Source organism: Rattus norvegicus, chromosome 1 (assembly GCF_036323735.1).
Source record: "Rattus norvegicus strain BN/NHsdMcwi chromosome 1, GRCr8, whole genome shotgun sequence".
Taxonomy (NCBI): domain Eukaryota; kingdom Metazoa; phylum Chordata; class Mammalia; order Rodentia; family Muridae; genus Rattus; species Rattus norvegicus.
The window spans coordinates 211,427,182-211,567,797 of record NC_086019.1 but is presented as its reverse complement, the minus strand read 5'-3'; the positions used below and the strand labels follow the sequence as shown (position 1 = coordinate 211,567,797).

Below are 140,616 nucleotides of genomic sequence, written 5' to 3'. Positions count from 1 at the left end.
ATTGTTTTGTAAGGAAGGAAACTGACAGTTGAAGGTAGGAAGGAAACTTACTTTTTATCATTTGCTTATTTTAAATTGTGCATTGTGTGCTATGTGCAGGTGCCCACAGAGGCTAGGGGTGTCAGGTGCTGGAGTTACAGGTGGTTGCTGGGAATCCAACTCCAGTTCTCTGCAAGAGCAGTTGTCTTCTTAACCACTAGGCTGTATCTCTGACCCCGGAAACATACTCTTCAGTATACACCTTGATATACCAAGTGATTTTATTAACAGGTAAAAATCTAATAAAGAACGCTTCAGCCCTGCCAACAATGTGCAAGCACCAGAAGTGACAACATGGACCCAGCTCCTCACAGAGAAGTTAGGTGACTTACCCTAAGTCATACAGGCAGGGTTTACATACATCTGTTAATTCCAGAGCCCTAGCAATTAAATGTTATGCTATTGCTAAACACTTAATTGTTATGCTAAACAAGAGTGATCTGGAGCTCTAATCAGCCAAGTCAATGTTGTGGGAGAGTCACGGACTTATTTTAATGATCATGCTTGCTCTGTCTGACGTCTATTATAATGAACTCCATCTGATATGGGATTTTGGTTGTATTGTGCAGGACGGTTGACATGTATGGGGATACCAACTTGGGGGATCCTTTTATTTAGATTATCAAGAAAAAGAAGCTCAATCTCTTTTGAAGATAATCTATATTTCTCCCAAAGGCATTGTGAGATCTATGTGGGGGTGAGGAAGGGTTTGAGGTCACTTGGCTCCCTTAATGAGTAATGGGAGTGTTCTCAGGGGCCATCAAAGCCTGGCTGTTGTTCCTTGTGGACATGGATGATTGGCGGATGGTTTTCTGGGTCCGGATCAGATTGCGAATCCGCCGCTGCTGCTGGAGCCAGTAGAGCATCTCCACTTTGTCCTGCTTCATCTTCTCCAGATAGCTCCGTCCCTTGAAGGTCACTGGCTCACCAAAGACTGACTCTATCTTTTCCAGCAAGGGAATCAAACAAGATTCCACTTGACTGAGCTTCTTTTGGATATAGCTACGGAACCGATTCTCCTCCAGGAATCGATTCAGCAACAAATCGGGCTTTTGGTAGAAGCGATTGGGGTCGGAGGCTTGTCGCTCAAACCACTCCAGTCTCCCTAGCAACAACTCCCGCTTCTGAATGGGCTTCAGGACCCGCTCCCAAGCCCTGATCAATGCTGGTAGTTGCTGCAGGCGTGCATTAGAGCTGTACTTGATGACCATGTCTAACCGACTCTGTTCAGGCACTTCCAGCATGACCCACAGTTGTTCTAGACGCTGCTGCAAGCTTAGGAAGTGGGCTTTCCCAAGTCTTGAGCTGTCCTCTATCACTGAGTTCCAGTCCCACATTCCTGGCACAAACTCTAGGTCTTCTTCATATTGTATCAGGGGAGGGGGTTGCTGAATATCTAGGGACTCTTTGACGGGGGTTGGTATCTCCACAGGAGCCTCCTCTTCATACATTTGGAAGATGACATGGAGGAAATCTGACTCCTGACTGGCGAGGTACTTGAAGTAGTCATCTGCAGACACAGAGGGTTTCATCCAGTTTATCCATGCACCCTTGTTCAGTCGCTTGTCCCAGCTTTTGTGCCTTTGGAGTAGTGTGAGAGAAGGCGTCTTTTCAGAGAACAGCTGCTGAGCGCTTGCTCTTCTGGAGTAAAACCCAACCAGATTTTGGTTGATGAATGACATATGTTTATCTTGGTGTAGAAGAGATGAGGCCAAGTAGGAGGACCAATCTTTATCTGCTGATGGCTCAATTTGGGATGCGTCTTCAAAAGAGAAGTGACCAGTAGAGACTCGGCTTATCAATTCCTTGTATATCTCTTTGGTGGTGTTCCCAATAAGACGATCAGCGTCCATTTCTTTGATGGCCTTACCATCCAGTTCCCCAGTCAGATGGTTGTAGAGGAGTCCGGCCCCCTCGAGGTGGAAAGAGTCAGAAAAGTATCTTTCAGAGAGTTGCACAGTAGCTACCTGGACTACGACTTGATCCTGTACCTTCAAAGTAACAGTGACTGGCTGTGGCTGGAGTGGAGTGACTCTTGGGGGTAGGAGATCCCACTTTCCAGAGGCTTCTTCCTCCTGCAGGTTCTTCAGCATTTGCTGCAGTTCCTCTATGTGCTGCTGGGCAGATAGGCGCCGGGTGAGGACCCTGACCAGAGGGGGCAGGCCGGAGTCCAGCAGTGAGTATCGACTCCACTCCATTGTCATGATCTTCATCTTTTGCTTCAGATCCTCAGCCACTATGTCCCGGAATGGCAGTGGTTTACTCTCTGAAGCCAAGATCAGTGGGGTGAGGGGATGAGGGGAGAGAGGAAGAAGGCCCAACTCATCTGCCAGACTCCACCCCTCACAAAGACAGGGCATGGACTGGCCCCTTTGGAGCCAGGGCTGGACTGGTGAGGTGGGGAAGGGGGGAATCTCACTGCTGGGAGGAGAATGGCTAGGCAGTGGTACCATCTGTGAGGATCTCCCTTCAATTTCTTTTTCTTTTATCATGAAGGGCACCCAGAGGAGCTGCTGTCTACTCTTCAGCTGGGGGATGGATCTCAACTCTTGCATTGGATCAGGTTCGGGCTCACTGGGGAAATCATATGGGCGGCTGAGTTGAACAAGGTAGTTCAGGTTGAGGCTAGTGCATGGCACTTGGTCTAAGCCAGTGCTGTGAGGCCAAGGGATTGGACAGAGCTTGAAAGTTCCAGGGGGACTGGCAGGGGGACGCAACTTGAATATGTCTCCCTGGGTGCGCTTTAAATTCAGCAGGGTCTGAAAATCAGCCAGCAGGCAGCGATAGACATCGGGACTGGTGAGGAAGATTGTGCAATCCCTGGCAAGGTTGACCGCCAACCGGCTGAGGGTGGCTGACTCAGTGAAGACCCTTCTAGAGGTCGGCAGAGTCACCAGCAGGTGCAGGTAGCGTATGAAGAGCTGCTCACTGCAGATCAGCACATAGGACTCCAGCCGCTTCCGCAGCTTCTGGTTGTTTTCATAGTTCAGAATGGGTTCTATTGGAGGTTCCCGCCAGTTGCACTTCAGCTCCTCTAGGATAACCTCGGTGAGACAAAGTCGGTCCTCGGTAGTTACCCGCGCCGCCCTCCCGCTGTTTGCTAGCCGCTTGGACACCTGGCGGCACAGCGGCCCCACTTTCAGCTTTGCAAGCGGGATGGATTGCAAAGCCGAGACATCTGGAGAGCTGCGTTTCGGAGGCTCGGGAGGCGTCGCCTTCCTGGGGAAGATCGACAGCGGACTCAGCAACTGGTGGTAAATCGGCTTGAGGTCAGGTTCCTGATTCTGTGGTTCCATCTTTACTAGGTAGTTCCCACTGAGCTGGTAGAGGACGCCAAATGGTTACTAAGGGAACTAGAGCGACGGCATCAATGCGCCTGCGCGGTCGGTAGCCGCTACCGGACGGCTTAGATCTGGGCCCCAGCGAGCGCACGCGCCAAGGAGGTGGAGCAAAGGCGGCCCCCGAGGCTCCGCCCATCCCACAAAGCTGAGTTGCGTTGGTCTCTGGACCCTACCGGTTGTGTGGCCCAAGCGGGTGACTGCAGCCAGGATGGCTTCGAAGTCGGGGGACGGTGGAACTATGTGTGCGGTGAGTGAAAGCTTCATGTGGAGCCTCGCGTAACTTAACCCTTGGGGTGATCGTTATCTTGGGAAGCCAGGAAAGAGCAGGCTTCTGGGGAGGTGAAATTCCGGGGTTAGGGTAGCGATGCCCCTCATAATGGGAGTGTGGGAGGGTGAGACCACTATCCTGGAATGCTCATGAGATAGTTAAGAAGGAATTTGAAGAGAAATCATATGCAATGTGTGCTTCGAGACATAGGGGAGGTGGAGAATTGGGATCATGCCTGACATGTTCTTCGGCCTTGCTTCTCTCACAGTTGGAGTTTACAGTACAGATGAGTTGTCAGAGCTGCGTGGACGCTGTGCACAAGACCCTGAAAGGGGCGGCGGGTAAGAGCAGAATAAATCTTTCTGGGATCAGCCCAGGGGTTTGTGTTTAGCAGTCTTCCCGTTGCACAGATGCATAAAGAATGAAAGGAAGTTTCTCAAAGTCCCAGGGATGTGGGGGCAGAGCCTAGAGTGCAGGCTTCAAGCTTCTGTGGACAGAGCTGTCTTCAGACACAGCCTGTCCAGCCGCTGAGCATCATGGAACTAGCCAGAGTATATAAAGCACCTCCTACGAAGGGCGTTCTTGGGGGGGACACTTGAGTTCTTGCTTGGGAAACAGCACAGTTCTGAGAAAGCAAACAGCATCCCTGGCCCAGTTCAGTGAGCTTAAGCCAGGGGGGTCTGCAGGAGACCTATCAAAAGAGGAAAGATATGAAAAGCAGAGTCATTTCCCTGACACTGGAAACTGGCTTTTTTTGTTTCTGCTGAATGTTAATTCAACTTTTCAGCCTGTATAGATTAGACACTGGGGGCTTCTGAGGAAAAATATTTACCCCTGTGCTTAGGTAAAGATCACAGAAGCTTTACCAAAGGGGCATTCATAGAACACGTCCCTGGGATGCCATCGTGGCAATGGGAAGGAAGGAGGTAAGAGTCTGAAGCCAGGACACTGGTCGGAGGAGGATCAGGTGTGTAACTGTGAGACAGGTGCACTTTGGAGTTCGATCTGTTTACAGTCAGATGCCCTCTTTGCCACACACTTGGACAATGACTTCATGTTTATTTTCTTTTCTTTTTTCTTTTTTTTTCGGAGCTGGGGACTGAACCCAGGGCCTTGCACTTGCTAGGCAAGCGCTCTACCACTGAGCTAAATCCCCAACCCTATGTTTATTTTCTATGCTTCTGTTTCTGCAGTGTTTGAACAGTGTTCATAACCCAGTTGTTGTCACCAGGGGTGAATTAGTTGATACAAGTTTTGGGCCTGTGGTGAAAGCCCACTCCATTTCAGAGGAAAGGGGAGAAAAGCTACAGGCAAAGGTGTGTTGTAGGAAGGAGATTGGGGAAACTGATTGTTTTGTTTTGTTTTATTTTGAGATAAACTTTCTCTACATAGCCCTGGCTTTCCTGGAACTAATGTGTAGACCAGGCTGGCCTCCAGTTCACAGACACCTGCTTACTTTTACGCCCGAGTGCTGAGATGAAAGGTGTGTGCCACTATACCCAACCTGGATTTATTATTAGAGAGTGTGTTTATGATATGCTTTGGGGAGGGGGTTGTGCAGGTGGAGGTCAAGAACAACTTCAGAGTTGGATCTCTGCTTCCAGTTGTCAGTTGTGTAGCGAGAATAGTTCACCCAGGGCTGGAGAGATGACTCAGTGGTTAAGAGCACTGGCTGCTCTTCCAGAGGTCCTGAGTTCAATTCCCAGCAACCACATGGTGGCTCACAACCATCTGTAATGGGATCTGATGCCCTCTTCTGGTGTGTATGTACTCACATACATTGAACAAACAAACAAATCTTTTAAAAAAAATAGCGTGCGCGCACGCGCACACACACACACACACACACACACACACAAACAAAACCTGAGCAGTTCACCTGCCTGACTTGGGATGATTTTTTTTTTTTTTTGGTTCTTTTTTTCGGAGCTGGGGACCGAACTCAGGGCCTTGCGCTTCCTAGGCAAGCGCTCTACCACTGAGCTAAATCCCCAACTCCGGGATGAATTTTTTTTTAAGGTTTATTTTTAAAATCTTTTTTTTGTATGTACGGGTGTTTGCTTGCATGTGTACCATGTGTGTGCCTGGGGCCAGGAAGATGGCTGAGTCAGTAAAAGTGATAGCTGCATCAGTGTGAGAATCGAGGTCAGATTCCCAGCACCTGCGTCAATGCCACACTGGTGTGGTAGTCCACCTATGGTCCCAGGCTTCAGCAGATAGACAGGGATCCCAGGGCAAGCTGGCTAGCTCGACAAGCCAAATCAGTGAACTCTGGGTGCAAGTGACAGAACTTGTCTCCACATAAAAGGTAGAGAGCAATTAAGGAAGACAGATGGCCACCACATGCACCTGCACAAGTATGTGCCCTCACACTCAGGTACATGCATGCATACACGCATGCATACTACACACATTTATACACCGGGGGGGGGGCACCTTGGCTTCTATGTGGAAAGCTACTAAAACAGTGGTTCTCAACCTACATCGGTCAAAGACCATTGTAAAACACAGATTCATATGATTCATTATGGTAACAATTGCAGTTAGGAAGTGGCAACCAAAAATAATTTTTTGGTTGGGGAATCACCACAACATGGGGGCACTGTATTAAAGGATCACAGCATTAGGAAGAGTCAAAAATAGGAAATCCATAGATAGGGTTCATGAGCAGGCTAAGGAGATGTGAGGTGTCTAAGAGAAGTGCTGAGGCCTGAATGTGTTTTGCACACACAGCAGATAAGGTTTACTGATGGTCTGGCCTGGGCATAGCATGGATTCCTAGACCCAAGATCTCCCAGGAGGAGCTGATTCTGTGCTCTGGATGTGGAAGGGCCAGAGCAGAATGTTTCTTGTGACTATCCCCTTTAGAATTGACTCAGTTGGTTAAGAGCACTGATTGTTCTTCCAGAGGTCCTGAGTTCAAGTCCCAGCACCCACATGGTGGCTTACAACCCTCTGTAATGAGATCTGATGCCCTCTTCTGGTGTGTCTGAAGACAACTACAGTGTACTTATATATAAGAAATAAATCTTAAAAAAAAAAAAAAAAAGGATTCCCGACCTCACTCTGAAACAGAAGGAGGTGGGGCTTCCAGTGGTGTGGTAGGTCTGTTTGGCAGGTGGATCTTGGAGTATAGCCAATCCAGCCTTTAGTGAGGGCTCAGTGGAGAGGAAACAGAAGGGCAGTTACTGTAGGGCACATGTGAAGGGCTTCAGGGATGATCACCTCCCATGACTTTTAGGAAGAGAGTAAAGCTCTCTTTCCCAAGGTCTTGGGCAACGTTCTCCCTCAGTGTATTCTGTAAACTGAAACTCTCCTGCTCAGCTAGGAGAAAGCCAAGCAGATTTCACTTACTGAGGCCAGAAAACATGGTTATATGCAGTCTCTTTTTGGTGAATAAAAAGCCCACAGATGCCTTGAAATTGCTCTGTGTCCAACCAAAGTCCCACCTGTCTGTCTTCCCCAGCAAGAATGCTTCTTGGAAAAACATTGGAATATGTTACTTTTCAGTGGAATGGCTCCAACTCCATTAGCTCTTCACTTACCTTTCCAAAACACAGTTTAAGCAAACCTGGCTTCAGCACTACGTCCCTTCAGTGTCATGGGCTTATAGTCCTAGCACTGTAGAGGCTGAGATTGAAAGAGTGTGAATTCAAGGCCAACTCGAATTGCAAATTGAGACCATGTTTCATGAAAGGGTGTGTGTGGCTCCTCAGCTACAGCCCGATGGTTCAGTGGTTCAGATGCTACGCCTCTTGCGGAGAGCCTGTGTGGTCTCCAGATCCATGTCAGGTGGCTCTCAGTTACTTGTCACTTTACTTTCAGGGGATTCGAGGCCCTCTTATGGACTCTACAGGCACCTGCACTTGCACACCCCACCCCCAACATAGACATAAAAACATAATTAAAACTAAAATAAGCCAAAGTGCTAGAGAGATGGCTCAAGAGTTATGAGCACTGGCTGCTCTTCCAAAGGACTCAGGTTCTATTTCTAGCATTCTGGCTCTCAACTGACTGTAACTCCAGTTCTAAGGGATGTCCTGCTTTCTTCTAGTCTCCACAGGCACTAGGCATATGTGGTGCACAGACATATGTGCAGGCAAAACGCTCACATTCATAAAATTAAAAAGATTAAAAAGATTTATTAAAAGTCATAATTCAGAATAATATGGCATTAGTTATGCAAAAACTTCTCCATAAGAATGCAAGAATTATCTCGTAGGATTACATACCCTGAGGTGACTTCAGGGATTTCAAGGGTAATAGGACCCTATTGGCACTTTTTTTTTTTCTTTTTTTTTCGGAGCTGGGGACCGAACCCAGGGCCTTGCGCTTGCTAGGTAAGCGCTCTACCGCTGAGCTAAATCCCCAGCCCCCCTATTGGCACTTTTAGCTGATACACTGTGATGGTTTGTATATGCTTGGCCCAGCCCCATTTGGAGGTGTGGCCTTGTTGGAGCAGGTGTGTCACTGTGGGTGTGGGCTTTAAGACCCTCACCCTAGCTGCCTGGAAGCCAGGATTCTGTTAGCAGCCTTCAGATGAAGGTGTAGAACTCCCAGCTCCTCCTGCACCGTGCCTGCCTGGAGGCTGCCACGCTCCCGCCTTGATGACAATGGACTGAACCTCTGAACCTGTAAGCCAGCCCCAATTCAATGTTGCCCTTAGAAGACTTGCCTTGGTCGTGGTGTCTGTGCACAGCAGTAACAGGGTTCTAGGAGTTCTAAGATACACACTTACTTTAAATTTGATCTCTGTGGACCACATATCGTTCCAGTCTTCACTGAGTTGACAGCCTAGTGAGGGAAGTAACGGAGTGTAATCAGAACAGAGCGAGTGCTCAGCTCTAGTGCGAGCGCAGTAGATGTGTGTGTGTGTGTGTGTGTGTGTGTGTGTGTGTGTGTGTGTGGTGTTGGGGAGCCCCAGGAAGCATGGGCTAGGTCTTCATACCATGAGTAAAAAGCTTGGGGTAATTGTTTTTGCGCTGTAACTAGGGGTGCCTGAATTTCAGTTCTGCAATCTATATACTTTCAATACATTGCTTCATTGCTCTGCACTTTGATGTCCTTATCTGTAAAAGAGATAAATTCTCGGGTTATCCTGAACATGAAATGGAACAATCCAGATAAAGCACACCAAAGAGGACTCAATGGGCTGTGAGATGGCTCATCGATAAAGAACACTGGCTGCTCTTGCAGAAGACCTGGCTTCAGTTTCTAGCACCCACCACATGGCAACTCACAGTGGTCCAGGGGAACCCTAACTAAGACAGGATGGACCATCCTGTTAGGGCCACTGCAGCCACTGCATGGAATGCATACACATAAGTAGTCAAAGCACGCATCCACATAATCAATAAATCTTAAAGAAAAAAAGAGAGCTTAGTCTATGGTGCATGCTCAGTGTCAGCTCTTAGGATGGGAGCCATGGTCCTCCTCAATGTGAGTAATAGCTTTATTGTGCCAAAGCTCATATGCTATAAAAGTCACCAATCTGAAGTGTATGGTTCACTTAATTCATTCCCTGGGCTGCCCAGCCATCTCCTCTATTATATATTCATTACCTTATAAAGAAATCCCCTATCATCTATCACTTTCCTGTTCCTCCACTCTACCCTCTATTCCACTTCCTGTCTACACATTGGCCTGTCTTGGACATTGCATACAAGTGATATTATATGATCTATGCAGCCATTTCTGCTGCTGTCACGTAGCAGAATGGTTCCCTCATTGGGGCCACAGTATGTGTTTGTGCTTCACATCTTGTCATGCAGTGATGGACACCTGGTTAGTGTCCACCCGTTGGCTGTCTTGGATAATGCTAATATAGCCAGCCCACTCTTAAAATTTCTTTACTTGGGTTGGGGATTTAGCTCAGTGGTAGAGCGCTTGCCTAGCAACCGCAAGGCCCTGGGTTCGGTCCCCAGCTCCGAAAAAAAAAAAAGAAAAAAAAAAAGGTTCAAAATTTCTTTACTTACTAACTGCGTTGGGGACACACATGCCACAGCATGTATGTGGAGGGCAGAGGACAACTTTGTGGAGTCTGTTCTCTTCTTCCACCTTTAGGTAGGTTCCAGGTTAGCCCACTTTTATAAAAAAAATTTTTTTTAAAGACGAGTATTCCATGTTCCAAAAGTCTGGGGTGCTAGTACATACCTGTAATCCTAGAATTTAGAAACTGAAGCAGAAGAATTCGCCTCAAGTTTCAAAGCTGACCTGGGATAAATATTGAATTTCAGACCAGCTTGGACTACAGAGTGATACCCTGTCTCAATAAACCAAAAAGTAAGATAGCATCTGACCTGTAATAAGAACTCAAAAAAAAAAAAAAAAAAAGGAGTGGGAGTGCAGCTCAGTGATATCAGTGATAGAGCACTTGCCTAGTACGTGAGAGGCTTTGAGTTCCATCCCCCACCCCCCACGACTCACAAAAATACCACACCCAAGTTCTTAATACTAGAAGGACGCTTCCAGGTTTATCTCTGGTCATATGAAGCTTTGTAGCATTGGGGCTAGGAAAGCCCTGTGCTACCAACATGTGGTGCTGGCCCTCTACTGACCGCTCCCCCTCTCTCTGCCAGGTGTCCAGAATGTGGAAGTTCAGTTGGAGAACCAGATGGTGTTGGTGCAGACCACTTTGCCCAGCCAGGAGGTGCAAGCGCTCCTGGAAAGCACAGGGAGGCAGGCTGTACTCAAGGGCATGGGCAGCAGCCAACTAAGTGAGTGATTGCTCATAGTCTTGCTTTTGGCCTTTGGGACCGGAGGTGTGGAGCAAGAACTGGGATTAATCTAACCATGAGTCTTGGGACTGGGCTGGATTGGCTTTGGGGAATTATGATAGTGACGTGAGATTCCTTCCCTGCTCTTCCTGAGCCACTGAAAGGAATGGATGTTGATCTGTCTGAACAAGAGTTAAGGCTACTACCCAAATTCTTTTAGTCAAACTAAACAAGCTCACACACACCATACCATGCATCCCCCCCTCCCCGCCCCCGTTAGACAGGGCTATCTCCCTTAAAGCAGGGTTTAAGAAAATATCATTGGGGGTTGGGGATTTAGCTCAGCGGTAGAGCGCTTGCCTAGTGAGCGCAAGGCCCTGGGTTCGGTCCCCAGCTCCGGAAAAAAAGAAAAGAAAATATCATTGAACATAGGAAAAAGTGGGGCTTATATAGCCAAACAAAACAAAACAAACAAACAAACAAACAACAAAAACAACCCTATAAGGCTAGGGGGGTTCCAAGAGGTTTGGTAACTTGGCAGAACATCTCAAAATTACTTGGCAGAGCATTCTATCTTATCAGGGAGGAGGTTAGGGTAGAGGGTTTGGGAACAAGTTAAATTCCAGGAAATAGGGGTTGGGGATTTAGCTCAGCAGTAGAGCGCTTGCCTAGGAAGCGCAAGGCCCTGGGTTCGATCCCCAGCTCCAAAAAAAAGAACCAAAAAAAAAAAAAATTCCAGGAAATATGTCAAGACATGGTTAAACCCAAGTTTTACAGAAAACAGGAATGAACTTATTCTGACCTTGTAACCAGATGGCTTTAATTGGACAGGCTGGTCCATTGGGGTGGGGTGGCATGGAAAGACAGTGAGCATTTCCTGCCTTGCAGAGAATCTGGGAGCAGCAGTGGCCATTATGGAGGGCAGTGGCACCATACAGGGGGTGGTCCGCTTCCTACAGCTGTCCTCTGAGCTCTGCCTGATTGAGGGAACCATCGACGGCCTGGAGCCTGGGCTGCATGGGCTTCATGTCCATCAGTATGGGGACCTTACGAAGGACTGCAGCAGGTAAGTCATCCTTAATATCCCGGTAGTGTCTTCAGCTACACACTTTCACATTCTGTTGTCTTCACGAGTATTCTCGTGGGGGCGCAAATACACAGACCTCGTGCAGAGATCAGGAAACTGAGGCTTATAGACGTTAAGTGGCATATGAAAGGCTTAGAGGATGTAAAATCAACATCTGAGATACAGGGAAGGAAGGGGCCCTGTGTCTAGTGGTGTCTTCTATAATATGATTGGTTGTTTACTCCTCTGCATCTCCTGAAGCAGAAATTCACAGAAGACACAATCCATGTGCTTAGTTTCTATGTTTTTTGCCCTTATTCTGGCACAGAATAGGTCTGTTTGTTGAATAAATGAATGAGTGAATGGATGAATGAAGAACAGAGGTATACTGTCAGAGAAGAGGGTCTAGACACAATTATTTGGATACCTATCTGCTACTTTTCATCCTTAGCTGTGGGGACCATTTTAACCCTGATGGAGCATCTCATGGGGGTCCTCAGGACACTGATCGGGTAAGTGTAGGTTTGGGCTGGGTTTGGGCATAGAGAGAATCCAGGGACTCAGAGGCAGGCAGGCAGTTCTTGGGCCTTGCTCTGTGATTGCTCTGTATGTGGGTCTTTCCTTGTATCTGTTGTTGATTAGCTTACCAATTTTACCTGGTAAGTCTTGTGAGCAGGGCCCTAGGGATACAATGGTGTACACCCCAGTGCCTGCCCCAAGGAAGCTCAGTTTAGCAGGGGAAATTCCATGTACAAAGATACTCTTGGTAGGGACCCTTGGAGCTCCATTCTTTTCTGTCTTTTATTCTTTGTCCCCTCTGTCTCTTCTTCCCTCAGTCTTTTTCTTTCTTGTGCTAAGCACGGAGTCTAAGGTTGCACACATGCTAGGCAAGTCCTCTGCCACTGTGCTGCGTTTCCAGCAATACTGAGGTTTCGTTTTTCCACCGTAGAATTCCTTTCCTGTCTTCAGGGAGTTTCTGCCACATTAGTGATCTCTGTCTTACATTACTAGTACATCTGTACTAGTAATTATTCAATTACTTGATTGAGTAGGAAGGTCAAAGAGGAGCACAGAGGTCGTGGTAGAGGACAGTTCACATCATGGTAGCCAGAAAACAGAGAGAAAGGTCACAGGAAGAGGACAGACAAAATGCAGCCCTAAAAGACATTTCCCTATGGATCTATTTCCTCCAACAAAACTCCCACCTCTTACCCTCCACCATCTCCCAGTAATGCCAACATACCATAAATCTATCAAGGGGTGAATCCATTGATTATGTCAAAGCCCTCATGGTTTACACATCCATAAGTGTGCTTTACAAATACCCTAGGTGTTTGTCAGTTCAATCAAATTGATAACTAAAATTAGCCATCACAAGATCATTGCTTTCTTGCTCAGAGATTTTGTGTTCCTTAGTGTTCTTTTAAGATCCCTCACAGGGGGGGTTGGGGATTTAGCTCAGTGGTAGAGCGCTTGCCTAGCAAGCGCAAGGCCCTGGGTTTGGTCCCCAGCTCCGAAAAAAAGAAAAAGGAAAAAAAAAAAAAAGATCCCTCACAGGGGAGTGCATCCCCTCCCTGTACTTGGAGTAAAGCCCTAAGGCGAGTTCTGGTTCTGAAACCTAGAGAAAAGACAACTCCTTCTTCGATCCTCTCAGGACTCCAGAGTTTGTCTTAATTTTCTATCATTTTTTTGTTTATTTGAGATAGTATCTCAAGTAGCTCAGGCTGACCTCAAAATGGTTAGGTAACCAAGGATGGCCTTGAAGTTATGGTTTTCCTTCCTCTACCTTGCCAATGTGACAAGCATGAGTCACTGTGTCTTGCTGTCTATCTTGATGTCAGTCCACAACTTCCTGGCACAAAATCAGTGGAACCATGGTACAAGCTCGACCGTCCCAATCTAGTAGAGCCGTGGTACAGTGTGAGCATTCCTATCTGCCGGCCCAGATCATGCGTTCCAAACTCGGAGACTCTATTAAGCGCTTATTTTTACTTAGGAGTGCTCAACCAGTAAAGTGTATGAAAATGTTCTAGAATTGTGGGGCTAGACAGATGGCTTGGTGGTTAAGGGTGCTTGCTGGTCTTTCTGAGATGAATTCAGTTCCCAGCAGCCATGTTGGGTGTTTCACATTGCCTGTAGTTCCAGATCCAGGGGATCCAACACCATCTTCTGGTTTCTACAGGCACCTATACACACTGGGGTACACACGCATATCTAGAGATACAGACATGTGAAGAAGATAAGGATAAATCTGTAGAGCTGAGCATCATGGTGCACCTTCAGTCCTAGCATTTGGGAGGCAAAGGAAAGCAGAGCACTGTGAGTTTGAATGGTCTGCACAGTGAGCTCCAGGCCAACCGAGATATATAGTGTAAACTTGTCCCAAAATTATTTTTAAAAGAAAATATTCTAAAATAGAACAGAGCACCACCACCAACAAAGTACACAGAAATAAGACATGCTGGTGTTGAATATTTCATTACCTGTGTGTGTGTGTCTGTCTTTCCTTTATGGTTTTTCCAGACAGAGTTTTTCTGTGTATTCCTGGCTATCCTGGAACTTGCTCTGTAGACCAGACTGGCCTCAAATTCAGAGACCTACTTGCCTCTTGCCTACTTAGTGCTGGGATTAAAGGTGTGCTCCACCACTGCCCAATGCTTAGTGTTTCTTTTTTTTTTTTAATCTAAGTTTGTTTGTTTGCTTATTTATTTATATATTTATTTATTTATATCCCAAACACTTTCCCCCTCCTAGTGCTTCCCTCACAGAGTCCCTTCCCCTCCTCCCTTCCCTTCTCTGAGAGTGTGCTGCCTCTCCCTGAATCCTCCTCCCATGGTACATCAAGTTTCTGCCAGATTAGGCACACCCTCTCCTATTGAGACCAGACAAGGCATCTCTGTTGGGGAGTGGATACCACGGTCAGGCTACAGCTTTTGGGAGAGTCTCTGCTCCAGTTGTTGGGGGACCCTCATGGAGGCTGGGCTGCATATCTGCTACATATGTGCTAGGGGCCTTGTTCCAGCCTGTGTATGCTCTTTGGTTGGTAGCTCAGTCTCTGTGAATTCCCAAGAGTCCAGGTCAGTTGACTCTGTTGGCCTTCCTGTGGGGTTCCTATCCCCTGCCTATGTTTCTCAATGCATTTAACTAATCTTTTAGGCCTTTAACAGCTCTGTCTTTTTTAAATGGTCATAGTACCCCCTCTCTGCTCTGAGGTGAGATAGACATGTTCTTTTTGAATGGTCCATTGCACAATGCCATGCTTGTAAGTGATGTTGCTTTGAATTTAATGCCACTAATATTGGGGCATAAAATGACAACTTTTTATTATTGTTGGGTTCTGGGAATTGCCACTCAAACCATCAGTCTTAGTTAAGCAAAAAAAGTTTATTGAACACAATGGATGTCCAGGTCCACAAAAAGGAAAAACCTAATTGTGGCACTTGTCTGTGCTTAGGGCAAGTATTTTATATGAAAAACCAGGTTCAAAAGTTAAAACACGGGGTTGGGGATTTAGCTCAGTGGTAGAGCACTTGCCTAGCAAGTGCAAGGCCCTGGGTTCGGTTCCCAGCTCTGAAAAAAAGAAAAGAAAAAAAAAAAGTTAAAACACAAGCAGTGGGGTTGGGGATTTAGCTCAGTGGTAGAGCGCTTGCTAGGCTTTCTGCCTCCTTGGGTTTTGAAGGGTGATGGTGAGATCTGCATATGGATGAGGCTGAGGTAGGTTGGTTGCTTTGGCAGAGGAAACCATCTAGGTCACAACAGAGCAGAGATGTTCCTGAAAGGCAAAAGACTGCCTTGGGACTTGTGTCCTCACCCACAGACCCTACTTGGGACAGGGGATCAGAAGGAAACAAAACCAAAGAGGACTGTCCTAGTTATAGCAACACGTGCCTGAAGTCATAGCATTTGGGAGGTTGAGACAGGAAGATTAGTTTAAGGCCAGCCTTGGCTACATAGCAAATTCAAGGCTGCCTAAGGTCATATGTGATCTTGTCTCTAAAAGAAAAAAACAAAAACAAAAACAAAACCCTCCCCGCCCCCAAAAGCAAAACAGGGGGGTAAAGGTATTTATTGCCAGGTCTGACAACCTGACTTTGACCCCAGCAACCTACATATTAGAGAGAACTGTCTCCTGTAAACTGTTGTCTGATTTCTATGTGCTCATGTCTGTGTGTACATGAACATCACACACACACACACACACACACACACACACTAAAAATGTAAATAAACCAAAAAGTAGTCTATTTATAGAGCATATACTTAGCATGTATAAGACTCTAGAATTATTTGATTTTTTTCCAAAGATGAAATAAGGAATGAACAAGAATGTAGGAAGGATGGCACAGGGTTAGCAAGTTGGTTCTTCATCCAGGTGGAACTGGAGTCGCATGGGAAACGACATCCAAGCCAGGCTGTCTCTTGCATTTCCACTAATAGTCCCATCCCATCCCATCTCACCTCCTTTAGCCCTCTGAAGTATAAAGGAGACTTGCCATGTGTCTTAGTCAGGGTTCTCAGAGTCACAGAACTGATGGGCAGTCTCTATATGGTAAGGGAATTTGTTATGAAGACTTCCAGTCTATAGCCCAACTCCCCAACAATGGTCAGGTGTGAAGGGAAGCCCAAGATTCTAGTAGTTGCTCAGTCCCACAAAGCAAGCAGTTGAAGAGCAAAACTTCCTTCTTCCAATGTTCTTACATAGGTCTCAGGTGGGTACCACCATGCCTGGACCTGGGACTTGCTTTGTCCCAGGTGACCTTGAACTCAAGAGATCTCCTTGCCTTAAGCTCCTGGGATTCATAACCACTTTGCCTCAAGATCTTCATACCAAGATTTAGGTCAAAACCTTGTATCTCCCAGCCTCAAGATCATCACAGGTGAGCCTTCCAATACTAGATTGTAGTTCATTCCAGACATAGTCAAGTGACAACCAGGAATAGCCACTACAATCCACCCCTTGTCAACTTGACACAAATAATATCTCACATCCATATGAAACAATAACAAGGTCAGGAATATGCCTAACATGATATAACTATTCTTTGTACAATCGCAAACGCATTTGTAATCTACAATGGTGCAATGTCCCTTGGGAACATTCTTTTAGTATCAAAACTTAAACACCAATTGATGTTAAAGAAATTGGAAGAAAGCATAAATAGCTATACAAATGTGTTCTTAGCAAAATAAAGCAGAAGAAGCATTCGAATTACTTTGTAATTCTCGTCTTTGGTTATGTGGCCTCAGCTGGTATTTATAACTACTTTCCTCCACTACCCACTCTGTATTTCCTCCACCCTCTGCAAGCCCTCAGCAGGTCTTGGCTCTTTTCCTGGAGGAGTGGCCCATACCTTCATTCCTGATGTGTCTCTCTCCTTTGTCATCCTGCTTGGAGCAGGCTGTTGTAGTTTCCCATTGACTTTAATCACAGGACATGGTGGTACTAAGAGACGCCCTAAGGGATCTTCTTCACTCCAGATATAATCCTTCTTACCTCTATTGTGTAGAGGCAATCCAATTTCCCCATGGTAATCTGGATCTATCACTCCTCCTAATACTGCTATTCCTTTCTTAGCCTGTTAGTTTAAGGGCATTAGAAGCCCAAAATGACCAGGGGGAAGTCTGAACTTCCAGTTCAATGGAATGATTGTTTTGGCTCCTGGTAGGAGCACTTCCCCCTCTAGAACCAAAATAGATAGGCCAGTGGAACCTAGAGTTGTGGGAACAGGAAGCAAAAAATTTTCCTAGAGGGTAACAAGGAGTGACAGTGAGTGGAATTATTCCCTTTTCCACACCTTGATTCCTGGCTATGGGAGAAACTGTACCATATATCAGAGCTGATTCAAAGCATATACCGCCTTCTGAAGGACTCTGTCCCAGCCATCCATGTGCTGCCACCTAATTGGTGCTGTAACTGCGTCTTCAAAAGGCCATTCCATCTTTCTATCAGACCAGTTCAGGGTGATGGGAAACATGGTAAGACCAGTGGATTCCATGATCGTGGGCCCACTGTTGTACTTCTCTGGCTGTGAAATGAATTCCTTGGTCAGATGCATTACTGTGTGGGATAACATGACAATGGATGAGGCATTCTATAAGTCCATGGATAGTGGTTCTGGCAGAAGCATTATGTGCTGGAAAGGCAAATGTATAACCAGAATAAGTATCTACTCCAGTAAGAACAAAACATTGTCCTTTCCATGGAGGAAGTGGTTCAAGGTAGTCAACCTGCCACCAGGTTGCTGGCTGGTGCCCTCGAGGAATGGTGACGCATCTGGGGCTCAGTGTTGGTCTCTGCTGTTGTCAGATCGCCATTCAGCAGCAGCTGTAGCCAGGTCAGCCTTGGTGAGTGGAAGTCCCTGTTGTTGACCCCAACCATAACCTCCATCTCGGCCACCATGGCTACTTTGTTCATGTGCCCATTGAGCAATGACAGGGATGGCTGGGGGAAGAGGCTGACTGTCCACAGAACGGGTCATCTTATCTACTTGATTATTGAACTCCTCCTCAGCTGAAGTCACCTTTGCTGAGCATTTACATGGACACAAATATCTTCACATGCTTTGCCCGTTTGGAGAGATCTATCCACACACTTCTTCCCCAGAAGCCTTTCTCACCAATTGTCCAGTCATGATCTTTCCAGGTCCCTGACCATCCAGCCAATCCATTGGCTACAACCCATGAGTCAGCGAACATTACATCACAGTGAATTGTACACGTGGCCATTTCTTCTTCCAAACAAACTGCAATGCCATGTGTACTGCCTGAAGTTGTTCCCACTGTGAAGATTTCCCTTCACCTGTATCTCTCAGGGCTGTCCTGGAAAGGGGTTGTAAGACTGCAGCTGTCCACGTCTGGGTGGTGCCGGCATAACGTGCAGAGCCATCAGTAAACCAGGTCCTACTCTTCTTCAGTCAGCTGATCACAGGAAACACCCCATGAGGCTATAGGCACATGCTTGGCAGCAGTTGGCTTTGGCAGTAGAGACCATAGGCATTAGAGCAACTTCTTCATGTAACTTGCATGTGCCTTCAGGACCTGCCCAGGCCTGATCACGTATAAACCACTAACACTGATAATAGACTGCTGCTGTGCACGTCTTACTTTATGACTTGGCGGGTCTGATAACACCCAGCTCATGATGGGCAGTTCATGTCGCATGGTAACTTGGTGTCCTATTGTCAAATGTTCAGTTTCCACTAAGGCCCAATAGCAGGCCAAGAGCTGTTTTTCAAAGGGAGAATAGTTGTCTGCAGAAGATGGTAGAGCTTTGCTCCAAAAATCCCAAAGGTCTCTTCTGTGAGCCACCTACAGGGGCCTCCAGAGGCTCCTAACAGCATCTCTGTCTGCCACCGACACCTGAAGTACCATGGGGTCAGCTGGATCATGTGGTCCAGTGGTAGAGCAGCCTGGACCTGATGAAGAGCTTTCTCCTGTTCCAGGCCCCACACAAAGCTAGCAGCTTTCTGAGTCACTTGGTAAATGGGCCCGAGTAACACACCCAAGTGAGGACTGTGCTGTCTCCAGAATCCAAATAGACCCACTAGACGCTACGCTTCTTTCTTGGTGGTGGGAGGGGCCAGGTGCAATAACTTATCTTTCACCTTAGAATATCTCTGCATGCCCCACACCACTGCACTCCTAAGAATTTCACTGATGGACATGGACCTTGAATTTTGGTCAGATTTATTTTCCATCCTCTGATATGCATATGTGTTACCAATGAGCTCAAAGTGTTTGCTACGTCCTGCTCACTTGGTCCAAGCATCATAATGTCATCAATATAGTGCACCAATGTGATATTTTGTGGGAGAGACAGATGATCAAGATCCCTTCTAACTAAGTCATGACACAGGGCAGGAGAGTTAATATATCCTTGAGGCAAAACTGTAAAGGTATACTGCTGGCCTTGCCAACTGAAAGCAAGTGCTTCTGGTGTCCTTATGGACAGGTACTGAGAAGAAGGCATTTGCTGGATCAATAGCTTCATACCAGGTACCAGGAGATGTGTTAATTTGCTCAAGTAATGAAGCTACATCTGGAACAGCAGCTGCAATGGGAGTTACTACCTGATTTAGTTTCGGATAGTCAACTGTCATTCTCCATGATCCATCTGTCTTCTGCACTGGCCAGCTAGAGTTAAAGGGAGATGTGGTGGGAACCACCACCCCTGCATCTTTCAAGTCCTTGATGGTGGCAGTAATTACTGTATACGATACTGGTTTTGATTCACTATTTTCTTTGGCAAAGGCAACTCTAAGGCTTCCATTTAGCCTTTCCAACCATAATAGCCCTCACTCCACAGGTCAGGGAACCAATGTGAGAATTCTGCCAGTTTCTAAGTATATCTATCCCAATTATATATTCTGGAACTGGGGAAATGACCACAGGGTGTGTTCGGGGACCTACTGGTCCTACTGTGAGTCGGACATGAGCCAAAACTCCATTATCACCTGTCCTCCATAAGCCCCTACTTTACCTGGAGGACCACGATGTTTCTTGGGGTCTCTTGGGATCTGTCAGTTCAGAACCCGTATCTAATAGACCTGGAAAGTCTGATTATTTCCTTTCCCCCAGTGTAGAGTTACCCTTGTAAAAGCCTGTAGGTTCTTCTAGGGAAGAACTGGAGAAATGCTAATAGCAAAACTTTTAGGTGTCTTATCAAGATTCTTCCTCAGGGGAACCTGGCCACCCCTTTTTGCAAGGGGTTCTTGGTCTGCAAACTGACTCATGTCTGGAAACTGATTCACTGGCTGTGATTGCCTTTTGCCACGATCCAATGTAGCCTTTCATTTGTTTGAGAATTTTTCTGCTTATACAGATCATACAGATAAGCAGTAGGCTTCCTATGTATTTCATGCCTGGAAACATCATGACTGATTAGCCAGTACCAAAGGTCCAAAGGAGTCATGCCATTGTAAATTTCACCTCTCCTGTGCTGGCCATTATGGGCTATGTCATTATAAGTGTTGTTTTGCCTGCACTGTCCATTATAATAACTACGATCACCTTGTCTCTGGCGATTCAGTGCTGTCACCTGGCCCTTGTTACTTCAGGGCCCAATTGAACCCATTGCATTTAATCCATCCAATTGAGCAGCAGCATCTCCAACCCTAAGGTCTGGTACAAGGAAAAGGGCAAGAACAGAACCCTTCAAGTGTGCTAGTGCCCCTCTCACCAGTTTTTGTCTTATAGGATCTGTGAAGGGCATAGCTTCTGGGCCTTCCCATTGTGGAGGATTAGGTTTTATACAAGGTAACCACTCTAGCTTTGCAGTTTCCCTGAGCCTTAAAATCCCTTAGTCAACACTAAGACAAGGGATATCCAACTCCTTTTCAGTAGGCCATCTTTTGATAAATGCTTCAGCCAACCATTCAAACAAACTTCTGACACTTTCACTGTGCAAGCTTTCATATTAAACCTAGACTCTCCACTCAGAGAGCCCCTATCAATGAAGTCAACCTGATCTAGTTCTATGTCCCTTCCACCATTATCCCACACAGTTAAAATCCATTCCCACACATATTCCTCAGACTTCTGCTTGAATGAATTAGCAAATTCATTAAGCTCCTTAGTAGTGTAACACATTTCCTCATGGACTACACTGTCTACCTCCCCTCTAGGGGCCTGCTTTGCCGTGAGTCTGGTTATAGGTCTAGAAGAAACTATTGGTGGGCCTTGAGGAACATCAGTATTGTCTTGTCTGGCATTTTCTTCAGAGAAAGTCACTACTGGTTTATCAAACACTGAGGGATTGATTTCCTTGTGTGAAAAAGGCATTTCAGGGTTGGAGCTGAGGGTACTTCTTCCTCAGGTGGGTTAAACCCTTGAGAATCTGAAGATTCAAACTTCTCTGCTTCAACAGGGTCCTCCCATACATCCCCATCCCAAGTTGTAGGATCCCATTCTTTGCCAATTAATGCCCTTACTTCAACTGCTGACACCCTCTGAGGCTAATTCTTCAAGAAAGAACTTTCATTGTAATCCAGCCAACCTTATAAGAGGGCTTCAGTTTGATTTTCTGCAACTCGAGCTCTGTGGCTGCTGGAGAGAAGATTCTCTGCAAGGACACACTTAGGAATCTTTAGATTGTTTACTTGCATCTGGAGCTGTTCGATTTTATCATACAGCTCATTCTTTTCCTTCATCAATTTTTCCAGACATACGAAGAGCAACAAGCCAGCACAATCATTTTTCTGATTTCCCCCCCAAATTTGTAGAAAATTTTGTACACCAGGTCACCTAATTCATCACCAGTTAAAGTTGATGGGTCAAGATAATCAAAGGCAGTAGCCTCTAAGTTTGAAATATAGTTTCCACCACAGGCCTTCAATATTCTATGAGCTCTCAGGAGAGAATATCTGGAGCGGTTTCAGTAGTTGAAGGTGCTGATGAATTATTTTTTTTCTTTTTCTTCTTCTTTTTTTTTTTTTTTTTTTTTTTGGAGCTGGGGACCGAACCCAGGGCCTTGTGCTTGCTAGGCAAGCGCTCTACCACTGAGCTGAATCCCTAACCCCTACTTATGAATTATTAGACCAACTCCAGATTCTTAAAAGATTCATCCTTATACTTCTGCTCCTCTAGAACAACTCCTGGTACCAACTTATGTATTAGTCAGGGTTCTCTAGAGTCATAGAACTGATGGGCAGTCTCTATATGGTAAGGGAATTTGTTATGATGACTCCCAGTCTATAGCCCAACTCCCCAACAATGATCGGCTGTTAATGGAAGTCCAAGGATCTAGTAGTTGCTCAGTTCCACAAGGCAAGCAGGTGAAGAAGAGTGAATCTTCCTTCTTCAATGTCCTTGTGTGGGTCTCCAGCAGAAGGTATGGCTCAGATTAAAGATGGTAACCTTGAACTCTGAGATCTCCTTGCCTTAGTCTCCTGGGATTCATAGCCACTATGCCTCAAGATCTCCATGCCAAGATCCAGGTCAGAAACTTGTATCTCCCAGTCTCAAGATCTGGTTCACAGGTGAGCCATCCAATTCTGGATTGTAGTTCATTCCAAATATGGTCACTTTGACAACCAGGAGTAGCCATTATACCATGCTCTATTTGAAACTCCTCTTGGTTCCCCAGGTCCCAAGCGTGTAGGCTGGGCTCAGCATCCTGCAGACATGAAGGCCTCTCCAGGTCTACCTGCTGTGTATTTAAGGGAGGGATTGAAAAGGCTGCCTTTCCTTAATTCCCTTTCAAGATCATGCCTTCAGTTACTCTGCTGCCTTCTTCAACCCCAGAAACAGTTGGCAAGGTCCCCGTCATCTCCACCTTGGCTCTCCACCATTAAAGTCTTTAGCATAGGGAATTGTGACAAAAAACAAAACAAAACAAATCATCATCATCAACAACAACAAAAAAACAGGTGCCAGCTATGTCAGCTGTGCCTACAGACAAGATACAAAATAAAGTTGAAGCCAAATTTGTTTGTTTTGTTTTGTTTGTTGTTTCTTGAGACAGGGTTTCTCTGTGTAACCTTGGCTGTTCTGGAAGTCACTCTCTAGACGAGGCTGGCCTCAAATTCATAGAGATCTGTGTGCCTCTCAGGGCTGGGACTAAAGGCATGAGCTACTATGACTGTAGAAGCCATTGTCATTCTTCACTGTGCAGCAGTGATACAGCTCAGCCTAGCCCAGGCATTTGTGTCTGCCCGTGAATCATGTTGGGAATGTTTGATCTGTACAGATGTAGGTTTCTGAGGCTTACTACTTGGGTCCTGACCCCTCAAAACTCTATCAATTTCTCACTCTGTTCTCTAATGACCTCTGATGTATTGTAGGCTCTTAATGTATGGCTGGCAGAATGTCTTACAGTGGGAGTGTATAAGTGCACTTACACACACACACACACACACAGGTTGACTTCAATTATCCTTCTTTATTGCTCTCCATTTTAATGTTTTTGAGATAGGGTCTCTTCATGAAAACTGAAGCTTGTTGTTTTCACCAGACTCACTGACCAGTGTGAGCCCCCAGGTTCTGTCTCTGCACCCCTAGCACTGTGATTATGGGCACGTACCTCCGTGCTAAGCTTTCACCTGGGTGCTGGGAACCTCAGCTCTGCCTCACCCCCCACTTTCATGACCTCCATTGAGCCATCTCCCCAGCTCTATGGTCTTTTCTTTTTTTCTTAACCTTTAAGCGAGAAGTAGGCAAAGCCATCATTTTGCCCACTCTCTCATATTTCTCCCCTCTTGTTCCTTGAGGCTGGGAGTTAGAAAAGTAATACTGGCCACTGTGATGTTAAGAAAAGTTAACTGTAGCCACCTTAAGCCTCAGGGAATGGAGGTTGGCCTAGGGATCCCCAAGCTCCTGAACATTTGGACTTAGGAAGGACAGGCAGTCAGCTGACTGGCGATGGAAGCCACGCTTGGCAATAGGCTTGTAGGGAGAGAGGTTGAGTCTGACTGGGAATGCTGGCTCTTTGCAGCATGGTGTCTTTCTGCTCAGGATTTCACTCCTAAGAAAGGGAGTGTCTGGTGATCTCTGAGTCTGTAAGTTTTTCTCTTCCCTATTGGGTCTCATTTCAGCACCGGGGAGATCTGGGCAATGTTCACGCTGAAGCTAGTGGCCGAGCTACCTTCCGGATAGAGGATAAACAGCTGAAGGTAAGGTGGGAAGAATGTGGGGACCCTCCTTGAAGGACTATGGAGACCAGGCTGTTGTTTCCCTTCCAAGGTGTGGGATGTGATTGGCCGCAGTCTGGTTGTTGATGAGGGAGAAGATGACCTGGGCCGGGGAGGCCATCCCTTATCCAAGGTCACAGGGAATTCTGGGAAGAGGTGAGTTATGCTACCCCCAGCAGGAGGGGGTGATATGCCAGTGGGGCACATGAAACCCTGAGGAGACCTATGCTGACCATAATACATCCCTCCATAGGTTGGCCTGTGGCATCATTGCACGCTCTGCTGGCCTTTTCCAGAATCCCAAGCAGATCTGCTCCTGTGATGGGCTCACTATCTGGGAGGAGCGAGGCCGGCCCATTGCTGGCCAAGGCCGAAAGGACTCAGCCCAACCCCCTGCTCACCTCTGAACAGAGCCTCCTGTCAGGTTATTCAGTCCTCCTAGCTGAACATCTTCCTGCAGAGGGAGCCTCAAGCCCTTGCTTGTATAGGCCTAAAGGGCAGATAGGCATTGTTGTATCCTGAGCAAATTAAATTGTTATTCTCATATGGCATTCTGTGTCTCTGTGTCTTTTAATGGGCTTAGTGAGTAGAGTCTCTCTGCTGTCTGTATCCAGAGCTACCCCTTGGCTTTGTTAAGTCCACATATATCCTGAGTATTCCTCATCCTCTTTGGAGTCATGATAAAGGGCCACAGCATGTCTGTTTGTGATCTCCCTGGGTCCCTCACTATTAATGGATAAAACTAAAAGAACTCTGGACCTTTCTTTCCTGGGCCCCATGTCTCCATGAGATCAGGGATCTAGCATTAGGTCCTTCCTCCCTGTGGATGGACCCATAATATGGAAACAGGGAAACCACAGTGGCCCTTTTCTTCTCTCTTGTTAACTGAGTATCAGAAAAAAGAAAGCCAGGCCAAGAAGACAGAGGAATGAGGCAGATGCCCAGAGGGAACTTAAGAGCTGCTGCAGAGTCCCAGCCACTCTGCCATCCCCCAACTGGGTCACTGGATAGCCAGCTGCTTCCTGTCCTGGAATTTAAGAGGTACACTTATGTCCCCCTGCAATGCATTAAAACCTTGATTTGCCTTGAGTTGATTCCTTTTACTCGTTTTGTGTACGTGTTCCACATGCATGCAGGTTTGCGTGTGTATTTGCATTGCATGTGGAAGGGAGTTAACATCTAGTGTTTTCCTCAATTGTTTTCTGCCTTAAATAATGAAGCAGGGTCTGTCATTTGAACCCAGAGCTAGCTTATTTGGCTAAGCCAGTTTTCCCACAAAACTCTTTCTTCTCCATCTCTCCAGTGGTGGTCACCATGACTAGCCAACATTTATAAGGATGCTGGGAATCCAAACCTAGGTCTTCAAGCTTTAGTCATTGCCATCTCTCCAGAGCCTTTTACTCGTTTATGGATTTTATGTGTATGAGTGCTTTGTATGCACGTATGTCTGCACACCAGAAGATGGCATCAGATCCCATTACAGGGGACTGTGACCTTCCATGTGGTTGCTGGGAACTGAACTTAGGGCCTCCGGAAGAGCAGCCAGTGCTCTTAACTGCTGAGCCATCTCTCTAGACCCTTGGTTATAATATTTTTACACACATATATAATTAAATGTTAACAATATACTATGCATTATTGTATATTGCTATTTTTGTTATTGCATGCACTGGTGGCAAGGCATGCACATGGAGGTCAGAGGACAACTTTGTGGAGTTGGTTCTTTCCTTCTTTTTTTTTTTTTTCTTTTTTTTGGAGCCGAGGACCGAACCCAGGGCCTTGCGCTTTCTAGGCAAGTGCTCTACCACTGAGCTAAATCTCCAACCCCTCCTTCTATCTTTAAATGAATCTAACTCAGATTGCCAGATTTTTGTGGCAAGTGCCTTTACCCACTGAGCCGTTTCACTGGTCCTTTTATTACATATTATTTTATACTATATTATTATCTATATTACATATATTTCAGATTACTAAAATATATTTGTTTCCTCCCCCAGGACATCTTGGTTTAGAGATGGGGTCTCAGTGCGGTGCTGGTATGTGCCTTTATCCCAGCTCCTGAGGTTATATGGAGCACTGGAGAAACTCCCAACAGTGGTCCACTCTTGGCAGATGGCTGCTAACTAAGTAGTAGCATGTGGGTCTTAGATCCAGTCCTCCTACCCTCTGTTCTGCCCCAGCAGCATCCCTGGGGCACCTCAGGCTTGCCTATCCTTGACAAAGTAGCTTTTATGACTGCATGAGCTGCGACTGTGGACTTTGTCTCTTTGCTTTGAACTGGGCAGTGGTTTACAGTTGGCCTTGACTTAGAGCCTCTCTCCTGGCTCTATTCCCAGTTCCCAGATCCTGCCTCTCCTGCTTCAAGGTTGCTGGCAGTGTCAGGCTTTGGACCTCATTCCTTCTGGCTGCTCTGCTGATTGTTTTACATCTCTCCTTGTGTTCAGGGAGACAGTCTTGTAAAGTGTGAGGCCCGAAATCTCTTTCCCCACTTTCTGGTCATTTGCATGCACTCGTTTATGGTTACCCTTGAGTAAAGTGACTACTACATTTAGCTCAAACACTCATTCAATTTACGTTAAATTAATGATTACTTTCCCAGTATCCACATGGTTTCCATTCAGGACCCTAGGAGGTTATTAAAATTCATGGATGCTCAAGTGTGTACGTAAAATAGTAAGGTATGTAGTCCTGGCTAGCCAGGAACTTGCTATGTAGACCAGACTGGGCTTAAACTCAGATACCCATTTGCCCCTACTCCCAAGTACAGGGAGGAAAGGTGTGTGCCAGTGCTCTCAGTCTGACTCATGATCTTGAGTTGACTTCTTTCCCATCATGTTTTTAGAAACTCTTCCCTTTGGCCAACATTTCTGGACCTATCCCCACATTAAGTTACATGACCCCATATATGGTTTGACTCTCACAGTTTAAGCAGCTTTTCTTTAATTCATTACCATACCAAATAAAGTTGATGCTTTTGTATATCTGTGGTTGGCTGAATCTGTGTATTGGGGTTAATAGTATTTGTTTTTTTTTTTTTACCCCATCTTTGATCATTTAATTCCCACATAAAAAGACAAAACTTAAATATTGATAAGCCTTAAAGCATTAGAGCTGGGCAGATGTCAGCCCTCTATGCTATTTTGTCTATGTTTCTGTCAGTAACCCTGAGGTATCATGTGCCATGCTCCGCCTGGGCTGCTCCTGCTCCAGCGGGCCAGCCCACTCTGCTAAGTGTTCATATCCACCTACCCCATGTTTTTGTTTTTTCCTTGTCTCAGGTTTATTTGTGAAAACAGCACAGGACACTGGTCATCTGCAAATAGTGTGTAGGTAGCTGTGTCGCAGCAGTCCGTCTGTTTTCACACTGGCAGGAGCCTTTTCTATGAAGCCTTCACAGGGGCCTGGGCACCTTTGGGAGTCTGAGCTGGAGCTTTGGCCCTGGTTTGAACCTTGGGCTTTGGTTGGCAGAGCCTAAGACCCTTGACTGTGTAACTTCTTTTTTTTTTTTTTTAAGATTTTATTTATTTATTGTATATAAATACACTGTAGATCAGATCTCATTACAGATGGTTGTGAGCCACCATGTGGTTGCTGGGAAAACCTCTGGAAGAGCAGTCAGTGCTCTTAACCACTGAGCCATCTCTCCAGCCCCGGCTGTGTAACTTCTAATCCTTTTCCCAAACTTGGGGTGAGTGGTGAAAGCTTGGCTGAGTTTGTGGCTGGGGCCCTTTGACATCTTGGGCTCGATGGCCTGAGGGTTCACGAGGGCCATGGTGGCTTCTGTGTGTGCACTCACTTCACTGCCTTTGCATTGTTGGCCTGCATCTTCTTCAGGCCTTTCTTGTGCTTCTTGGCAAAGCGCATGTCCCTCAGGAACTTGGGGTCAACCCCCTTAAGGGATTCGTTATCTTTGTAACGGGGTTTCTTGATGCCATTTCTGTGCCATTTGTGGGACTGGTTGTGTGTGGTGTGGTTCTTGGACTTGGCCACGTCTGCACAGTAACCTGAGGCTCCTGCATGTTGTAAAAATATAAAAAATAAAAAAGGTATGGTTGTCTTTTATCCCCACTAGGTCTGGCACCACCTGCCCCAAGATATCTGCTAGACATCTTGGTGGAAACACATCCCAACTCCACGTGGCCCAGTGTCTCCTGCCACCACACACTTTCCTACACTCAAACCATCACATAAAAGAACACACAACACAATAATCTTTGACCCAATTGATAAGATATAATTACCCATTTAAACATACAGTGCCCAATATACATCCATCCCTTAAGAACATTAATAACAATCTGTAAAGACACAGAGCAGAATCTTAACGTCACTCGCCATATTATCCTGCCATGGCTGCTCTCCCTCTCCCTCCTGTCTCCTCCTCCTCCTTTCCGTTCCAGTCTCCTCCTCTTCCCTCAAACTTCTCTCCCACCCATTCTTCCTTCTCATCCAATGACAGGCCTCCTTCTATCCTGTACCTGCCCCTCACCTGTATTTTACAAATTCAATGGGGAGAAGGTTCTGGTGAAGTCACTTGAGTCCTGAGTAATGACTAGGCAGCTGTCCTTGGGGCAGTGGAATTAGCATCAAAATACAGATAATTCCAGGGCAAACCACAACAACCTCAGCACTTGGGACTGGAAGCCAAGGCAAGTCTTATAAAGGACATTTAATTGGGTTGGCTTACAGGTTCAGAGGTTCATCCCATTATCATAAAGGTGGGAACATGGCAGCATCCAGACAGGCATGGTGCAGGCAGAGCTGAGTTCTACATGCTCATCTGAAGGCTGCTGGTAGAAGACTGGCTTCCAGGCAGCTAGGATGAGGTCTTAAAGCTCATGCCCATAGTGACACAGTTCCTCCACCAAGGCTACACCTCCTAATGGTGCCACTTCCTAGGCCAAGCACACACAACCCAGAACACCATGGTGCCTTCTTCCTTCCTCTTCTCTTCATGGTGTTTGCCTCAGATCCCAAAGCTCTGGAACCAAGTCCCCACCTACTCTCCTGTAGACATCTTTATTCAACCAATAGTTTTAACTTAAGGAGCAACGTTTGCACAACGAAACCAGGCATACCGGAGAATTCACTCCTCCAGAGGCAACGAGATCATCCAATCTTCTGATACAGAATTTAGCATTACAATACAGGGTAACCGACCAAACCTCAACACTATGTAAAACTCAGTTTATCTCTTTTAGAAACAAAACATTTTCACTAAATACATTGAATTTAATTGTATCCACCAGTTTGGAAAGTACCACCAGGTGTAAAATGACAATAAAAGCCACTCCATAGCATTTTTCCTTAAAAAAATTGTTTTTAAATGTTATATATATTTTGCCTACATACATATATATGTGCACCACATGCAGGTTTGGTGTCACAGATTCCCTGGAATTGGAGTTACAGATATCTGTGAGCTGCCATGTTGGTACTGGGAATTGAACCCAGGTCCCCTAGAGGAACAGCCTTTGCTCTTAACCACTGAGTCATTTCTTCAGTCCCTCAATTGGTATTTGACCAAAAAAAAATCATATTCCACAATACATATGACATATATAATATTAGAAATGCCTTTAAAGGGGGCTTGCCTAGAAATATCTTTGGGCTGAGTTCTGTTTAATAATGGTTAGACATTTGCACAGACCTTGATAGGCTCATTATAAAGGTGAAGGTTTTGCCTACAGAAGTCATTCTGGATGACAAACACCTTAGATCAGTATGCCCATTATCAGCAGAAGGGAAAAACCTTAGTCAAAAAGTCATACTTTTTAAAACTTATGCTCGACAGGACAAACAGCACTTCTAACTTTCATTGGCCAGAGTGAGTCACATGACCATAGTGCCTCTGCTCCAGGAGTCAGGGGCCTAAACACTGTGTGTGTATTTATATATGTATCATTTATTTGTATTTTGTGTGTGTGTGTGTGTGTGTGTGTGTGTGTAACTGATTGTAGAATTTCAAGAACAACATGAATCAGTTCTTTCCTTCCACCATTTTGGTCTTGGGAAATAAACTCTAGTCATCGGACAAGTTGCCAGCATCCATATCAACTGAGATATTTGACTGGCCCTCAAAGGGTATTTAAATCAGGACTGCTTCTTTTTTTTTTTTTTTTCATGAGGCTCCTTATGTAAAGGCACTTAAATATTAAAATTAAACATTAATAACTGTAGGGAGTGGCGCGGCAGCTGTATGATAATGAGGTGAATCTGGCGCCCTCCTAACAACAGTACTGAGCATGTGTGGGGTTTTGCACCTGGTTGGGGCGGTACTATGCTAAATGGGAGTTCATGCCGCGCCAATCTCTGGAGGACAAGTAGCTGGGATGGCAGTGGGGTGACTCGTGCCCCACCAATCCCTGAAAGAAGATTAACATACTGTTGTGTATATAAGCCGAGCGGCTTTGCCGCTCGGCGCGGTAACACTTAAAGCGGTAATGCTTAAAGCGGTAACACAAAAAGCTGTAACACTTGGAGCTGTAACACTTAGGGCTGGCTGCCGCCGCCTCCCTGTATCAACAAAGAAGGTGTCCTGCAGTAAAGGCTGTTGAGAAGAATCCAACCGTGTTGCGTCTTCCTTGCTGGACGAGGTGGGCGCGACAAATAACAAATTATAAATTTATTCAAAACAATTTTTGTTTACTATTTTTTGATTTTATGTCCATGAGCAAAATCAGGTCATCAGATTGACCATTACCAACTGAGACATTTTATTGGCCCTCAGAGGGTATTTGTACATTCATGTTCTAGCAACATTATCTACAATGGACACAGTTTCAACACAACCAAAGTGCCCATTCCTGGAGCAATGGATGAAGAAAATGTGGCATACATGCAATAGAATATTCTGCCTTAAAAAGAAAGGGAATTTTGATAAAACTACAATGTGAGGCTTGAAGACAAATATTTGTATAACTTAGTTGTGTGAAGTACCCAAAATACTCAAATTTATGGAAAGTCAAGTAAATGTTGGTTTGAAGGAACCAGAGAGAGAGGATGAATGGGGATTAGTGTTAATAGGTACAGAGTTTCAGCTGACGAAGGTAAAAATATCCTGGAGATGGACAGCACTGGTGTTTATACAAGTAAATGTAGTTGACAGCACAGACTGTGCTTGGATATGGCTAAAAAGATCCATTTTATGTTACATATTCATCTTCGTTGTGGAGCTGCTTTCTCCTAATTGTAAAATGCTTTCCTTGAAGGAAAGGGGAGCTCACATGAACAGACCTATAAGGGGAAAGAGTGATGGCTCAGCAGTTAAGAGTACAGAACAGCTTCCAGAGGTCACGGGTTTGAGTTCCAGCACCCACATGGCAGCTCACAAACATCAGGGGATCTCACGCCCTCTTCTGGCTTCCACAGGCACTGCATGCGTGTGGTACAGTAATACATACAGGCAAACATTGATACACATAAAACATTAAAAGAAACCCAAGACTCAAGAGACCCCTCCCCAAGGTTATTTATTTGACATAGGGTCTCACATAACCCAGGCAATTTAGGATGACCTTCAACTTCTGATCCTTCTGCCTCTTAAAGCTGTGTCTACAGCAGTGGGCCACTATATCCTGTTCATTTTAAAATTTTTAGTTTTTAAATTTAAAGTTTTTTTTATGTGTGTGGATGTTTTGCTTGTTTCTCTGTGTACCACATACGTGCAATGGCCAGTTCCTTCGGAGCTGGAAATTAGCTGGTTGTAAGCCCCTATGTGGGTGCTGGTAATTGAACTCAAGTTCTCTGGAAAAACAGCAAGCTCAACCAGTCAGCAGTCCCTCTAAGTTGTTGTTGTTGTTTTTTAAAAGACAGGGTCTCTATATATCCCTGGCTGTCCTGGAACTCACTATGTAAACCAGGCTGGTCTCGAACAAATTCTTCCTGTGTTTGCTTCCTAGGTACTGGGATTAAAAGGGTGCCCACCACTCCTGTCCTCCTCCTCATATTTTTTTTAAAATCCAGCTTTTGGCTTCCTCAGGATTACTGCTCTTCTATTTTATTAAACATTTTGTGTTAAAAACTTCATGCATACAAAAAATGGTCACCTCCGTAATTCTCGAAATTCCATCAGGTTGAGACAGACGCTCGGTATTCACTGTCTGCAAAATCCTCCAGAGCCTAAGCAACCCAAGTAATGCTTGGAAAGAACAAATTACTATGTTTTCCAGAGGGGGCGCCTCTCCGGGCCCCTCCGATCGCCAAGCTTATATAGTGTCGGGGGTGGGGTGGGTGGGTGGTGGCGGTGTCATTCCCATATCTAAACGGGTTTGTCCTGGTTTCTCCCGCCGGGCGAGGCTTACCGCAGACACTGAGGCTGCCACCACAACACTTGGGGTTTGGTTGAGGGAGCGCCAACTTCCCCAGAGAACAAAGTTTTCCTTGGGGCTCCGCCGGCACGCCACACCCCGGCCAGAGGCAGCTCTTCCGTCTAGGCCTCTGCCGACTCGGCCGGAGCTCACTCCGCTGTCCCCAGCCCTCCTTTCCCCTCCCCCCGAAGGTGGCGGTTGGTCGCGCGCCTCTGTGCCTTTTCCAACCCCTCCGCTAACAAGGGGCTCCAGGCCCTCTGGGATTGGCTGCGTCAAAGGACATCTGCTCTCAACCTCTTTGATTGGCTGCTATCCTCGCGCGATGCAGCCTCCAATTGGCTAGGTTAGAGCGCCTGCGCGGCGGGGTTCTCGCTCGCCAGCCATTCCTGTAGAGGACTGCGGGTCGTTCGGACGTTTTGCCTGTCGCTGTAGGAGAGGTCCAGTCTCTCCGAGAAGGCGGTTGCGGCGGCAAAATGAAGATCTTTGTAGGCAATGTCGACGGGGCGGATACGACGCCGGAGGAGCTGGCAGCCCTCTTCGCGCCCTATGGCACGGTCATGAGCTGCGCCGTCATGAAACAGTTTGCCTTCGTGCACATGCGCGAGAACGCTGGCGCGGTGCGCGCCATCGAGGCCCTGCATGGCCACGAGCTGCGTCCAGGTCGCGCGCTCGTGGTGGAGATGTCGCGCCCGAGGCCCCTGAACACTTGGAAGATTTTCGTGGGCAATGTATCGGCTGCATGCACAAGCCAGGAATTGCGCAGCCTGTTCGAGCGCCGTGGACGCGTCATCGAGTGTGACGTGGTAAAAGGTAACGCGGGAGCGCGCTCGGGGGAGGGGACGCGCGGTGCTCTCAGCCTATTAGCCACGCCCCTCACCCAGGGGTTGGTCCTCAGGGTTGGGAATGGTGGGGAAGTTTGCAGGAGCGGGAGTCTAAGGTGCTGGGGGCGAGTTCGGTAGAACCACCCTTCTCCCCTGCGGTCCAAGCAACATTCATCAAGTGGGAGGAGTCGGCTCTGGGCGGGTGCTGTGGCCACTGCAAGCCGAAGCCACGGGTCTGGGGACGCGCCAGAGATTTGCGAGTGTCCGGGCTTGGGGGAGGCGCCTTTTCCTGGTTGCATGAGCCTTGCACCAAAATGAAATTGGGAAGAGAAGGGCACCAGCCGTATTATGGAGCGGGGAAGATTTCGCCATTTCCCCACTACGTCTCCAGACACTGATCAGATCAAGGGAAAAGGGAAAAGGGTTGGGTTTAAGCCCCCAAGGCCGCTGTGGGGTTCCCTCCCGACCATTGCTTCCAAGCGGAAGGGAGCGGGGTCCTTGGTGGTTTCTCGGATTCGGGTCTTTTAGTATTATCTGGAGTGGATCTGCTTGTGGGTACGGGAGGGGCCTCTTCCGAACCCCTTGGCCTTTCTGTGTTTGATGGGTTAGCCTTGGTTTTGTGCTTTTTAATTCTACCCCACCTCACCTCTCACTTGGTGTTCGGTTTTTCTTTCCAAGTGGAACCCTCGGTTTTCTTTGTTTATTTTTGCATGTAGAAGGAGGCTATTAAGCCTCTCCCCAGGTAGCCTTAACTTGCTAAGCTGGTGCCTCAGGGCACAGCTGTTTTATAAACTTGGTGAGACTGCAAAGGAGTGCATCTCACATACTCTGGTCTTGGGGAGGGGATGTGAGAGAGGCGTGTGAGGTTTCTATTAAACTTGAATTTAACACCATTTATTCAGTTAGTACTTTTTATTGCTCCAGTAATCTTGGAACAGCTCACTAGTTTGCCTTTTCTTTGAGGAAATGTGTCTTTTTCAGACCCTGTTGATTTTCATAGGTTGGGGTTTTCTCTCTTTAATTTCTAAATACTTGTTTTTTTGTGTGTTGGCAAGATTTTATGGGACACCCAGACCAGTATGGGTTTCACTGATTGATCAGAGTTTGCCCTGTCATTTTCAACAACTCACCCTGGGAGTGAGGCCCTGTTTATTCCCTACTTCTGGTGTTGTTGGATTCATATTTGCTCCGTGCCCTGTAAGGAATTTTGAGAACAGGAACTGAAAGTGGGTATAGGCGCAGGCACTTGTTCATACTCATCCAAGGGTTCATTTTGCTGTCTTGAAAAGTCACATTTCTTGGGCCATTCCTTGTCTTTTCAGGGGGGCGCGGGGCGGCGAAGGGTCATAGGGTGTGCATTAATAGGAACAAATTTTTTTGTTCTGCCTTAATACTGCATTCTGTTTTCATCAATTCAGGTCATATCTGGAATCTGACCTTACTGCGAACTTTAGCAAACTGTGTGATTTATGAGTTTTTGCTTCTGCTTAGAGTAAAAGAGTAGGGAAGGTCTCAGTTTGGTTATTTGGTCAGCATAAGTATGGGATATATGAGTTTTTAAGAGAGTCTTGTGGTTTTTTTTTTTTTTTTTTTTTTTTTTTTGAGAGTCTTGTGTTTAATTGACCTATTTAGTTTCTTTTTTAGTTCTTAGGTAGTCTGGCTAGTAGAGTGGGAGTAGAATTCAGTACCTCAGGGGACAGATTCCATTGGAATTTGTATGGGTCAATAAGCTTTCAGATGATAGGCCAGAAATTTGCTTGAATTTGTTTGGGACAGGCAGTAAGTGACAGGTTGGGAATAACGTCACATGAGATGTAGAACTCTAGTTTGACTCCCTGTGAGAGAAGGTTATGTGTATTCTTTCCTTTTGAAAATAGATATTTATAGCAGAACTATACTCTAGGCTGATAGGACACAGTTTCTATCCTTTGATACAAGAGATTTGATAAGATTTGAATATACTACTGATGCCTCTGTCTTGTTCGGGGTGAAAGATTTTAAAGTTGGAAGTGGAGCAGAAGAGATTTGGTCTGATTCTATAAATAGCTTACTCATTTTGGGGAGGGGATTCTGAGGATGGGCATTTGGTTGAGGCTGTCAAGATTTTGAAAAGTGAAGAAGCTTGATCTTAAGCAGGATGACCAGCTCTGTTTTATTTCACGGAAAAAACCAGTTGCTTGGTTACTTGTGCTTTGGTATGATTTGTAGAACAAAAATCTCCATAGCAACAATGATAACTATGCTCCACAGACAGCTATATACTGCTGGATAGCCAAAGATGAACAGATTCAGGAATCATACAGGTTTCAAGGGAGGTCTGAATATCAGAAAAGAAAGATACTCTTTTTGGGGGGGGAGAGAGCCATTCTTTCTGTATACAGCTTTGCTAAGTTAAGTTAAAAGTATTTAGTCTTCATTTGGGAAAACTTTTGGTATTTTGGTTTTGTTGCTAGAGCAATTATGGAGCCATAACACCATAGAAGGTCCTGAAAAAAATGTTCGTTTGTTTGTTTATGAGACAGTGTTTATCTGTGTAGCCCTGACTGCCCTGGAAATTAGAGATCCCCTGTCTCTGCCTCAGTGCTGAGATAAAGGAGTGCGACATTGCTGGGCCCGGCTTACTATTCATTTTTTTAAATTAATTAATTTATTTCAGGTATGTGAGTACACTGTAGCTGTCTGTAGACACACCAGAAGAGGGCGTCAGATCCCATTACAGATGATTGTGAACCACCATATAGTTGCTGGGAATTGAACTCAGGACCTCTGGAAGAGCAGTCAGTGCTCTTAACCGCCAAGCCATCTCTCCAGCCCCCAGCTTACTATCCTTAACATATTGGTTTCTCTGAAGTAGTTCTCCAGGCAAGTGGGTCTTTGGAGTTCTTCAAAGTCTGGTTCTTCATTGTCCAATAAGTCAGCTGATTTTTGAGTATCTTTTGACAGGTCTGAGTTTGGCTACTTACTTCCATGAGTCTTAGCTCATCAACTAGGTAACTTAGACTCCCTCTGCTTCTACTGAGCCACATCTTCAGTGTGCACGCGCTCACCCTCCTCCCCTTAAGATCAAGTTTATGTATATGAGTGCCTACGTTTTTGTATTGCATTATTGCATGTATGCTTGATGCCCACAGAGGTCAGAGGTTGTCTGATATGCTGAAATCGGAGGGATGGTTGTGAGCCACAGGGTTGAGTGCTGGGAACTGATTCTGGATTCTCTGCAACTGCTGCAGATATTCTCAAAGATATTCTCTTTCCAATCTCCCTTCCCTTTTTGAAACAGTGTTCAGGCTGGTCCTGAACTTGCTATGTAGCTGAGGATGGCCTTGAAGTCCTGATCTCAATTGCTTCTTTTTATAAGCTGGTATTTAAGGTGTGTACTGCCATGGCCAGCTCATACTTCCTTCTAATATCAAGCTGGAAACTTAACCTTCTGATAGAAAATGACTATATTTGTATCAGAGGCCTTCCCTCATTAGAGCTCATTTAGATAAGTCATTTGAAAGTACTGTTCCTCTTTCCTTTCCCTCTCCCTTCTTCCTACCCAGCCCCCTGCTTTTTATTTTTTGTGGTGGTAGTAGTACAGTCAAACCCAGGGCCTTATACTTGTTATATATACACTATTCAGTTCTTAAATCTCTTTTCATTGTTGCTGCGGTTCAACCCCCCCCCCCCCACGCCTCTCCCCACCCCCAGACAGGGTCTAAGCACTGTCTGTCTTGGAATTCACTGTGTATAATTGGCTGGCCTGGAACTCACAGAGATCCACAAGTGCTGGGATTCAAGGTATATGCCACTATGATCAGCCATTTCTTATTCTGACTTGCTACTTGCTTTATTTTTTATTAATTTATTTATGTATTTTTTAAAATGTGGGAGTGCTCTGTCTGCATGTACAACTGCATGCCAGAATAGGACTCATCCCTTTTATAGATGGTTGTGAGCCACCATGTGGTTGCTGGGAATTGAACTCAGGACCTCTGGAAGAGCAGCCAGTGTCTTAACCACTGAGCCATCTCTCCAGCCCACCACTTATTTTAAACTTCTTTTCTAGAGACGTGGTCTCGCTGAGTAATCTAGGTTGGCATCCAGTCTCTGGTTCTCCTTGTCTTTTCTCCTGATTCCTACCATATGCTGGGTAGAGCTTGGTCTTTTAAACTCAAAACCAGGTATAAGGTGTAGATGAACTATCTAATTTCTCTTGTAAACTCATTGAAATTTTTGTTAGGTGTTTTTCCTAGCTCATTTTTGAATAGGATGATAAACAGGTGGGTGGTCATGTGGTACATGGGGTTTATTTATTTTTTATTATGTGTATATGTGAAGCCTAGAACTAGACGACATTAGATCCTCTGGAATTATTGTAGGGAGTTGTGAACCACCTGATAGGGTGGGGTGCTTTTAACCACTAAGCCATCTCTAGCTCCCATTGCATGCCTTGAACTGCAGCGTTTGGGAGTCAGGCAGGCAGATGTGTGTGAGGTGGAGGCCAGTCTCGTCTAGGTCTATGTATATTCAGATCTAGGACAACCAGAGCTATATAGTGAGGGAGAAAAATATCAAGAAAAAGTAAGGTTTCCTGTCCTTCACAGTGTTTATCTCTTTCAGTCCTACCTTCCTGCCCCATCTATCTTTGAGCTCTTGCCAATCTTGATGTTTTCTCTTCATTTTGAGTGGGTGTTTCTGTTATTACATTCTCCTGGTTGAGGGCAAGTTCAGCCTTTTAAAAACATTTACTTATTTATTTACTTATTTTGAAGCAGTGCCTCACTTTGTAACTCTTGCTGGTCTCTAACTCATCTGTCTGCCTCACTCCCTGAGTGCTGGGGTTGTAAGCAAGCTGTACCACTCTGTAGTAAAGACATTTTAGACCACAACTGCTGTTTTTAGCTGATTCAACCCAAAGTGGAGATCAGCAATCAAAGGACAATTGAACTGTCCCATGGCTAGATGAACATTTTACCTTTCAAAGTTGGGGTCATTGAAGACTTATTTGTTGAACTAGGAGCATCAAACTTGGCATTCACTTTTTTTTTTTTTTAAAACAGGCACGGTGCTCCACACCTTTAATCTAGTACTTCCTTGGAAGGCAGAGGGACGGGGAATCTGATTTGGAGACTAGCCTGGTCTACATACTGAGATAGGACAGCCAGAGCTACATAGTGAGAGCCTGTCTCGAACCCTCCCTCCCCATAGAAAATAGACTATTTTAAGTGTGTATTTCTGCCTGCATGTATGTGCCTAAACAGGTCAGAAGTAAGTGGGATTTTTGGGAACTGGAGTTATGTATAAGTGATTGTGAGCCTCCCTGTGGGTGCTGAGAACCAAGCCTGGATCCTGTGTAAGAGAACCAGTGCTCTTTCCTACTGTTGGTCCAACTCCTGCCTCATTCTGTCCTTTTATCACGGTAAGCAGCTTTTAGGTTGAAATGTGGCATTGTGCTTTATTAGAGATTAAAAATAATGTTTTCTAGGGAAATAAACCTCTGGTTAGGTCAGTTTAGGTTTGAAGAACTGTTGTGACTCCCATTATTGTCCTATATCCGTTTACACCTCTCAAGGCATTACTGTCCTCTTACTTGAACCTTTAACTTGAGGTTGGTAGGATAAATTTTTCCAGGGAGGGAATAAATGGAAAGTTCTCTCCGTCACCTAGATAGTCAGTGACGAGTGGGTCTAATGAGACCAGCCTTAGCGTCTCCCCAGGATCATTACATTCTGCCACTTGTGTCTTATGTCTTTGGAGGTTGCATTGTCTTCAAATGCAGGAGACGACTTGTATAGGAACAGCTTAGCTAAGGCATCTCAAGAAAAGTCCTAAAATAGGGTACTGTTTGGAGGCATTTGGATGTCATTTCCAATAATCTGTTTAATAAAAATGGAACCTTAGTAATTTCATCCAGATAACTTTATTCTTAAATTAATATGACAGAGATTGGATCCTAGCTCTTGGATACCTTAAAGTAGCCACAGGTCCAAAATGGAGTTACGTGCAGAGCCTTATTTCTCAAGACAGGTTCCTATCATTGCTCTTCAGATCCTGCTGATGGCACTATTATAGTTTGTGGTATGGATGTTACCAAGAATTTCTTCCCCTTTAAAGTTTTCCCATATGCTGAAGGTGATTAGAGTTCTCAGATCAATATCCTGTCTTTGACTTTATCCCAACACAGGGTCTTTAATGAGAGAGCATAGGTAAGTGGTATTACTCAGTCATGATCTAGCATGTGTGAGGCCCTTCCTATGTTAATCCACACCCCCATGCCCCCAAATTGCCACTTATGGTAAATCTGAAAAAGCAGTAAACAGTCTTCTAAGGGGAAGGTATTCTGTCCCTTAAAGTGGAACTAGAGGAAGTAATGTGGATTTATATCTGTTCTCTTATGTTATTGACACTCATAGGTTCTAGCTTCTGTCCAAGTTAACATTTTTAGTCATTTTACACAAGCTTGTCCAAGGACTTCTCAGGATAAAGACTGATGAAGTAGGGCCATGGAAGAGCTAGCTGGGCTTTGGTTGTGGCATTACTTGATTTATAGCAAGCTACATAAAAACATTGACCATGCTTGCCTGAAAGAGAAGATGATGGTCTTTTCCTCACAGAATTGTTGAGACTTTGTGTGTATGAAAGTGACTGTGAAAACTGCAAGTAACATGAAAGGGGAAGGTTACTTTGGAGGGGTTTGTGAGTGCCCTCGTAGTCACTCTGCTTTTACTACATTGCACCTTGACTAAGCGAGTCTTGCCAAAATGTGAGTGGTTTCTAGTGGCTTAAGCTCTGCTTCAGAGGTGAGCAGTAAGCAGTATTGAATGTGCTTTAATTGAGAGAACTGAGTCATCTAGGAGTGCTTTCTGTGTGCCTGCTGGCTTATGTTTATAAACGCTGTGAAGAGTTTTATCCTGAGTTAGTTCACCTTTGCTTTTCTCTTTTCTCACCAGAAAGTTGGTTGAGGTGGCAGGGGCACAGAGAACACCAAAGTTAAAGGTGACTGCTTGAAACAGTTATGTTTTGTTACACATTAGCCATACTTCATGGCATACTCACATAGAGGAGGGTTTAGAGAGACCTGGATGTAGCTGGCAACAGCTGGGTGCTGTTGTGTGTCCAGTTTGGGACCCAACAGGTAGCATGCCCTGCCCCCCTAATTGCTAACCCTCTGTCTGCTGCTTTATCAGACTACGCGTTTGTTCACATGGAGAAGGAAGCAGATGCCAAAGCCGCCATCGCGCAGCTCAACGGCAAAGAAGTGAAGGGCAAGCGCATCAACGTGGAACTCTCAACCAAGGGGCAGAAGAAGGGGCCTGCCCTGGCTATCCAGTCTGGGGACAAGACCAAGAAACCAGGGGCTGGGGATACAGCATTCCCTGGAACTGGTGGCTTCTCTGCCACCTTCGACTACCAGCAGGCTTTTGGCAACAGCACTGGTGGCTTTGATGGGCAAGCCCGTCAGCCCACACCACCATTCTTTGGTCGCGACCGCAGCCCCCTGCGCCGTTCACCTCCTCGAGCCTCTTATGTGGCTCCTCTGACGGCCCAGCCAGCCACCTACCGGGCCCAACCCTCTGTGTCTCTGGGAGCTGCATATAGGGCCCAGCCTTCGGCCTCTTTGGGTGTCGGCTATCGGACTCAGCCCATGACAGCCCAGGCAGCTTCGTACCGTGCTCAACCCTCTGTCTCCCTTGGGGCCCCATACAGGGGTCAACTGGCTAGCCCTAGTTCCCAGTCTGCTGCAGCTTCCTCACTTGGCCCATATGGTGGAGTCCAGCCCTCAGCCTCAGCCCTTTCCACCTATGGGGGTCAGGCAGCTGCAGCTTCTTCGCTTAATTCCTATGGGGCTCAGGGCTCCTCCCTTGCTTCCTATGGTAACCAGCCATCCTCTTATGGCGCCCAGGCTGCCTCTTCATATGGGGTTCGTGCGGCTGCTTCTTCCTATAACACACAGGGAGCAGCTTCTTCCCTAGGTTCCTATGGGGCTCAAGCAGCCTCCTATGGTGCCCAGTCTGCAGCCTCCTCACTAGCTTATGGAGCCCAGGCAGCCTCTTACAATGCCCAGCCCTCAGCCTCTTACAGTGCCCAGTCTGCCCCATATGCTGCACAACAGGCTGCTTCTTATTCTTCCCAGCCTGCTGCTTATGTGGCACAGCCAGCCGCAGCTGCTGCCTATGCTAGCCAGCCAGCTGCCTATGCTGCACAGGCCACTACCCCAATGGCCGGTTCCTATGGGGCTCAACCAGTTGTTCAGACCCAGCTGAATAGTTATGGAGCTCAAGCATCTATGGGCCTGTCAGGCTCATATGGAGCTCAGTCTGCTGCTGCGGCCACTGGCTCCTATGGTGCAGCAGCTGCCTATGGGGCGCAGCCTTCTGCCACCTTGGCAGCTCCTTACCGCACTCAGTCATCAGCCTCATTGGCTGCTTCCTATGCTGCCCAGCAGCATCCCCAGGCTGCTGCCTCCTACCGTGGCCAGCCGGGCAGTGCCTACGATGGGACAGGCCAGCCGTCAGCAGCCTACCTGTCTATGTCCCAGGGGGCCGTTGCCAACGCCAACAGCACCCCACCGCCCTATGAGCGTACCCGCCTCTCCCCACCCCGGGCCAGCTACGACGATCCCTACAAAAAGGCTGTCGCCATGTCGAAAAGGTACTGTATGCCCCCCCTGCCTCAGCCCCCAGCTGGGGCTTAGGGCCAAGGGGCTGAGGTTGGCATGGGAGGGAAAAAGGAGCCATTGGCCCCTCCCTTGGTCTTACTTCTGTGGGATGTCCAGAGGTCATGAGGGTGAGTGTCTGGATATTTCTGACCATGAGGATTCAGGTAGAGCATAGTGCTCAACCTGGGGTGATACCAAGAAACCTAGGGCCAGGGAACATCACCATTCTAGGATAGCCTGATGAACCAATGGAGCCACTTTTTGCAGGATTGGCTCATAGTTTTTCCCCACTGTCTGAAAGATCCTTAAACTCATTCCCTTGTTCTGGTTTTGGTGGGATGGATGTGAAAGAAAGTAGTCCTTTTGGCACTCACTGGCTGAAGGCAAGCTTATGAGGTGCGTCCACCCTGAGAAGTTGGGGGCCCTACTTTCGTCCGTCGTTCTGTTGATAAACCAAGGTCTTTTTGTGCAGGGCCCATGAATTGGGATAGATTGTTTGGGAATGTAGACCAGAATTTACCTTGGCTGGTTTGGAAGGGAGAGAGACCTTCAGCAGAGGGCTTGGTTTCCCACTGACTTGAAGAACCCAGGTTTGAGTTCTTGGCCTGGATAGGATGATGAGCCTTCTGACAGGGAAACCAAACTTTTTGAGACAAATCTGGTATACCCTCCCTGTCCCCAATGGCATCTCTCCCCTAGGCCTACCTGGAGCCCTCCCCTCAACTGTCTCATTCACCAACTGTCTTCTTCTCTCGACTAGGTATGGTTCCGACCGGCGTTTAGCCGAGCTCTCTGATTACCGCCGTTTATCAGAGTCGCAGCTTTCGTTCCGCCGCTCGCCGACAAAGTCCTCGCTGGATTACCGTCGCCTGCCCGATGCCCATTCCGATTACGCACGCTATTCGGGCTCCTATAATGATTACCTGCGGGCAGCTCAGATGCACTCTGGCTACCAGCGCCGCATGTAGGGCTATCCTGGGGATGGGGCACCACAGGAGGGGAGAGAGAGGGAGAGATAGGGTAGGGTGCAGACCCATGTTATCACCACCCTCTCTCATACCTCTCCCTATGGTGGCTATTCATTCCCTCCCTCTACCATGTGGGCCTTCCCCAGGAGAGGACCCTTTTGTGTTTGGCAGTAACCTGCTTTGTTTCTTTGCCTCAGCAGCACATCTTGCTACTGGCTTTAGATCTGCGGTTTTCCCTCTACCCAGCCATCTCCCCAAAATGGGAATTTCTTTTATATTTTTTTTTTCCTGGCTCCCTTTTATTTTTGTGCGCGATACTTAAGGTTGTTTGGAGGTGACACAACCTACAGCTGAGGTCAGGCGGCGCGTTATTCTTTTTAGATGTGAGGGAGGCCAGGAAAGAGTTACTTTAACCATTTCCTATGTGCTGTGCCAGCAGTCCAGGGGACCCTGACTGTCCGTGTAGCCTGTTGAGACTGAGATCCTGTTGGGACAGTCAGTTGGTATGTGTCCAAATCCCTGCTTACCACTGATGTTTTAGCTGACGGTGACTGGCATGGTCCCAATTCCCTATCTCCCCAAGTAGGTGGTATTAGAAATCTTAATTTTCCCCCCCTCTTTTGTATGGACTACAAATAAAACTTGGGGCGATTCGTGGTTTGGAAACCTGGTTGTCATTGTCTTGATTGCACTGTCAGGTGAGCCAGTTTGACATCCAGGAAGACGTGACAGCTAGAAGAGAGGCAGCCTGAAGACCCAGAGTGGGTGTGGAAAGGCTTGGATGTGGGATTGGAGTGGTTCCCTGGTAACCAATGGAGTTAAGCTCATTATCGTCTTAAATAGCACGCCATCTTTGGGACTGCAGAGTTCAGACCAAGTGGTTGGACTTTCTCAGCAATCAATTTTAGTTGATCACATCAAAATTTAGTAAACAATGCCCGTTTCCTCTGCTTATGTTTGACCACTGTCCCTGATTTTTTCCCAATTCAAGAAAAACAAAAATAAAACAAAACTACAGTTCAGCAGGATGGTTCTGGCTGCGATCAGGCTGGGATGGGGATGGCTGCTGCCATGTTTACAAGGCTAATGAGTCCTTCAGGCCATGGGCTTGAGGGAGTGTGGAGCCTGGGAACTGGAAAAGGAGCTCTAGTTGGGGGAGTGATACCACTATCTGGTACTGACTACCCTGTGACTGGAGACATGAGGGGCAAGGGGCATTTGAAGCATATGGGGTGTTCTGGCCAGTCCTGATACTTCGCCTGTTGAACTTCACCACGGAGCATCCTTCCTGGGTCCTGCCAAGCTCAGTCATCACAGCACCCGAGACTCCTTTTCCCTGTGCATCTGTTATGGTTTTTAGATGTCTTCTTGCTGGGTTTATATTTGAGGGTGTTACAATAGACATATTCTTGAGAAAGGGCTGGGGTGCAAACATCAAGTAGGGATGCCAAGATTGGGTGAAGAATCCAGAATTCTTTTTATATTTTTAGGATGGAAGACCTGAGTAGTTTGAACCAGGGATAAGGTGAAGGCATGATCTTGGTGGGTAAATGAAAGAAGACTGGTTAAGTGGAATGGTAACTGAAACCTGATAGCCCCTGGGGAACGATGCTTTAGAAACTTCTGGGTCTTGCTGAAGGAAGATGCCTTAGCAAAAGGGAGGGTGAGAGAGCGTATGTGTCTCTCTCTCTCTCTCTCTGTGTGTGTGTGTGTGAGAGAGAGAGAGAGAGAGAGAGAGAGAGAGAGAGAGAGAGAGAGAGAGAGCGAGCGCACATGTGTGTGCGCAGTTGACAAATTGATTGGGTGGGTTGTTTATGCCTCTTTCATTGGCTTCATATGAACTTGACTGTGATAGTAGCTTACCCCAGATGTCTTCTTCCTTCTGCCCATCATGTAAAAATGCCTCAAAATTGTGAGTTCTTACTTGTGGTTAAGTGGGATAAATCTCAGGCCGTGTAGGAGGGGTCAGATCTTTTGTTTGCTTCTCTTTCTGCTCACCCCTCGCCTTCAGGTGCTTTGCTGCTCATCTTCATTCTCTCGCAGGACGGGGTGGGCGGGAGGGTGGGTTTCTTGATACTTTTTCTGTGATGGTAGAATGACTTGAGGGCCAAGTTACAGGCTGACTGGGAGAATAGGTAGAGGGTTAAATGTAGGCTGAGATTGTGGACTTTGTATTTGCAGTATTCCACAGTCACAGTTCCATGGTTCCTGCAAAAAACCAAATTCCACCACCACCAAACAAATCAAATCCCTCTGTTCCCAAAAACAGCTTAATATGTTTCTAGGGTCAGTGTTGGTCTTCATTGCAGCCCAAACTTGAAAGTGGCTTGGCCTATTTGATCATTCTGTCTGCCATCTGTAGATCTGCATGCCTTGTTGCCTCAGCTCTTGGGGTTCTCACTCAAACCAGAAGAAGCTACAGAGCGAAATCATTTGTCACTTTCTTTTCTCTTGCAGCTTGTTTAAAAGCATCGTTTTGTTTAAATTACCCACTTGCGTTAATTCTATGACCCACTCTTACTTTGCCTTTTATCAACTTGGGAAGTCGGGTTTGGGAAGCGGGAGGACAGGAATGTAATGTGTGCTGTAGAAACCGTGCTTTCATCATATCTTCAGGTCATTCAGCTTCTACACAGCACCTGTGTACCTCGGCCATATTGGAGGAGTTGTTGTTTTCTTTATTCCTGGAACAATACTGCACAGAGGCTTCTCGACTTGTCAGTTTGCTCTCTTCTGAGGGTTAGCTTTTTAAAAAATAATTTTGGGAGGCCCGCGGCTCCATTTCTTGCACTAGAGATAAGAAATGATCAATGAGGACCAGTCTGTAGAGGTGCTACTTTTCTAATTCTATATCTACACACAGCCCTCCCATCCCCCAGCTATGTCACAGTCCTTGCACATCTGTTGGCATTTTGTCCTAGCAAGCCAAGTCAGTGGACAACACAATAGCACGGGTACATAAAGTCATTCTAGACTAGTTTATTAATAGTTTTTTTTTTTTTTTTTTTTGTTTTTTTTTTTTTTTTTGAGATCAGTTTGTAGAACAGTACTGATAGTCCTGGAATTTGCTACATAGACCAGGTTGGCCTCAAACTCACAGAAATCTACCTGCCTCTGTCTTCCAAGTGCTGGAATTAAAGGTATAAGCCTCCACTCCTGGACGTACTAATGTTCTTTAATAGAAGTTTGGATAATAGAGAAGATAGCACACGGGAAACAATATTTATCTAAATTCTATTTTTAAATGATGTTAAATGAGAGTTTTCAGAAGAAAATTTCTTAAGATTGACTTCAGGTCTTACTCTGAGTCATTTGGAACTGTATGTGGGAAGCTTGAGATGGCACTGCTGGGGGAGCGTAGTTTTGTTAACCTAAGGAAAAACTTGAGAATTCTCTAGTAAGACTTGTCTCTGGTTTACTGAATTTGAATGCTGGCTCTCTGCTGCCTCTTAGCTGTGTGATGATAGATGTGTCTGCTGCCTCATTTTGTCACCATTTCTTTTTAAATTTGAGATAGGATATCATTATGTAGCAGTGCTGGCCTGGAATTCAATATGTAGATCAGGCTGACCTCATACTCAGCTGCTTGCCTGCCTCTGTCTCATGAGTGTTGTAATTAAAGGTATGCACCACCATAATCAGCCTTTTCTTTCTCTTACTTTATTAAGAGAGGGGCTTCTGTGTCAGGTTGGTCTCCCAACTCCATATGTAGCTGAAGATGACCTTGAAATTAGATCTTTGTTTCTACATCCCCAGTGCTGTTATTAATGGTAATACCACCATGCTCAGTTTATGCAGTGCTCAGGATTTGAATGACCCTAGGGACTCCTGCATGTTAGGAAGCATTCTACCAACCAAACTGTATCCTTCGTTCCTTATCTGACAGTGATCATGGTTCTAAGTATTGCTTAAAAGTCTTTTTTTTTAATCAGTGGACTCAGAAATGTAAAGAGGTGATACTTTTATTACCAAAAAAATCCTACCCCAACCCCCAACCCCAACCCCAACCCCAACCCCCTGAGACAGGGTTTCTATGTGTAGCCCTGTCTGTCCTGGAACTTACTCTGTAGACCAGGCTGTCCTCCAACTCAGAGATCTGCCTGCCTCTGCCTCCCCAGTGCTGGGACTAAAGGTGTGGGCTGGCACTACCTGGTTAAAAGTCTTTTTTTTTTTTTTAAGATTTTATTTATTTTATGTATGTGAGCACACTGTCGCTGTCTTCAGACACAGCAGGAGAAGGCATCGGATCACATTACAGATGGTTGTGAACCACCATGTGGTTTCTGGGATTTGAACTCAGGACTTCAGGAAGAGCAGCCAGCGCTCTTAACCACTGAACCACCTCTCCAGCCCCTAAAAGTCACTTTTATATGTTAATGTTCATCAAAACCAAACTACACTACTCTTCTCGTAATTATTATTGTACTTATTATTCCGTAGTCGTGTTGGGTGGGATGATGAGCACATGACAAGTGATGGTATCATAGTCAGACATTAAATCTCATCTCGGCTGCAGAGATGGCTGACTGGCTGGCTTATCGTGCTTTCTGCACCTGGGTTTAGTTCTCTACACCTACTTGGCAGCTCACAACAACCAGGTTTAGACCTTGCAGTGCCCTCTGCAGGCCTGCCCTGTACATGGTGCACGTAATTCACTCAGGTTCACACACACATACACATGAAAAGATCTTGGAACACCGAGGTGACCTAGTGAAGTGCTTAGTTGTGCAAAGACTTGGCATATAGGTATGAATGCAGCACATACAAGTCCCATTAAAGTCTCTGTTGCTCTGAGTGGTGCATAGCTGTTCTTTGAGCTTGCTCCCCCTTCAGGGTATGTCCTAGGATCACATTTTTTTGCTTACCGAAAATAAAGTTTGCAGTACCAGGAGAGAAGTCTTGAGTGTAAGGGGACCGAAGCGGGCGGCATGGCTGCAGTGGGATTAGAGCTGGCACAGTTGGTTGTGTTATCCTTTTGATTCCTTATCACCGTCCTTGAAGGATACTGACTTTTAATTTGAACCTTTAGTGGACTTGTTACTCATTTATGGACCAGGAGCCAGTTATATATTAGAGACATAAGTTATTGATGAATGTGTTGGTTTATGCCTATATTTTAGCATGAGAAAGGCAGAGGCAGAAAGAGCATGAATTTGAAGTCAAACAAGAAGCATCTAAGAATTTTTTGTATTGTTGCTGGGGAAGAAACCCAGATCCTTGCTAGACAGTCATTATGTTTCTGAGCTACATCTCTATCCCTGACAAGATGATTTTTAAAAATGTTTCAGGATAGTGAGGGGACTCTGTCTGTCTGTATGTAGGTGGGGTGATGGGGTAAGAGAGAATTTGAATTAGGTGCCTTAATTTTTTTTTAAGTGAAAACACCAAGTTTGTATAGTTGTGAATAACCTATATTTGGGTAAATAGACATCAATATGAAGGCACAAGCTATAGTTAACCTTTTTACCTAAGGCTTCATTTTGCTGCATTTGTCAAAGTTGTGATCAAAAGTCACCTTTGACTTGATTACCAGCTTTTTTTTTTACAAGAGATTGGAAAGTTGTTCTAGGTGAGATAGGGAATAAGAGTAAGAGTATGTTACCAATCATTTTTTCCTTACTTCTGGGATTTTTTTTTTCTTTTTTTTGGAGCTGGGTACTGAACCCAGAGCCTTGCACTTCCTAGGCAAGCGCTCTACCACTGAGCTAAATCCCCAACCCCAACTTCTAGGATTTTAAACAAAGAACCTCACAGTTTAGTCAGTACCACCCTCCTTTAGTGAGCATATGACCTTTTCAGCCAGCAGCATGTATATGTTACTGAAAATTCAGTCCCTTCTTATTCTTATCCAAAAGTTATACATTATTAGTTAGCAAGTAGTTGAGTATCTCTCATGTTACCAGGGTAGTTCCAACATTGGGGCAATAGAATACAGAAAATGAACAAGATAGAATTCCAAGTGATAGTAATTATTTGCAAAAGTAACAAAGTAAATAGTTATAAGTCAGGGTCCATTGCCTTTAGATGGAGTGGCCAGTAAAAAAAAAAAATCTGAAGAAAATATTCTATTATGAATAGGTAGAGACAATAAAGCCAGTCTATCTGGAGGGCTGGTAGTAACTAAGCAGACTTGAGAATGTGGCAAGAACCTGGATGGTCCACAAACAAACTTGGATCCCCTTCCCTAGCTTTCTTTTATAATGAGTCACAGTATATAGGATTAGCTAGCTTGGGACCTGCTACACAGACCAGTCTGGCATTTTTAATTCAAGTGCTGGTATTGTCTGGCTCAACTGTGATAGATTTTTTTTTCTTTTTTTTCGGAGCTGGGGACCGAACCCAGGACCTTGTGTTTGCTAGGCAAATGCTCTACCACTGAGCCAAATCCCCAACCCCAACTGTGATAGATTTTAAAAACCAAGATTATTTTGATTTGGGGGTTGATCACAGAGTGAGGTCTGGTGGTCTTGAAGTCTGCACACTGGGAGGAATTGGGATCCCTCTCTTCCCCTTCAAACCTGTAGGGATTAGTGGAGTGAATTGGTTTTGTTTGCTTTTGCAACCCCTCTCCCCAGGAATTTTGGCATAAGAAAACAGAAAAGGATTTCTGTACCCTATGCTTTTCTGGGTGCATATTGAGTTGTGGTTATGCATTTTAGACTCCCTCAGAAAGCCTGTGCAGGATAGTAGAATTTTGTTTTATTACTGATCTCAGGTGGCATTTACTCAGTCTCAGGTGCACCAGAATGAAATGAACTGTGGCCATATTTAATGTCATATTGTGACTTTCAAGAGACCTATTTTCCAGCCTTAAATTATTGACTAGTTTTCTGCTACTGAACCCAGTAGTTTTACTTTCTGTGTTTGTTCTGCCTTCTATTTTGGTAGGCTTTTTTCCCTCTCCCTTTTATGGTAGTTTTGGGTGGTAGTATGCTCTGTTATTTTACTCCTGATCATGTTCTCATGAAGTTCCCCTGCTTTCCACCTGCTCACGTTTTAAGTTCTCCATTCAGCACCTTTTTATCTCCATCTTCAAAAGCTGCTTTGCAAAGGGTCATGACTAAAATTGCTTGCTCAATGAGTATGGAATTATGTGAAGCAGCCAGTGGGTGAGAAAAATGTGATGAGGGAATTGGACCATGTGAAGAATGTTTGTTTGTACTTGTTTACAGCTGATTGTGACAAAGCCTTTTTTTCAAGGTTAGTTTTAGGGAATTTAAACTTAGTTTTGGCTAATGGCGCCCAATAAAACCAAACAAAACCAAACTTTTGCTGTTCCCGTTTTTTGTTTTGTTTTTTGTTTCTTCTCTTGGTGGGGTGAAGCTGGGGTGGGGGTCAATTTTCAGTCTCCATGTTCACACTTTATGGGGAGGTGGGAGGCTGTTTCCTAGAGGGAACATTAACCTCAGTGCCTTCTAGGTCTCTGACCAGCCTATTGTCTGGGCCATTATACCATTAGCGAAGCTGGATCCACTGACTGTTTTAAGAGTTTTTAAATTACTTACAGATAGTTTTAATTTTGGGATAGCTTTGGGACTCAGAAGGAGTAAATTGGAAATGGCCCAAAGTGGGGGCTGATTTTAAGTAGGGGTGGGAGCGTGGCTATTTATTGCGAAATGTTTGTGTAGGTTGGATTGATGCAGCATCCATGCAGTGGGGCGTGGTGGTGAGAGGGGTGTGAAATCATGGATAGAGGACTTGAATCCTGTCAGGGTGTGCACGTTTAAGTGGCAAAATGTGAAAGTGGCAAAATGTGAAAGTTTAACAAAGTTGGAGCCACAAAGCTACAGACTTCTGCACTGAGGCTCCTTGCTCATTCTGCCTAATGGCTGGCCGCTCTTCGAAGAATTCGGCGTTTGTAGCTCCTCCTTCAGATGAATCTCTTGCCCAATCAGTGGCTTCAGTTTCACTAGGCTGGGTGTTCATTGGCTTTCGTATAAAAGCTCCGGTTACTGACGTTTCCACCTCTTCCTGGCCTCTCAGGTAATTGGCGTTCCGAGTAACCAATCAGGAAGAGGATCTCCGGGAACGCCAGCCTTTTACTTTATCGAACGGCCAATCCGGTGGGTAGGTTCACCCCTCTTTCTACCCAGAGTCACTGCTGTGGCCGCCGCCATTTTAGCGTTTTGTCAGAGCCGTCTACGCTGCGAGGAGGAGGACCTGCAGATTTCCATGCGGTGAGAGACTCCACGTTCTTCCACTGTGTCCTTTGCTCTGTTAAAAACTTACCTGACTCCCTTGGGCATCAGGGTTGTCCTAGTGGGGTCGCAGCCTGCGCACCCATCCCTGAGAGCCGACATCGGTCCTCGACTTAGTGCGGTAAGCCTGAAGCAACCTTCCTCCAAGCTCCCATCCCCTACCACCCGGAATACCTTTCTTTTGTCCACCTTACCTTCTGCTTTGTTCAGTCTTCTACTTTGGGGTTTCCACCTAGATAACTCTTAGGTTTAGACTTGAGAATTTCTCATGCCCAGAGCATTGTTCCCTTAACCAAACTGTAGCACTCCTCTTTGACCAGTTTTTCTGTAGGAACCTGTAATGACGTGCTCCCCAAAAGGATTTCCCCCACTCGGGCACTTTCTGTATTTCCCAGGCTTTTTATCTGGTTGACTCTAGCTTTCACTACTCCGAAGTGAAATTCCTGAACATAGTTACTGTAAGGCCCACTTTTCCGGAAATGGTTGCTAAGAGAGGAAGAGCTAATTCGAAGTGATTAGCAAGTATAATAGTTAGAACTTGTTTTCTGATGTCATCACAGTCTGTAGAAGTTCTCAGTATCTGTAGCTTTTTATTTATGCTCAAAACTTTATTGCTTTTTTGTCTGAGGTAGGGATGTGTAACTCAGTGGCAGAATTCTTGCCTGAAATGTACTGATCCTCAGCACCACAAAACCCCGTTTGTCCACAAAAGTCTGCTTTGTTATAATTTTCCTCTTTTATAGAACTAATTGTGAGGAATAGAAGCAGGCTCTTATTGAACTCTCCGTTCGTTATTGTTGGGAGATGTGAGATTATGCCTGTAGGAGAAAACTTGGGACTTCATGTGCTAAAGTGGAAGATGGGAGCCATTTGTTTATTTATTATTTACTTGAGTTGTTTTTGTTTGTTTTAATAGTTGTTATGGACTTGATCTCTTTACTTAAAAATCTTGTTTATTTACTTGCAGGCTGTGTGGAGATGGTGAAACTGTTCATCGGAAATCTGCCCCGGGAGGCCACAGAGCAGGAGATCCGCTCACTCTTCGAGCAGTACGGGAAGGTGCTGGAATGTGACATCATTAAGAACTATGGCTTTGTGCACATAGAGGACAAGACGGCCGCTGAGGATGCCATACGCAACCTGCACCACTACAAACTGCACGGAGTGAACATCAATGTGGAAGCCAGCAAGAATAAGAGCAAAGCTTCAACCAAATTACATGTGGGCAACATCAGTCCCACTTGTACCAACCAAGAGCTTCGGGCCAAGTTTGAGGAGTACGGCCCAGTCATCGAATGTGACATCGTGAAAGATTATGCCTTTGTACACATGGAGCGGGCAGAAGATGCGGTGGAGGCCATCAGGGGCCTTGACAACACAGAGTTTCAAGGTGAATCACTCTCTTTTGGTAGAGTGCTCTGTACAAGGTTATTAGGAACGAATTGGATGAGAAAAGGAAGGAATTGGGATGGAAGGATTTTGCTGGTTGCTGAAGGATAGGTGATACATTTTTGTTTATTCATGTGTGTGTACATGCATGTGTGTGTGAGTCAGTGTGTGTGTGTGTGTGTGTGTGTGTGTGTGTGTGTGTGAGCATGCACTCGTGTGCTCGTCAGCATGCTTGTGGAGGTCAGAGGACAACTTGGGCGAGTTTGTTCTCTCCTTTCAAGTGGATTCCATGGATGGAACTCAGATAGATGACAAGGGCTGCTTTACTCCTTGAATGAAGTCCACTGACTCTCAACCTTTTTTTTTTTTTGTGAAGCCTTCAGAAACAATGCAAGAAATTTGCGATAAATTTTGTAAAATGGAGAATGATGGTCTAGAGGGGGAAAAAAGGTTGGTTTTAATGTTGAGCCTTTTGTTGGTTTTAAGGTTTTGAGCCTTAAGGATTTCAAAAATCCTTTTCTCTGAAGACTTTGTCTGCCGTCCCCCACCCCCGCTGTTGGTGTTAGAGTACATCGCAAAGTGCTTCCCCCTGGCTTTATTGGCTCAACACAGCATCATCATTGTGTTGTGTTTGACAGAGGGAGAGCAGAAGAAAACAACATTTTTGGGACAGAATTCGGAGTTATTACCCTCTTGCCTCAGTTCTTTTCAGTAAAAATAATAAGCTTTGGAAGTTGTAGCTCTGTTTGATTTTGTTATACATTTGTTTCAAAGAGTTAATTTGAAAACCACTTAGAATTAGAAGACTGATTTTATTTATTCATTTATTCATTTATTTAAGAACCTAGGGAGGAGGCATTGGGATTTGGAGCAGTAATGGCATGTCTTCCAGTCAGTTACATGTGCTTGTAGGGTCAATTGATTTAGCCGTCTTGGGCTACTTCAGGTGTTACCGTGGAGTCCTGGTTAGCTGAATTGTTTTTATGCCTTGAGGGCTGCTTGGGTGTTGATGTGCATTATCGTTTGAGTTGGAAGGTATTTCATTTTAAGATTAAAACTTTCTTGTCAAGAGTGGCATTTAAAAGACTACTGAAACTGGGTGGTGGTGGCAAATGCCTTTAATCAGATCCAGTGCTTGGGAAGCAGAGGCAGGTGGATTGAGGCCTGGTCTACAGAGCTAATTCTAGTACAACCAAAGCTACACAAAGAAACCTTGTCTCAAGAAAACCAAAAACCAAAGTCAGTTGAATTGCCCACTGAACGGTCAACTCCTCATCCTTTTAGGTTCCATGAGTCAGAAACTTGCAGTTCATAGCATAGTCCTATAATTCAGAACTATGTTTATTAAAAAAAAGAAATATATATATATATTTAATTTACATACACAAAGATTTTGAAATATTTATGTGTGTGACCTATAGATATTAGAAGACGAGGGTGTCAGATCCCCTGGAACTAGAGTCAGGACGGTTATGGTCCACATACTGGTGCTAGGAGTTGAACCCAGGTCTTTTGGAAGAGCAGGAAGTCACCCTACCAGACCTATAACTTTATTTCCTTTTAAAATCATGTATATAACTTTATGTGTGTGTGCTTGAGTGTGTGATGTGTATGTGCACACCATGTATGCAGAGCCCCCTAGAGCTGTATTTCAAACCGGGACTCTGGCTGTTTGGACACCAAGTAGTGGCCAGTGCCTTCTTCAGTACTACTTTACTGCCATCTTTGTTCATTGTCTTTAAATTGAATGCTTCTGAGAGTCTGACTCCCCCACCCCATGTGACAAGTGCCCTGTGTCATGGGCATTGCTGTGTATTAAAAAATGTCAGAGGTCTCTCAGGTCTAATTTGCTTTCCTCTTTTAATTGGCAAGCTGAGAGTTATTGTCAACAACTTAATTGGAAGCAAAGACTGCTTTTGTGGAGGGATGTGGTATGATACCTAATTTTTGGAGACCTTTCAGCACTTTAATCACAAAAGTGTGTGCTGCTGGCAGTTCCATGTGTAAAGGGGGTACAGTGTGGTGTGTTTGAGGACAAGTGTTCTTTCTTGTAACTGGGTATCTGAAACTGACTGGTGTCAACCTCTGTCTGGCTAATTTTACAGTGTCTCCTTACTGCATTTTTAGAAAGTGGTATCAGAGGTGGGTGGAGCCCACGGCATTCCCTGTGTGTAAATGTTCTGCTGCTGAGCCATAACTGGAGACAGTCTCTTCTCCCCTCCTTTCTTCACTATACTCAGGTTGGCCTTAAACTCCTGGGCGCCAGCCATTTTCCTGCCTCCAGCCTCTTCTAGGTGTGTGTCCCCCAAACTCCTAGCATTATAGTTTCATTTCTTAATAATTGGTTAAAGCTTTGTGTTGAATAATGCTATTTATCTGGCTGATCTTTTTCCCTTTCAGTTTATTATAATCTGATTTATTTTCTTTTTGTTTGTCTACTTGAAGAAAATTAGTTTTAGATTTAAAAGATTTAGTTCCTTTTTTTGGTACCAGAATCTCCAGATTATTAGATCAGGGCGTTTATCAAATACTTGCTGTTGCATGCCCCTTCTCTAATTTGTTTGTACGAAAAGTAGTCTCCTGGGCAAATGCCAGGGTAGTTATTACAGTTTGTACATGCTAATTGCCAGTCTTCTTTTGATGATATGCAATCTAAATTTATTGAGATTTTCCAATTTTATATTCTGTTCCTCCACTCCCTTTTCTAATTTTTTAGAATCTAATTTTGATTTTTGAATGAGAGATTATTTTTACCACTTTCTCTGCTACCCATCTTTTTATTCACTGGTCTTTGTTATGTCCCCCCCCCCCCCCCCCGGGACAGGGTTTCTTTGTGTAGTCCTTGCTGCCCTGAAATTCACTCTGTAGACCAAGCTGGCCATGAACTCAGGGACCTCTGCCTCCCAAGTGCTGAGATTAAAGGTGTGTGTCCCCACTGCCTGGCTCTTGTCAACTTTTTTGAAAATTTTTTACTTTTATTTTGTGATCAGTGCCTGCATGTATGTATTTGCACCACATGTGTGCCTGGCACTGTGTGTGTCATCAGAAGAGGGTGTCAGGTCCCCTAGAATTACAGGAGGTTGTGATCTGCAATGTGAATGTTGGGGTTAGAACCTGGCTTTTCTGGAAGAGCAGCTATCGAGTGATCTTAACCTCTAGGTCATCCTTCAAGCCCCCTTCTCTGTTCACCTCTTTAAAGGTGGGTGTTTAGTATATTGTATGTCATTCCATTGTGAAGATTTTGATGGCTTTAGATCCTTTTTTTTTTTTTTATAAATCTTTTTTTTTAAAACATTTATTTATTTATTATGTATACATCATACAGCTTTCTGCCTGCATGTACACCTGCAGGCCAGAAGAGGGCACCAGACCTGATTATAGATGGTTGTGAGCCACCATGTGGTTGCTGGGAATTGAACTCAGGACCTCTGGAAGAGCAGACAGTGCTCTTAACCTCTGAGCCATCTCTCCAGCCCCTTACAGCTGTCTTTTTTTTTTTTTTTTGGTTCTTTTTTTTTCGGAGCTGGGGATCGAACCCAGGGCCTTGCGCTTCCTAGGCAAGCGCTCTACCACTGAGCTAAATCCCCAACCCCTAGATCCCTTTTTAATTCATTTCCCAGTAGATTGAGTGACATGATTAGTGGAAATTTCTTCAGAATTTAGTTTTAACTTTTATCTTAAAAGTTACTGCTTTTCTTTTATTATGGCTTTTACAATTTTTATTTTCAAAATGCCAATTAAGATTTTCAAAGAAAGGTCATGTTTGGACCATGTTCTTAGAATTTCACATTCTTACTTGGTTTTTGAAACAGGCTATACGTAACTCAAATTGGGTTCAAGCTAACTATCATCTAGCCTCAGCCTTCCAAGTGCTAGAAATGAGGCATGTGCCACCACGCCAGCTTTTTTCATCTTCTCTTTTATATGAAAAAGCATATTTTAATTCTGTTACTCTGAGCAGTTTATTTCACTTAACATTGTTGGTTATTCTGTGTACCTTTCTTGTCCTCTTTTATTAAAATGTACTTCCTGTGTGTCTATGTGTAGAAAGTCTGCCCAATTTTCTTTTGACCCTCTGACTTGGAGAGTCAAATTTTGGAGAATCCCTATTAGGATGATTATCAGATGAGAGAGATCAATTTAAAAAGAAGACTACTTCTACCTTATCTTGTGTCCCCAGACTTCCTTAATTCATGGCTATTCCAAAGATTTAGCTTGAAACTTGCTCCCGGGCTCAGCTTTGGAACAAATCCTGATCCTTCTTAAGTGATGGTAATTTTAGAATCTCTTGATTTTGGGGTATTGATGCATAACATTGGTTCAGAATGTTTTCCTGTTTATTGGAAATCAGTCTTAATATAAAAGTTGAGAGATTGGAGCTCTCTAGTTTGAGTTTCTTTTGTATTGGGCTACAGAGATAGGTCTTAGTCAATGGTGGATAAAATCTCTCCTTTTCTGTGTAGGAGTAAAATTCTTAGTAAGCTGGTGTCAGTGGTTATAATATTTCTTCTTCATCTGCTTGACCTTTGCTTGAAATCAGGTCATTTATACCAAATCCACATTTTGGGCTTCCCCCTCCCCCAAAGAAAGTCTTTTTTGTCGATCTGCTACATAATCAAGAGTTGTTTAGGTGACCAGTGGCTGGGGTTAGGGGTTTGGGCTATTACTTTGTGATAGCAACCCTTCTTGCGTCTGTTTCTTCAAGGCAAACGAATGCACGTGCAGTTGTCCACCAGCCGGCTTAGGACCGCGCCCGGGATGGGAGACCAGAGCGGCTGCTATCGGTGCGGGAAAGAGGGGCACTGGTCCAAAGAGTGTCCGATAGACCGTTCGGGCCGTGTGGCAGACTTGACCGAGCAATATAATGAGCAATATGGAGCAGTGCGTACGCCTTACACCATGAGTTATGGGGATTCATTGTATTACAACAACACGTACGGAGCGCTCGATGCCTACTACAAGCGCTGCCGTGCTGCCCGGTCCTATGAGGCAGTGGCAGCTGCAGCTGCCTCTGCATATAATAACTATGCAGAGCAGACTTTGTCCCAGCTGCCACAAGTCCAGAACACAGCCATGGCCAGTCACCTCACCTCCACCTCTCTTGATCCCTACAATAGACATCTGTTGCCGCCTTCAGGAGCTGCTGCAGCAGCAGCTGCTGCTGCTGCTGCTGCTGCTGCTTGTACTGCAGCTTCTACTCCATATTACGGGCGGGATCGGAGCCCCCTGCGTCGCGCTACAGGCCCAGTTCCCACTGTTGGAGAGGGCTACGGTTACGGGCATGACAGTGAGTTGTCCCAAGCTTCAGCAGCTGCTCGGAATTCCCTGTACGACATGGCCCGGTATGAGCGGGAGCAGTATGCGGATCGGGCGCGGTACTCAGCCTTTTAAAGTTTGAGGTGAGAGTGGGGGCGGGGGGGGGGTGTTCATCTGTTGGTTTTGCCATCCCTCCTATGGCCTAAAGGGCTCCAGTTAGGCTGCTTTGCTTCCTTGCTACTGCAGGGTAGGGAAGGTTGCTAGCTAGCATGGTTCAGTGTATAGGCAGATCTTTAAAGCTGAAGTTTAAGGTAAACATCCTTGCTCTTGTACCTAGTTTTTCCAGGGCTTTTAGTAGTGGGGGTCATTCTCATTGTAATTGTGTCTGGAAGAACAAACAGTGGTGTACTGGTGAATCTTGGGTCAAACTTGCATGTGGTGATTTGATCTGGGATCCAGGCATTCAGCTTAGGTAGCACTGCTTCTCATAGTCTGTTGAATTTCTTAGCTGTGCGACCAAGTTGCTGTGATCCATTATGCTGTGAAAGTGTCTGACCACTAATATAACCACTAGTTAATGATTATTCAAGTCCTATGAAGATCTACAAAATGGCATCATCTTTTTTTTTTTTTTGGTTCTTTTTTTCGGAGCTGGGGACCGAACCCAGGGCCTTGCGCTTCCTAGGCAAGCGCTCTACCACTGAGCTAAATCCCCAACCCCTTGGCATCATCTTAATCTTGATTATATTCTTATATTCTCTAAGGTCTCTTTGTCTTAGGCATTTAAAGAACTTAGTAATAAGTTGAGGCAGAAAATAGTAGAAAGCACACTTCTCATATAGTAAGGAGCCTGGTGTGAACTTCAAAGGCCAATTAGCTGCTCAGCCCAACTTTACGTCCTTAAGAGTCTGCTTTTGTTATCTTTTATTCTCTTGTGTTGTAGCTTCTTACTTTATTCAGACTTTAGATTTTTGACCCTGGGTTTGACATCTTCTACTAAAGGTAATATGGCGTAATATGGCAGTATAAGTCTACATCCATACCTGTGTTTATTCTCTGGTAGTGTTGAAAGCTAGGATTAGGAACTTTACCATGAGTACATCCCTTCCTCCTCTTATTAGTTAAGGACACTACTCAACAGCTTCACCTGAGTCTGTGTGACTTTGACCAAGTCTAGGTTTGCAGCGCACCTTGGCCTTGGTCAGTTATTTATTCTGCAGTCTACTTTCAGTCTCGAATGCTGAGGCTTAGGTGTTCACCTCCATGGTGCTGCTTTGGTTTGACTACATTCTCTTTTTTGATGCTTCTTGTTAGCTTTGGTCTTTAGGTTTTGTGGGTTTTTTTGTTTTGTTTTGTTTTGTTTTGTTTTTTTTTTAAGATTGCTTTTGTTGTTGGGATAATTTTTTTTTTTTTTTAGTTTTGAGGAGCCCTACTGTGTCCCTGATATTACCATAGGTCCTTAATCTTATGGTATAGATACTTTGTCATCTTTCATATTGAGGCAGAAGGTATGTGGAAATGACTGATTGGGTTCATTGACTAGGATTGTGCAGGAAGAGAAACTTAAGTGACTTGATGTAGCTTACACCTTCTTTTAAAAGTTGATGTATAAACCGTCAAACATGTCCCGTGTCCTTGGCAGTAATTCTCACACTGAAACATGTTTGCTGACTTTTTACTCCAGAGGCTAATTGGAACTTTCTGGTTGGTTGGTTTTTTTTGTTTTTTGTTTGTTTTTTTTTTTTTCCCTCTGTTCTCTGATGAGTTTGTGGTATTACTTTATTTTGGGAATGCTAATAATGTTAACATTGAAAGTAATAGAATGTCTTCCTACTATCATGAAAGATTTGCTGTTTAATTTGGAGAAAGGTCTTTGTTGGGGAATATTTATCTTTCTCGATGGTTCTCTGACCTTCAAGCTGTTCTCATTTTTAGAAATTATTGATAGTAGGGAGGGTACAAGTAAAAGTGAATATCAAGGTATGACTTTGTAAGATGTTCTTTGAAGTTCTAAGTGGGAAAGCCCTTTTGAGCTTTGCTGTAAAGCCCCTGTACTGTGCTCTCTTTCAGGTGGGATGTGTGTGGGCTGAAATTCCGAGCTGCGGTTGTGCATGAGAATACACCCTTCGTGGTACCCCATCTCCGGGACGTTCTCGGCTCTGTGCATTCAGTCCCTCAGGAACCATGGACCTTAATTTACCTTGTTAAGTTCTTTCTCTTTCCTATTCTCTTTCCTGCTCAATTTCCTGTTCTCCTGTTTATTCTTCTGTAACTTCCCATTCGAGTTCTGTTCTCCCAGCATGCCTCCTATGCAGAAACTGGTGGGGGCTGTGCTGTCTCCTCCCTGCCTCCTGACTGCAGTGGGTATTGGATTTGGGAGTGACCTTGATGAGAATCACTGTTCCCAGTTTTCTTTTTTTGGCCCAAAGACTAGACTTAGAAATTTGGAGCGCTTTCCAGTGAAATAAATGGTTTTTCAAATTAGGGTATGTGTGCTTTGAGAAAGTTCTTGTTTGGGCTTATTTCTGGGTTCTTTGTTTATTTGTACTCTGAATAGAAGGTGGGGGAGTGTTTACAGTTTAAGCTACTTAGCTTTGGATAACACTATAGAGGTTTTTAAATTTTGCTTTTGAAAATAGTAGATGACTTTAGGTACTAAATAAAAAAGGTTATACAGAACTCAGATAGGCATCTTGTATCAATGAAGACATTTCCTGCTGGTCTACTTTTGTTACAAAGTCAGTTAACTAGTGGTGTAGAGCTGTAGATCCTCATTTGCTGGAGAAATAATTATTGTGTACATGCACCTGCTGTTAACACTCAGTAAACATATCTCCCTTGACTATTTCCAGGAAAGAGGTGAAGGTTTGAGGAAGAAGAGGTAGCTTTCATCCTTGGGAAAAATGAAGGTATGGCTCCTACCAGAGTATATTTAGCTACTCCATAGGCTAGAACTACCTCATGATGCATTTCACTGTTTGTATAGTTCTGCCAAAATCAAGAGACTACGTGAGTAGTTCCACTAGCATCTCATAGCTTGTACTTAATGCCTTTAGATGAGGTATAAGGGGCCCAGCAGCTCTTTTATAAGTTCTTGATAAACTCAGTAAGTTTATCATCAGCAGTCAGGACAAGTTTTGAATGCAGTAAGAAGCAACTGTCTTAGTGTCACTTTTGTTAAAACAATTTATCTTCCATGTTTTAACATGGAAGACCATGTCTCAGAATCATTTACTTGGCTACTACTGGATACCTATGTTATGCCAGGCATGCTTTTAGTAAAGGGGTCACAAATGATAAAAGGAAATAAAGATGATAGGGATAAAAGAGCTGCTTTTGTCTTTGGCAACTTCAAGGTTTTCTACTAACTGCTTCTGTCTATCTCGGTTCATTCTAATTTGTAGATGGCTGGGATTGTGACAGCTCTCTGTGGACAAAAGTAATTTTTTTTGTAGTATGAGACCCTCTGCTAGGTGATGCATGTGTTCTTCAATCTTTCCAGAAAATGTTTTTCTAACCAAATTTTTCCTTCCTGGCTGAGTTGGTTTTCTTTGCCACTGTCTCGGAAAGGTCATACCTATGTTGGTTCTTTTTTCTTTAATGGATAGATGTAATTACTGTTGTGCACTTAACAGTTTTAGCCCAATTTCTTGATGTGATGGTTGGTAATGGCACAGTCTCAGAACGAGACTTAATATTTGTTGATTCAACAGGCTTGAGGATACTTTGACAGATGGTAACCCAGGTGCTGGGGATTTTGGAGCTTTTGGGGGGATAGGGTGAGAAGCAGAAATAAAAGATACACCAAACCAGGCTTTTTGGCATATTTTTTTGTCTTAGCACTTATATCTGGGTGTGGTGGTGTATGCCTTTTTTTCCTAGCATTTGCAAAGCAGAGACAGGAAGATCTCATTGAGAGTTCAAGGCCAGCCTGGTCTAAAGATTGAGTTCCAGGAGAGTCAAAGCTGCATAGTTAGACACAACATCAAAAATAAGATAAAGTTGCATATCAAATGGAGCATCCTGTCTGAGTGGATTGTTTTTATTGACTCGTTAGAATAGACTGGTGATTTCTCACCATGTTGCTCATGTAGTCCCTCTGCCTCACCTTCTGAGTAGTTGGGGCTAAAAGTGTACACTGTGCTATACTTTTACATTATTAAAACATTCAGAGAGATAAAATTTACCTGGATCATCTTGCTTTTTAAGAGACTAGTTCCTTTAACAGCTTAGCAATGTTTTCATCACTCAAGTGTGGGTTGGCTCAGAGCTTTTTTTAAATAAAAGATATGCCTTTGCTACACATGTACTCTGGCTGGTTTTGAACTCTTACTCTGTCTGTTTCAGATAGAAGGTGCTTGTTGGCAATCCTGATGACTTGAAACCCACTTAGTTGAGAAACAACTTCTACACTGTATCCTCTAACGTCCACATGTCTATAACGCTGGCACACGTACATGCACACATAGAAGGGGAAAATTTATTGGCGGAATGTGATGGCATACTGTTGTAATCTCAGCAGCATTTAAAAGTGAAGTGATTCAGAGTTCAATGACTAACCATGTTACATATGTGGTTTAGCAAACAAAATTCTACTCATTGACTTGCTGAAAAGTTCTTACAAAGTGCAATGGGAAAACAGTGAATTGAAAATTATTAGTTGGGGCGGCTGATAAAGCTCTTGTTGATAACATTTTCAGCATGCTTGAAGCCCTGGGCCTGATCTCTAGCACTTGCAGAACTACTGATGTGGAAGTGTACTTATGTAGTCAGCACTGGGGAGGTAGAAGCAGGAGTTCCAGGTTATATTTATAGCTATGTAACCAGTTAGAGCAGTATGGTTTTTCAACCTTCCTATGCTGACTTACAGTTTCCAATGTTGTGGTGACCCCTTTCCCCCCAACCATAAAATTAATTTTGTTGCCGCTTCATAACTAATTTTGCTAGTGTTATAAATCACAATATAAATATTTGATATAAGACCCCTGTGAAAGGGAAAGTTCTTCAAACACAAAGAAGTCATGATCTACAGGTTCAGAACCAGAGTTAGAGGCTAACCTATACTATATGAGACCCTGCCTCAACAATTTGTAGACACTGAATACAACTGATTTTAGGGGTTGGGGATTTAGCTCAGTGGTAGAGCGCTTGCCTAGCAATTGCAAGGCCCTGGGTTCGGTCCCCAGCTCCAAAGAAAAAGAAAAAAAGAGAGATTTTCAGCATTATAGTGGTTTGAAATTATTTTGGTATAAGTTTCCAGTTAAGTAAGTGAGCATGCCATGAGGCTACACTCATGTGTGAGTAGACAAGGATAGTACTGGCATGAGTGACCTCAGGAGTCTGTTTTAAGAAAAATAGTTTAAGACTAGAGAGATGGCTCAGAGGTTAAGAGCACTGACTGCTCTTCCAGAGGTCCTGAGTTCAATTCCCAGCAACCACATGGTGGCTCACAACCATTTGTAAAGGGATCCCATGCTCTCTTCTGGTGTGTCTGAGGAGAACTACAGTGTACTCACATAAATAATTCTTTTTAAAAATGTCTTTAAAAAAGAAAAATACTTTATTAATAAGCATGTTTTCCTAGCATTCTTCTGCTGTGCATTTGTTCACTAACATAATGAGCATCTGTGAGCTGGCTTTGAACTTAATTGATTATTCCTGTTTACCATGTGTGGAGTATGTAGAGAATGCACATCAATAAGGGCATCAAGCCTAATCTCACTTTGCCTCCATTAACTGCCTCACCCTTCCCACATGCCCTCCAATCCTGGGTATACAGAGATTTGGTCTGTCTTTGGAAGGGGACTGGGTGACTGGGAAGGTCATACTATTTTGTATTGAAGGTATGATCCATTCTGGTTTTAAGTGGATCAAAGATGTTATGAAGTTAGTCAGGGAGTGCTCAAGTATTGTTAGACTTTTTTTTTTTTTTTTTTTGGCACTAAGACCTCTTCATGGGGCTTCATGAAAACTCAAGAATATGCTCTTCCCCTAAGCTATACCTTGTACACTAGACCAAAAGTTTTTCAGAAGCAGGGTTGAATTGGTTAATGCCAAATTCAATCCTTCTTACCGTAATGTATTAATACTAATGTAGTCTTGAGGAGGAGGGAATAGTGAGAGGTGTAGGTCATGTGTGCTGTGGGAATTAAATACTATTTTCAATTGTTGAAATTAGTCTTCTCAACTCTCTTAATGTATGAGGTCATACTGAGAGAAAGACCAATTTTCCAGAATGATGGCAGTACAGTCCAAGAACTAGTCTCCAGTGCATTTAGAGAGCAAGCAGGTGTATTAGGCTGAAGCAGGAGAGTTTCAAGAGGAAATGTCTCAAAGACTGAAAGTATTTAAACATTTTGAAATGTGAAGTTCTTTTGGAGAATCAAAAGTTGAATTATCAAGTACAGATTTTTTTTTTAATTAGAGAAGAAAAAACTTTACAAGAAATATAAATATACTGTGTATTCCTGTAAGCTTGTCATTTAGCATCCTAAAAGAGAGTGACTGTATTCTGGGCACTCTGGATTACACAGTACACAATGGTGGTCCAGGCTAGTCTATGCTGTATAGAGTGAGTGACAGCTGGAGTAGTGGTTTGTCTTAGTTTGAGGTAACACAACAAAGTGCCATAAATAGAATGGTCCACACACACACTAGAAATATATTCATAGTATTTGAAACTGAGAAGTCAGAAGCTAGCGAAACCAACAGATAGCTAATTTATCTAGCTTCTGTTATATTGATTTCAACATGGCTGACTGACATACCTCTCATTTCTTTTTTTTTTTTTTTTTTCCTGAGACAGAGATTCTCTGTGTAATCTTGACTCTCCTGGAACTCGGTCTGTACACCAGGCCAGCCTTGAACTCTGTTGAGATCTGCCTGAGTGCTGGGGATTTGAGTCATTCACCACCACTGCCCAGCCATCTCTGGTTTCTTTAAAAATGGCAGTTCTAATCTCATTTGTGAAGGCTTTGCCCTCATGATTTGATCACTTCCTACTAAGGTCTCTACTTTGATTGGCATTTCAAATGTAGGTGAAAGAAGACACAACACATTGAATCTATAGTAGTGCATACGGTTGATCATGGAGGCAGCGTTTTCATTAACTGATGAAGTATGAATTGGGTAGTGTGTATAAGAATAATACTCTTCATTTTACATATTAGAAATTGGGAGATAAACTGGGTATATTTGTGCATGACTTGGATCCCAGAATTGGAGAAGCAAAGGCAGGTGGATCTTATTGGCTTTGAGGCCAGCCTGGTCTAGATAGTTTCCAGACAGCCAGCAGTATGGAGAGAGACCATAAAAGAAAGAAATTGGAAAGTAATTTTTAAAAGTACCAGATGATAAATTAGGAACATCTTATTCAGAAACAGGAAAGGAATGTCTAAAAATAATCAGTTGGTTCTGGAGAGGGAGGGCAATTTGAAAGTTTCATGCATCTGTCCATGTTTGCACTAATTGTTAAAAAATAAAAGGGGTTAGTCATGCTTGTGCCTTATCCTTCCTTAAGGTGACTGATGATGCCTTTGAGACGCATATCTTGTGACAGGAATAATGACCTTCTAGCAGGTAAATAGCTAGCTTAAGAAGTAAAGATGATGCCCTCTGTGGTGTTGAGCTAAGACAGTTTGTTGGAATAAGGATACCACCCATTTAGATTCTTCTGTATAGGACTTAGTGGTAAGCTGAGCATTTTATCCCCACATGTTTTACCTAAGTTGTCAAGTCAAATAAGTTCTATGAGTGCCTTGATTTCCTTTAGTTCTTCTATATCTAACATGCTTAATTGGCTTCAGGTGTGCAACAAGGTGGGACCAATTTTACAATATAAGGAATAGTACAGAATTTAGTATAGAGCATTAGTATAGTACAGTCTAATCTGTTAATCCATGGTGTGGAAAAGGGAAGGAAAGTGGCTTTTAGTTACTGACTTCAACTAAACTAGAACATTGTGATGTGTTTAAAGACTTGTTAATACAGACAAGAAATTTTTGCTGGCAGGTAGAGAGGTAGGGTGATGACTGCAAGTTTTAAACCAGCCTTGTTATCCATAGTAGGTTTTAGGGCTACATATCAAGATCCTGTCTGGGGGAACAGAAACTTCAAAGAGGGAAGTGTGAGAACTAAAATGGAATGAAAAAGCCCCAACAGGATTCCAGCATGGCACATCTATAGAGTATGGGTGGCCCAGAGGGAAAAGGAAAAAATATCTAGGCATAGTATATGGCCGTAATCCTGGCTAGTCATGCGGAAGAGGCAGGAGAGCCACACATTTGATAACAGGCTGTGCAACTTTAAGACCTGTTTTCACAGCGTTTGGGAGTATAATGCAGTTGTAAAGGGCTCTCACAGTATATAAGCCCCAAACTGCCAAAATTATAAACTCTGGCATTTACCTGGAGTCTGTCAATTCAAAGCTAACCTAGGTAACATAATAGCTTGTCTCAGGAAAAAAGATTTATGGGATGAAGTGACTTACTGTATGTATTTCCAGTCCTTAAAATGTGATTTTCACAATGTAACTGAACTTGATTATACATCTGTATCATTTTATATTCTAGTAGCATGGAATTGTGTGCCTTAAAATTACTTTTTTTTTTTTTTTTGCCACATATAGTGAATATATACCTATAATCTAGCAGTGGGCATGGAGGCTGGAGGATCAAGTTTTCAAGGTTATCTTTAGTGAGTAATGGGTTTCAGGCCAGCCCGAGACCCTATCTGGGGAAAAAAAAGGGGGGGGGATGCTGTTTGTATTTAAGAAGGCTGACACACAGCCAGTGACCATCAGCCACAATAACTACTACTAAAGCCGGGGTTGTAGGTCAGGATTTCACTGGAAGCCAGTCCATTCTCATCTGCTGGGTTAATAAGTGTTACCTTAGGAACATACATCTTCACATTTAAATATTTTTTTCAACTTGATAAGGTTATAAATGGTCTTTGGGCAGGGTTATATGTAGTTCAATAGTAGAATATGCAGGAGGCCTTTGATTCATTTCCATCTCCAGAGCTAGATGTAGGCTACACTTGTGACTCCTGCACATGGGAGCAGAGGTTTGGGAGGGTCAATGAGCTCAGGCGCTCTAGGCCGGCCAGAGAAACATAGTGCTGCTCTTAAAAAAAAGATATGTAACCCTTCTGAAGGCTATATGTCTAAAAAACAATGACAGTGGTTCTAGTAAGAGCTGATTTTGGCTGATTACTATTTCCTCTTTTGTGAACTTGGTGAACTCTAGTTCAAAAGCTTTATCCTTAACTTCATCATGTATGATATAAGTTATTTTTGTGACTTCTTTAACTACATGATGGCAGGTCATTTCTTTCATTTTAAGCTTTTCTATTTCTGTCTTTGCAGCATTGCCAGTGGCACAGCCACAGTAACCAGATGAAATACCTGATGGGTCAGTTTGTCCTGTCATTTTGCACTATATGACCCCAACATTAAACTGCAGCCCAAAGGTCTGTTAGCATCATAATGTGTATAAGCATGTACATACATGGCCACTCTTATCTGCAGTTCTAGGCTTTAGAGAAGTTTAAAATCTAGGGAAATGATGCAGCCAAAGTTAGATAGTAGATGTTGCTGCTTAAGGAAAGAGCATATGCCAATAAGCAAGCCCCTATCATTCCAACATGCCAGTCAACATTAAAAAGTGTTTGGAACCATCATAGTTTCCAAAGAACTAATTTTCTGCTCCAAATACACTGCCATCTAATTGCTTTTTACTGTTTCCACAGCCTTTATGGCATTGAAAAACGCTTCCAACAGGAGAGAAAGTAAAGGCTGCCATGCCATACTAGGTGCAAATGGAGTTCAGGGTGCTGATTGATCCACCAGGCTGTGGAGGGCTTGCAGACCTGAAGTAGCATTTTTGGGGGGCTGGTATGTGATTTGAGACAGGAAGGTTTCTCTATGTAGCCCTGGCTGTCTTGGAATTTGCCAAGGACCAGGTTGGCCTCAAACTTCCTAAGATTTACCTGTGCAGCTGCTTTTATAACATTTTATAAATTATAAAATACATTTTTCAGGAGCTTATTGATAAGTGTTAGGTATTTTTGATCATTGGACATGGAGTTTTGCTTTTTACTATGTAATCCAGTCCAGCCTAAAACTGAAATTCTGGTTCTGCTTGTGAAGTACTGGGATTATAGAAATACACCACTCACTTTGTTCCCCTTTTAGTTTTTTTGAGACATGTTCTCCCTCTGTACCCGTGGCTGACCCTTAACTTGCATGTAAACAAGGCTAACCTTGTAATCCTTCTTCAGTTTCTGAAGTGCTAGGAATCACAGGCCTGTGTGGTCATGTTTTTATTATTAGCCTTTTTATCTTTTCATGTCTAAACTTCCATCTTGTTTACATCAGTGTGTATGACTTGAGCATAGATGTTAGCTTTTTGATATTTCACTTCATAGTTTTTCAGGTAAGAAAAGTTTAACAGCATACCGTCATCTGGGTTTTGAGCCTTTTTAGATAACTAGTGTTTTGGATTGCAGGTTTTCTGCACTTGAATGTAAACTTCGTTTTTGTTGTAATATATGAGTGCTTTGCCTGCATGTATGTCTATGTACCTTGTCCATGCCTACTGTGCTCAGGTCAGAAGAAAGGCCAGATTCCCTGGAACTGGAGTTACAGATGGTTGTGAGCTACTGTGTGGGTGCTGGGTCCTCTGCAAGAGCACCAAGTGTTAACCACCTGAGTCATCTCTCCAGATCCCCTTTTTGCATTTTTGTGCAATTTACATTTTTGTGTATGTATATGTGTACCTTGTGCATGTTGTTACCCTTAAGTCCTGAATATTGCCATAAACTGTAGTTACCAGCCACTGTAAGCTGTAACAATCCCATAGGTATGTTGGAAACGAAACCCCAGGTTCTCTGCAAGAACAGTAATTGCTTAATTTTTTTTTTCTTTTTCTTTTTTTCGGAGCTGGGGATCGAACCTAGACCTTGCGCTTTCTAGTCAAGCGCTCTACCACTGAGCTAAATCCCCAACCCAAATTTCTTAATTCTTGAGTATTCTATTCCCACATTTTAAATTTACTTGACATGCGGTGTGAGCAGTGTGAGGTGAGTAGCTGAGTTTGATTTCTAAATGACTACTTAGTTGAAAGATTTTAAATCTGTTCTAAAAGGGCCAGTGAACTGTTTCAATGAGTTAAAGCTGACAATTCAATACCCAAAACCTTTGGTGGAAAGAGAGAATTGACTGTTGAAAGTTGTCCTCTGACCTTCATGTATGTACACTTTGACATTCATACACAATACACATATAGTAAATAGAACCTCAGCTACAATATGGAATTGTGGCCTCTTTCTTTTCTTCCTCTCTCTCTCTCTCTCTCTTTCTTTCTTTGTGGTGTTATTGAGGTGGATCTCTACAATGTTTTAAAGCTTGCTATGTAGATCAGACTGTCCTCATATTCTCATATATCCTCCTGCTTCTGCATCCCAAGTGTTGGCACTAAAGGTGTGTACCACTGTGACTTTTTTAACTGAAGGCCTGATGTGAAGACAGGATGTCTCCTACCTATAATACCCTGCATTTCTAGAGAAACTACTGCTATAGACCAGTTTAACTTAGTCCCTAGGGGCAGAAATAGGCAGGCTTAAATTGGGCTGGAGTGCTTTGAGTGTAATTTGAGATCTTTTATCTTTTAGAGAAATCTTTAGTGCTTCCTGGTCCACTTATCACATAATACCCAACATCTGCTCTTCAGAATTGAACCCATAGGGGCCTATTAGTCATAACAGGTAATATTTGTCTCCTTACCTGTTTCCTCTCAGTCTAATAACAGTTAACATTTTTGGTGGGCAACTTGGCAAGAATATAGTTATTTTTGTACTGAGGAGTAGGGCTTCATGAATGCTAATAAATGCTATGAATTCCAGTTGTGTGTGTGTTGAAAGGGAAAGAGTTTATGCATAAGTTCATATGTGTGTGAGTCCTGAGTTTGAAATAGATCTTCTCCATGTTTTGTTTGTTTGTTTGTTTTGGTTTTTTTTGGAGAGGGTCTCTGTAACCTAGGCTGCCAACTTGTTATATAGACCATGCTAGCTTCTTAACTTGGAGAGATTCACTTGTCTTTATTCCCAAGTGTGCACTACGTCAGGCCTCTACACCATTTTTAAAAATGTTCTTAGTTTTGGTGTTTATGTATGGGGGGTGGAGGCATGCTAACTGCTGAGCAGTCTTAGTCCTATTGTTTTTTTTTTTCCCCCAGCAGGTGGATGGGTAGGGGCTCTGTTACAGAGATTTGGGTATTCTGAAACTAGATCAGGCTGGCCTCAGATTCATAGAGATCCACCTGCTGGGATTAAAAGTGTATGCCACCGTGCCCAGCCCCACTGCAGTTTTTGAGGCAGGATATCTTAGTGAACCTGAGTGTTGTCTCTGTTCTTGTTCCTGGGGTCTTAATTTGGTGTTGGTAATCGCTTCTCTAAGTTGTACTTGTACAACTAGCATTTTGCTCACAGACATCCTTCCAGCTCCCTTCCCAGTTTAGTTTTGTATATTCTTTGTTGGTTTGTCATTTTGCCTGCATATATTTTAGTGTATATAACACATGCATGCCTGGTACCCTTGGAAGCCAGAAGGAGGCATCAGATCATTTGGAACATAAAAGATAGCTATGAACTGCCACATAGGTGCTAGGAATTGAACCCAGGTCCTGGAAAAGTAGCCAGAGCTCTTAATTGATGAGCCATCTCCATCTCATTTATTTTGTTTTTTAAAAGAGATGTTTATTTATGTATATGAGTGCACTGTCACTGTCTTCAGACACACCAGAAGAGGACATCAGATCCCATTACAGATGGTTGTGAGCCACCATGTGGTTGCTGGGAATTGAGCTCAGGACCTCTGGACCTGAGCTCAGGACCTCAGCAGTCAGTGTTCTTAGCCGCTGAGCCATCTCTCCAGCCCCATTTTGTTTTTAATTTTTGCTATCTAGTGTTGGTAGCCTTTAAATAGCTTATTCCCTGCCCCTGCTTCCCAAGTGCTAGGATTACAGGCATCCACTACTCACATTTTACCAGTCTTATTACATATACCTACTTTCAGGCATTTTAATCCACATCATGTTCCCTCTTCATTAGCTAATCTTAATAAGGCCAGTCTACTTATGTTTGGGCCCACTTCCTTTTTCCTGTGGTTCATATCCTGTAAAATAATTTCCTTTTTAACTGGTTGATGTATCAGTATTACATTGTGTTGTGTTCATGTAGAGAAAGTCTGGTCATATTTTCCTTCCCAGTTAACGTCTTTTCTTTCACTTGTTTGTAGCAAAACCTTTTCTATTGGTTTGCTTTCCAGTTTTTGCTCTAATTTTTTATTTTTAGTTTTTTACATTTTGTGTGTGTGTGGAGGTCAGAAGACAGCTTGTAGGAGTTGGTTATTACATATGGGTCCTGTGGATGGAACTCAAGTTGTCAGGATTAAAGTGCCTTTACTGGCTAAGCCCCTTGCTTCAGTTTTCTCTTTAAACTTATTTTCATCCAGCTTCTTATTTCTACCAGTGCAAAGTTAGTGTTTTACTAAGCCATGCCATTTTTTTTTTATTTTAAAAGACTGTATTATTTCCTGTTCCGTTTGGCTTACATGTTGTCTTCACCACCTAAACTAATGGAAGCTCCATCATCTAAATAAGCTTTCTGTTAAGGACAGTGACCATAGTAAATAGAGTTGTGAGTTACAGTGCATGATAGTGTTCAGAGGATGAGGAGAACTTAAGCAATGACTATGTGTCCGTGTTTTTATAGTAAATGAGGTCTAATTTTTTTTTTTAATGAAATTTAGCAAAAATTTAGAATGAGAAGCAAATAGACAACCTGGGGAGAGTTCTAGGTAACTACTCTGTTTCAGGCACACTGTGCTGATATTTTAAAACATGTTAGATCCCTTTTCTCTCTGCTTTTGGATCTGTCAATCCCCTAGGTAATCCTGATAAGGGTTTGTTTTCAGCAGTAAGTCTGAGTTTTCTTTTTTCCAGTACTGGAGATTAAGGGTAGGTCATTGCACATGCTTCTGCAGCCTTTGAAGTTAAATTACCTATCCTGGACATGAACTTGAAGTCCTCCTAAGGCTCTTGGAGTAACTTGGATTACAGATCTGCACAATCAGGCCTAACTCATTTTGAAGATGAAAAGATAGATAAGTGAAACTGCTATGGTTTTGCTCCCCACCCCAAGTTGTATCTTTGAGATTATTTTATACACACATAAATATATAAAAGTGAATTCATCTAGATCAGGGTTACTTAAATATTTCCCTTGTTTTAGGTGACACATTTCTTACCATGTGGATATGTAAAGATAAGTGAAAGTCTGTTTACTATAGATGAGGAAATTTGCACACTGATGAGAAGTGCTTGTTTTACAGTTCTTAGCTTGTGTACACATATGTCTGTCCCTGTGTCTTGAGTGTGGGTGTGCACAGCACATGGCACTGGCTTGCTTGTGTGCATGTATGTCTGTCATGTGTCTTGAGTGTGGTGTGCACTTGGCATTGGCTTGCTCTGAAGCTCCCTCAAGCTCACCTCTGATCTCTGCTTATTTAACATAAAAATTTAAATGTTAACCAACAGTTTTAAGTACTTTTCAGAGTTGCTTGCTATTTTGATTTCTTAACTGTCAATGCTGAACGATTTTGTATAAATACAGAAAACAAAATGGGGCAAACTAGGGCTATTTCAGAAATTGTTAGAAACATTATCCTAGTCCTAATTCATTTAATTGGTTTTTAAAACTGTAACTCAAGTCAGCAACTTAAAACAACCGTTTGGAGAAGGAAACAGGCTAACAATATAAGCCAGTGACATACCAGTGTGCTATAGTAGTTATTGGAAAGTATTAAAAGTCCTTTTTCTATATTTAAACCATGTATTATGTTTCTGTGAAGGCATAAAAGCACAATAATTCATAAGACACAATAGTCTGGACTTGGAGCTGAAGTCTTTCAGTGTTGACACTGGATGGGTGTGAGGATGGTATTTCCAGGTGTTGTTTTTTCAGAACCAAGATTGTTGATAACTCATGCACTTGTTTTTTAAAACACCCTCGTCTATCTGCATGTATGAGAGAGGAGAGAAAGAGGAGTGGGGAAGTGTATGAATGGTGTAGAGGTCTGAAGACAGATCCTGGGAGTAGTCTGGTTTTTTCTTGCCTTGTGTGTTCTGAAGATTGAACTCAGGTCATGAGGTTCGTGTGACAGGCACTTTTACCTGTTGGTTCATCTCACTGACCTCATGCACATTTTAAGTTTTTTTTTTTTTTTTTTTTTTAATCATTGCAGATTCACCTTTAACTGCTGCCAATTTTTTAATGACACCCCGTATACTCCCAAAGTACACTATTCCCTATGTCACCATCCCACTTTTCAAGAGACTGATCTCCATTTTCAAGTATGTATTTCCTAAGATTGTAGGGCTGTAAAAGTCCCTTACCTGATAACTAAGGAGTGATAAGAGTCAAGCCAGACTTGCTGTACATTCCAGTGATCTCGAGGGCTGCCTGAGCTATGTGGAGTCAGTTCAAGGCTATCCTAGGCAACTTACCAAGTTTCAGGCAGAGGATTAATGTCTCAAGTAGAAGAGTGCTTGTCCAGCATACTGAGACACTAGATATTAGTCCCTAATATTGTACCAAAATGTGGGAGGCAGGGCACACAACTGAGCTAATGATGTATTCTCCATTGATATGACCTATGCAGATAAAACATAACAGTAGAAAGAGGATGATTCAACTGGGGTAGAGAAGGTAAAAAAGGTATACTCAAGGGAAGCTCATGAGGCTTGTGTGACAGGCAGTTTTACCTGTTGGTTCATTTCACTGACCATACACATTTTAGGTTTTTATTGTTGCAGATTTATCTTTTACTGATCTACCCAGTCTCCCTCTATGTCAGTGTTCTGTATAGCTTGATCCCTGCTGTGACATTTGATGGTGAAGGCTACCATTGTTCTTAGTCTGTGTAGTTTGTGGTACTTACCCAATTTGTTTGCTTACTCATTGACCATTCTTATAAAATTCAGAAAATTCTCAGCTACACCAATATATACCTCATATATACACCCAAGTTTCTACTGCTGAGCTTCAACCCTTACAATTCCACACTTTATTTCCTGGAACACATAAAATAAACAGTAGTAAATGTTTTATGGAGACTATCCCTTGAATGATAGCTCCCTTGAGTATACCACTTTTGTTTTCCCTATACTAATTGGTTCGTATCTTTTATAAACTGTATGTTTTATCTGCATGTGTGTATGCTGTATGTGTGAAATGCCCATGGTGGTCTGAAGTGTGTGTCAGATTCCTTGATGGGAGTTACTGTCCCTTGTAAAAGCAGCCAGTGCTTTTTAAATTTAACTTTTTGTTGTTGTTGGTGGTGATCCAGGGTCTTTATATAGTCCTAATTGTCATAAAGCTCACTGTGTAGATCAGGCTCAAACCCATAGAGATTCTCCTACCTCTTTGCCTCCTGAGTGTGGGATTAAAGACATGAACCATTTCTTGGCTAAAAAAGCAAGCAGCCAGTGTTCTTAACTGCCCTAGCAGCTATCTGTTCTGTAAAAATTTTGAGTATCAAGTTAGTTCAGAGCTAGATTCTGAATTCTGATGTGGTACCACAGGACTTAAGACTTTGGGGCTAGAATTGTCCCAGCCAGTGAATTAAAGAGTTCAGCAACTGGGGCTGGCAAAAGATGGTTCAGTGTTTAAGAGCATTGGCTGCTCTTGCAGAGAACCTGGGTTCATTTCCCAGCCCCTACGTAACAGCTCACAACTGTCTGTAACTCCAGTTCCAGGCGATCTGACACCCTCATACAGGCATACATGCAGGCAAAATGTCAATGCACATAAAATAAAGATAAATAAAATTAAGAAATTCAGCAATTTTAAAGCCCCATGTAGTGGCTTAGCTTACCCCTTGATCTAGCACTTGGGAAACTGGAGGGCTGCCACAAATCTGATCCCAGTCTAGTTTACATAGTAAGTTCCTGGGATGTGTGGCCACCCTGGCACAGATTTTTTTTTTTTTCCCCCTTTTTTTTTCGGAGCTGGGGACCGAACCCAGGGCCTTGCGCTTACTAGGCCAATGCTCTACCACTGAGCTAAATCCCTAACCCCCCAGATTCTTTTAACATTGGTAATTCTTCCCTGGAATGTGTGTGTACTTTTTCCTCTCCCTCTCCCAAATTGCCAAGGATGGGAAACTAACTCCCTGAGGCTCCTATATGAGTCAAAAACTGAAGCCAGGAACCAAACTTAGGCAGACTGCTTCCCTTTTGGGGGAGCCATTTTGCAGACAACCAACCTCTTTCTGTCCTTGGGAAAAGCTCCGTGCAGTGCCTTGCATGGTTTTCTGTGCCTGTCTTCACTTTGTGGCTGGAAATCAGAGGGAAGGAGTAGGTCAAAGGCTGTCACAGGCAGACCTAAAAGATGAAGCAAGGCTTTGTTACAGGAGCTTTTGCCAAGCAGAGTTGAGCCTTAGTAGTACTGTGTCTCTCTCCCAACCCTACAAAGGCATTGCACCAGCACTAGGAAATTTTCAAGGAAATCTGGCCACTTTTCTTTCTCCCAGGTGGTGATGATACTTAAATCAGCCTTTAAATGATATTTAAATTTACTTTCCTTTGTATTTACAGTATTTCTATTTCACGGAATGCTGCTGCTAGGGTTGTTCCTTGCTCGGGGGCTCTGCTGAGTCCCTAGGGCTTTGCCTCACACAGCACAGGAAGAAAATCATGGAGGCAAAGGACAGGGATATTATTTTCTCCTACTTTCCCCAAACTGGGCCAGCAACTTACCTCAGTTCTCACCATTCCTCACACTCGAAATATCTGTAGACAACTAATAAGTGTAGGTTTGTTTTGTTTTTGGCCTGGATTTCATCATGTAGACCAAGCTGGCTAGCTTTGAACACAGGGATTCATCTTCCATCACTGAGATTAAAGGAAGGCATGTGCTACCACATCTGACTAGTGCTTTTAAAAGAAAAAAAGGTTTTTTTTTAAAATTGCGTTAATGTTTTGCTTGCAAGTATGTATGTGGACCACATTTGTGCCTGGTACCCATGGAGATCAGAAGAAGGCATCGGATCCCTTTGGATGGGAGTTACAGTTGTGAGCCACCATGCTCGTGCTGGTGGGCCCTCACTTCTTTGAGATAGGTACTCATGTAACCCAAACTATGTAGTCAAAGAAAACTTTTATGTTGTTTTTGTGTGTGAGAGCTCTATCTGCAGGTACACCTGCATGCCAGATCAGGGCATTGGCTCCCATTATAAATGTTGTGAGCTTTACTACCGAGCCATCTCTGCAGCCTAACTTTATCAATTCTTGATCCTTCTGCCTTTACCTCCCGAGTGCTAGGATTACAGTGTGTTTCACCTCATCAGGCTTTGCAGTCTTTAAGTGCAAGTAAGTGGTTGCAGTGCAGTATATAGTATTAACTCTACAGCCGCCCTAGTTTTCCAAGGGACTGTTTCTCCACTATTCAATTCAGACATGGCCTGGCCCACAGCAGGTGCTCAGCTACTGTTGAACAGAAGAGGCAGCTTGATCAGTTTCAGAGACGTAAGCCCTCCATCCAGACTGCCACTTGAATAGATCTATACCTATGCATCATTTTATATTGACAATGTACTTTTCTTTTAATCTCCATTTTACTGACGTTAGAATAGTAAGCACTTTAAAGAAAAACTAATGAGCTTATGTGAAGCTTGTACCTTCCAAGGTGAAAGTGAAGTTCCCTCAGTCTGCTGTAAGGGTCAGTGTGAGTGGCTCCCATATCCTAATTCTTCTGGTTCCCCACAGCTTTGCTCAAGCCCCAGAGCTTCTCTTTTGGCTAATGGGTGTGTCTCTCCCCTCCATTTGGGATAGCCACCCTCTGTAGACCTCTGGTGTTTACATATTAGCGCTTTGTAGTAATTAGCACAACTGAATTAAGGTTTATTTCTTTAGAAGGAATACATTGATCACCATATCCTGGTGCATAGCAGGAGTTCAAAGAGCAGATAAAGAAATTCCAGAACATTTAGAGAGATCTCATAGGACTCTGAAATAGTCTATGTAGAAGAACTTTATCTTGGTAAATGAAAGGAATTTTATACCTACAACATGTAGCTTCTCATGTAAGAACTAAGGTTTAGAAACAAATATATTGTATTCTTTGGCAGTCCTAACTAGTTGAACTTTCCCAGTATTTATTATGGGTGAGTGAAAGAAAAAAATTCTTTATACTTTTACCATCAACGTTGTTGTGGCCACTAGCCAGTTAGATTATATAAAAGTTCATGCACTTAGAGAGATGGCTTAACATGCTGCTCTTGCAGAGGATGTAAGTTTAGTTCCCACCATCCCTCTGGTGGCTAACAGCCTTTTGTAACTCCAGCTCCAGAGTATCAACGCTGTCTTTTGGCTTCCACAGGCACCTATCTACACATGGCATATAGCAGTTGTATAGATACACAGACAAATAAAAAATATGGAATACCACTAGAGATTCTGGGGATGTCAATACCTGCACATTTTATTGTTCTTTTTTTTTTTTTTAGAGCCAAGGTCTCTGTGTAGTACTGGCTATCTATCGTATAGCTCACACAGAGATCCTTCTGCCTCTGCCTCCTGGGTACTGTGACTTAAGGCATGCACCACCATGACTGGCTCAACTCTACACATCTTAGGTTTTTTTCTGGTGTTGTGCATACCAATCACAAAGAAATCTCAGTGGCTTTGTCTGAACTTTTTTGTGAGACAACAGGGACTGTCCCACTTTCTGGTGGAATGTTGGAATTAACATGGGCCTTTGTACTTCATTTGCTAGTTGGAGTGTGGGCATGGACCTCTGTTGATTGTCATTCTGGCCTCTATTCAAATAATCAGAAAATTGTAAGGTATAAAATATGTGGAGTTGGAAGTGGTGGTACATTCTTGGAATCAAAGTATGAGAAAGGATGATGCCGGATGACATCATGACAGAGTTCGAGGACAGGCTGAATAACAAAGTAAACAAGATCCTATCTCAAAGGAAGGTGAAAGGGGATGAAGAGATGGCTCAGCAGTTAGGAGCACTGGCTTTTCTTACACAAGACTTGGGGTTTGATTTTTTATTTTTATTTTTTCCCTTTCCCAGTACCCATGTGGTAAAAATGTGTCTGTAATATCTGCACATTGCCCTCTTCTGGTCTCCATAGACACTAGGTTTATATTCATAGGCAAAATAACCATTCATATAAAATAGTCTTGTAAAATGTGTTGGGTGGGGTTATATAGCTTAGGGGCATTTGGCATACATAAGGTTTTGTGCTTGGTATCCTCATCCAAATGAAGAAAATTTCACAAGTAATCAGAATGTTCATGCAAGCATTTCCATACAGGGGACTGTAAACCTTAAGCAGGATTTAGTTCATTCAATTTTAATATACAGGAACTCAAGATTTATAAAATATTGGTTAAAATAATTTCTCATTTGTTTGTTGAGGCTTATGCTTGCCTAGAATTTTAACTTTGGGGGTAGAAGCTGGAGAATTGAGAGTTCAAGGCCAGCCTTAGCTATATAGCAAATTAGAAACCAGCATGGGATAAATGAAATGTCTCGAAATAAAAAAATGAAAAAAAGTTTTGGGTTGGGAATATGCTTGCATACCATACATGAAGCCCTGGGTTTGATCCACATGACTACATAGAACTAGACAGTTGCATTCACTTAATTCCAGCACTCAGGAGGCAAGATGATCAGGAGATAAAGGGACCTCTTCAGTATAAAATAATCCTGAGACTGGGTTAGGCTACATGTGACTCTTTCTCAAGAACTAAAATGGTTATGGTTCAAGCATTAGATCAGAGGTTAGATTCCTAGGACTCTTGGAGAGAAGCTGGGTGCTTAGGTGAACACCAGAGATGGGAAAAGTAGGTTGAGGACAGGAGGGGACACTAGGACTGGTTGGCCAGCTAGCTCAAGTGGACACGCCTTATTGACATCTTATTTCTCACACACACACACACACACACACACACACACACACACACACACACACACACACACACACAGAGTTTTACAAAAGCCAGTGAGATAAATATTTGTTGTAGAAACCTAATAACCTAAGTTTGACACCCTGTGGTAGAGGAAGTAAACGACTCTGAAAGTTTTCTGTCTCCACCTGTGCTTCTGCATCAGCACTCAAGCGTCCCTCACCCCCTAACACACATATACTTAAAAAATTAAAGAGGGGCTGACCCCAACTCCTGATAATCCTAACTTCATCTTGAGTGTCAGAGTTACAGATGTAGGTCATGGACCCAGCACGTTTGTTTCTCTGTACAAAGTACTTTATTCTACCCAACATCACTTTGTCACTCAGGTGTGGTGATTCCATACCTGAAGCCTAGCACATGAGGCATTAAAGGGGGAGGATCAGTAGGAGTTCAAGGAAAACTTCAGCTACATAATCATTTTAAGACTACCACGAGCTATACTGTCTTAAAAACTAGCTCCCCCTTAAAACAAAAAGACCCTTCTTACTCATTTTAACCAAAGCTTAATCCTTGCAGAAATCTTAACACTTTGAGAAGAAATGACTTTTAAGAACTCATAAGGGAATTTTGCACTTGGGAAAAGTCTAGGGAATTGACTCCAGACTTTATGCTCTATATGCCTAGCCTTTTTTTTTTTTTTTTTAAGTTTTACTTTTGAGATTTTAAATTTATGTATATGGATGTTTTCCCGCATTCATGTTGCACCTACTCTTGGAGGTCAGAAAAAGACATCGAATCCCTGAAATAAGATAGTTGTGAGCCACCAGTATATGTACTGGAAGTTGAACCTGTCTCCTGGAAGAGCAGTCCAGGCTCTTCGCTGCTCAGCCATCTCTTCAGTGCTCTGCACTCCCAGCCCCAATTAACAAAGGATAAACATCTAGAAATGATGGCTCATGTCTACTCCCAAGACTTGGGAGGCAGGAGTATCAACACAAGTATGAGACTGGTCTGTTCTACATAGCATGTTCTAGGTCCAGCAGGGCTACATTAGGGACAATTTGTCTCAAAATATACAGAAAGAGGAAAAGAAGAGTGAATGAGAGAGTGGAGTGTCTATCAAGCCTATCAGGGAGGGTGTTAAACCCTAAAATGTTTGTTCTTTAAAATTTTTTTAAGTATATGAGTATATGTGTGCGTATATGTACACGTATCGTAATGTGTCTGCCTGGTGCCTGATTAAGTCAGAAGAGGGCATCAGATCTCTTGGAACTGGAGTTCTATAGATGGTTCTAAGTTATCGTGGGGATTGGGGAACTGAACTGGGTCCTCTGGTTGCTCACTGAGCCCACCTCTCTATCTCCTTAGTTCACTCATTACACTGGTTCAGAATGCTATGTTGCTAAAATTAAGTCCACTTGACAGGAGTTTGGAGCTACTCTTCGAGCCTTTTTATGATACAGGATTTTCTATAGGGCTTCTATCACTAGTACCTTGGCTCTCTGGGTGGGTTAACCTTTCAGTTGTAGAATAGCTCTATTTTGGAGAAATGAGCTTGACCAGATATGCCTAAGCATCCAGTGTTTCAAGATTCTAGCTAACCTCTGAAACCATATTGCTGTGCTCAGTTTTTCCTTGTACACTTCAGGCGTTCACACATGTGAATTTTGTAGCTCAGGCACAACTAGTTAAGAATCAGAAGACAGTAGTGGTAAATAATGGTCACTCAGTTAAGAAAAGATTAAGTGTTAGAAACATTTATTTTTTTTTTTTCAAAAAAAATATGGGGGAGTGGAATAAAACAAGGCTAAATTTCAGCAAATGCTGTACCACGATCACAGGTCAGACAAAACCGAAAACAAAACAAAATCAAACCAAAACAAGAACAAAATCCCAATGGTCCTAGCAACTTCAGAAGACTAGCTTCAATGTTAAAGAGTCCAGAACTAACAGAAGAGTTAAAGGCTGCTTGCCACTACATGGTCATTTTAAAGGGAAAGAAGATGCTGCAGGAAGGCAGGGAGAAGGGCTCAACTCCTAAGGAAAGTAAGATTAAGAGGGGCTTCCACTGTACAGGAAAAGGGGGGATGCCAGCATAATCCTTACCTAGGGCTGTTCAGAGGCTGAGAATATAAGGAACAGAGTGAAAAGCTACAGACAACTAGCATCGAGGAAAGGAAAGTCAACTTAGAAGAATTAAATTAAGAAAGAAAACATAGTTGGTCACAAATTCCTTTGTTTACTGAAACATGAAGCAATGGGAACATCCTGGCAAAGGGGACCGCGAGGACCAAGTTCTCATATATGACCGCAGCCCGAGGGTTCAGTCCGCAATTATCCTACCTGAAAGAAAGCAGAACACAAGAGGCTTACACAATGCCTGGAGTGCAGTCTGGTTCCGAGTACAAGGGCCCTGGTCCCGTCCTGTATTCCAGTGGGGGAAGGGGTGACACAAAGAACAAAACAAAATCAAGTCAGGTTTTGGGTTGAATGTATATCCAGTAAAATCACCCCAAAGTCTAATAGGTATAGATAGGAACCTACTTAGGCTATATGCTGCACAAGATGTAAAACTGATAGTTTAAACTCGGCATGGCTCTATCTTTTAACTCCGGTAACCCATATAGTAGAAGGCTTCAAGGGAGGTAGAAATTTTCAATAACTACAGATTAACTTGGGAGTCCAGAAAAAAAAACAAAAGATGCTGAGATCAGGTAACAGTCAACAATTTTTTTTAAGAGATGGGATCTAAGTATGTTGCCCAATATGAGCATAAACTTCTGTTCTGAAGCAATCTCGAGTGGCTGGAACTACAGGCATCTACCACCCATACATGCCCAGCCCAATTTTACTATTACAGATGTTCCAAAGAAAACATTAAAAACCATCGTCACAAAGAATGCTGTTAAAGAACAGTTGGTCATTTACCCTTTAAGGTATCTGCACATCACACTGTTAATTCAGAGCTGTGGTTGCAGTAGTTTTCTGATTGACCAAATAACCCTTGACAAACCAAAAGAAGAAACCACTGCTAGGACTGTCTAATTCCTCCATTGATGGTGGGAACTCCAGACACCAATGGCAGGGGAAAAAATAAATTAACTCACACCAAGCTCCTCTACTTAATACAGACACAGGGCCAAATCTTGGTCTTGATCTGTGCCAATCGACTTCAAAAGCTGTGATGTTCTTGGATCAGTTCTGTTAGGGTGAGACCCGAATTTGGATCCCCAACAGTTGTGGAGTATTTCATCCTGGCAGCCTCATTAACATCAGGCTCCTGGGACTGCAACCAACTCAGGGTTATTCAGTCCATTTGAGGTTCACACCTGGAAGGTAAGTTTCTTTAAAAGTCATCACTAAAAAGAGGTTAGTTGAGCACCTACTGATTAAAGTTAAAATGTCCAAATACCCTTAAAGGCTATAATATACTAACTTAATGTTAACTTTGAAACATAATGGGAGAGAAAAAGTTATCACGTTATCTAACAGATTTATATTAACTTTATCAGAGGTATCTCGCAAAGTAGACCCAGGTGTAAAATTAGCAAACTCCATTCACATGCTGAACACATGGCAGAATGATGGTTCTAAAAAATCCCAAGTCTCAATGACACAACTGTATAACATAAGCTTAAGAAAACATGCATGCCATTCTTTTCTTAATACATATATGAACACAGGGCATAAGTTGAGAACATTGAAGTGTCAGTGGTAACAGCACTGCTGGGGTTTTAATTCAAGTGTTCAATTTCACTGTACAAGGAAAACCATGAGAGAATTGTAAATTATAAATGCCATTTCCTTCTAGTGAAATTTACTTGTCTCTGGATATCCCCAATTCTTGCCATTCTGATACTGTACACATTTCTTAAAGTAGGGAAACATTAAATTTACTGTGTCACCACATAAGATATTGGCACATCAGAAACTATTTTATCTAATTCCTTGAATGTTCTCTCAAAACACAGAACTATCTCAGAGAAACAGGAATTTTATCATAGGCTACAGAGAATAGGGCATAAGTGCCTATATCATACAGATGGATACTTTGGGCTAAAATAAGGACTTCATAGAACACAAACATGAAAACATTCAATACCGAAGTGTGAGACTATTAGGGCTTTATCTGATGTGTAAAGTAGCACACTTAAGAGCTTCCTTTAAAAAAGGCTAATAACACATGAAATAGTTGGGCTTTGTTTTCTGTAACTTGGGGGGTATTGCTATACTTCCTAGACTTTGCTAAACTTGCTGTGTAGCGTAGGATTTTCTCTAACTCACCACCCCATCCTTCCACCCCATCTTCCCTGGTACTGAAATTAAAGGTATGCACTACTCTTAGAAGTGTTTTATTAGCAAACTGAGAACCCTTGAAGTTGGTTAAAACTCTCCCTGTGCTGTCCATTACTAGCTCCCAAATGTTCCCTTTACCTTAACCATCACAGCAGTTTTGTAGAGGAGAGTATGATTTTATTTTGGTTTTTAAAGATAGGGTTTCTCTGTAGCCCTGGCTCTCATGGAACGTTGTATATCAGGCTGGCCTCAAAATTCAGAGCTCTACCTGCCTCTGTGTCCCAAGTGCTAGGATTGCGTGTCTGCCACCACCAACTGGCCAGAATTTAAGAGTCCACTCTGAGTCTGGATTTTGGCATTTATCATGAGGTACCAGATGATATAGGCCATGGACTGAAGCTGAGCTTTAGTTTTTTTCCTGGATGAGACAGTAACTATTTGCAAAGCAAAGGACCAATGTGTTAGCTCTTCCCACCTTTTTTTCTTCATACCAAGTATCTTTTTACAGCTGGTTAAATGATATTCTCACTGAGCACGTTCATGTTTCAGAAGTAACATACTGGAGTCACTAACTCCTCAACAGGCCAAATAAACCTGGGGCCTCAACTACAGAAAATACTCAAAACATGTAATTTTTGCTTTTTGGTAAGGTCCTGTTTGGTGATTTGGTTCCTCAGTGAAGCAAAGGTCTCTTGTAGGGAACTAAGTGCAAATTTCAACCACATCCATCCCACTCTCACCTCCAGTTTTTAAAAGGCTGAGTACCGTGCTCGGTCCACATACTGCTCCCGCTCATACCGGGCCATGTCATACAGAGAATTCCGTGTTGCTGCTGAAGCCTGAGACATCTCACTCTCTGGCCCATAACCGTAGCCCTCTCCAACTGTGGGGAGCACAGCTGCATTCCGACGTAGTGGGCTCCTGTCCCTTCCATAATAGGAAGAGGAAGCAGCAGCAGCCATTGCAGCTGAGGTGGCAGCAGAGCCAGAGTTCTGCAATAGATGTCTGTCATAAGGATCAACAGAAGTGGAGTTGAGGTGACTGGGTACAGCTGAGCTCTGGACTTGAGGAAGATGAGACATGGTCTGCTCTGCATAATTGTATGCGGAAGCTGCAGCTGCCGCTGCCACAGCTTCATAAGATCTGACGCGGTAGCGCTTATAGTAGTCGAGTGCTCCATAGGCATCGTTGTAATACATGGACTCCCCATAACCCATAGTATAAGGCGTGCGCACTGCTCCATATTGTTCATTGTACTGTTCAGTAAAGTCTGCCACACGCCCTGTACGGTCTACTGGGCACTCTTTGGACCAGTGTCCTTCTTTACCACACCGATAGCAACCACTCTGGTCTCCCATCCCAGGGGCAGTCCGAAGCCGGCTAGTTGACAACTGTACATGCATTCGTTTGCCTTGAGGAAACAGATTAAAATTATTACTCATTAACACTTTTTTCACTCGCTCAAATAAAAGTAAACCTAAAATACATAGGTATACACACGCCTGGGCCCTTTCATTCAGGAACCCTTTCCAAAAGATTTGTTTCAACATAAGTGAGACCCAGAAAATTGGAGTCCTTAGAGATCAGTCAGATCCTGTTTACACCAGTAACATAGAAGGGAGACTCTGCCAGACTTTTTTTTTTTTTTTTTTTCCTTTTTTCTTTTTTTCGGAGCTGGGGACCGAACCCAGGGCCTTGCGCTTCCTATGCAAGCGCTCTACCACTGAGCTAAATCCCCAACCCCTCTGCCAGACTTTTATCTCCACAGTTTATTTCCTTCCCCAATGCAGAGTGCAAAGACTGCTTCCTTTTACTGTGACTGTTACTACTTCCAAATCAAACATGGCATCTAGCAAAACCTCACTAGTAATAAAACTAATAGAAGTTTTAGAAGACATCTTTACTTCTGAACATCATGTTAGATCTGAAAAAAGCATATGCCCCTTAGCATGTATGTATGACACCATGGTGGAGAGCAATCTTCTATCCCCTGTGTTTCTTCCAGGAATTGTCTATGTTATGTTGGATACCTAAATCATACTTGGCTTATCATTAGCTTCCTCTGTACCTGGGGAATTAAAAGACCCTGTATATATAGGGCTGGAGAGATGGCTCAGCAATTAAGAGCACTGACTGCTCTTCCAGAGGTCCTGAGTTCAAATCCCAGCAACCACATGGTGGCTCACAACCACCTATAATGGTCTTATCTGATGACTGCTACAGTGTACTCATATACATAAAATGAATAAATGAGTTTAAAAAAAAAAGACCCTGTATAGATTTCAACTCCTTTCCTCAGCAGCAGAACTCTTTGAACAATGCCTCTTAGAATAGATACTAAAAATTATGTTCTGGGGTTGGACATGCATCTCTCAGTGGTTTAACACTTAGTTACTATATGAAAGGCCAAGTTTGAGTCCCAGCACCAAACAAAAATAAAATGAAAACAGCACTAGCTTTTTAGGAACTGTACTTTTGTGTAAAAGAATAATCAGCATTTTATCCTACCATGCAGACTATAATTCTTTACAGGGATTTCTCTATAGTTACCTAAGAACTATGAGCACCCATGCAAGCAATACACCTATACATATATCTAGAAAATACCACTGAGAAAATAACTCTTTTGTCCAAGAGTTTAACGTACCACCCAGCCCAGGGACCCTTGTTGTCTCCAACATGAAACCATCTTTAGTGAGAACAAATATGCTCAGCCAGACTATGGTGGTGCACACCTTTAATCCCAGCACTAAGGGATCAAAGCATAGTCAGGTGGATCTCTGAGTTCAAGGTCAGCCTGATCTACAGAGAAAGTTCCAGGACAGCCAGAACTCTATGGAGAAACCTTGTCTCAGAACAAAACAATGTTCAAGCTTATGACCCCAGATGCTAGTAGATAGTCTTCATCACAGTCACTGATGCTGTCAACAGATAGATGGTGTTCATTCTCTGAAAGTAGCATGTGCTACATGTACTTGCCAGAAACATTTCTGTCTCACATATCCTCATGTAAAGTTCTCTAATTTAGAGAATTATAGCCACTTGGCTTTCAAACAGACAGACATAGTGACATTGAGCTGTGTAACTGACACATTACTCCAATTCTCAATCAGAATAACCATGCCAATCTAGAAAGAAAACTCTGTAGGTTGGCCTAGAGATCTAGAAGTCAACTTTTAAGGGAAAAATGCAATTGAGTTTGTTGTTGACTTTCATGGATTTTGAGTCCATTTTCCATACTTTAGGGATTGTACATGATGTCTCTGTTTTTAGAGCAGAGAATGGGAATGCGTTAATGTGGCTAAGTCTTTCTACAGTTGTGAAAACGGATGCAGTCTTTTTTTTTTTTTTTAACTTAGAGCTAGAAACACCTGTAAAATAAATGATAGATGGGGTCCTTGTTTTGTATTCCTTCCAAAGATTATGTGGGCTTTAAATTTAAAATCTCTAAAATTCTGTGCTTTAGAAATAGGTAAAAAAAAAGTTTTACCACTCTACTAGGTACAGATGACCAGACTCTCTTAGGACTTTTGTGAAACCTCCAAGTTACTGAAATTTTCCAATATTTACCAGAAAATTAGCCCAGAAAAAGCATTTTCTCTTGAAAGCTGGAACAAAACAATATTAGAATGCTAAAAGGTGGAAAGCTTAATCCTAATTCTGTATTCCTATCTTGGGTCAGGGTTCACAGAAGACTAGAGATGTGGATGACCTAATAATGATTCATTGATTTGTCACTGAAAGGACACCCCTAAGTTCTTGCATATCCTTCCCAATTCAGCTGCCTGGATGGTTACTTGGGAGCAGCTTCTTTATGGTTTCCAATTCAAACTACATTCACTGCTGCCTGTGGAAAGGAAACATCTTAAAAGACTGAGGGAAACTCAGTATGTTTAGAAGTTCTACAATGTGGAAACTTAAAATTTTAGACAACTATTAATACACAGAAGATTCAAAAGATGCTCAGTGGCACTTTTTAGATCAAAAAGGCATTAAGTTGAGCAAAATGCCAAGTTGGCATCTGGTTTGTACTTTCTAGAAGATACATGACAATCTTCTATGTACAACCCTAGCACTGAGAAGGCTGAAGCAGGAGGAGTGTGGCTTGAGGGTGGTCTCAGCAAAGAAACAAGCAAACAAACCAAAAAAACCACAATTACCCAATACTAAACTTTATGTTACATCCTAGAAAAAAACTTAGATGATTACAAAAATATCTACATATGTAAGCAAGAGTAAATCACTCTTCAGAAGAGCCAGAAACAGAATGTGATACCAATAAATGATTCTTTTTCAACTCAGTTTATTGTCTGTACTTTCTATGGAAGTAATTTTATATATATATATGTGTGTGTGTGTGTGTGTGTATATATATACATATATATATATGTCCATTGCATTATTCAGTTCCCTGTTTCTTATGTAATTATATTTGTTATTAAGCAAATACAAGGGATAAGAAGCATAACTCAGTGGTACTGTGTACACAGCATGCTCAAGACCCTGGGTCCAATATTCAGCACCAAAAAACAAGGAAACAAAAAAATCCTATGTACTCATCCTCTTAACTTCCATTTCCTTTAAAAATGAAAGGGGCATATAATGTACATTGAGAATTTATCTGCAAATATAGTACTTTTTAAAAAATTTTGTTACCTTCTTTAGGGATGGAGACATATAGACTCATGGTAGAGCACTTGCCTAGTATTTGTGGGGTCCTTGGATGACCCCAGAAGCAAGGAGGTGAGGCAGGAACTCCTTTCTTACTCTACCCTTTCCATTCATGACCTCCTTCCACATTAAGTGAAAATAATTAGCAATGTTTTGAAAGTGTGCTAGTGTTGTTCCAAAGTAAAAGAAAAATATGAATTAAAAAAGTTTAACTAACATTTTTGTTTTAAAGATTTGTTTATATGAGTACACTGTTAACTCTTCAGACACACCAGAAGAGGGCATCGGATCCCATTACAGATGGTTGTGAGCCACCATGTGGTTGCTGGGAATTGAACTCAGGACCTCTAGAAGAGCAGTCGGTGCTCTTAACCACCGAGCCATCTTTCCAGCCCTAACTGTCACATTTTAAGTACTTTCCTAACCAGAATAGAAACAATCATGGTTGCAAATAACACTCAACTTTCATTATATTGCTTTTATTGTCAAAATGCACTTATTACCTCACTGCCATCCTTTCATGGAGGAAGGCACATGAGAGATCATTATTTTATAATAGCGAAAAGCATAGAGAGTACACTTGACAACTTGCTGGTTAAGGACAGGAAACAGCTACAACTTTTACCCTAGGCTTTCAATAACTAAAGGCCAGGGTATTAGTGATGAAGCTAGAATACATGATAGTGAGCCTTCAGTAAGCTTCACTATTTGCATATTTAAACTTTTCTGATTAAGTTTTCCTTTCCCCCACCATTTCATTGTTTTCTAGGTTTAGCAGAGGACCTTTGTCTATTTAATTTTTAGGGCACAAAAAGATGTTGAATTAGGAACTAGAAAAGTAGCCTTGAATTTGTGGTCCAACATGACAGTGTCAATAAAAGTCTTGTAGAACTGCGCTAACCAATGAACTTCCTGCAATGTGGGTCTGATCTGTCTCCTAATACAGTAGCCATTCCCTCACATGACTTGCATTCTTGAAATATGCCCACACTGGAAAAATCTAATTTGAAAATTTACTTCAATTAATTTAGATTTAGTAACCATATGTAACTCGTGATTACTATAGTAGCATGATTCAAGGATTTTCAGACACGCTCCTATGGTATTAGTGATAATACATACACACTTATGATCAGTGTAAGCAATACAGTAATTCCTTGCTGGAATTGCCCCAGAAGTAAACCTTCATTCCTAGCCAATTCCTAAAGAAAAAAAAAATTAGTTAAATGGAGCAGAAGAACCTATGACATGTTTCCTGGCTTTGCTTGTAGTCCACAGACTGAACAAATCTGAACACCCCAAAGATCCCATCTACCAACCAGACTCACCACGGATTCTCATACAGCCCTTCCTCTAGATGCCCTTTCTCTGCTTTACTACCACCGTCCATCATTGAAACTCTCAAAGGCTACTGGGTCACAACAAAACAGAAACAAGTGGTAACCTCTAGCCCTTCTCACACTAGCAACTTAGACTTCTGACAGCACTCAAGTGAATAAGGACAAAAGAAAGGAACCCACATAATTGTGGAGAAACATCTTGGCAAACACAATGGAAAACGTTTACTTCCCTAAGAGCAAATTATGCTTAAGAGTAGTAAACAATCTATTCTCTTCAATTAAAAGAAATGGTAGAAGCCACTCTCACAGCCCCATGGTCTTGTGTTCTTGCCTCTGCCTCTCAGACTCCACGAAGGTCTGCCACCCAAGCCCCAGAACAGTTCACCTTGAAACTCTGTGTTGTCAAGGCCCCTGATGGCCTCCACCGCATCTTCTGCCCGCTCCATGTGTACAAAGGCATAATCTTTCACGATGTCACATTCGATGACTGGGCCGTACTCCTCAAACTTGGCCCGAAGCTCTTGGTTGGTACAAGTGGGACTGATGTTGCCCACATGTAATTTGGTTGAAGCTTTGCTCTTATTCTTGCTGGCTTCCACATTGATGTTCACTCCGTGCAGTTTGTAGTGGTGCAGGTTGCGTATGGCATCCTCAGCGGCCGTCTTGTCCTCTATGTGCACAAAGCCATAGTTCTTAATGATGTCACATTCCAGCACCTTCCCGTACTGCTCGAAGAGTGAGCGGATCTCCTGCTCTGTGGCCTCCCGGGGCAGATTTCCGATGAACAGCTTCACCATTCTGACAAGAGCCTGGCAGTGAAGAAACAAGATTTCAAAAGTCGGGTGTGAAGTGAGAAACTGACTAACACTGCAGCGTTTCCAGACCCTCAGTTATTCTTTTTGAGAGAGGAACAGCAGTTTGTTCCTAAGTAGTGAAGCTGTGTGACAATGCCAACAGAAGGTCGGGGGTCAGAATGCACAACATGGTCCAAGATACATATATATACCCGTGAGGTCAGGCACATTTAATCTACAAGGTTAGCTGCTTCACGGTTTAGCACAGGGATGGAAAAGACAAGCGGAAGCCATGAAGTATTTGAATGTCCCTAGTTACAGGATTTTGGAGGGAAATCTGTGTACCTTCTCCACAGCGCGGTATCACCTCCCACCATACTCCTAGAACGAAAGCCCTCTTTCACCCAACACCTGGACCTCTTTCCTCAGCGGCCCAACCTCCGCTCCTACATCCCAACAAAGACTCGGCCCGACCCCTGCCCCGCCCCCTCCGGAGACCCGGCCCCGCCTCCTTTCGTTGTCTTCCCGGGACCTTCCTCAGAAAATGAGTGGCCCCAAATCCGGCCCTCCCGAGGTCCGGCACAGCCCGCTCCTGGGCTTCCCACACACCCACAGCATCCTCTCCTACCTCCGGGTGGTGCCGGTGGTGGCGGCGGGTCCCGCGTCAGAGAGAACCCTACAAAATGGCGACGGCCGCTCGAGCCTCGGCGCGACCGGGCGCTTTCTCGCGCGCCAGCTCACGCACGCGCGAGTGCGCGCTGCCTGCCTCCCCTCCCCCTCGCAGGAGCGGGGCGACCAATCCTGTGGCCGCACACAACTGTCCGCCCCCCACCCCCCGTGCGGGGGCGGGGTCATGTGGTGACGGCACTGCGGAGCGAAGGTCAGCCCGCCCCCAGCCCTGGCTAGCCAATCACGGCCTTGGGAGGGGGTCGCAGCTTGCGCGTCAAAAGGGCTCAGGAAGCAACCATTGCCTTGGCAAAACTGTAAGGCCCGGGGGAGTCTCTAAGCATCACAATGGATCGTGGTATTGGGCGCTGTGTCGAGGGGCTGATGACAAAGGGTTTTCTCACTGGGCCCGCTAGAAGGGGGATTTCTCAACCTCTGGCGGCTGAGAGCGATACTTCAGAAATCCAGGCACTACCACATCTTAACCTAATCTCTCCCTTGTTTGGGTGGGACAGGGTAAGAATTCCCTTAAAACAATTTAATTTTCACCGCAGTAGTGTTGTTCATTGGTGAAGAAGCTGAGACCTAGAGTCGAAGAGTAGAAAGATAATCTCTGTTAAAACTGGGTAAGGTCTGAGGGAGGCATTTCTCTATCCTAACTATACTTTGTCATGTTTATTCATGAATATACGTGGGCTGGGCTTTCCCTCTCTCGTAGTGTCTATCGCGGTTCCTGAAAGGTGGTGAGTATTACCAAGGAATACGTTGTCCAGAGGTCCAGAGAGAATCCAGGTTTGGGAATGTGAGTGACAAGGGCTCCACATCCACTCCAAGCTTCCTGAGGTACAAGCAATTGTCAAGCTACGGACTCTGAGCTGCGGTCCAAGGGCACCTCCTGGTGGCAAGGAGGGTACCACCTCAATGGATTACTGTATCCCATTCAACAAAGCAGAGCCGGTTTACATACATTGATGGATTGAATGTATCTCTTAGTAGAGGCACCAGGATGATTGTTAGACCATCCCCATTGTTGTTAAAAACAGTTCCCCATTGTGGTAGTTCCAACACCAGCTCCTCCAGTAAAATAAAGACTTCCTCCACCCAAGCTACTTGGAAACACTTCTTTACCAAATCCATGTTTCCCACTCATTTCAGAAGCCATTGTCTAATTGTAATAACAGACACACTTTTAAAATTAGATTTTTTTTTGGTTCTTTTTTTTTTTCGGAGCTGGGGACCGAACCCAGGGCCTTGCGCTTCCTAGGCAAGCGCTCTACCACTGAGCTAAATCCCCAACCCCAAAATTAGATTTTTGTTTGTTTTTCGAGATAGGGTTTCTCTTGGCTGTCCTGGAACCTCCTCAGGGTCTGCTATCACCCAACCTTGTACATTGTATTTTGGAATCTGTCCTCTTCCAAATTCCCTGAGATCCCACAACTAATGCTCCACTAACAGTTCCCATCTTTGTATACAATTTCATTTAACTCCCCCCCTCCCCCCACACACACCTTTTAGACATGGCCTTTCTATGTAGTCAAGGCTGTCCAAAAACTTGCTGTGTAACCCAGACTAGCCTTGACCTCACAATCCTCAGCCTTCCAAGTGCTGGTAAATACAGGTGTGTGATACCATTTCTAGCCTCCAGTTTTCCTTTTTTTTTTTAATATTGAAAAAATATGTAAGCTGGGTGGTAGTGAGGACATTCCTTTAATCCCAGCACTTGGTAGGCAGAGGCAGGTGGGGGTTAATTCTAGGTCAGCCTGGTCTACAGAGCACATTCTAGGACAGCCAGGGATACACAGAGAAGCCCTGTCTCAGACGAAACGAAAACCCAGTCCCAAAACAACCAAACCACAACAAACCCTGACATGTATAGGTAGTACCAAGTTCCCAGAAAAACTGTACTTGAATATCCTACTTGAAACACTTATGTGACTTTTGTTTTTTTCTGTCGTTACCAAGGTTTGGCATTAACTTTTCTAATTTGTGTCAATTGAAGAAGTGTAAAGTTTTATTCACAACTTGCTTCGGTTAAGTTTTTGTCTTGTTTTTAATGAATTTGAAAATATCTTGTTATCGTTTGTGCTCATATAAATTTCTTGCCCCAATCTTCTGCCTGAATTTTAGGTTATAGGCTTTGAGTTGAGCTGTAGGATTTCCCCACATATTCTAGCTATTTCTAATTGGTTTCAGATATCTTGCCATTCCACTAATAACTTTGTTTTTTGAGGGAAATATTTTTAATGTATTCAAATTAAGTATTATTGCATAAAGCTTTCTCTTTTTTTTTTTTTTCTTTTTTTCGGAGCTGGGGACTGAACCCAGGGCCTTGTGCTTGCTAGGCAAGCGCTCTACCACTGAGCTAAATCCCCAACCCCTAAGCTTTCTCTTTTATGTTCTCTTTAAGATACCCTTTCTTCCCACAGCTGATGTAGATAGTCTATTCTCTTCCACTCTTACTACCTGTCACTCTCAGATCTGTGGGTCCACTTGGAACAGTGCGATACAATGGAGACACAATGAGCCATATAAGTAACGCGTGATAAACTAGGAAAATGGTCTGTGGGTTCAACTCAATAGTAAAGCATTGATCTAACATCCACAAGGCTCCACAGTGAAGAAATAAATTAAATACAAATTTCCAGAAAACATCAAATTATAAAAACTTGAAATCTATTTAATATTTTTGACATTTTGACATGAGATCAATATAAAAATTGAGATATTAGAATTCCCCTTGAAGTCCTGAAAATCTGTTATTTCAAACCTTCAGCACATTGAAGTTTACACTTGCCACATGCTGGGTACTCACTCCGTAGTCCAATGTGACCAGTGGCTGCCATGTGGGTCAACATAAGCAAACCCACCCTTGTTGGGGGTGGTCAGTAAAAGTGCAAAGTCTAAGCCCATTCACTTTTGCCGATTTCCTGTTTCCCACCAATTTGCTGGGCCAACACGTCTTTCTGTCCTAACCCTTTTCGTAGCTTTCAGGGCCCCATTCTATCATTTTTCTTCTCTTCCACCAGTATTCAAGTTTCTTTCTTGAAAACTTGCTTCCTAGCCCTAAGTTCATCCTTTTCTCTGTCCTATGTGGAATCCTATCCTGAAGAGACTTTAACTGCCACGCATGTGTACCATCTCACCTAATACCTGTCCTTCCTTTTCATTCACACTGACTTCTCTGCAGAGGCTTATCAGTCAGTGGCAAGGTAGTAATTCTTCACGAATCCCTCTCACACACAGTACATCTGTCTCTAAACTTTCCAACTACTGCTTTTCCCCACCCAGGTCTCATAATCTGGGCTCTTCACAATTACACTCCCATGTGTAACAGGGCAGGTTTCAGGGCTGTGCTTGAATTAGGAGAAAAATGTGTCCTACTGATGACTGTTTTGCCCAAGAATGGGCTGTTGCTGTTGTACTGCTGCATGTGGGCAAACTGAAACACTTCAGAGAAAGGGTACTGTGAATCCTGACTCATCTGCTGTGCCGACCTGATGTGTGGGGCCCATTCTGGCCTGTGTAGTGCCAGTTCCTAGCCTGCATACACCTGACTCTGCTTGTCTTTGTTTTGACTGATGGTAGTCAGGGCTGTTTGGGGTCCCCTGGCCAGTTATGCTGAAGACAGCAGTTTTCCTGAGTCAAACAGACCCAAGACTTCCGATTTTAATAACTTCTTTTTAAACAGTGCAAAGTTTAAGACAAATACTTCTCTCTGTCTCTAGATGTTTATGTGTGTGTTTATTTACATATTCAGGATATACCTTATGGCTTTCTAGGATGACCTTCTAGAGTTCAGGAGGTGGGAACCTGCCCCTCCTCTGATTCTGGGTGAGCTCCCTTGATTCTATGGGAAAGACAGAAAGGTGCTCACCTTTCCTGCTGGCTGAGCAGTAGTTAAGACTAGGTCATGGTAATAATATCCCTCACTACTCCTTATTGAAAACAGTTGAGAGACTTGAGAGTGAGGAAAATTATGGGGGCTAGGAGTGCAGTTTAGTGGTAGAATACTTGCCTAGCATGTACAAGGCCCAGGGTGTCACCTTCAGCACTGCAAAAAAAAATTTAACACACACACACACACAAGCTGTTTTTCTAGACAAAAAAAAAAAAAAAAGTGTGCACCAGGAAGAGTGACTTGCTTCCTTTTAACATGAATACTGTTAATTACCATCAGCCCAACCCACAATGGATGTCTTTGGTTTAAACAGAGGCTTAGCATAGGTCAACCCAGTGAAACAGGTCACTACCATGGGGAGACTGCGTAGGGAGGCTGTCAGGATCACATGGATTGTGGGGGCTCAGAAGCTGCGTGTACAGTGGGTATCTGACATGCAGGAGACCAAAACCGGAGAGGCTATGGTCAGGAAAGCAACAACACCAGGAGGCAGTGAGAGAAGCCGAGCTGTTTAATCACCTCCTTGGATAGACTCAAGGATGTGGCTACTCCTGAACAACTCACACTTGGGAGCCACCTAAAGTGGCTGGAGACAAGCAGCCCCTTGAGTCAGAGGGTGAGACAGGACAGGCAGGGAAGGTGTCAGCGCCTCCGACTTCATCATCTGGCGCTCCTGCCCTCAGGTCCTGCCTGCTTCAGCTCTGAGGGTCCTGGCTGATCCCAGAGGCAAAGAACTGCATGGTGGGTGGCACACCCTAGCTGTGGTGGCACACTGACCCTGAGCCAGGGACAATGGTTCCCACATAGCCCACATCGAGGGTGACACTATCTGCACCATGGTGGGGAGGATAGAGGTATAAGGCTTGGGAAGAGGTGACAAGGTGGGAAAGAGTGGTATTAGGGGTTGCCTGGGTCCCACCACCAGTTGAATTAAATAGCAGAAGAGAAGGTTGTAGGAACGCTCATTTGTCCCCAGTGACAGTTCCTGGTGATGGGTTGACCTTAGCAGCAAACCCTAGCAGCAGGCAGTTGTCCTGCCAAGAGGGTGGTCTCTGTCGACAGTCCCTGGCAGTTTCCTGAACAGAGGGAGGGAGCTGGCCTGGGAGTCTTGCCCCAACTACTTGTTCTTCTTAAAGAAGCTGAATCGTTTTTCTCGCTCTCTTTCTCTGCCATCCTTGCTGCGAAGCACGATGGAGCCCTCAGGCTGTGACACTGGGGGCATGGTCATGGCCCTGGTCAGACCCCGGCTGGCACTGGGCACCACTGGCTCTTCTGGCTCTCCAGAGGCCGAGGACGCAGTGGCAATGGCTGCATTCACCACTCTCAGCCATGAGCTCATCTCTGCCTGCAGGGGACAGGGAGACATCAGCTCATACACAAGGACTTGGACTTGGGGCAGCCTGTAGCAGAAAGAGGGGACATACGATAGGAGGAGGCAGCAAAAGAGAGTGAGGTTTTTCATTTTAGAAAGAGAAGGATCCCATTAGGATGGGGAGCATCAGTTTGTCATGGTGGCATATACCTGTGAGCCCAGACTCAGAAGGCTTAGGTAGGAGGATTGGTATGAGTTTAAAGCCACTCTGGAGAAAGAACCAAGCATACAGAGTGAGACCCTGTCTCATAAAACCCAGTACTGGCAGGGAGAGAGAGCAGGGCAGGAAAAGGCTCACCTCATCCTTGGCCTGGAATAGATACTCTTTCCCATCCTGCAAGCTGTTGGGAGAGAAGGCACAGGGAGAGCTAAGAACCTGTATTTGGCATGTCCATGGTGCTGTTAGCTCATAATTCTCCCAGGACTGGATTGACTGGGAGGTTGCAGCCCTCAAAGCCAGATTATATTTTATACATTTTTCATAGTTTCAGAATTCTGCAGAAGTGCAAAAGCAAATTCTTTCTAGAAGACCACAGAGGGCCATGGTAAGCTCATCTCCAGCTGAGGTTATTCAGGCTTCTGCTGGCAGTGGGCAGGCCCCTGGAAGCCAGAGTGAGCCAGCATCCTGCCCTCACATTTCCCATGCAAGATAACCCCTCAGCCTTAGTCCCTATGATTCAGGATCCAGAATCTCCTCTGCCTTCTGCCTACAAACATACCCAAGCACCCAGCATGGCAGCTCTGTGCAAGTGCTCTCTCCAAGTAACTTCCTTCCCTCTGGACCTTGCTTATGACCCACCCACCTTGCTTGTTCTAACTCCTTCCATTCCAACCTGAGAGTTGCCCTGGTCCCTACCCCAGCTTGAAGACATGTTTGCGTTTCCGATAATCAAAGGCCACACTGCCCTGGGCCCTGGCCAGACTGACAGGCACTTCTCCATGGTATGGCACTCCTGCACTAGCTGCCCTGGCATCCTTGTAAAAGCCGAGGCTTCCACGCCGAAGTACACAGTACACATTCTGCCAGGACCTGGGGGGAGATAGATCAGGGTCAGAAACCTGGTAGGCACGCCTTTTTGAGACCTGTAACATGGGCACTGTGGAACTTACAGTTCCACTCCTGTCTTTGGGAGTCACTCTCTCAAAGGACAAACTCCTATAAAGTGCCCCCCTCTCTGTCTAGAAAGTCTCCAGAAAACCCTCTTCAGAAGCAGACACCGGAGAGGCCACAGGCTCTGCACAGCCAGGGCTACTACCTGTTGGCAGCTTTCTTATTGAAGGCTTCCATCTCCTGTTTGCGGCACAGCGTCCCTTCCATCTGTTCCTGAGCAGAGAGCTCAGCACCTCGTGCGGGCAGGGTGGCAACATGAGCTGACTCAGACGATCTGCTCTGGGGCATTGGAGACGGAGCAGGGCCCCGGGGCAGGGTCTGCCTCTCTCCCCGGGGCCCGCTGGACTCGTCTCCTGTGCCAGATCCCTGTGGGTGAAGACAATGTCATTGCTAAAAGATGACATGGATGGTATCCTTCCTTGGAGTTAGGAGGCTCTGTGGCCAGGAGCTGGTCTCCCATTCCAAGCTTCTGTTGAGCTTCATACCCAGGATCCCTACCCACTTCTTTTGTCCCTTCATTTCCCAGGCACCCATGCCCACCCCTCTAGAGAGACTCACAGGCCCTTCTGGGACATTGCTCTGTTCAAGTCTTTGCTGTTCCAACAGGGGCTGCAAAGACAAGAAGCTGTGAGGATCTGGAGGCTGGCCAGATTGAAAGAGATGCCCATGGACATGAAATTACCTGTGAGGACTCCGTGTCCGTGCAGACCCCATTAATGCTGGGTGCTTGTGTGGATGGTGGCAATTTTGACTGGGTCCTAGAACAATTGAATGTGACACAGAATAGTTAATTGGTGGCTTGCTTGGGCTTAGCTTCACATCCTGGCCCGGGTATCTAGCTCTTACCCATCCCAGGCAGTGTCAAGAACTCTCTGGCCATCTACCAGACTCCCTTCCGGTTGACTAGCCATGGGCTCTGAAGTAGGGGGCTGTTTCCTTCGTTCCTCCTCCTCCCTCTTCCTTTTCTGCTCATTCTCCCGCTCTTCCAGCTGTTAAAAGAAATGCTGAAGTCAGCCAGCATCAGCGTGAGATGAAAAGCTGAAATGTCTCAGCCATAGCCCAATAAAGCAGGGAAGATGAACAAGAGACTCGGGAAGCAGAAGGCTCTCAGTGGCACCCAGGCTGACTGACATCTGTGGTCATGGAACAGAAGAGCTGAAAGCTCACATGCAGAGCAGCAGTGCAGTGGAAAGGGAAGAAATGTCTTCCCTATAGGAACAAGCAGTGGGGCAGCAGTGGGGCTGGGCACCTCTGAGGTCCCACAGTTCTCACCGCAGTGAGCTTCTCCAGGGCACTGAAACGCTCCTCCCAGGCCACTGCTGACTTCTGGAAGGCTTCATGCCGCTTGATGAGGCTCTCTACTTCATCCACAGTGCAACCCAGTTCTGCACTTCGCACCAATGGCTCCTGACTGCATAGCCAGGCCTCTGCCATGCCTGCATCTCTCCCAAACACAAGCACCTCCAAAACTGCCATGATTGGGATAGGAGTCACAGAAGGATGGGAGGTTAGAGTGCATAATGGCAGGGCATGGTAGCAATGGCAACTTCAAACACAGGGACAGAGACCATCATTGTTCCAGAGCACTGTCAGGATGTACCAAGTAAAGGATCCTGGGATTCCACACCCAGGGTTCCTGGTGTCATGCACTGTGGCTACCATATATAGGCAATGCCCGGGCTTTCCCTCACAAGGCCCCTCCCTCCCTCTGGCATCCCCACAGTGGCTTACCAAGCTGTAGCCAGTCCATCTTCTCCTGCCACTTTTCAGCTGTCTCCTGGCGCCGGGACTGTAGCTGAGACAGCTTCTCTGAGATCTGGGGAGCAGGGAAAGGAGGGCATGACTTAGGACCTAATGAGGCTTTCCCAAGGTCCCTGGGAACCACCAAAATACAGCAATGATTTTTTAATATCAAGAGGAGAAGTGAGATTTTAGAAATCTATGGACAGGATTGAGAGGAGAGAGTGAAAGAATTCTGAGAGAGAATGACAAAAAGCAGAAGATGGGCAACATTATCAAAGCCAGGCATGGTGCACACCTGTAGCCCAGTTCTTGGTAGGATAGAGCAAGAGAACTGTGTCCAGCCTGAGCTACATGGTGAGACCCTGTCTTAAAGAAGCAAGCAAACAAAATCCACAAATAAACTGAACAGAAAGAGATCACAGGAATGATCCCTGTTTGGTATAGCTGGCCACATACTCCCCAGTCTCACCTACCTCCTCAGCGGCATAGTGGTTCCGGGCCAGCAGCTCTTGCCCCATGTCAATGCAGGCGGAGAACCTGTCAGCTCTTGCCTCTATCTCTGCTTTGATGCCTTGTTGGTTTTTGATGACTAAATCTGCAGAGGACACATCCCTGGGCCAAGACAAAGGCGCTGTCACTGGATGTCCCAGCCCCACCACAGCCACCAGTAGCATCACACAACCTGTGTAGGACGCCAGGCACCATGGGTCTTACCGGGGCCTCTCCTGGGCATCCATCTGCAGGTTAATCCCATCCATCCACAGCATCAACTCCCGGACAGCCTTGAAGAATCGGAATTTGTCTGTGGTATCCAGTAACAGCTGGCGACGGGCAGCAGAACTTCCCTGGAGCTGGGCCCACGCCTCAGCCACTGCCTGCATGTGACGGCCAATTTCCTCAGCCTTGTCTCCAGCATAGGCCTTTTGTAGCCTGAGGCCATCGTCCTGAACCTGCTGGACCTGAAGGTGGGAACGCAGGTCTGAGTCAGGCAGAGCTGGAGCCTCTCATCCCCACATCGATTTCTACTTCCTGTCTGTACCACCAGCCGGAGTTGTGGTAGGAGGAACCACGATTCTAAAATCAAGTTGAGCTACTCTATTCCAAGGCATAAGGGGCACTGGAATTACTAGGGTGAGATGTGCAGCCTGCAGACTGGAGTTTGGTTGCAGGCTGACTGGTCATAGGGGTTGAAAGAATGATCGGTGTTAAATTTATGAATTGAGAATTCTGGCCTGAAAGGGATCAAAATAGGTAGGTTTAGGCATAGCATGAAGGATCTTGCAGCCATTGGAACCATTTGAAAAAATTGTAGGTCCTCATTAAAAGCATGAACTTAGCCAGGGAGATGCCTCAATTTGTAAAAATCACTCACTCAAGCCTGATTACCAGAACCTAAAGTGCAAATATTTGATTCTTACAACAACTCTTACAACACTGCCCTCTGACCTCCATATACACTGTAACCTGTACTCTGATGCTATAAAAGAATCCTGAATGTGACAGCTGATATCCATCGGCTGGAGGTATCTTTCAGGAGTGATTTTAACCTCATCTCCAAATGCCCCTTCAGGGGTGCCATCCTTCCCCAGGTTTTCCCTAGCACACAAGACACCCCCCCCCCCATTTCCCAACACACAGTTTCCTCTCAGCCCCTCCCTCCCGACTTGTTCAGCTAGGGTCAGACCTGAGTGCTGAGGGCTTGGATGTCGTGCTCATAGGCGCAGTGCCGGCGCTGCAGGGCCTCAGCAGCATTGAGGTCGCGGCCCGTCCCATCTGGAAGCTGCTGCTGCTTGTGCTGCACCCGTGCCAGGGCTTGGCGGGCCCCATGCAGGAAGCGCTGCAGCTCATAAGCAGCAGCCAGCACCTGACCTCTTGTGTCCAGCAGCTCCAGCAGGTCAGCCCAGGCCTCATTGAGACTGTCCTTCCACTCGGCCACGGTGGCCCGTGCAGCATGGCCCCCAGCAATGAGCCCATTGGCCAGGGCATTGGCACTGTCTACACGCTCTTGGCCAATGGTGCTGGTGTCCCTGGAGAACTCTCGGAATTTGTCCCGAAGCATCTGATGGAAGAAGCATTTGTAAAGACAGAGATGAGACCACCTGTGTGAGGTCCCTGTCTCAAGGAGCCGTCACTTCTCGCTGAGAACCCACTGGTCAGTGAGCAGGTATGGCAGCTTTAAATTTACACTTGTGACTTGCTTAACAGGACACAACCTGAGAAATGCATCACTGGGGAATTTCACCAGGGTACAAATGTGAACTAAAATGGCTGGGGTAACATAATACCACAGTCCTATATGACACCTGACATCCTACGAAAGGTATCTAGAGACACTCCAAACCCATAGCCCTTAATAAGGATACCCTAAGTATGGGCTGGATTTCTGCACCAGAGGACCCAAATCTCCAACCACAGCAGTGAATCTGAGACACTCCCTTTTTTGTTGAGGTCTGTTAGAAAAGAAATTTCATTTTGATCCTCACCTATGGCCATCCCTGTACCCCTTTTTCTGCACAGTTGCTCAAGTTGGGTAACTCAAAACCCACCTACTCTTGCTGCGTCCCCACCCTCATCATCCTGCCTGGGCCAACGCTTTGGTCTCCCTGTGGGCCCTGATCCTTCCCGGTGCTGATCTGCATAGTACTCACAGTCACATGCTCATAGTCCTGGCCCAGTTCATGGGAGGCTGCCACGACTTCTCGCTCCTGTATCCACTGCTCCAGGTCATCCAGCTCTCTGCGGAGCTGGCACAGCCTGAGGTGCTCCTGCAGACGCTCACGCCGCTCTCCTGCCAGCTCCTTTAGGCCGGCATACAGCTTGTCCACCTGGGCTTGGCGTATTGTTAACCTTGTGCTGCAGAGGTAGAGAGAATGGCTCCTTCTGTGGAGCTCTGCCATCCAACTGCTCTGCCTGCTAATGCCTGCCAAGTCTCTGCTCCTCCCAACTTTCTACTCTGTGTGCACGTGGTTCATAAGACGCCACCATCCCTTTACTTTCCCAGTACCAGCCTCCCCGCTCCTCCAGGGTTCCCTGATACTCATACACTCACCTCTCTGGATGTTCATGGTCAATCATATCTTGACTGCTGGCTGCTAGTTGTTTGATGGTCTGGGCATAGTCAGCAAGGGCTTGTTCTAGTACCTGATGCTTCTTCACTTCTGCCTGGGCGCTCAGCTCATCCTGGGAGAGGGAAAATTGAGTGTCAGGCAGCAGGGGCCAGGAGCAGAAGAACTGGCCACACAAACCAGCCATTGCTCTGACGCTCACCTTGGCCTTTTCCTGGCCCATCATATGTAACTCCTGCTCCCCCATCCAAGCCTCGGCCTCTGCAGCGTCACGATAGAATTGCTGGGCTCGAAGGGCCTCCTCCAGTCGTTTACCCCGAAGCTCCAGCTCATGGCTCAGGCGTTTCCACATTTCCTGGAGCTCAGCCAGCTCTGGACCCGCTGCTGCTGTTCCCAGAGTGCGCTGTCTCTCTTTGAGGTCTGCAATCCGGGGCTCATGGCCCTGGATCTCCTTCTGCAGAGTCTGTCCAGAGCAACAGAAGATACAGTGAACGGCTTGCAAAAAGTTCGAACCCCTTAGACCTACTCCACCTTGGGCCCTCCCTACATTCTTCTCTTTCCTGAATCCTCTGGAAGATTCTTCCCCCCCTCCCCCCGTCTTTATTAACGTGAGTATTTCTTATTTACATTTCGACTGTTATTCCCTCCTGGTTTCCAGGCCAACATCCCCCAACCCCTCCCCCTCCCCTTCTATATGGGTGTTCCCCTCCCCATCCTCCCTCCGGAAGATTCTTTGGGATGCAATGTGATACCCCTTCAATCCTCATGCTTTCCTACCACAGAGGCCACTCTCCTGCGCTAGGGAAAGGTAATTCACCAAGTCTAGGGCAACAAGCAAGAAGACAATGCCAGAGACACCCCATCATAGAGAAAACAAGAGAGTGGGGCATGGCAGTGTACATAACCATTAACTCCAGCAGACAAAAGTGGATCTGTGAGTTCAAGGCCACCCAAAGATACATAGTAAGATCTTGTCTCAAACCAACAGCACTCATCCTCCACCTCCCATCACCACACAAAAAGGGAAAAAACAAAGGTCTGAGTGTGAAGAACCTTGAGAATCTTATTTTCACTCTTGCCCTCTGCCTCACCTGGTTTTTCTTCATGAGAAGCTGGACGCTGGGCAAGTCCTTGCCATGCTCCAGAGAGCTGGCCATGGGAAGCCGCTCGGTCACCCACAGCTGAAGAGAAAGAAAAGGTCAGTGGAGATGTGAGCGGAGCTACCCACAGCTCCAACTGTGTACCTGAGGGCAGGGACCTAGCAGAACATCCGTGAATGTCCTTGGAGGGGATGGGCCACTTCCTGAGGCACTTCCCCACTGCCCAGGAAGTGGGCCTGAGAGCCACATGGCCAGGGCAGCTTGCCGTAACTCACTATCTCATCCTCCACATCCCGGTGGAACTGGTGCTGCTCTCGGGAGGCTTGCAGGCGCCGGCAGCGGTCCTTCATGGGCTGACACAAGGCCCTGAACTTCTCCTCCACAGCTCTGGAGGTCCTTTCCACCTCTCCTGCACTTTGGTCTTCCTGGGCCAGGGCTTTTGCCTGGGCCTGGATAGCCTCTACCTCCTTCTCTCTCACAGCCATCTCTCGTTCCAGCATCTACAAACATAGAGGAGATAAGAGAGATTGGTGCCACTTTTCTACCTTCAAACTCATAAGGCAGAAGCCTCTATCAAACCACCCATGATTTCCGATTCCTGGGGCCTTCTCCCAGGAAGAACAACTCCTTATAGTCTGGATAGGTCAGTCACAAACTCAGGCAGGCAGGCAGGCAGGCAGGCAGGCACGCGTGCGCACACACACACCACACACACACACACACACACACACACACACACACACACACACACACGCACACACACGCACACATTCAGATGTTGAACTAGTCCCTACAAACATGATTTTTTTTCCAAGTAGTGCAATGCCTGTCTTGTCAGAAGAGGGCACCAGAGGAAAAGCCCGAAACACTGAAGCAGGCCTAGCTTTTCGCTTGGGTTTCAAACTGCCATCAGAGTACAAGCGATCTAGTGGCTCTTTCCCCTCCAGGGAAAAGAATCCTGCTATTCCGGACTCTTAGGGTCGGGGAATCAGCAAAGACAGCCTATTTACTAGATTAAGTATATTGGTGCACTGGTCCATTCCTTATAGTATTGTGCATGGCATTTGTTTATATATAAGAAAGACAAAGTTGAATGGCTGGGACAGATCCTATGACCTACAGAATGCAAAGTATTTATCATTTAGCTCTGTTGAAATGTTTTTATATTGTATTAATCTGTGGCTGTATATGGGTTCTAGGGCTTGAACTCAGGCTGGTGATAAGCATTTTTACACAGAGCTGTTGTTGGCCCTACTGCCTCTTTACAGAGAAAAGGTGTTCTGACACCAACTGTAAAATTCTTTTTAGACTTGCTCTGGTTTAAGTTGTAATTTGTTTCCTCCAAAACTTATGCTGAAGTCTGGTCCTCAAAGTAAAGTGTTGACAGACAGTAAGAGGCCTTTACAAGATGGAGTAGATCATTAAAGGGATTTATGTAGTTCCCATGGGACTTGGTTAGTTACAAGAACAGGTTGTAAAGTGAGGCTGCCTCTCGGGTTTTGTCTCTCACACGAACTAATTTCCATTCTGTTCTGTCCTCTTACGACACAGTACAAGACTCATCAGAAACCAAGCAGATACTGACTGCTACTACACCCTTGTACCTCCAAAACTGCAAGCCAAAATAAAGTTTTTAAAAAAATAAATCACCCAGTCTCAGGTATTTTATTGTAGTAACAGAGCACAGACCGAGATAACACCTTTAGTAGTAACACCTTTTACTAATGAGTAGCTCTTTTAAACTAAAGTTCCTCTGTTCAAGTTATTAGTGTGGCCTGTCTCCTGACTTTCCTGACTGACTCACAGCCTTGTAGACTGTGATGTTGTATTTAATTAAGATCACTGTCAGAAATGCTAAAAGATGTCATACACCAGGCCTCCTGAAGTCCAAAAGCTAGGCACCCTCTTCCATTGTCTGGCTGTTCACCCTCCCCAAAGGTTCCTTGCATACCTGTTGCTTCTTTAGCAGAATGTTGACACTGGTGAGGTCCTTGCCATAGTCATCTGAGTGCAGCTGGGCCTGCAGGCTCTCCAGCCAGCTCTCCAGGGCAGAACAGCTTTGGGCAAATAGCTCTGCCCGGTTAGCATCAAAAAGACTGCGGGCCTTGGCTTGGGTGGTAGTCTCCAGTTCATCCCAGCGCCTGTGCAGGTCCTCCAGCTTCTCTGACACTAGGACTTTGAGTTCTGGCTTTTCAAGAGTCAGCTCCCGCCCTTCCTAAGTGACAAGACAAAGGAGGTCTAAGTGCCAAAGGCAGACTCCACTGAAGGTTGCAGGCTGACCACAGGCCCAGGATCTGAGCAGTATGAAATGTGCCAGGTAGTTCTAATGTCCTGTGTGAGGCAGGCTCATCAATAGACTTTCCCAGAGGTTTTGCAAGCCTCCCATACTGCTCTTCACTCTTGACCACACTCCACTCAATCCAACTTGACTTTCCCTTAGGGAGTCACTGCAGCTGGGCCTGGTGGCTCATGCCTGAAATTTCACACTTGGGAAGCTGAGACAGGAAGGTTGCTATGAGTTTAATGCCAGCCTGGTCCACACAGCAAGATCCTGTCTCAATAAAAAAAGGATTAAAGCCATTTGGAACCTTCTAGTATTGTGCTGCACACAGACTTCAACTATCTGCTGTCATGTTTCTTTATTTTTTCTTTTTTTTTTTTCCGGAACTAGGGACAGAACCCAGGGCCTACCACTGAGCTAAATCCCCAACCCCTGCTGTCATGTTTCTTAATTCATGCCTTCTCACTTGCACTAAACCTTTCAGCTTGAAGACTTGTTTCTATGGCAGTGCAGGAAGCATGCGTGGTGAGTCAGAAGTACCCTCGACCAATGGCAGACAGGGACGGTGGATGAATACTCGGCAACTTTGCACTTTGGGTGGGGTAATACCGCTTCAGGGTCTGTAGTCTCTCAGGGTGCCGCAGTAGCTCTGAGCCCCAACAGCCTGCTGCAAAGCCTGGCACGATGTTACTTCTATCTCCTCCTCTACCCATCCTGGGGATCGAACCTGGGCCTCACACATGCCAAGCACATGTTCTATACTGAGCTACACCTCTACCCTAACAAAGCCTGTCTGGGCTCCTCTCTCTTCAGTCTCATCTACCCACTCCCCTTCCTGGTGTTTTGTAGGGTCACCTCTCCTGCAGTTGGGCTGCTGTGAGATGGTGTCAGAGTTTGCTTCTGAGATGATGAACTCAGATGCTTCCAGGCCCTTTAAATGACTGTTGGATGACTGGCTTGTCTTGTGTGGCTTCGGAGCCGTTAGCACGCTCCTTGCATAGTGGCTCACGCTTTTCCTGATCTTGCTCAGGACACTTTCCCTACCTTTGCTTCCAGGAGCTGTGTCATACTCTGTGCTCCCAGCAGGCTGACTGACTTCCTCCTTGCTCCCGGTCCTCCTCACACTTCTGATTTTCTGCTCATCATCACTCTTCACCTAGAACCTACCATTTCTGCTTACTCATATCCCCTTCCCTCCCAGGGATGGCACCAGTGCATTCCGCCATCTCTGCTCAGTGCCCAGGCCTTGGGAACTCTGACTTTGGCACCCAGTGTGTTCTACTCTGGATCTTTTTGCTTAGTTTTGCAATTCTGGGCGTTGAACAAAGAACCGTATATATGCTAGGCAAAGCCACAAACCCCTTTTAACTTTTCATTTTGAGACAGTCTCACTAAATTGTCCAGGATGGCACTGAACTTGGGATCCTCCCACATCAACTTCCCCATAGCTAGTATCACAGGCCTCTGCCACCAGACTAGCCTCCCACTCTGGATGTGACTTAGCTGTCTGTATACACATCCCAGCTACAGTGCTTTTCCTTTTAGTCTGATCCAGTGGTAGCGTCACGCCCTTTCCCTCTCGGTGATTTGCATATGTGACACTGCAAACTGCTCTCCTCTTCCCAGGTACTACTGAGGGAAGGAAAACGTCTTCTGATATGCCATGAACCCCCTAGCAACACACTAGCTCACATTACCATCTCTAGGAATATTTGCTGAATGGAAGTAATAATTACTTGTCCCCAGCAAATGAGACAGAGCTGTGCAGGAGACAAAGTCCTAGGAAGGACAAGATTAAAAAACAAGGGTTGTCAAACCATAGCAGATGGACAAAAATCTGCCCTGCCCCCATCTGCTTTTATAAATAAAGTTTTATTGGAGGACACCCATGTTCATTGGTCTCTATGACAGCACAAGTGTTGTGACAGCAAGATAAGGAGCTGGAACACAAGTTATATGGCCTACAGAGCCTGAAGATTTCCTATCAGCCCTTGACAAATGTTTGCAGACACCAGGTGAAGAGGGCTGTGGTGTTGACATCAAACCCAAGCCTCGACAAGTTCTCTAGTCTACCTTCTTTTCTTGAAGTTCTTGTCTGACAAAACTTCATCCTCAGGGCATAACTTCCCATTTTGGCAATGGGAGCCTCTGGAAAGAGCATGTCCTGGAGTTAGGCCCCTCAGTCTATACTTTGTCCAGGATCTGCCCAGAAGCACCCCCAAAGGCACAAACATCGTGTGGCTCTGGCCACACTAGTTACCTTGTCCACTTTGTCCAGCCAGTCCTTGTTGGCTGCCAGCTCGGCCATGAATGCCTGGTGTTTTTGCCACTTGGTGTGCAGGTTGCGTGCCTCATCATAGGACACATCCTGAGCTGTCAGCATCTTCTCGTCAATCCAGAGTTTCAGCTGGTACAAGCATAAGGGAAAAATGAAGGAGGACATCTTTTAGAGAGAAGAGGTGGTGGGGCAGACGGTCCAGGAGATGCAGAAGACACCAGAAGAAGCCATGAAAGTCTTCTCTGCGTGTAAGGGATGAATGGCAAGGAAATGCCACAGGGGTACTAGGGAACTGAGCCTCACCTCCTGACAGTCTTGCAAGAAGTGCTGCTGCTCTCGGTTGTCCCGAAGGCGGCCTAGAAGCTGCTGCACGGCCTCCTGGTTCTTTCTGTGCCTGTAATGAATGGCAGTCCAGGATGAAACCATACCCCTAACTTACCTAGAAGCCCAGTCTTCCTCCTATGCGAATACTGCCTCTTGGGGGTCCCAAAAGACACCCAAGGAATCTGATTTCCAGGCCTGCCATCCTACTAGGCTCCAATTTGCCTTGATGTGACAAGACTCTTGTGGATCCTGGCCCAGCCTCTACAACTTCTCTGATCTTCCTGTTTTGTCCTCTGCCTTCAACTCTCTGGCACCTATCAGTTCACCCACACACAGATAAGCTCTATCAACCATCTTGCTCTAAGCTGCTCCACTGATCCCCATCCTCACCACACCTCTTCTCGATGGAGTCTGCCTTCTCTTGGATCTTCTCAGCATGGATATTGCCCTTGGACACCAGCTGACGGCCAGCCTCCAGGAGTCCACGGATGCGCTCTCCATTGGCGTCCATGGTGCTCATGAAGTCTTCCAGCTTTTTAATGGCTGCATCCGCCGCCTGCAGTGTCCCTGGCATCTCCGTGTGAGATAGAACATATTCCTGGTGGAAGAGAGTGCGGCAAGCTCACGTCTCACAGCGCGCAGATTCTACCCCTCTGAAGCACCCCCCGTTTGTAGATAGTGACTTATTTACTATTTAAAGGACTAGCCTGGCCTTTCATTGTCAGTTTACATGCAGATTGTGGAAGGATTATCATATTCTAATAACACAGCAGTTTCCAACAGTGGGGTACATATCAGATATCTTGCACTATCAGATATTTACGTTACAACTCGTAACAGTAGCAAAATTATAGTTATGAGGTAGCAACAAAATAATTTTATGGTTAGGGGGTCACTGCAACATGAAAAACTGTACTAACAGGTTGTAGTATTGAGAACCACTTTATTTTAGTAACACATAAATCTGTTACTAGAACTTATTTCTGATATATTCTTCCTGCCTATTTCGTTTGCTCAATTATTCCACTCACCTAGTCCTGCCCGCCCCTTCTGCCACTTTGTTTTGTCCTTTCCCCTGATCCCCATTTTCCTCTTCTCTAGTTGGGACTGTTTTCTGGGCTCTTACCTGGCTGCTGAGAACTCCCTCAGCCTGGCGAGCATCTCTCAAAAACCCCTGGAAGCCATGGGCCTGGGCCAAGCGGCCTTGCCGGCTCTCCCACATGCGACCCAGCTCCTCCCAGCCGGTTCCAAGGGCTTCCAGCCTCTGTCTGAGGAAGAGGCATTGGGGATCAGCCTGGTCTCTGGTCACCTCCTCGCCCAAGGTCCTGAGGCGGCTGTACTCGCTCTGGGCTCTCTCCACCTCTCCCCGCAGAGCTGCATGCTGGGCTAAGAGGGCTTCTGCCTCTGGAAGGGTGGCTGGTCCTTCCTCAGAGGCTACAGCAGTCTGTGTGCGGCCTAGCCAGGCCTGGAAGTCATCCAAGCTGCGCAGGAAATCTTGCAGCCGTCGAGCCTCACCCAGGGACTCTTCTCTCCGCCTCATGGTTGCCCGAAGATCCTCCCATCCAGTTTGAACCTCTCCAAGCCGTGTGTTGATGGCAGGGGCTTGGGCTGGGTGCCCAGCAGCCAAAGCATTTGCCTCTTGGGTCAGCTCACCCACCCGGGCAGAGATGGCTTCCAGATCTCTCTCAGTGCCTGCCAGCTTCCGCTGCAGGGCCAGCACACCAGCTAGATCATTGCCTAGGTCCTGGGTAGACTCAATGACCTTGGTCTTTTCTCTCATCCAGGCCTGGGTCTCTGTGCACTCTAGGTGGTAATTCTGGATGCTCAGGGCTGATGTCAGAGCTGCCTTTTTGCCATCTGCCAGGGACCTGAACTGCTGCCACCTGTAAGTAGGGGAAAGGTCCACATGTGGAAGGGCTTGGCCTTCTTGACCTGACTGATACTTGGAAACCTCTCCCTACCGTTCTTCTTTACATACAGCTCCTGCTTCTACTTTCACAAGGGGTTACTGAGCCCTGCTCCTCGCTTCCTTTTTCTGATAGTTCCCGGCCTCTGAGGACCACCCTGACCACTTTTATTTATTCCTTTATAACTTCTTTTCTCCCAGCGTATTCCAGTCAGGTTTCTTGCCTCATCTTCAGTCCCCTTCCAGGCTCTGCCACATTCTTCCTCTAAATGCCATCTACACTGCCTAGTAAGTAAATGCCTTTTGCTTTTTAATCAGTCCCTGGGGCTGCCTCCCACCTCAAGCCCACCTTTGGTTGAGCTGCTCCTGGGTGCCAATGATGCGGTCCTTGCCTGGTGGACTGGCCTTCAGCAACTGCTCAGCTATGTCACTGACAGCAGTAACCCGTGCAGCCAGGGCGTTCATTTCGGGCTCTAAGGTCTCAAACCTGAAGCAAGGGAAGAGTAGGCCCTGAATGATGCGGCACAGCAAGGCACCCAGTAACCTCCCTGGGTCACAGTACCTGTGAGTCAGTCCCCAACTCTCTCAAAATGAGAAGGAAAACTATCCACAGTAGGGTTGCTCAAAATACACTGAAGGTCCAAAGCCAGGAATACCTATGCAGTCAACTTCAACTGTGGCATGGGGATGGGGGGTGTCCCTCCCGCCTTCACCAGAACCTCAGTGTTCTTTTTGGAGCTCTTACCTAACTACCTACCCACACCCCATTCTGCTACTAGGAGCAAAAAGACAACAAAAAAGCAAATGTCTAAGCATAAAGATGTGAAATACGATTTCTTTGGGAGTGGACACCTGACGTTTCTGTAAAGGGCCAGGTGAGTCAATACTTGGCTCTACGATCACAGTGTGAGCCACAAGTCCTCGACTCTGCTAGCGGGATGAACACAGCCACAATGATCCATCAATGAGGGAGGTGTCTCTGCTCCGATCAAACTTTTTACAAAACAAAACAAAAAGCCACCCCAGGCAGCCCAAGGGTTAGTTTGTCGGGCTCACATTGTACTAGATCTTAAAAACTAAAAACAAAACAACAACAACAAAACCTTATATTTCAAAAACTGCCAGGAAATCTGATTATAGATCGACAGTGGGTGATATCTAGTGGTTACTGATTTTGTTTTATGTGGTAACGGTACTGAAGTTCAATAAAAATGCCCCTTAAGCCGGACATGGCAGCACGTGCCTTTAATGCAAACACTGGAGAGATAGAGGAAGGTGAGTCTGTGTAAGTTCAAGAGCAGCCCGGCCTACAGTGCAAGCTTCAGGACAGCTAGAGCCACAGTGAGACCCTTTCTCAAAGAAAAAGGGAAGAAAAGACTGCAAGGTTCACTGTTCTTTGGATACAGCTGTTTTTATTTTTATGTGTCTGCCGCTCTGTGTGTGTGCGTGTGTGCATGTGTGTGTGCGTGTGTGTGCGCACGTGCGCACGCACCAGCAGAAACAGGAGGAGATGGTGTCAGAGCCCCTAGAACTGATTTCAAAACCTGACATGGGTGTTGGGATGAAACTCAGGAAAAGCAGTACGTGCTCTTAACTGCTGAGCCATCCCTCTAGAGCCTCTCTCTCTCTCTCTCTCTCTCTCTCTCTCTCTCTCTCTCTCTCTCTCTCTAGCTTGTTCTTTTAAGTCAGGGTCCCACTATATATCCACTACACAGCTCAGAATGGGCTAAGACTTAATAAATGCTGCCATGGCCTCTTGGATGCTGGCAACATAGGCATACTCCATACCCAGCTTCCAAATACATAGCTATTTTAAGTCTGCACAGAATTAAAACGTATTATTAGACTATGTAAGGATGCTTCCTCATCTTTCTTAAAGGGGCCGTCTTGAGGAATCGTATTAGAGACTTGCTTTTTTAAAAGAGGAATCAATCAATCAAGGAGAGCAATAAATTAATAACAATGGAGTCTGGGGGATGGAGACACGGATTTGTTGTGACATGTTCTCTACTTTTGAGTATGCTTAACATTTTCATTAAAACTTGAAATAGTTGGGCGTGGTGGCACACGTCGGTAATCACAGTACTCAGGGAGCTAAGACGATGGTTACACATTCACCAAGCCTAGGTTATAGCGCAAGACCTTGGCTCGCTATTCTAAAAGCAAGAGCAAGGGAGATGACCCACTGGTTAAGAGCACTGGCTGCTCTTGTAGAGGACATAGGTTTGGTTCCCAGTACCCAGTTTCAGAGGCTCTAATGCTCTCTTCTGACCTCTGCAGGCACCAGGCACAGGTAGCACACAAACATACATACAGGCAAAACACTCACACACATGGAAGTGCTTCTAAAAAAATACATACAGACGAAAACTAAAAGAGAAACAACAGGACCTTCTAAAGAGATACTTATGACTTAAAGCAGTTAAGACGCAGAGAAATGTAGCAGGCAGTCGACAATGGTACTTGTATCCCTGTACCAGGTCCCCAGCTCACATGTGATACACCTCAGAGAAAACAATGGATCTTACCTCTGTTGGACCACCTCCAGGTCCTCCAGGCGCTCAGGTAGGGCCAGCCCGTTGAGCCACTGCTCCTTCTCCTCTACCCAGAGCCCACAAGCCCCGGCCTCGCTGAGCATGGTATAGAACGCCAGGGCTGCTTCCAGGGCTCGTGCACGCTCACCTGCCCGGGCCTGCAGCTCCTCATAGTGCTGCTCCAGAGTGGGCACCCTGCCCTGTACCTCAGGTGTGTGGCTCAGTGCAGGTGGCAGGGCTGCAGCCTGCTCCCTCAAGGCATCCAGTGTAGGCCGGTGGGCTCGGATCTCCTCCTCAAGGGCCCTGTGCTGCCTGGCCAGGGCCTGCGTGGAGAACTCATCGTGCCCTACCTCAGGGCTAGATACCAGGCGTAGTGCGTCCACCAACCAAGCCTCCATGTCATTGGCATCTGCCTGGAACTGGTAGAGGCTGGCAGCCTGTGCTAGCCGCTGGGCTCGCTCCTCGGCCAGGGCTTCTAGTCGCTCCCACTGGGCCTGGAGCTCTGCTGCACGGGTTGAGGCTTGGTTAGCTCCAGGGTGGCCCTCGGCAACTAACTGCTGACCTTGTTCCAGGGTGAGCTTCAGGGGCCCCAGGCGGCCACTCATCTCACCCCGTAGGGCTGTGTGCTTATTGAGCAGGCGGAGGACACCAGTCAGGTCCCGGCCTGTCTCAGCTGAGGCCAGGAGGTGCTGCTGCTCCCGAACCCAGGCCTCGGCCTCACCCACTTCCCAGAGGAACCTCCAGAGACGACGGGACTCTTCCAGTCGGGCCCTTCGAGTTGCTGCCAATTCGCACAGGGCCTCATAGCTCTGCTCCAGAGTGGCTACCCTCTCTGACACTAGCTGTGGGTCACATGGTCTATACTCTGAAAAGAAAGAAAAGCCAGAGGTCCAGGGTTTTAGTTGCTACCCACCCACCCTTGTCATGACTCACCCCAGCTCACTGTGGTAGGTCTCCCTTCAGGAGCTAGCCATCACTGTTATCTACCCATCAGTGATCCTGCCCCCCAAGTTTTCCCAAGCGACAAGCCTATCTTCCCTGTTTCCTAGTCCTTCCAGACCCAGCCTCCCTTAGCCCATTTTCACCTTTCCCGGGGTCGCAGAAGCGCAGGGCAGAGGCGCTGACCGCTCGCACCCTCTCAGCCTGAACTGCAATGTCCGCCTCCACCAGTTCGTGTAGTTGCAGTAGATCTTCCACTCCAGCCAGATGCTTGCCTAGGTCCTGAGACTGCAGCCGGCCCTGCGAGACGCACACGGCATGCAGTGCCCATCTGAGAACTGCCAGTGCCTGCCAGCATGCCACCTCACTGCACCGTCCTTCCCTCTCTGGATGGCTCTGTATTACACTGAGCATTCTTGTGAGCCTGTATGCACGCACTCACGCACGCGCGCACACACACACACACACACACACACACACTCTCATATACACGTGCACGCGCACACACACACTCTCATACACATGTGCGCGCGCGCACACACTCATACACACGCGTGCACACATACATACACACACTCTCATACACATGTGCGCGCACACACACTCATACACATGCGTGCACACACACACTCTCATACACACGTGCACATGCACACACACTCTCATACACACATGCGCACGCGCACACACACTCTCATACACACGCGCACACACTCATACACACATGCGCGCACACACACACTCTCTCATACACACGTGCGTGCACGCACGCACGCACGCACACACACACACACACACGTGCGCACGCGCACACTCCTCATTCTGTTCTCACACTTGGTCCTTTATCCTCAGTCGCCCTCCCATGGAAGTTTTCTTATGAAGCCTGCTTGGGAATCTTGTGACTCAGCTCAGCTCCAGCATCATAGATGCCCACTACTGTCACTATTCCAGCACCCCGTCCGTGTTGTCTCCCGAACCCACCCTCGAGGCCACCTCTCCCCTGGAAGATGGAAGTCTGTTTCTCTACTCCCACTCCTGCTGCCCACAGACCTTCTGCACACAGTAGCCCAAGGGACCTTTTTAAAACAGGAGCTAGAATAACACCTCTTCCTTTCTTTGAAATGAAACCCTTTAAACACTTTAAATGCTCTGTTTGAGTAAAATCCAAATTCCTTGACCAAGCCTGTGGGATTCTAGTGGAGTCAGCCATTCCTCCCCTTTATAGCTCCTGTTCTACCTTTACCGTCCCCCACATGCCCCCACTTGCACAACCCAGGGCCTTAACCTCATTATTCCTTCTGACCAGGACCTGCTCTCATCAGAGCTCTCTGGGCTGGCTCCTTGCCTCAGTTCAAAAGGCCTTCTTGCTCAGAAAGGCCTTGCCCAACCACCTGCCTTAGAAGTCCCTGCTATGGTGCTGTGGTTGTTTTTAATCAGACCCTTTGTCCCTTAGGCTGGGAGTCCCATAGGGACAGTAGTGCACGCTATGAGGAGGGGCTGAGTGGGTGAGTGAGGTAGACAGCCACACCCCAGGACTCCTGCCCAGCTGAGTCAGCCACTGCTACCTTCATCTCTGCCATCCAGTCCATGAGGTAGAGCAGGTCCTGAAACACCTTCTGCAGCTCCAGGTTGAGAAGGAGCCGCTCACGGCGGGCGGCCACCATCTCTCGTAAGAAGTCCCAGAGCCGGGCCACGTTGTTCTGCCGCGCCGCAATGCGCTTAATGTCATGGTAGTGCTCAGCGGCCAGTTCTGCGGCTACGGCGTCCACCGCTTGCACCCGGCCGCTGTAGGCCACAATGTCTGTCTCAATGGCTTCATGCTTCCGCACTGCTGCCTCCACTGCTGCCAGCTCCAGGCCAAAGTTGTCCTGTGACAGAGGAGGGGAGGGGAGTGTTGAGAGCCAAGGGACAGGGCCTCTGCTTGCTCTGTCTATTCCCCAGCGCACACTGACTGCCAGAGCCAACTTTAAGTAGTGGCTTTCTGTCCCCTCTCTATCTCCTCATCCTGCCTTGCTCTCTTTTCTCCTGGGCAAGCCTTGGGCCCACAGATCCTGAGTTTCCTGCATGACAGAACTGTTTTATCCTCTTGCCACTCTGCGGGAACACTTCCCTGGTCCTGTCTCTCTCCCTACCAGCCTGGGTGTGTCTGAAATGTGAGTCCTACCTGGGAGACGAGGCGCTGGTTCTCACTGAGCCAGGTCTCCCGCATGGCAGCCTTGCGGTCGAAGCGAGCAGCCAGTTGCTCCAGCTTCTCCTGGCGGATCAGCTCCGTGCGCAGGGCCAGCTCTCGCTCATGTTCGGCTTTCTCTAGCCGCTCCCAGGCCTGTGAGGTAGAAATTGGATTAGTACAATGGGACCGGGGTAGAGGTCAGAAGGCTGTGCTATAGAAACATAGACCTGCTGGACCCAGTTCAGTGTCACAGAAGCTGGGTCTAGCAGATCCACGGAATGGCCTCGCCGAGGCACCTGTGCCTGAATAGGGAGAGGTTCCGGGCGCATCGTGAAGCCACATAATAACTGTTTGCTTCTGGACAAGGTATGAGGTCATCTATGGAAAATGTCTGATTTGTCTACAGAGGTTGGACTCTGTGGGCAAACCTTAGTTTCCCTGCTTTGGTTTTACAGTTCTGTTTGTAAAAACAGAGGTAGAGACAGTGAAACGGGGCATGTTGAACAAAAGCCTGATTTATGTTGTGGCTCTGTATGGAGAGCGAGGGGGAAAGAGACCACAATCATATGAGAGGATAGCAGAGTCAGGTCTGGGCGTGTGGGCAGCAGGGCAAGGGCTTGGTGGAGGTCAAGAAGGCCCCAGGTCACGAGAGGCATGAGAAGTACACAAGCCAAACATGGCCATCTGTGGATGTTAAATTAAGGGAGGCATGGACCTTGTTGATGTCCGAGATGAGCCGGCCTTCGCGTGGTGTGTAGACTTTCTGGTTGTTGGCCCGCAGCTTACTCTGGATGGTGAAGAGCAACACCTCCAAGTTCCCTTTCTCTGTGAACCTGCAGAAGAAGTCGAGTTGAGATCAGAGGGATCAGAGGCAAAGACTACAGGGGACCCGAAGCCTCAACTCTATGGCACAGAATATCCATGCTGCTTTTCTTCTCATGGAGGCAATACAAGCTTTTCGTGTGAAAGCGAAAAAAAACCAAACACTAGCAGGTAAGCCAAAAGGACACGCTTCTTTTTTGTTTTTGTTTTTGTAACTATGTAGACCAGGCTGGCCCTGATCTCATAAATGTGCTTCCCTCTGAGGGCTGGGATTAAAATTGTGTCCCACCCACACTTTGCTTCTCTTTCTTTTGGGGGCAGAGGTCTTGCTAGGTAGCCCAGGCTAGCCTTCAACTCATAATCCCCCTGCCTCAACCTTTAGAGGTTTAAGTTTAGGTTAGCATCACTATGCTTGGCTTAAGAACATTATCTATCTGTCTGTCCATCCATCCATCCATCCATCCATCCATCCATCCATCCATCCATCCACTACTTACTCACTCACTAACTACAGGTCAGGGCCTCATGCATGCTAAGCACATGCTCTACCACTGAGTACATCTGCACCTCTTTAAGGGAACTTTCTGTCTCATCAAAGGTCTCACTAAGTTACCCAGGTTGGCTTTGAACTTGAGCTTGTGACCCTCCTGTCTCAGCTTTCTGCGTAGTCTGGACCATAAGCCTCAACTCCATGCTCAGCAGGAACATCATTTTAAAGTAGCCAAAAGCTCTATGGAAACGGTGGCTGTTGTTTCCATTCAAGCACTACAGGGAGCTACAGTAACCAGAGCTCAGTGACCAACAGAGTGGCCGTGACCAGGGCCTTGGCTCTCGCCCCTTCTCAGCACTTTGCACATGGTAACTTCCCATCACAGTCTCTGTTCTCTCCTCTGTTTTCCAGAGGAGGAAACTAAAGACGAACAAGCTCTACAAGTTCTCCACCTCACAACAGTAGGGTGGCAGAGCCAGGATTTGAACTCAGGGACTTTAAACTTGGATTCTTATAACTTTGCTGTGGCTTGTGAAGAGCTTGTAGCCTACTTCTTCGACTGTGGCAACCTTTTCCTGTCATTTGGGGGCTACTATCTTCTGTTGGTTGCTGCGTGAACATGACTTATTTTTCCTACATTACAAAGGTCATGTTAGAGTGTCCTTGAGATTTCATCTTTGCTGGATGCCCCGAAGAGTATTTTCCAGGCAAAAGACACACAAATGCAAACACACAAGCACACGCGCACAGGCATGCACACACACTCACGCACGCCCTTGCCTGTACTATATAGCATTGCTAACAGCCATCTTATACATGAAGAAACAATTATCTAATTATCTTTGTGGTGCTCACGCTGTCGGCCACACCATATACTACTAGCTGCTGACTTGCCTATCAGGTCCAGTCCTGTCTATTCCTACACTGACACTACACTGTTGCATGGCCCCAGCTTGTCTATATGTCTGTCTGTCTGTCTGTCTGTCTGTCTGTCTGTCTGTCTATATCCCCCACCCTCATCTCCACCCCCTCTGCAGAACTTTCTCCGATGCCCAGGTTGGCACTCACTATGGCTGGCCTCAGAACTCACAGCAAAATCTTCCTGCCTCAGACTCCCAAGTGCTGGAATTCGCAGGTGCAGCCACAGTGGCTGGCTCACAACCAGTAATCTTTATCTGATGGGTTTCACTGACTCGACACGCCACGGCAATCATTCTTCCATGGCATGCTTTTGGAAAATGGCTAGTCATTAGAAAATGTGTTTTGGAACAAGCATGCTGCTTGGATGCTTCCAGCACTTTGAGAGGAGGGAAACTTAAGCCTTGGCTGCACTTCTGCGCTACCAAGTGTCCCTCCCAAAAAGCTGCCCTCATTTAGGCTTTCTCTCAAGTGAGCACAGCTCTGGGCAGGCATGCTCTGGCAGGGTGGGGCCCAGGGGACACCTACTTGGGTGGCTTCTCCACCGTGCGGTAGGAATTGAAAGACTGCAGCTGGTTCTGGACGCCACTCAGGGAGTTGGCCAGCTGTCGGTCATTGAGGGTCACAATCGTTTGCTCGATCCACTGCAGCAGTTCAGAGGCCAGGGACTCATATTTCTCTACCAGGTGTTCTGCCTCCATGGCATGGTCCAGGACCTGTGGGACAGGAGCCAGGCAGGTGGGTAACTCACCCAGGGCGATGGCTCTGCCCAGTCCCATTTTAGGAGTAAGCCCTACACCAGGCCTCCTCTGGCCCTACGCCGCTGTCTCACAGGTACCTTGCCAATCCTTTTGCCTTCCACAGCCAGGGCCTTCATCTTCGAGAAGTAGTGGTAGTAAGTGGCCACGTAGGTGATGATGGACTTCTCATCGGGTTGGTCTACGTTCACATCTGAGGAAAAGGACCTGGGTGAGGCGGACATCACACACCTGCCTCCCTTCCAGAAGTAGCCCAAAACCTGACCCACTCACCTCATGCCAAGGGCCCCCAGCCCTCCAGAGCTGACCCATCTTTTCAGATACCTTTAGAGCAGTGGTTCTCAACCTTCCTAATATTCTTTGATACACACACTGGGCAGTTCCTCACACTGGGCAGTGTTAGCCACACCTTTAATCCCAGCACTCAGGAGGCAGAGGCAGGCAGTTATCTGAGTTTGAGGCCAGCCTAATCTACAGAATGAGTTCCAGGACAGCCAGAGCCACACAGAGAAACCTTGTCTTGAAATGCGAAAACGAAATGCAGTTCCTCAGGTTACGGTGATCTCCAACCATAAAATTATTTTCATTGCTGCTATGAATCATAATGTGCTTATCTGATATGAGGGATATCAGATTTGCGACCCCTGTGAAAGGGTCGAACCCACAGGTTGAGAACCTGTGCTTTAGAGCCAAGTAACAACTGAATCATTCCAAATGCCTCTTGGATATGGTAAGGGCCTGCTAAGCAGAGGGGAGGGGGAGGGAGAAAAGCCCAGGTGACATTTTACCCAGAATACTTAACATACAGTAAAGCTGGCTGTTTATAACGAAAAGCAAGCAAAGAATACAATACCACTCCCAGGTGGTGGATCACGGACCCCTAGGCTAGAGAAATGTCTAAAGAGTTAGTGGGTTGAGGGACATTGGGACAGCCATTGTAAGCTAAGCCTCCTGAGTCTGGCTGGGTGCAGCACAGCAGGGACAGATCTGGCTCCCAAAGTCCAGCCATGGGTATAGCCAAGGGGGTAAGTACCCTTCAGACCTGGCATTCCCTCCACTCAACCACAGCTGTCGAGGACTTGGCATCCCTGAGCTGTTGGACTTGGGCCACAGATTCCTCCTCTCAAAGGCCAGACTATGGGACTGGAAGCCCCTCACAGCTTTCAGAAAACACCCAAGCAAGCTGGAGCTCCTGAAGTCACAGGACCCTTCACTTTGCTCCCGAGTTCTGCAGAACAGCTGTGCTTTGCAAACTTTCTCCAAGGAGCTTTGCACTTAGCCTCACTCTGTGTCTAAGCAGCCAAGACACTGAGTGACAACTGGGTGTCATATTGTTCATTCTGAACTAAGGGCCAGGAGACAGGGCTACTGGGGGGATAAAAATCAGGGAGAAAGAATTAAACAAGCCAGACATGCTAAAAAGGAACACTTCCAACAGGGGCTTGTGGGCTGGCTCTCTGCCCTTTTCTGGTTGCACCCAGATTGCTCTGCCCTGCAGAGGCGGCCGGGGAAACAGGCTCCAGAGCTGGGCTGAACCTGAACCTCAGCTATAACAGGTACATGCCCTTCAGCAGGTCACCTGATGCCCTTCAGCAGGTCACCTGACCTATAAAAGGCCCCATCTCTTCCGTAAACTGAGGACAATGTCACAGGGGTGTTGTCAGGACAAGTAAGGGCTGTCAAGTGTAGTACAGCACCAGGTACAAAAGTAAGAATCTTTAACCTTAGCGCCCCTGAAGGCAGTCAGCAGGGGTATCTGACCATAGGCTCATTCTTAGAACCAAAGGTCGTATAACTAAACTAAAAACCCTAGAATTTTTGAGTAAATCATGAGAGATCATGAGAACCAAAGTCCTCTCATTTTCCTTTTCAAAAAAAATTTTTTTAAAGATTTATTCATTTATTATATATAAGTACACTGTAGCTGTCTTCAGATACACCAGAAGAGGGCATCGGATCTCTTTACAGATGGTTGTGAGCCACCATGTGGTTGCTGGGAATTGAACTCAGGACCTCTGGAAGAGCAGTCGGGGCTCTTAACCGCTGAGCCATCTCTCTAGCCCTCCTTTTCAAATTTTTACTTATTTTTGTGGTGCTAGAGCATGCATGATGATCACTTTACCTCTGCGTTTCATTCCCAGCCCTAGTAGGTAGGCAAAGCGACTGGTTCGAAGCCATACAGATGCTCTGGGCTGAGGCAGAACCTACAGCCAGAACTCTCTCTGAGGCAGGGCTCCCTTTGGTTTGAAGTAGAGTCTCGTGTAACCCAGGCTGGCCTCGAACTTGCTCTATAGCAAGGCTGGGCTTAACTTCCTAACCCTCCTGCTGAGTGCTGGGATTGCAGTACAGGCACCACATGGGCACTTTCTATTTTCGAGACACAACTTTCTTACCATAAAAGTTATCCTTTAAAAGTATATCGTTCAAGCTGCTTGGAGTCTATGCCAGGCTATGGAAACCATTGCTACTACCTCATTCCAGAACATTTGCACCCCTCGGCTGCTGCTGGCCCTCCCCTAGCAACCACCAATTTGCCTCTGCCTTCCCTACAGCTGTCAGGCAGGGTGCTGGCCCACCTTCAGGATCCAGGAGCTTCGTCAGGCCAAGTTCCTTTTCAGCCAGATTGAAAGCATTCTGCAGATTGTAGTGTGCGTTACACTTCTTCAGGGACTCAAAATCCAACAGGTCTGGCCTGGGGGTTGGGGAGGGACACAGAAAACATCAAAAGCATGTCTGTGCCTAAAGAATAAAAAAGCAGATTTGTTCCTGGTTGGAAATACCCCAAGCCCACCCATGGTACAGCGCATATCCCTGGCTCCTCTCCCACAGTCTTTTTTCCTTGGTTCTTTTTGAGACAGGGTCCCTCCTATGTAGCCTTGACTGGCCTGGAACTCTCTATGAGACCAAACTGGAATTGAATTTACTATTCTACTTCTGCTTCCCAAGGACTGGGATCTTCCTTCATTTGTTTTTCCCTCTATGGCTATGCTATAGCTCAGCCACTCTCCTGGCCTAGCTGTGTGCCCCTGGGCCATTAACCCATGTGTTCAGTAACCTCGCCTTCTTACCGGTGTTTGTGCACAATGGCATTAAAGGCCAGCCCATCTCTCCAACTGGTGGTAAAGTTGTGCACATTGACATTGGGATACCTATAAAAGAAGACCAGGAAAAAAGCAGCGGATGCTCTGTGATACACGGCAGGGCTCAGGCTGTGAAGCCTAGCGCCCATCCCTCCTGTACTGTCCAGTCTGGGCAAGGTCATTCCCTATGCCCACACTCCTGGGCCTCTCACCCTGCAGTCTTCATCTGGCACCACAGCAGCAGGGCATCCTTGGCTGACTTCTTCTCCTTGTTGTCTTCTGTCTCCACACTGATGTCTTGGATCTAAGAAAGTAGTAAGCAGGACCTTCATTCCCTAGTGGGTGCTGTGGTATAATTCTCAAAGAGAATCACGGAAAACTGGCCTTTAGGAATGCTGTGTGATGGGGTCAGACCTGGGCCCTCATATCCTGGGCTAGTGATGTGCATTATTGGGTCCAGTAGATCTGAGGTGGGATATCAATGTAGTGGAAGTGCCTACAAGTGAGGGGAGCTGGTTCTGTGGAGAATACTGGCCTGTGAATGAATGTTCTCTGAGAGGTGGCTTTCAAAGGTGGAGCTGAAAGAGCTCTGCTTAGAGGTCAACTGGGATAGGAGAGGTTCCATTCAAGGAACTGACATGGCACTGAGTATATGGAAAGTGACAAGACCCCAGGTCAGATGCAAAGGCAAACTGACAGAGAAAGTTCTAGATGCTCGATTTTTTTTTCCTTTTGTTTTTGAAACAGAGTTTCTCTGTATAGCCCTGGCTGTTCTGGAACTCCATCCGTAGACCAGGATAGCCTCCAACTCACAGAGATCCATCTGCCTCTGTCTCCCAAGTGCTGGGATTAAAGGCATGCACCACCTCCTGGTTTAGATGTACAATTTCTAAGGTTTATTTATTCTTTTATTTTTACGTGGATGGGTATTTTGCCTGAATGTTTATTTGTGTACCACACATGTGCCTGATGTTCACACAGGCCATAAGATGGCGTCTCGAACTTGAGTTATAGGTAGTTGTGAGCTACCATATGGGTACCGGGAACCAAACCCGGGTCCTCTGGAAGAGGAGCCGTTACGTTGCTCTTGACTGCTGAGTCGTCCCTCCAGCACCTCAGTCTCTGTATTTATCTTGTCATGGACATCAGTAACAGTGTGAGGGTAAAACACTGGTTCGTGCCCAATTTACACCTCAGACACCACTTGGAGGATACCTGAAATCGGAGGATGATGGTCCACACTAGCCCAAGGGTCAGACGGTGGTTCCCATCCACAATGTCGTGGGAGCCCATGTTTTCCAGGTGCACCTTCTGCTCCTTCAGGAACTGCAGTGCTTTGTCGACATTCTCCAGGCAGTGAATCCGCATCCGGCCCTTGGTGGGTTTTGGCTGTCAGGGGACAGGAGGGTGCATGAGACACGACTTTTTTCAGCACCCTGCCCCATACCTCCCATTATCTCCCTCAGGGATCACAGGGTCAGCGCAGTGGTCAAGGAGCCCAGACAAGGTTACAGATGAGGCTTGGGCAGATTAAGATTCCCCAGGGAATTAATTGCACTCCGAGTGGGTGGGAGAGGAAACATTTTCAATAGGGTCACTGTTCCTGTTTCTCCATGTAGCAAAGCCCCTTGGAATGAGACCATCCTCTGGGCAGAGGAGCCCTGGTGTTTTGCTCTGCTTCCTATGTCCCGCCCCCCCAATGGCTTGTTCCCTTGGCCAGTCTCTGAGGCTCCCTCCCTCTTCCACCGGCTCACCAGGGTCTCTCCCGAGAGCACCTCCAGGAGCCTCAGGAGGTTGCGCCCGTCCCGCAGGTCGCTGTACAGGTCTCCCACCCGGCATGTCACCCGGGCCAGGTGGGAGTTCACCCACTTGGTGAAGGTTTTCTTCTGCACGGCTTCTCGCTCATCTGCAGTGGCAACAAGGAGTCATTTCTGTCCTCCAAGGACAGTATGCCTGCTCTGAAACACCAATGGGCAGGGTATAGGATGGGGTAATCGGGATGCCTGAGAGAGCGGAAGTGACAGCTGAGGTCAGCAGGGTAACCCAGTAATCTATCCAATTCAGAATAGAAAACACAGGGATGGGCTCATGAGCAAAAGGAGAAGTAAAGCAAGACACACGAAAGACAGGATGGAACTGGGCAATGGTGGGTCCCGTCTTTAATCCCAGTGCTCCAGAGGCTAAGGTAGGTGGATCTCTACCTTATACCTCGAGGCCAGCCTGGTACACAAAGTAAGTTTAAGGACAGACAGGGCTAAACAGAGAAACCCTGTCTCGAAAAACCAAAAATGAAGAAGGAGGAGGGGAGGTGGAAGAGAGGAGGAGGAGAAGGGAGAGGAGGAGGGGGAAGGAAAGGAGGGGAGGGGGAGGGGGAGGGAGAGGGGGAGAAGTATAAAGGAAACTGCCCAGGGGAAAGGAGAGTCTGGGATTAGGCTTCATGCTGTGGTAGTATTGAAATACTGGGCGGCTTACTCAGTGCCTTGGTTTCTCCATTTGTTGGATGAGCATGTCACTTCCTACTTTATTGGGTCACTGAGGCAATTAAGTGAGATACATCTAGCGGATGCCCAGTGCAACATGGCTCCCTACTGGAGGAGCTTCGGACTAGGCCACACCCTCCTTCTGTTTCAGGTGTGGACTGGGAGAAGGTGTAGCCTGTAAATATGGCAGCAGATCTCACAGATAGCCTCAGTGGAGGCTGTGTAGGTCTTTAAAGCCCTGGTCATGTACATAAAGGTAAGCTATTCCTACCCCCAGGTAGAGTTGCACAGTTAGCTGTAGAGGATCTAAGTCTAGAACACCAGTACCCCAAGATTAAGAAATAATTTATAAGAATTTACACCCGGCATGGTGACACATGCCTTTAGTCTCGGGAAGCCTAGGCAGGAAGATCTCTGAATGCCAGACCAGCTAGCAGTGAGATCCCATCTCAAACAAAAACAAAAGAACAAAAAAAAGGGGGGGGGTTTGCAAGTTCAATGGAACAGTTTGGCGAGAGTTGAGTGCCAACCTTCAAAAGAGGCAGAGCAGACAAGGTAGGATAACCTCATCCCAGGGGCGCTCCTGACAAGGGAATGCTATGCTGTCAGGTTGCACAGGAAACTGATGGTTACAGACTTTGTAAATGTAGAAGGAAGGCATATGCTCTGTACTGTAAACTACTTTGGAGGCCAGGATTCCTGCCAGTTGAGAGTCCCAAGTTAAGGACCCAGCCCAAGTTGGAAGTGTGTAGAGTTCTGTTTGTCCCCACCTCAGCTCCAGCACCTCAGAAATTTAGACTCATCCCTTAATTTCACATTCCCGTGCACCTCCCCCATAGAACAACCACGCACCCAAGTCTATTCCTGACTTCCTCATCTCCAATTCCTGTGCCGATGCTAAATCCGGGGTCCTAATCACCCATGACAACTCTGGGCCCCTTTTAGGATCTCCAGACCCTATATGACTTGAAGACAGCTTAAGTCATCTAGACATTACTGAATACAGGGAGACCTCCCTGACACCCAGCCCACTGGTGTGAGGCACACAGGTAGAGCAAAAATGGAAAGTGTACCTAGAAAGACCTGGTAAATCAGGCCACCAAAGTGTAGCACCACAAGACACCTACCGCATCCCTAAACACACATACCATGACATAAACTTATTTGGGCCAAGATGAACATTCTTGTTCAGGCATCTATGGGACCTGTGCGTACAACACATGCTCTCCCATTCTCCACACGGCCTCCCTTCACACCCATTTAGAAGCCCAGGAAAACACAGAAAAGCCTAGGTCCTAGGCCTCTGGGCTACTGCCCTTCTCCTGTTCCTTAACAAGGCAAGCATGGGCAATCCATGAGGGGTGAGCTGCCAGGAGAGTGCTGTGGCCTCTCTAGCTGAAAATATTAACCCTCCATCCACACCACCTTTGTACCCAGCAGGGCACCTCAAGGTCACACCCCTTATGGCACCCTGTCTCCCACCCCCAGTCTCATACAGTGGGATTCCAGTTGTCCACATGCCTGGATTCTCTGGCTACCTTTAGTGATTCCCTCTAAGCTTCACCACGTTGTCCCTCAACATAAACATTTGAGTCACAGAAAGCGGCAGGCATGGGTTCTGGGTCTGCTAGCTCTTCCTGCCCCAGGTTGGGCCCCTTTGGCACAACAGGCTTCCCTCTGCCCAGGGAAACTCACCTTGAAGCTGTTTGAATCGTCCTTCCAGCACACTGGCATACTGAGCAGGATTGATGAAGGCAGCTGGTGAGAGCAGGATGCCTCCAGGGTTTTGAGACCCTTCCACAGCCTCATAGTAAAACTCACCAGCCCCGTTCAGGCCATTTCCATGTACCCTGCCCGCTCCGTTTGTACTCATGGTGCCTACTGCCTCCTACTCAGCCTGTGGCCCAGAGTCCATGCTCTCCTGCCCGGGCAGGGCCTTGAGTATGTATCCCCTGAGCCTGTGCTGGGGGCTCCAGAAAAAGGCTTCCTCCGTACCCGGTGGGTGGAGTGGTTTCAAGGATGCTGGGAGTTTCAAGGAGTGGGGGAAAAAGTTATGGGATGCCTCAGCTTCTGAGACAGTGAGTGGGGCACACCTGGTTGTAGGGAGAGGAGACAGAGGCAGCTCCAGACAAACAGGTCGGACAGTGGCGGGGGAGGGGCAGTCTGCTTAGGAGGCGGAGCCAGTTGGGGCGTGGCCAGGCCCTGCAGGGGCGGAGGAGGGAGTTGCCAGCACCCAGAGACCTGTTCGTCAGGCTACTAGTTGCCCAAGACCAGGGAAAACCTGCCAGAGGAGGCCCCAAAGCAAACTCCTGCTTTCAGAAGGTCTGCAGGTGGGCCAGCCTCTCTGGGCATCTCTAGGTGGGCTTGTTCCAGGACCCCTGAGCTTTGATCTCAGCCCTGAGAGCAGAGAAACACGGAAACAAGGAGATTCTGGAACAGAAGCCAAGTGTTGACTTCTATGGCCTCCTCTGGGGAGTAAGTACTGTGACTGTCCTCCAGTACCAGCTCTTTTCCGGCTGCCCACCAGGTTCCCTGGTCAATATCCCAGCCCCTGTAGACCCTAATACTGGGCATGCTATCAGGTGCCCCTAATACTGGGCATGCTGCTGTCAGGTGTCCCCTAATACTGGGCATGCTATCAGGTGCCCCTAATACTGGGTATGTCTATCAGGTGCCCCTAATACTGGGTATGTCTATCAGGTGCCCCTAATACTGGGCATTGCTACCAGGTGCCCTTCCTCCCTCTTCTTGGGCCTCAGCTTCCGCCACTCTCAGCCCACATTTGTTCCTCCTCGTCTTTAATTATTTAGGGTTTATTTGGCACCTACTGAGTGAATGGCACTGTACAAAGCAATGCCCATTCACAGATGCCTCTTCAGGGGAATAAATACTCAATGAAAGCACAGAATGTGTGCGCACTGGTGTGAGCGTGCACTGTGACAGTTCTGATTGGCCCGGGCCGTATGTGCAGAGTTTGACAATATTGGGGAAGTATATGTCAAATGCTCAGGCAGTCCTGGGTGACATGTGGCATACTCACAGACATGGTGAGAGTTTTGGGTAGCACCTGTCATATGAACTAGACCTGGCAAGTTTATTGGGTGGCATGTAGCATGTGCACATAGATATCAGGATCACATTGGTTGGCATGTGACCTGTACAGACACAGTGACAGTTCTGGGAGGTACGTGTCATTGCAGATACCATGAAAGTTTTGGGTAGCATGTGCACCCTAACATCAGTGACAGTTGATAGAGAGTACGTGAATCTACACCCAGGGTACCAGACTCACTTCTCTGACAGAATTGACATTTTCCATGCCCGCGTTTTCTGTCTTCCCTGAGCTACTGAAGTACTAATGAGTATTTCCTCAGCCGACCTTCAGGCCCCATTAGGAAGATACCAGAAGAAAGTGATCCATGAACCCAACAAGCTGGAACCATTGTCTGAACCTGGGCTGGCTGACTATAGCTTCCTGGGAAAGTCTTTAAGAATCATGAGTTTCCGGACTACATGTCTAAAGATTCTGAAGTTCATCTTCTTGAGAACCGATATTTGTAAAAAAAAATAAAATCATCTAGGCCTCCAAATCTCTTCGGCTGGGAGCTGCACACCGGGAAATCACTCCTTAAGTGGAAGTAATGAGCTTTCATATTGGAACTGGCTAGGCCATGGGCAGGTCAGTGGGAGGGATGAATGTGGAAGGTGGCCTGGGTGGGTGGCCTTAGGGTGTGTAGGTGACTCAATCCCAAAACAGCCACTGGCTGGTGGTGGTGTCGGGTGGCAGCTGCACTCCTGTTGCTATGACCACTACCCCTCCACCCCCATGCAGGAGGCCTGTCAGACTGGTTTGTTTGTCCCAGCTCAGCTAAGGGGAGAGCCCTGGCCACAGGGGAGGGCAGGGGCCGAGGGGAGTGGTGGAGCACAAGCCCTGAGAGAATGAGAGGGCAGCTGCTGAGAGAACTGCTTCAGGGAACAGGTAAATAACAGAACTGGAGTAACAGGCAGCAGGTAGGAGGGGGCAGGAGAGCGCCAGGAAGATAATGGGCCAGGAGGGGAACAGGTGTGGGAAATGACAGCAGAAATAAGGGAAGGTGAGGGAGTGGTGGATGGGGACAGAAATGACAACTGGAGTAATAAGGCAAAGCGCTGCAGGGACAGAGATCTGAAGTGGGGCTAAGGTCATGAAGCTAAGCTCATCCTTCCGGCTGACTCCTTCCAGGGGTTAACCTGTGTGGCATCTCTAGGCTAGGGGAGAAGGCAGCTAGGGGGTGTTGTACACTGCATGAAGTTTCCCCTTGAGGTTGGAATCTGGTGACCAGGGGTCTGTATCTGTTTCTTCAGAGCAGCAGCTTAGAAAACACAGTAAATCTTCCCATAAAGACAAAAGGTTCTGCATCCCAAGCTCATAAACCCACCCCTACCAATCTCTTTCTTCACCTCCCTGCCCCTCCTTACCTGCCAGGGCCTTAATTCTGGACCTCTCAAAGAGGCGGGCTGAACTGCTGTCATTGTCCCAATCTGAGTCGGGCAGGTCCCAGCGGTTGTTGATGTCACTGTACTGGCCCTGGATCTCCAAGCTGTCGAAGTCAGTGGGTGACAGGGTGCTGCTCATGGTGGTGGGTGGCTTCCTGTTCCTACAAAAACACGTGGCTGGTGAGGAGCCGGGGAGGCCGAGCCTTCACTCATCAGGCCTTTCTTCTTGTTTGTTTGTTTGTTTGGGTTTTTCAAGACAGGGTTTCTCTCTGTAGCTATACCTGTCCTGGAACTTGCTTTATAGACCAGGCTGACCTTAAACTTAACCCTGCCTGTCTCCCGCGTGCTGGGGCTGAAGGTGTGCACAGCCACGCCTGGGTTATCATGCGCTTCCGTCTGCTAGCTCTAACTCTGCTTTGCTTTGCTGGGGCCAGAGTTTATGGCTGAGTAGCCTTCTTTTGTTGGTGAAAATCAGCCCCCCAGTGGGAAGCCACCCTGAGGGAGTGGCTAGACAGGAACAAGGAGAGATAGCCGCACAGGAAGGAAGGAAGGAAGGAAGGAAGGAAGGAAGGAAGGAGGAAGGAAGGAAGGAAGGCAGGAAGGCAGGCAGGCAGGCAGACAGGCAGACAGGCAGACAGGCAGACAGGCAGACAGGCAGACAGACAGACAGTGCCCGGTAGGGCTTCAAGGACCATAGGCAGAGTTCCATAGGGCAGAGCAGGTATGCTGAAGGAAGCATAGGTCTTAGGGTAATACACACAGTAGCTATGAGTCCCCTTGGGTAGTAAACAGAAAATAATGTTTTCGGTCTCCAGCTCTACTCTTGTTCTGATTCTTCATTACAGGTTCCTGGAGATTAAAGACCCAGATCTGCTCTAGAGCTGAGATATCTACCAGAGACACATAAAAATGGCCGCATGGAGACAGGCAGGGACCAAATGTCTAGGTGTTCACGGGACACAGGATGGTTCTTACCTCTGGGGTTCCTTTTTTGTTTCTTAGAAAATGCTTTCTAAGTTTTTTTTCTTTTCTTTTTTTCGGAGCTGGGGACTGAACCCAGGGCCTTGCGCTTGCTAGGCAAGCGCTCTACCACTGAGCTAAATCCCCAACCCCGCTTTCTAAGTTCTTAACAGATGTCAGTTGTGCTATATGTCCCTGTCAGTCATGAGCAGAGGGCCTTCCCTGACTCAGAGATGAAGCAGCCATGCTGCGGCTGTTGTTAACCCACTGGCTCAAGATAATGTGGCTTGAAGCTACAGTGCTAGCTTTTGAAGCACGATTCTTTCTGACTTTTAAAAAGAGCTTCTCGCCCTGTTTTTCCATTTTGTTTTATGGATATGGAAGTTTTGTTGCGTGTGTGTGTGTGTGTGTGTGTGTGTGTGTGTGTGTGTACCGTGTGTTTGCTTGGTGCCCAGAGAGGCCAAAAGAGGATGCTGGATCCCCTGGAACTGAAGTCACAGATGGTTGTGAGCTGCCATGCGGGTGCTGGGAATTGAACCTGGGTCCTCTGAAAGAACCACCACTGCTTTTGACCACTCAGCCCCTTCCTACTTTGATCACAGACTCTGTTACAGAGAACATCTCTCTGACCATCCCAGAGCCTGTTAGTGGTGTCCTGAGGAACTAGCACTCAGCCTCCTATGGCCAGGTATCTGGATCACGCATGCTTGCCAGTTCTGACCTTAACTTTAAGCAAATACACTCTGTCCTCAAATGAGCTTCATTTGCTGCAGGAGATTTTTTTTTTTGGAAAGTCTGTTAGGTTCAAAGTTCTTGTGTAATACAACATTTAGTAGCCAATCAAGGGAATGGGGGTTGCAAACTTTAACAGAACTCTAAATCCTACACTTTCCACTTTCCCAATATCTCTTCAACACAGGCATTTTAAACTCATAGGCAAGGACTATGACCTTGGCAAGACCTGACCTGGAAAGAAAGGAGAAAGACTTCTCATGAGGTCTGGAGAAGGCTGGGTGGTGAGCTCCTTGGTGCAGAGGATGGTGTGCTCACGCGGGCACAGAGAACTCGGCTACTGTGGTTCTGAAGAACTGAGCCTGGCTCACACCAGATTTCCCTGGGAGTGGCATGAAGAAAGTGATTTCTAGTTTCCTTTCAGTTGTTGTGATAAAGCCCTCTGACCAAAAACAACTGAGGGGAGGATTTATTTGTCTTATAAATTTCAAGCCTCAGTCTATCCTTGAGGGAAGTCAGGGCAGCAACTCCTGCTTACTTTTTTTTTTTGGGGGGGGGGGCTATAGCTCAGGACCAGCTGCTCAGGGAGAGGTGCGGCCTCCGGTGGACTGAGGCCTCTCACACCAATTAATAATCCGGACAATCCCCCACAGACACGCCCACAGGCCAGTCTGCTCCAGGCAATTCCTTAATGGAGGCTTTCCTGTCAGATGACAAGGCTTTATCACATTGACAGTTAAAGCTAAGGAGGCCAAGTTGTAAAGAATAAAGGTCTCCAGCCCCTAGATTTGGGTCTTTTGCTACACTACAGACAGAACTTAAGTTTCCCTTAGGCCTAGGACTCCTTTCCCATCATTTTCTACCAATAGAGTCACTGGATTTGCTCTGTAAATATTTATATAAAATTAAATTGTAGGGCAGAGTTGAATCACCCTGAGCAAGCAGCACCTAAGCCAGGCATGACCTGAGCCAGTCACCTAATACTTTGGGTTTTGAATAAGAAACTATAGTCTGACTCAGAAGCACTGCCCTCAGCCCTATTGTGTTTGGAGTTAAAGTCTCCCAACTAGAGGCCACTCAGCTCAGCTAAGGTAGGCCTTTCAGCAAAGACACTCCCATTAAGACACCCAGTTTTCTTCATTAGTTTTATTGTTTTCCTTTTATAGGGAAAAACCTCCTACAAACCTAAGGAAGCCAGCCCCCAGGGTGTTTTGATGATGATGTTGTTGTTGTTTGTTTGTTGCCAGTGGATTCCCTTAGGTAGGGAACTGCTGCCAACTTCTCTGCAGACCCCACCACGCCCCTTTTCTCCTCCCAGAACCCACTAGTGTTTAGGCTGGCCCTCCAGGGATGTATGCTGGGAAGGTCTGCTGGAACCTATGCTCACCCAAGTACTGCTGGGTAAGGACTGCTTAGCCCCGGGTTGGTCTTGCAGGCAGCTGACCCTCTCTCACCTTCCTCGACTGACACTGGTTTGAAAAGTCAGAAACCCTGTTTCCTGTCCTGTCTTGCCTTCTGTAATTTTGGGGGAGAACATCTGGAGCTAGGGTCTCACTAAATGACAAACAGAACATTAGAATGCTGTTCTCACAGATCAAGGTTAGGACTTTACATGCATTGGCACCTGAATCTCCAAGCATGGCATGACACAGATGAAGAGTTAACACTGCACGGGTGATCTCAAAGTCACAGACCCCCAGGGCCACTATGCTGAGCCTCCATAGGGTTTATTCCAGTAAATCACAAGGACAATACTAGGTGGAATTATTCAAGACAATGGCTCTGAGGCCCTATCTCTCTGCCTTGACGGTCAGTTTCCAAGCATTCCAGCTCTGTGCCACCCCATCATCCTCACAATATATTTTTTGTGTTCTAACAGACACCATCTCCAGAGTCTTATGGTTTTCTGCTTGAATCTTCCTATAGATTGTCCCTTACATATGACCTGGATCTCCATGCTCACAGACCCAGCAAATCCCAAGCCACGTAACTGTCTTCCCTCTTCTCCCTCTTCGATGGAGAATCCTCAATTTCATTCTCCTCCAAGGATTTGTGAACTCTGGCAAAAGGGAGGCACCACTGTTAATCCAGATCACAGTTCTGCATTCCCTCATTCTTAGCCACTGACCTCAGCCAGGCCCAAGAAGCTTATGTGGTTAGTGTGAGAACACTGTTAGCTCCCATAGCTTCAGGCTAGAGGTCTTTGCTGGAACCTACACCCACCCAAGTACTGCTGGGTAAGGACTGCTTAGCCATGGGTTGGTCCTGCAGGCAGCTGACCCTCTCTCACCTTCCTCCACTGACACTGTTTTGAAAAGTCAGAAACCCTCTTTCCTGCCCTGCCTTGCCTTCTAGTTCCCCCACTCTTTACCTCCCTCCTCTGTGCTTCATTTAGCACTGAGCGCGAAGCTGTAACTGTGCTTACCACAGTTGTGACCACTGGTTGTCTATGTGTCTCTGCTTGCTCCACTTTCAACTTCCTGAGAATTGGAGTACTGGGCGTCCAGCAGAACAGGTATTCAATAAAGAGGTATCACAGGAATTCCCCCTAATTCTTATTCAATGTCTCTCTTAGGGTTGAAGAGGAGGCTCATGGGAAGAATGAAGATGGGAGGAGGAACGACCTGCTTCTCAGCTGGAGGACTTTCAGGACTAAGCACTAGCATGGACCAAGGAGTCTCAACTACAAACCACATGACCTGAGTGCTGGGCCACTGAAACAGATCGGGTTTGGCACATCTGGAATGGGCCTGGGACTTCCATTCCCAGGGAGGGCCACTAATGTCCAAAGATGACAAGCAAGCAGCTGGGACTGCTTAGGGACCTCTGAGAGCTGAGAAGGCACAAAGTGTCTGGAGTGAGTGTGTCTGTGGGTGGCTTCTGTGTATGGGTGCAAGCCCTATCCCAAGCTAAATAAAATTCGTCTTCTCACTCCAGACCGGAGTGAGCCCCAAGCCAGGCCAGATGAAGTCGGCCCGAGAACTCATCAGACTGAACTGACAACTAGAGGAAGAAGTGCAGGGCTTAACAGCTTCTGGAAGTCAAAGCTGAATAAATGACCAGAGGGTGAATAATACATTAGGGCAGACAGGGATTTTGGCAAAGTAAAAATCTTATTTGACTCAAAGGATAAATGGATGGATTGGCATGGAAGAGAAAAAAAGAGTCACAGTAAAACCTAGGGTGCTTTAAAAAGCAAGAGAAAGATGCATCAGGGAAAGAACAGGAGGGGGAGAAAAAAAAAACAACCCAGCCTTTCCCCAGGCAGTGAGAAATTTGGGCACTGTGCTTAAGGCACAGGGATTTTCATTTTCTCCTTTAGAATTTGCTATTTAGGCTGAGCATGGTGTTGCTCACATGTGATCTCGGCACCCAAGAAACCGGCAGGAAGATCACCTGGTCTAAAAAAAATAATAAATGAAAAATCCTTCACCCAGGGCATAATTATTCAGACTCACTTCCCTTCACTTACCACCCCCGGTCCCTAAGCTTGAGCTGACATCAGTTTCTTTACCGGAAAAAAATCTAAGCTCCATCTTAGCTTTTCCTTCACTCCCCCACTCCATCCTGTGCTCCTCTCAACACGCCGAGCGAGCGAGAGGCTGCCCCACGCTTAAGCTGAGGCGCACACATACACATCTGAAACTCACTCTTCTCTCTTCACCTTCAAGAGAAACGGGGCTGTGGATATCGACTGGCAATACCTACAAACCCAGGCTCTCAAAATTGGAATTGTAATGGGGGAAGACAGCTGAGAAACAGCCCACAGAGAAACCATGTTAGGATGCATTCTTAGACAAGCATGCAGTGTCATGGGCTCCTGGGGTGCAGGAGGCTGGAGCCAAAGTGGATGGTGTATATGGAATGTGGAGCTTGAATTGGAACGCCAGCCAGGCAGCCTTGCTGGGTAGTTATGTGACAGGCAGAATCTACAGGCCCGTAAATAAATGTACAGGGCCCCAGAAACACCTTACACAACGCTTCTTCCTCACTGCCTTGAGAGGTTTTATCCTCTCAAGCAGCTACAGCCATCTCCACCAACGTGTCCACTTCTCTTATTAGCGAGAGCCCTAAAAAGCAGCATGGAGCTATAGCTACCACCGTGGAGAGGAAAAGCCCACGCAGCCCCATAGCCAGCTGCCAACAAGCTGCGGAGCTAGATGAAGCTGAGTATTCACAGGCCCCAGGCAGACCTAGTGCCTCCCCAGTCCCACTACCAGCACTGGCCGGTCCGCCGCAGGAACCCACGCACCGCTAAAAACATGCGCTGCCAGAAGTGCTCCGAGCCCAGGCGACCCCGATCCATGAGCGCGTCTGCCAGTCCAACTCTTCCAGACTCTTCTCTGCGCTCCACAGAGGTCCGCGTGCCCCAAGCCTCGACCCCCATAGTCTTCACAGGGATACCTGGATGTCCCGCACAGGACCCGGGCACTGGGCATCGCATCCTCCCTCCTGAGCTTCCCAGGACCGACCCCCGCCGCCTACACGCGGCCGCACAAAGCGCGCCTCCTTGCCGGCCCGGACAAAGCGGGCCGGGGCGCCGGCTGCACCTACCTGGGTGCGGAGCGCCTGCGGGGCAGCGGGAGCGCGGCTGGCGGGGGCGCACAGGTCGTCGCCGCGCCCACAGCCCAGACGCGAAGGGTGGTTGCTGGAGGCTACTGGTGGTGGTGGCGGGGTGGCCCAGGGCGCACGGCAGGAGGGCGCTGTCACAGGGCGCTAGCGGCGCGGGGGGCGCGCGGGGCCGGCGGCCGCGGGGCGCGTGGCGGCTGCGCGCGGGCGCGAGCGGCGGGACTGCGGCGCCGCGGAAGGAGGACAATAGCCTCCCCCTGCCGCAGGCCGCCGGCTCCCGCGGGAGGCCCGGGACCATCTGGAGCTCGCGGCCCCGCGGGGCTTGGGGCGGGGCGCGAGTCACCCCCTCCCCACCCGGCGCCATGGCAACCGCGGCCCCTCTAGGTTCCTGCAGTGGTTCTCCGGTAGGGGGTCTCTGACCTTCCCCGGGGCAAATGCAGGACTGTCGCTCCTTCGGTAGTTCCCGACCCCCCACTGTCTTCCGCGTGGGCGCCCCGCTTGACCCCCACCTTCCGGTCCTCGCTAGCCCCGCGACACCCTTGGGCGTCTGGGTACCACCCATAGTTAACCAGGCTTATTCTTCCCAGTTTGGACATTCCACCTTTGTCTCTGTCGCGCCTTTGCCTGGATGCGCAATCCTTTTAAATGTCACTTACCTCCGAGGTTTCCCCGAGATGCGGCCTCCGTTTCCTTTTCAAATGTCCCCTTTTGGGCACCTCCAGGCCATCTCGCTTAAGCGTTTCTCTCTGCCTTTCCCCCTTTCTCTCGTCCTCCTTCCGGCAGGTAGGCTGGCCCGCTTTCCAAAAGCATCTCCATGGTGCTCCTGGAGATTCGCCTTCTCACAAATCAGATTCTCGGAACCGTCATCACAGCGGCTCCTCAGCTCCTCTCATTTATCAACCAGGAGAATTCTGGCCTAGTCACTGCCTTAAGGGGGTTGGGGGCAGGGATGGACATTTCTAGTCCTGGCACGGCTAGGTTTCTTCCTGGTTTATTAGCAGCTGAGTGGTCTACGGTTTAATGGCATTAACCAAGGTGAGCTGCTATCTGCTTAGGCGAGGAAGAAAATATGCCCAAATCAGAGCAAATGCAGAGTGGGTGCTAGCAGTGGGTGCTAAAAGTGCGTTTTGTCATGTGACACTCCCACCCCCACTCCAGCTCTGAAAGTACTGTTCTTCCAGATTGGAGAGCTAACTAAGCTCAGGGAGGAACCAGAAGGGAAAAAAAAGGATGGATTTTGTAGAGAGCCTTTGGGTTATATACTCCTGAGAAGAGATAGGCCCTTTTGTACACTAGGAATGTCTGAAATGGACAAGTAAGGGCAACAAAAAGAATGTTCTTTCAGTGAATTATTGAGCTTAGGGTATTAAAATAGCTATATCGTTAACCAAATTTTAGCATTTTGCTTCTTTCTGGAAAGGTATGCATAACTAAAACAGCTACATGTAATGGCACTACTTCCCAGGTATGATTTTCGCAAAGTAAAATCACTGTGTTTAAATTTAGTTTAAAAAATATTCAGGGTAAAACAAAATCTTGCTACCACCACCAAACAGTTGTATTGTTTCATCTATCTGGCCTTGGTTTTCCCTATGTATAAAACGGGTTGGGAAGGACTGGGGAGTTTTGTTAGACTGCTAATCAGATCTGAGATTCTACCATTAAACCGGAATTCAGCCTTCTGTAAACTGTATTTTGGGGTATTTATGATTTTTAAAAAGTCACTTGTGTAGAATGTGCCACACCTTTAATCCCAGAGTTCGGAAAGAAGGCAGAGGCAGGCAAATGCCTGAGTTCAAAGCCAGCCTACTCTACATGGGAGTTCCAGCCCAGCCAGAACCACGAACAAAATGAAAATTGCCTCATTCCTTCCTGCAGTGTAAGCTCGCTTCTCCTGTCCCCAGAGTCAGAGTAGTCAGAATGTTCAGGAATAGGCCACGGTGTGCCACGGTGTGCATAATGGTCATCATGGAAACCTGGCCACAGACACTAAAATGGATGGTGAGCCGGGAATCAGCTCAGCATCGAACAAGCTGCAAACCACATTCTGCCGCTCACCATTCTGGGAACTGAAAGTCTCAGAGACAGCCTGTTAGATGGTGGTTAGAGGAGGCAAGGGTGATATTAGGTCTTGTGATTGACTAAAGGATAGTTTTTATAGATTAATTCTTCATTTCAACATTGCACAATCTTTTGAAAAACCTCTAAGCATTCTAATTTTCACTCATTAATAATCAAAATGACATTCAGACACCTAAGTGGAAGTCTGAATTAACCAAATTAACTTATGGCAGAGACTCCTTATCTTCTGATTCCTAGTCTGTTCAGAGAAAGAGTATGGATTTGAGGTCTGGGGTAGCTCAGTGGTAGGTCACTGACCTTGCATGCACAAGGCCTTGAGTTCAATCCCTAGTACCAGAGAGGTGGGGGAAGGCAGCGTTGGTGCTGGAATTGGATGCCCTGAGATTAATATCTAGTTGGGAACTGTGAGTGGTGGTTCACACATGTAAGCCAAGCACTCAGTAGGCTGAAGCTTGAAGGTTACAGGATCAGCCTGGGCTGCAAAGTGAGACTTGTCTCTAAATAAATAAATAAACAATTAAAACCTGGTTTTGTGGTATGACCTTAGAGATGTACTTAGCTTCTTTGTGACTGGGTTTCCTCACCTAGAAGATGTGAGGGTCAAGTGAATTATTACAGGTAAAGATCTAGAACAGTCTTCTACCCATAGGAAGCACTCTGTCCACAACAGTCATCATTTTACCAGAGTCCTACTTTACTGTACTGTTTCCCAATTTGGAAAGGAAGCATGCTCAATAATCAGAATGCTGAGATCACTTCTCTCAGCTCTGCCACTGGGTTGCTTTGGAAACTTGTTCTTTTTCACTGTAGTGAATCAGTACAGTCAATGACAAAGAGAACCTCTGCTTCCTTTTCCTGGGAGTTGCCAGAGTGAATGGAATGATACCCACCTAGAGTGCTGAGCTGCTCAAAGGATTCAAGTTTCCTGCTTAGGCTAACCTCTGTTCACGGGAAGGTCTCGGCCTAGAGCTGGGGCTGGATTTTCAGCTTTCTGCAGTGCAGAAGAGGTGTCTCTATTCTTTCCCTAAATGATTCTTCTGGCTCCTGGTGGAAATCTCCTTCCCTCCCACACCCTCAAGGCCCTCACTCCTGGTGAGCATTTAAACGCATTTAAATGCGGGCTTAAAAAGCCAGCAGTCCTTCTTAGAAGGGGAACAAAATACTCAAGGGAGGAAAGACGGAGACAAAGTGTGGAGCAGAGACTGAAGGAAAGGCCATCCAGAGACTGCCCCACAGGGGATCCATCCCACATACAGTCACCAAACCCAGACATTATTGGGGATGCCAGGAAGTGCATGCTAACAGGAGCCTGATATAGCAGTCTCCTGAGAGGCTCTGCCAGAGCCTGACAAATATAGAGGCAGATACTCGCAGCCAACCATTGAACTGAGAACAGGGTCTCCAACGGAGGAGTTAGAGAAAGGACTGAAGGAGCTGAAGAGCTTTGCAACCTCATAGGAAGAACAAAAACATCAACCAACCAGACCCTCCAGAGCTCCCAGGAACTACACCAAAGAGTACACATGGAGGGACCCATGACTCCAGCCACATATGTAGCAGAGGAGCCCTGTCCCGCATCAATGGGAGGAGAGGCCCTTGGTCCTGTGAAGGCTCGATGCCCCAGCTTAGGGGAATGCTAGGGCAGGGAGGCAGGAGGGAGTGGGTGGGGGAGCACCCTCATAAAAGCAGGGGGAGGGGGGATAGGATAGGAGGTTTCTGGAGGGGAAACTGGGAAAGGAGATGTAACATTTGAAGTCTAAATAGAAAAAATCCAGTAAAAGAAAAGAAAAAAAAAAAAAGCAAGCAATGTTGATGGCCTGTTCATGTTGTCATCATCCACCTTCTCCCCCTCCTTCTTCTCTCGGTTAGAACTGAACCCGCGGTCTTGTGCTTGCTTGGTTTCTAATCTACTCTGAGGTGCAGTCTTCTTGCGACATCCATACCCACAGGCTCTGCTTCTTCAACTACATCAAACTATATCAGTCTTGATCACAGACCCAGAGGATCTGTGATCCTCTGTCAGGGATCACAGGCGGTAATCAATGATTGCTCATCACAACCACGAAGTACAGTCAGCGTTGTGCGGGAAACGTCAGACGCTAGAAGACAGTTTAGCAGAGAGCAGAAGCCCGGTGAAAGAGGGTGAAAGAAGACTCTTGTCATTGGACTGAGACTGGAAATGAGAAGCACTGACAAGCCAGAGAACGGGACTGGTAATACCAGTCGCGAACATAACAACTGGGGACCAGTTCTTGAGGTTTTACACTACCCTTCTCCCTCTCCTTCTCTTCTTCTTTCAGAGTCCCACTGTGTAGCCCTGGGTAGCCTGGAATTACCTAAATTACTATGAAATCTAGACCAAGCTGCCCCTAACTTATTGGGATTCCCTTGCCTCTGCCTCCTGAATATAAACCTAACTTATTTAATTTTTTAAAAAGGTTTTTTTTTTATTTTATATGCATGAGTGTTTTGCCTGTGTGTATATATGTCCACTATATGTGTGCCTGGTATCCACCAAAGCCAGAGGGTGTTAGATTCCCTGGAACTGGAGTTAGAGATCATTCTGAGCTACCAGGTTGCAGCTGGGAACCAAATCTTCATGCTCTGCAAGAGCAGGGAGTGCTCTTAGACCCCGAGCCACTCCAGCCTGCCCCCCTTTTAATTTTTTTTTTTTTTAGGAATGTGGAGAGATAGACAATTAGCCCATTTCACAGATAAGAAAATAGAGACACTGATAGAACACCTTACCAAGATCACTGAAATGGGAAAGGACAGAGCTAGGCCTTTAACAGAAATATCTATAGCATTTAAAGAATTTTGATTATTTTTTTAGCCTTCAGTATCATGGAGGCTATTAAAGGGTTAAAACAAAGATATCAAATGGATGACTTTATTTTTCCTAAAGGTTAGCTGGTGTGTGGGAGGTGGTGGAGAGGGTACCATTTGGAAAAGAAGCTGGGAAGAGAGAAGCTGTAACTCGGGGTAGCAATGCGGACAGAATTGCATAATTAGGGAGAACTGGTCAGTGGTGGATAGAAATGAATCTGATATAGCTATGTTGTGGAGGAAAGGGGCTCATGAAGGACGTAATGAGCAGGAAGAAGAAGGGAGGGATGACCATGTTTAAAGGGAGGGACTTCTGATTTTGGAACCTTGGATTTAAGGTATCTTTGCGTCATGTGGAGATATTAGCTAGTCAATTTCACATGGGTTTGGAGTAACCTGAATAAGAAAATCCGTTTGAAAGACATCAGTGTAGAAGTTGGTGTGATCCATTTAATTACACACATATGCATACAGTCTCCCCCCACCCACCCAAATCTAGTCATACTGCATATCAGAAAACAGCACCGTCTACATTTCTATCTACATGTGCTCGCTCACGTATGTGTGGAGGTCAGAAGTCCACACTAGGTGTCTTCCTCTCTTTTTTTTTTTTTTTTTTTTTTTTGGTTCTTTTTTTTCCGGACCGAACCCAGGGCCTTGCGCTTCCTAGGCAAGTGCTCTACCACTGAGCTAATTCCCAACCCCATGTCTTCCTCTCTTACTCTCCACTTTACTTTTTGAGAAAATCTCTTCTTGAACATGGAGTTTTCAGTTTTGGTTGAGCTGGAGGATCTGCCTGTCTCTGCCAATGCCCCTGTTCAGTGCAACAGTGATTTTGCCTCCATGCCTAGCGTTTACACAGCTGCTGGGGATCTGAACTCAGGTCCTCACGTTTGTACAATAAGCACTTTATCCACTGAGCGATCTCCCCAGTCCCTAATGCGATCAATTTACTGCAACCTGTATATAGCTTTTACTCCTCTAGTCTCCTTACAAAGTGGTCATCAATGATCCTATTTTTATTCTAGCTGCTAGTTATTGCCCCTCTTGGCATTGATGACGATTCTTTGCTATAGTTTCCATACTGGTTTGTTTGGTTCTGTTTCAACTCCTATGGTCCTTTCTTCTCTGTTTCTTTTCTGCCTATCACTTACTTCTGATGGTGTTGGTGTTTTGTCTAGGCTTTTTCTTATTCTATGTCTCTTTTTTTGGACCATCTTACTCCCTGGGCAGCTTGAATGGCATCTTTAACCCATCAGTTTGACAGACAACATTCACCTGCTGAGATCCTTAGCTTAAATGCCTTG

The 140,616-nt window shown here is 45.9% G+C and overlaps 7 protein-coding genes and 1 pseudogene across 22 annotated transcripts; 4 read left to right on the top strand and 4 right to left on the bottom strand.

Annotated features, from left to right (window-relative positions):
- Positions 1-682: 682 nt before the first annotated feature.
- Ccdc87 (coiled-coil domain containing 87) lies at positions 683-3,379 on the bottom strand. The gene has a single exon (NM_001109527.2). The coding sequence runs from the start codon at positions 3,333-3,335 to the stop codon at positions 768-770; it is 2,568 nt and encodes an 855-aa protein (NP_001102997.1). The 5' UTR covers positions 3,336-3,379; the 3' UTR covers positions 683-767.
- A 64-nt stretch (positions 3,380-3,443) lies between these two features.
- Positions 3,444-24,606, top strand: Ccs (copper chaperone for superoxide dismutase). 2 transcript variants are annotated; one of them, NM_053425.1, is given in 8 exon segments: positions 3,538-3,627; positions 3,917-3,989; positions 10,227-10,364; positions 11,253-11,430; positions 11,882-11,942; positions 23,961-24,038; positions 24,109-24,212; positions 24,310-24,606. In NM_053425.1, coding segments are annotated over 8 exon segments (825 nt in total). In that variant the 5' UTR covers positions 3,538-3,588; the 3' UTR covers positions 24,464-24,606.
- An 8,114-nt stretch (positions 24,607-32,720) lies between these two features.
- Positions 32,721-91,500, top strand: Rbm14 (RNA binding motif protein 14). Of its 11 annotated transcripts, XR_010057187.1 has the most exons (6): positions 51,975-52,386; positions 60,494-60,550; positions 65,161-65,219; positions 66,268-66,335; positions 67,009-91,021; positions 91,114-91,500. XR_010057187.1 is itself a non-coding variant. In XM_039084839.2 (3 exons), the coding sequence occupies exons 1-3, from the start codon at positions 32,839-32,841 to the stop codon at positions 50,783-50,785; spliced, it is 1,806 nt and encodes a 601-aa protein (XP_038940767.1). In that variant the 5' UTR covers positions 32,721-32,838; the 3' UTR covers positions 50,786-50,919. The 11 variants fall into 11 exon arrangements, 5 of the variants coding, with proteins under 5 accessions (XP_038940767.1, XP_063128822.1, NP_596879.1 ...); XR_010057218.1 differs by lacking the exon at positions 66,268-66,335; XR_010057234.1 differs by lacking the exons at positions 65,161-65,219; positions 66,268-66,335.
- On the top strand, positions 50,891-59,953 carry Rbm4 (RNA binding motif protein 4). The gene is made up of 4 exons (NM_001170484.1): positions 50,891-50,975; positions 51,964-52,386; positions 57,091-57,784; positions 59,712-59,953. The coding sequence occupies exons 2-3, from the start codon at positions 51,975-51,977 to the stop codon at positions 57,774-57,776; spliced, it is 1,098 nt and encodes a 365-aa protein (NP_001163955.1). The 5' UTR covers positions 50,891-50,975; positions 51,964-51,974; the 3' UTR covers positions 57,777-57,784; positions 59,712-59,953.
- Positions 55,187-68,106, bottom strand: LOC134485284 (proteasome subunit alpha type-3-like; annotated as a pseudogene).
- On the bottom strand, positions 80,370-90,461 carry Rbm4b (RNA binding motif protein 4B). Its single transcript, NM_001007014.2, is given in 4 exon segments — positions 80,370-80,971; positions 83,665-84,335; positions 89,321-89,744; positions 90,358-90,461. Coding segments are annotated over 2 exon segments (1,074 nt in total). The 5' UTR covers positions 89,733-89,744; positions 90,358-90,461; the 3' UTR covers positions 80,370-80,971; positions 83,665-83,673.
- Positions 91,501-94,781: 3,281 nt separating the features above from the next.
- Sptbn2 (spectrin, beta, non-erythrocytic 2) lies at positions 94,782-135,425 on the bottom strand. Of its 4 annotated transcripts, none has more exons than NM_019167.2 (37): positions 135,058-135,425; positions 128,123-128,301; positions 122,939-123,090; positions 122,400-122,573; positions 121,397-121,488; positions 121,173-121,253; positions 120,681-120,796; positions 118,185-118,297; positions 117,875-118,062; positions 115,832-115,949; positions 115,111-115,269; positions 114,512-114,814; positions 113,093-113,246; positions 112,002-112,872; positions 109,823-109,960; positions 108,694-109,450; positions 107,963-108,165; positions 107,547-107,637; positions 107,226-107,372; positions 104,636-104,899; positions 102,960-103,184; positions 102,676-102,765; positions 101,787-102,047; positions 101,569-101,699; positions 101,168-101,372; positions 100,204-100,578; positions 99,234-99,478; positions 98,993-99,131; positions 98,508-98,592; positions 98,049-98,245; positions 97,623-97,765; positions 97,459-97,534; positions 97,335-97,385; positions 96,922-97,142; positions 96,522-96,695; positions 95,964-96,006; positions 94,782-95,638 (listed from the first exon to the last, which is right to left on the bottom strand). In NM_019167.2, the coding sequence occupies exons 2-37, from the start codon at positions 128,277-128,279 to the stop codon at positions 95,411-95,413; spliced, it is 7,167 nt and encodes a 2,388-aa protein (NP_062040.2). In that variant the 5' UTR covers positions 128,280-128,301; positions 135,058-135,425; the 3' UTR covers positions 94,782-95,410. The 4 variants fall into 4 exon arrangements, with proteins under 4 accessions (NP_062040.2, XP_008758316.1, XP_038959086.1 ...); XM_008760094.4 differs by lacking the exon at positions 135,058-135,425 and adding an exon at positions 134,387-134,520 and having other exon boundaries at positions 94,790-95,638; XM_039103158.2 differs by lacking the exons at positions 128,123-128,301; positions 135,058-135,425 and adding exons at positions 95,816-95,873; positions 125,360-128,020 and having other exon boundaries at positions 94,790-95,638.
- Positions 115,946-138,920, top strand: LOC102553046 (uncharacterized). 2 transcript variants are annotated; one of them, XM_039101326.2, is made up of 2 exons: positions 115,946-116,109; positions 132,408-138,920. In XM_039101326.2, the coding sequence occupies exon 2, from the start codon at positions 133,993-133,995 to the stop codon at positions 134,818-134,820; it is 828 nt and encodes a 275-aa protein (XP_038957254.1). In that variant the 5' UTR covers positions 115,946-116,109; positions 132,408-133,992; the 3' UTR covers positions 134,821-138,920. The 2 variants fall into 2 exon arrangements, with proteins under 2 accessions (XP_038957254.1, XP_038957253.1); XM_039101325.2 differs by lacking the exon at positions 115,946-116,109 and adding an exon at positions 126,001-126,139.
- Positions 138,921-140,616: the final 1,696 nt, after the last annotated feature.

Bases quoted from the DNA above. Each gene is read 5' to 3' on its own strand.
- Ccdc87 (NM_001109527.2), bottom strand. From the start codon at position 3,335: ATGGAACCACAGAATCAGGAACCTGACCTCAAGCCGATTTACCACCAG.
- Ccs (XM_039092800.2), top strand. From the start codon at position 3,589: ATGGCTTCGAAGTCGGGGGACGGTGGAACTATGTGTGCG. The intron at 10,365-11,252 runs GTGAGTGATTGC...CCTGCCTTGCAG, and splicing joins CATGGGCAGCAGCCAACTAA to AGAATCTGGGAGCAGCAGTG. The intron at 11,431-23,960 runs GTAAGTCATCCT...GTCTCATTTCAG, and splicing joins CTTACGAAGGACTGCAGCAG to CACCGGGGAGATCTGGGCAA.
- Rbm14 (NM_133388.1), top strand. From the start codon at position 32,839: ATGAAGATCTTTGTAGGCAATGTCGACGGGGCGGATACGACGCCGGAG. The intron at 33,176-40,358 runs GTAACGCGGGAG...CTGCTTTATCAG, and splicing joins CGAGTGTGACGTGGTAAAAG to ACTACGCGTTTGTTCACATG. The intron at 41,824-42,590 runs GTACTGTATGCC...TCTCTCGACTAG, and splicing joins GCTGTCGCCATGTCGAAAAG to GTATGGTTCCGACCGGCGTT.
- Rbm4 (NM_001170484.1), top strand. From the start codon at position 51,975: ATGGTGAAACTGTTCATCGGAAATCTGCCCCGGGAGGCCACAGAGCAG. The intron at 52,387-57,090 runs GTGAATCACTCT...TGTTTCTTCAAG, and splicing joins TGACAACACAGAGTTTCAAG to GCAAACGAATGCACGTGCAG.
- Sptbn2 (XM_008760092.4), bottom strand. From the start codon at position 125,537: ATGAGTACAAACGGAGCGGGCAGGGTACATGGAAATGGCCTGAACGGG. The intron at 101,373-101,568 runs GTGAGTGTATGA...CTACCTCTGCAG, and splicing joins GACCATGAACATCCAGAGAG to CACAAGGTTAACAATACGCC. The intron at 95,639-95,963 runs GTGAGCCTTTTC...TGTCCCCTGCAG, and splicing joins TATTCCAGGCCAAGGATGAG to GCAGAGATGAGCTCATGGCT.
- LOC102553046 (XM_039101326.2), top strand. From the start codon at position 133,993: ATGAAGCTGAGTATTCACAGGCCCCAGGCAGACCTAGTGCCTCCCCAG.